This window comes from Saccoglossus kowalevskii, chromosome 5 (assembly GCF_978046115.1).
Source record: "Saccoglossus kowalevskii chromosome 5, keSacKowa6.1, whole genome shotgun sequence".
NCBI classification, from domain to species: Eukaryota; Metazoa; Hemichordata; class Enteropneusta; family Harrimaniidae; genus Saccoglossus; species Saccoglossus kowalevskii.
In genome coordinates, this window is record NC_140645.1 from 14,243,144 (window position 1) to 14,387,322 (window position 144,179).

Below are 144,179 nucleotides of genomic sequence, written 5' to 3' on the forward strand. Positions count from 1 at the left end.
AACTATTGTCATTATTTTTTAATGATCGATTTCCCCTGAACTGAGTACGATAACCCCATGTTTTTTATTTCATTTTCATGATATATGTTTACTTTTTGTGTAGCATTCTATTTGATTGCTTAATATCTTCGTAAACAATAAAGGGGGGATGATTCTATAATACTATATTTAAAGACAAAAATGAACAGATTTGCCGACAGTACTGCACAAACAATGAAAATTATATATATTTGTATAGACAGTTGAAACAGGAAGTGGATGTTTTATTTGCTGGTTTTCAAAAAGTTTAAACCAACATAGAATTACGTAATGAAGATTTTGCACCGTTTTAGGCATATTTTTGCCGTTTTTTGATTGATAATAGACTACGTAGCTGAGGATCACCGGCCTAATTTTATAGAAAAGAATCGTTGTGTTTTAGTCGATAGCAGTAATTTTCTTATGGCATAATAAATATTATGTCATATCCATATCTTAAAATGAAGCTTGGTGACATGGGCTGAAAATATATATATATATATATATATATATATATATATATATATATATATATATATATATATATATATATATACATATATATTGTGAAAAATGTGAATTATTTAAGATATTTCAGTTTTAAAAAGTGTCAAAAAATGCAATATTTCTTTAACATCGTGTTTTATGGAATTGTTCCAGAAATATCCATTTTTTTAAATATATTGACAGGTTTCTCAGAATACGTCACTATAAGACACAAAAAATGCTATTCCATAGTGCCATTGGACAATAGCGTCATGATTTTACATAATAAACAAATAAACATTGCCATGCGATTTATGTCCAACTTTCTACCATAACAAAAGTTATACCAATGTCGGAAGATGATGGCGAATTTTGATTATTGATGGATGAAATCGGAAAAAAACTGAAAAAAATAACTGCGAGATGGGACAACTGTTTACCTCGCCTTTGTGACACAAACCGTAAATTACAAATAATTTGATTGTTAAATAGAAATTGGTAAGTTTTCCATTAAAAAGTAATTACAGAATATAATAAATTCCATTAATATATTGATCACCTCCGGGCATCCAGAACAACGAGTGCATATTTCCCAGTGTATATGCCATCACGTGACTTTATCCAGTGATTACGTGCGTACTGACAATTTGAGATCTTTATTGGAGATGGCTTATGCGATGATACATCATAATATATTTTCGGACATTTCCAACAGATTGAAGTATTGGGCAATGAAGTGATTTATTTCCCAACGATTGCAAGTATAAATAAAAATAAAACGAGTTTTGAGAACGTTGTCAACAGCGGGTAATAACGTGTTAAGAAGCTAGGGCGAACGAGATCGTTAAACAGCGACGTGTCTGTTCATAATCAGCGGATAGTCAAGGCTTACCGTGATGAAGTTGTGCAATTACCTTTATATTTATTAAATAAGAAAAGAATCCGTCAATTGGAGCGTTAAAATACGCACGACTGATACAATGCTAGGGAAATAGATATCGCTCAGTGTTTAAAGATCGATACACACTGATTAACTTTGGCGAGCAAATCAATAAATATGTGAGCGTTTAACGCATGTCTGCTCTCATAAAGTGCCTCGGCAGATACCCGCACGTTAATTATATCACAGCGTTGTAAAGAGTGGCCACTCGAGAGTTGTGAACAAAAAACCTGTTTTGTCTGGGCGTGATAAAAATAAGAGGGTGCGGACAAGCCAAGAAAAACAAAACGTGTTAATGAATTGAACTGAGAGGCCGCGTTATACTGTATATCCCAGGGCCTAAAACACACAGAGGCAGAGAATCATTTTTTCCCCTTATGATCACAGCTAATACATTTCCAACAACTTCCTCTGGGGTTTATTTCCGAATGGACGATAACGCCAATGTCATTGGAGAATGTAAAGGCAGGTCAAAGTCGAGGCAAACCCCGCAATCATAGGCATGCAACTGCGCAGATGTGCAATACATTATAGGAGGAACTTTTTATTGAATCTCATAGAAAACTATTATCACACAGAAAATTTAAAATATATGTATTTTTTTTGAATATTTTAATAATACAATTAAAATAAATCAATAACAATAGATAATTCTGTTATCCCATGTCCTTGAGCTGAATTTAGAAATATGAAAAAATATTTCACCTAAGAAGCCAATGAAATGCGATTTTTGTAATTTTCGATGACATTCTGGAACAAATGTGTTTTTATATCGATATTCTGTATCAGAAAATTGTATTCGTTTTTACATTCAGATAGAAAAATCTCTAGAATGTATGAATTTAACAAACATCGACATATTTGTATGATCATATATATATATATTACATGTAAAATCCCTGAAATAAATGAAAAATTCAGAATGAGTGCCTACTGAGTAGAACTCATTTGACTCAGAAGACAATGTTGATAACATAATTAAAAGAAAGACATAAACTAATTTGCACATCAATGGATAAAAGGTGGAGATGCTGCATTGGTTAATTAATTGATTGATTAATTATGAATAAATGGTCGATGTTTTTTTGCCAATGTTTTGACGACCAGTAAATGAAGAAGGTTAGAAGATGGTTGAATGTGTTGTAAAACCATGTCATACATGACTGTGTCATTTTATTAAATATTTAAAATACATGGGAATATGCAAATTTACTCATCGCAACATGCGGTTTGTTATTTTTGACCACAGTTTTATTATGCGTGTTCCATTGAGAGCTATGATATAATTAGATATACTTATATATTCTCTAAAATATGAAAAAGTTTGATTTACAAATGTCAAAATAATCTACTACATCCTTAAGATATTCTTCTATACATAACCACTCGGTTGGAAAGTGTCTCCCAGTAGCCACTTTATTCTGCAACTTTCCCTGTTAGTTAAACTGTAGGCTATCGCAGCCTTTGTGTTAGTTTCATGCCATCCGCGTACTCCAATCCACCAACCACAATGGTTCTTCCAAGCGATGTCACGTGTACGTTGAGGCTCCTCGTTTAACGCGGTTTTATTTCAATGTCAATTTCCTTCCCGGCTATCTCGAAAATTTGACCAATGATAGCAGGAGAAACTAGTCTTTTTATTCTTTGTAAGGAGCATAAAAGTGTTTATAGTTCGAGTAATAATCCAGTTAATATCATACTTATGTTTTTGGAATAGTGGATTGGACTGAAGCTTCCTACCTGTAATCAAAAACAGAATCACCATGTGCATACAAATTGGGTTATATAAAATTCATAATATTCCAATAACACATTCTCAATATCACAACGAGGGACATGTCAGTATAAGCTATTATGAAGTAAAGAGCTCAATTGAGGTCGGATATAAGTGTGTGCAGTTTAGTCAACATTCGAGACTTGTGTGCAAAGCGATCAAGACTGAAAATTGGGCTGGGCAATTTGCTATGCATTCAGAGCAGGCATGACGTGAAATGTTAAAGGTATCCGTGACAGACTAAACCGGATTAAGTATAATTTGTGAGACAGTAATAGTAATAATAGTAATCATTGAAAACATCCAGACCAGTAGCCTTTTGTTTTCGTCGGTTTTATCTGAGCAGATAGTAATATTCGAGATATATTACGATATATCATAATGCTAGGTTGTAATTACTGCCTTCCTGTCCACATGATATTAAATGACGAAGTACTATTGCTCTTCAAGTCAAGATATTTTGAGTGATTACTGCGATTATCAGCACAAGTTTTCTATGTATCATATTCGACAATTGTTACAGCTGTTACCATTGTTAAATTGTGCCGAAGAATACTGGGATATCCATGGTTAATTTACAATGAGACCAGGTAGAGAAGTCGGCAAATGCTAGGATGGCTTCAAATCGCATGGTAAGCATAGTGACGAGAAGTAGGTACGCGTGATTCCGATTATTACGAAATAGAGGTCATATAGTTACAATGTAACTACCGACGTGTGCTCTGAATCTTTGGGTAATTTAATATTCAATTAAAGCTCCTTTTTTTACTATGTAATCAATGTCAGTGACAAGTAAACACTTTCTGGGAGCGGGTTTGCTTACGGTGACGATGCGTTTTGTCGAGTTTGAATTCAGTGTTTTATCATGCACGTATACGTGCGTGTAATTTTGATATATTAAAAACTCTAGCATAAGTAAATATAGCTGCGTGAAATACTTATTTCTACTCACTCAAACACAATTAGGAAGTGCAAAAGGCGATTAGAAAAATTGAAAATACAAGTACGTTAATTATCAAAATTTTACCAGTGTTGGACAAATTTACATACGTGAAACATAAATGCAAAGTCGTTCATACTTCTTGAACTCTATAAATGGGGTTAGGAGTACACTTAAGTAATAGTTTAACACCTTACTGAAAAAATATGTCTGTGTATATTGCGAGTTTATAATACAAAACAACAAAACCGCTGAGAAGATATAACTGAACCGTTTATTGAACAACTAGTATTCGCTATAATGTCCGTTAGCTTGTTCTTATTTTATATGTCGCAATAATAATGTCCATGAACAACATATAATGATCATGCTATCAGAAATTGTTGAACTTGAACCTGGTTTTTATTATTAAATGTGGATGAGTGTCAAGTAGTGTGATATATTATCTAACATGGCTATCTGATCTTTACTGAAAAAAATATGTAACGTACATTACAAAAATTATACAACGTACATTTCAAACGTTCAGGCACGGTTACTAGAAGAACGGTTAGAAAACTCTATTGTTAGATATGCTGATTATCCATTGACTTCTCTTTGATGCGTGTCAAACCACTATGACGTCATTATCGCTATCTTCGTTGGTTTTCCGTGTATCCAATAAATTGAAAAAATATAGCTTAATAAGCCGAAAGATCGACGTAGGAAGATCACCGACTTCAGTGCGTTTCTCTCGAATGAAAAAAGTAAATAGAGATAGTTTGTTTTGTTGACAGATTTGCGGTCTATGATTCGAAATTGACCATGGCATTTTGTACCCCGAAAACTGCGAATGCTTTAAAATGTTAGTAGTTGTTACTACGTTAATGTTTGGGTATTTTAATGTGGAACTGTGGTTATCATGACTTATTTCAGTCGTAACTTTAGAAAATAACACTTTTTTTTTTTTTTTTTTTTTTTTTTGAGGTTAGCGATGTCAGCCATTTTGTCTGCGTTCGTCATAGTAGTTCGGGAAAATTGCTGAAAAATCTTAAAGGATTATATTTTCTTACAACGCATTGTTAAATTAGTATTTATAGTTTACATTGTTATAATTTCTGTAAGTTAAATGTTAAGTTGTTGAAAGTTTCCATCGTCTGCGTCGGCTGATTTTGGAAGGTTTCACAGGTTTATGCAATGAATTTGAGAGAGTACTATGATTGTTTAAACAATGTTAGTTTCATTTTCTCGAATTACGCAACCATTTGTTTCTCTAATAGCAATGTCGGTGCTGTTTTTTTTTCTTCTGACCGCTGCCAGTGGCAGTGTAAGTAACACAGAAAGTTGTATGGTTTTATGGTGCAGTTTTGATCTTAATATTTTTTTTTTATTTCAGTGTTCATATTCATGCTGTATAAATCGGGAAAATTTGTTAGAAAAAAAAAACATTATAGAAAACTCAAATCGATAGAATCGAACGAACGAAAATGTAAATTTATGTTAATTACGATCGCCGCAACGTCTGCAGTATGCTAATTCCGTTTGTTTTTAATGTTTACCGAGACGCGCATCCTAATAACAGAACCGAGAGAGTTCTAATAACCGTCGTTCAGGTCAACAATACCTTTTGATTTTAGAAAATAATAAACGATACAATGCTAAATATACATGTCGTCCATGCTAAAAAATTAAGTTCAAGTATAGTTACAAGGTTATTATTTTTAATATATGCGTCCTGAACGCCGATAACAACATACGCGCGCTTTAACGCCAATCCTCGCGGTTTGACGCTTGATTGTAAACAAAGACACGCTATGGCAATGGCTGTCCGACGCTTGCGCTGAAGACCAGTAATTAAACATCAGTTCAATGAAGCGAGTAATTTCATTTCTGCACATATTCCTTCCCCACTTTCGTACATTATCCGTGTTCATCTTTCAGGGGATTCATTCAGCATGGTGGAAACGTTTTCTCTCAAATTATAGTCGAATTTATTTTGATAGATGTCACATAGTCCTCACTCAGTCTTCACTGGAAATTGATGATTTTGATGAACAGCTTACGGGAGCCACAATGAGATGGCAAAAAGCTATTGTTAGTCACGCACAGTGACGTAGTCAATACCAGATCAACGGCAGTAAGAAGGTTAATCTAAACTCGACAAAGAAACAATTAAACATGTCTAAGAATAGGTATTTTGTGAAAATCTTTAACGACAGTTTACCTGGCTTTTACACGGCAATCAGTGAGCATTCGATCTTAATGTGTACGTGCTTTTCTTTACAATGTAAATAAACGTGTTCTGCCGCTGCGAACATAGCAATAAGGACGGCCCAGTATGTATGATACGAACAACTTTAATGGCGGCACAGGAATATACTGAGCAATGTAATAAATGAATGGACGAACAAACGAACAACTCCAATACAACTCGGCCATGAATTGTCGCGTGGTGGCACTCTTTTACGCGATAGAAATATGTTATAGATGCAGTTAAAAATGATGTTTAATAATATATATATAAATTATTATATGCTAATATACATTCGCAACATGTAGAAATCGCATTTTGCTTTTGACGGAGATTATAATTATTGTATATTGTATTATATGAGGTTATTACGAGAATACCTCAAAGTATGTACGAAGGCAGTACAGCGGGAGTACCGACCGACGCGCAGTTTGTTTTTGTCTTCAAATTAAACATTAGTTTTAGAATTAGAATCTAGACAAATGAAATTCAGTTTGGATACAAAACATGCATGAATATATTACGATTTTGAATGAGTCATTCATTCATTTTTTTATAATTATTGTAGATAATATTTTGAAAAATTCCCCACAGAAATCGAACTTTTATCAGATCCACAATCTGAGTTGAATATAAATAGTTCACTAGATGATGTAATGAATGCGAATAATACTATGGAGGTTAATAAACTTGTCCCTTAATTGTTGAACCGTTGCATTCTATGGGGCTCTTTGCATACTGAGTGGGGTTATTTATTGTGTCCAACCTTCTTATGATAATACGCTGCCAACAGGAACTTGAAAGAGACCAGCAGTCGTAGTAACGTTAAAGCATCGCGTGGGATTTCACAAACGCGAAAGTATTTTGTTTGGAATATCCACGCTTATTTTGTGCTATACGCATTTTACAATGGTTATTTTTGCCGAAGTATGTTTACCGCCACACCAGATTTCCCTCTCAGCATTTCTTAATTCAACTAAAAAAAGGGAATTGAAGTATACAATCATGTTTTACAGCAGAGGTCCGGTCTCCATCTTTCGAACATTACGTGAGGTATCCGCACATTCAACGCACGGACTGGTAATCACCTGGTACGTGGTGAGTTCTCCAAAAGCATTCGGCAACGAGACATTTTCATCAAATAAACGTGCTAGTAAAGGATTCGTATTCACGGCAAATCCGATAATTGGGTAATTGTGAAAAAATGAATAGATAGATAATACTTTCCAATGTTGAAATATATTACCTAAGTCAAATTTAAATTTTAATAAACACTTAAATTCGTACAGCTGTTAAGGCCAACAAAAGAATATTCACATGTCCGGTCATCGCGTGCGTCAGCTATGAATGTGCGTGTCAAACCTTTTCATAGTTTTGTTTTTCAGGATTTTAGAAAAAAAAATAATGAAAGAAAAACTCATAAACTTACTAAATTGAAAAGCCGCCATTCCGCGGCAATCAGTAAAACGAAATTGACTATAGAAAAATTGTTTAGTCAATACTGAGACAGACACAATTGGTTTATTCTTGAGTAATCCGGAACACCGTTGTTTTAGAACACAGTATACCGGCAGTTTACTTTCCAACCTGTGAAGTAAAAAACAGTAATTAAAATTGGACATCACGCTTGAAAAACAAATAAACAAACAGGCTTGTGGGTTTGCTGCTGTTTTTAAATCAGAAATTTGAAAAGCAAACACATTAACTGATATCTGAGATACTTTAGTTTGAAATATAGTTGCTTAATGCTTAATGCTTAAGTCAAAGCGTAAAACGGGCCAAAGAAATGCTTATTGTCAAGTGCCTACGTCAAACGTTTGACGTGGATCAATCAACTGTTTCCGCGTGGGAAGGTTATATATATATATATATATATATATATATATATAATGAAATCTCTTTATTTCGTACTGTGGCCATTGGCCTTATGTACAGATACAAATAAATACATAATAAATTAGATTGGAATGGTCGCAGAAACAAGTAAAGAAAACAAATATAGAATCATAATACATAACATTTGCATAATTAAGTGTTCTCTTCAAGCATAAGTTGTCGTACTTGAAAACTATAAAATATAAATTTACCAAGGTTTAATTGTATATATGGGGTTTGATTCTGAAATAATGAAATAAATTTTATCTCTGTGGGTGGGGAGTAGTAATACTGTGCAGTAAACTTCAACCTTAGGGAGTTATATTTGGGACAAACTAATGTAAAGTGGTATTCGTCCTCAATTACACTACAGCCAAAAGGATACAACCTCTGGTTACGTGGAGTACCACTGGCCCTACCCTTTTCAATTTGTAGTACATGGGACGAGATCCTTAATCTACATAAAGCATTTCTGTATATTGCAGAAGACAGACCAATATTTGTAAGATATTTCTCACATGTTAATTCATGTTTCACCTTACAATAAGTTACAAGTTTGGGACTTCTATTAATTTCAGAGCTCCAATCTTGTCTGGAAATATCAAAGCACTTCTGTTTAAACAGTTCCAGGAATGCAATAGAATTACTTACATATTGGTCAATCCAAATATGTCCAAAACCATATTTATAGAGAAGATTTTTAACCGTCAAGGCCCAGCAGATAGTACCTGCTCCTGCCATATTAAGTTGAAATGTATACGATTCTTTTAAAATATATGGAGAAACATCACTTATTATATGTATATATTACAACTATCACAAGAGTCCACACCATTTGGAACTGTTCTTTTCAGGACAGTGAGCGTGATGAGCAGCATCTATGCTTGCATTGACGTAGATTACGAGTTCCAATCCGTGTTTAGTGTTCTACAAATATTAAGAGTTCCAATTATTTGAGTCGGCAATAACGACTGTTATAGCCTTAATAGATATTACAATTGCATTCCACGTTACATTTAACAAATATCAACAACCGAACTTCGCATGCGTTGTTTGCCTTTATACATATTCCCATTGGTTTATTATAGCATGACGGTACTGCATTCTGCTCTAGATGAACACTATGCACTAGGTTCACATCTATACAGATCTGGCAACTGTAACGATCCTGATTTGAGGGCGCCGCCAACGGCCAGTGACATATGACAAGTCTGACACTAGAGGGAGCTTAATTATCTTTGCTTAATCATGATTATAATTAGTGTGCCTGAAATCAAAGCTGTAAAAAAAAAACACGTAGTCATAATAATAAATGTCTTTTTCTGGCACTTTCATTAAATTTTAAAGAAAAAAGGTGGTAAAAGATCACACAAAAATAGCAGAATCTATTTTATTACAGCTTACGTTTGCATTCTGCAAAACACTTTTTGGAAACACTGCATTATTCACCTCAAAAATAAAACTGTCCACGCCACGATTGTTCATGCTGACTGACTTAGGCAACCTGTCACGTGTCCCTGATTTGTTCTACTGGGTCAGGGCGCCATCACACGTTGGAACTCGGATTTGTGTTTTTTTTTAATGATAAAGGCATGCCGTGCAACATATTCGGTGCAGTACCGACAAAATATGGTAACACGACTACGTAGTACTTACAGTAGCATTTTATTCACCATGACAAGCATGTCGAGCTTACGGGTCGTGGTAAGAGTGGGTGATATTTACGTATCCTCGGGGGCGGAGCTACGTCACAAGACGTTCCACGTTGTTAAGACGCGCACCACTGTACCACGCATTTATATGGGCTCTGCGCGCGCTGCTGCTGAGAAACGCCGGTGGAGCCGGTGAAAATTCGAAAAAAAGAAACACAAACTCAACTTTGAAGTAATCCTGAACAACCGAATTTATATATGTTACACACGTAGAGCTAATCTTGTTACACTGTTCAGAGGAGTCTCAACAACCATCCCAAAGTACCGTATTCTGCGAGCTGTCGGCCTTTGTTTTCCCCGAGATGATTGCCAGGCGGTGCCAATGCCCGGATGTCAGCCCCTCGTGTCATAACAGTGCACTGTTATCAAGTCAATGGTCGAACCGAACCAACGCAGCCTATTTTCGGGCGGACATCCGGGCAATTCACCACTTGGAAAACATCACGGTGAAAACAAAGGCCGAAAACTCTCAGAAAACGGTACTTTGGTATAGTTGTTGTAACTCCCCTTAATTGTACACAACCCCTGCATGTGAAACATATATAAATATGGTTGTTTGGGACATGGATTTACGTCCATGTTCAGAATTATTTCAAAGTCGGTTTTGTGTTATTTTCTTCGAATTTAGCTATTTTCTATATATTAACTGTGTCTAGAAGGAATTAAATTTAAGAAGTCTTTGGTGCACGCATGCGTATTGTGTGCACTGGAGCTTACACCTTCACTCCTTTTTAGTGTAGCGAGATCCTTGTCGGTGCAAAGCAGAAGACGAATATATATCGCCCTCTCTGGAAACGAAGTCTTGATACTCGTTCCACCCGGACTACAACGTGAAGAGCGCCACCATACGACGAGAACGGGTACATCCTCAAGCGATAAATTAGACAAAAAAATAAAATTAAAAACATGAGCCCAGTGATTCACGGAACGAAAATTATAATAAGAGTGCTAATATAAATGTACTTCATTATCATGCTGTATACCTGGTACGAGACAACGGGCCGCAGTGAAGCAAGGGATATTCGATGATTGAAACAACTGCTGGTAGAAATATTCCAAATGAAATAAGTTATAAAATAACACGTTATAATAATGTTACGTTTATACTATATGCCGATCGCATGGGTTATATCAATAAAGTTGCCATGGTTACATCTATGCACATAAAGTTTGCGTGAGAATCTCGATGCCAGCTGTTAAAACTATGATAGATGATTTAGAGATTTGTCCCAATTACAGTAATTTTAAAAAGTAGAACTGAAGTTTTGGTCCTGTTGTAACGATCTGAACTGATAACACGTATTCATAATATTCATTGAACGATTACAACGTAACGAACTGAAATAGCAACGCGGTATTCGTAATATTCATTGCACGACTACATCGTAACGAACTCAAATGGTAACGCGGTATTCGTAATATTCATTGCACGATTACATCGTAACGAACTGAAATGGTATAGTGGTATTCGTAATATTCATTGCACGATTACAACGTAACGAACTGAAATAGTAACGCGGTATTCGTAATATTCATTGAACGATTACAACGTAACGAACTGAAATAGTAACGCGGTATTCGTAATATTCATTGCACGACTACATCGTAACGAACTGAAATGGTAACGCGGTATTCGTAATATTCATTGCACGATTGCATCGTAACGAACTGAAATGGTAACGCGGTATTCGTAATATTCATTGCACGACTACATCGCAACGAACTGAAATGGTAACGCGGTATTCGTAATATTCATTGCACAATTACATCGTAACGAACTGAAGTGGTAACGCGGTATTCGTAATATTCATTGCACGACGACATCGTAACGAACTGAAATAGTAACGCGATATTCGTAATATTCATTGCACGGTTACAACGTAACGAACTATAATGGTACCGCGGTATTCGTAATATTCATTGCACGACTACATCGTAACGAACTGATATGGTAACGCGATATTCGTAATATTCGATGCACGACTACATCGTAACGAACTGAAATGGTAACGCGATATTCGTAATATTCATTGCACGACTACATCGTAACGAGCTGAAATAGTAACGCGATATACGTAATATTCATTTCGCGATTACATCGCAACGAACTGAAATAGTAACGCCGTATTTGTAATATTCATTGTATTACATCGTAACGAACTAAAATGATAACGCGATATTCTTATTATTCATTGTACGCTCACATCGTAACGAGCTGAAATACTAACGTGGTATTCGTAATATTCATTGTACGATCACATCGTAACGAACTGAAATAGTAACGCGATATTCGTAATATTCTTTGCACGATTACATCGTAACGAACTGAAATAGTAACGCGATATTCGTATTATTCATTTCACGATTACATAGTAACGAACTGAAATGGTAACTAGGTATTCGTAATATTCATTACACAATCACATTGTAACGAACACATTTTCTAATTGATTTTATTTTTCCCTGAATTTAGAAACATTCTTTTCCCAGTAGAAACGGGTATTGCCTTGCTAATGTGGAATAATATCTGGAAAACCATACGTAATCTCCAGCTGGTAATGTTTTAATATAAAATATGTCAACAACGACATGCGCCACCAGATTGAAATGTACAGAGGTCGGCACCTGTATCACTACAGTTAAGAGAATGAGCACGCATTGACATATTGAAATGCGACATACAAGAGTAAAATTAACACACAGTACAGCTCCATAACACTTTCAGTCGAGAAAGTTCGATGCAATAAAACGATATTAGTTGTAAACGAAGTAAAAAAATATATCGTTTATATGCATGCACAAATCGACTGAAATAATATATAGCGTCGGAATATTTTGTTTATGCTCAACTAAACATTGAAGATGAAATTCCTGTTAATTTTGAGTAACCTGGCGAACAATCATAAATGAAGTTATGGCAAAATTCAAACAGAAGAAACCTAAATGGAAATACAGGCCCAAATAACTCAAAAGTTTGGTATGTATATCCTAAAGCGAGAAGTCAACTGCGTTTGCGGCATACGGCCATAGCGTGTCGTTCTTTACAAATAAACGACTACCCATGAGCCGTGTGTAGCGTAGGTTGTTTTCGTTGATTAGATCTCAATTTTCGCGCGTGCGCAGGTGACGAACCCTCCCCTTTAATCTCAACGGAAAATGAATATACTATTAATTGTGTATTAAATATCATATAGTCCATCTTCATCGTCGAACAAACATATAGCTTCTGGCTGTCTTACAACTGCCGTAGCTATTACATTCATTATATTATGCATATTACAAACAATATGTTGCCAAACAATTGCTACAGTAGCAATGTCGCGTCGTATTCGGTATAGATTACATGCACACGTATACAGCACATGTAAACTGTGTTTGATTAGGCTGTACACAAGTTATTCTATGTTTGACTTCACTCATCGAAAAACAAAGATGTTGGGTGGTTTAAAAACAATCTCATTAAATATTCAAGAATATGCAAGTCATGTAAATAATGTTCAGAATGGTAAGATAGAGATGGCAAAAAGACAATTGAACATCATAACAGTTTTTTCTAAATGTAATCAAACAGTAAAGTTTCTTTTGATATTAACCATCGTTTCTAACACACAAAAACAGTTTCAGATTTGCACTCCTCACTAATTATATGAATATACAGACTGATACATTTTCTCTAATGGGGGAAGTGAATTAGCGAGAAATTCTTTTTGACTGAAATCACTGGTTTTCTTTACTTAATTTTAACTTTGCTTCAAATACTAATTTTCAAATTTGCATCCCACAAGACTGAATGTGTACACAGACGTATTCACTCTAGAGAGATGGGTACGGTGTAAATTATTAAACGAGAAACGCATCAATTGCACTTTAAAATATAAAACTATATATACAACATAATGACAGTTTTAATCTAATCCATGGTATTAACAGTTTTTCTACCACAATTTTTTTCAATAGCTTTAGCTTCTGATACATTCCTTTACAGACTCAGATTTACATCTCACATATTGTGAACAGATGCGAACTTCGTATTACAGAATTACAGATGGCGTTAAAACGAATTTGATATTGCCAAAAACGTGAAATAAATAAAAATCGTTATTTTCGTCGTTAAAAAAATAAAATGACATTTGTTTTGTCCCTTTTTATGCCAGCAGGTCTTATATCCACTGTATAATCTACTCGTATGGATAAATTGTGTAAAATATACGACAAATTGAGCATTTGGTAGAAAAACACAAAAATAAATATTTCCAGTTCTGTTGCCATGCCAACTATTGTATACGCATGTTCGATCCCTGTACATGTATGCTACCACGTTCTAAACTTTCAACAAATTTGAAGTTCAACTTTTGAAGTTATAGATGAAATCATTTTCTCAATTGCTCACAACAGTTGATATAATGTCATGCTTTACAGTTTTTAAGATGGCGGACTACATACACGGATGAAAAGTAGAATATCTAAAAAATCAAAAGTGATATAAAACAAGCAGCCTCTCGACTGAGATAGCTCCGCTGTTAGCAATGCACATTTCAATTAAAGAACAGAAGATATATTAGAAAATGAACAATATGCATAGTATCAATGCAATGGGACTTGCTGTTTTAAACAAGAATTCAAAAATATCATTTTTCACCATAAATGATTGTGGTTTTTAACAAGAAGAAAGTTTTTACCAAAAATGACAAAAATATTCACCAAAATTAGAGAATTGAAGATATCATTATGAAATGAACAAATCTGAGAGAGGTCTACATGTAGTACCTATATATGTAATATCAAAGCAATTGTACTTGCGGTTGTTAACAAGAAGTTGAAAATATCACTTTTTACCAAAAATGACAAAAATATTCACCAAAATTAGAGAATTGAAGATATCATTATGAAATGAACAAATCTGAGAGAGGTCTACATGTAGTACCTATATATGTAATATCAAAGCAATTGTACTTGCGGTTTTTAACAAGAAGTTGAAAATATAACTTTTTACAAAAAATGACAAAAATATTCACCAAAATTAGACAATTGAAGATATCATCATGAAATGAACAAATCTGAGAGAGATCTACCCAAGGTACATATACACCAAGTATCAAAGTATTCAGGCTTGTATTTTTCAAGAAGAGGTCGAAAAAGTAAAACATTGACACGGACGACGACGGACGACAACGGACAATCACTCATATGATAAGCTCCGCTCGACAAAGTCGACAGCGGAGCTAAAAAACTTTAAATTGAATGTTCTTACATTTGCAGAGTTGTTTCATCTAGAAGTATTACGTCGAAAGCCTTGACCTTTTTATAATAACCAAAAACCGCCGCTGGCGACCTCGTTTGCATACTTGTTTGTTTCCTTAAAATTCTACAAATTATCGGCGCGCACTGACGTCAAACACACACTCACTTTTGCGCAGCCTTACACAGAATTTAAATGCGCTGAACAAAAATGTGATGTTTGACATAATAAGGCCATTAACTACAGATGAACAAGTTCCAACTTGTTTTGATAACAAATCGTGTACCACGCAACATTAAATTGACAGTGCCATCAACAAGCTGCATTTGGTTTCGATAAATGTCACGTCATTTTAATCAACAAGTTACAACTTGTTGGTGTCGATCTGTCAACAGACAACAACTGGATCATCGTTTATTAACATTTCTTTGAAGCAAAACAACGTTTGGAGAGATTATTATTCTGTAATTAGAGAACCGAGGACCTGAATCATGTTCTAACAACACCAATACAAACGATAGAGCGTCAACTCATGATTACTTTAACCAAATCGTCCAACTAAGTTCTGAAAAAAATGTATTTCATCTTCAATACGTGAATATGTATAAATAGGCGAGTTTTGGTAAAAAACAAACAAAAAAAAACAAAAACATGTCTAATCGTAAAAATGGTATACAAAGAATCACGGTCTGTTGAATGAATAGACACTAAGAACGTATTCGGAGTTCTTAACTTTAACTGTTTTAATTATGCATGGGAACGAGGTTGGAGTAAATCACCAAATAAGGAAATCTGCTTATTATAACTAATGTTAACTAAAGTGTTATTACCATATATGGGATCAGATTACAGTACTCAAAACGAATTCGAGTATATTAGCTATGGTTTATACTATTTTAACAGCCCGAGTGTGTGCATAGTGCGGCGGACTCAGTCGGAATGATCGCACTTTATATTAATACTCATGTTAGCGGTAGAAGTCCGAAAACATAAAAATTATTTTTTATAAAGAAACCCTCTCAATCTTGTGGCTCAAATATTTTGCCAACACATTCTTTCTCACACATTTGAGAAAAAAAAATGAAAATTTAATTACATCAAACAACTTCATGAATAAAGTGTGTTCATGATGGAGAACCAACGATGTACAATAGAGTAAACCAGCTACAAAAGCACCAATTTGGTGTTGATAGATGAATTAAGACTATAACAGACACTTATCAATCTGCAGACTTTATATCTGCATTACGCACGCAAAGATTACATCACAAAAACAAACAAACAAACAAACAGCAATTTGTTATCAACCGATACACCGAAGCACATACGTTTACTGTTAATCAAATATAAGGTGACGTTTGAATTAATGATATATGTCCAATTAGTCCCAATATTGTCTTAATTTGCTCAAAATATGAAAATAACTACTATTCATCATATCGACAATATATGATATACACATATATCCAATGATATATCCAATGATATATCCAATGATATATCCAATTTCGAATCGTTAATCTGTGTCCATTAAGATTATCAAAACAAGGCAATAAATAACTGTTTGGTCGCGTACTATAAAGGGGCGTACTATAAACTGTACCATTTTATGTCTTCTGTCCCAGAGATCTCCACGTCATGTTATGAGTAATGTAGTGTAGCTCGAGGTATTACGTAGTTTGTGTAGTAGTGGCGCCATCCACGACAATGACCGGAGAACTCCTGGCGGGGTTAACCCAGAAGAAACGACATGAGGCGCCATATTGATTCTCAGCGACGACACGACCCGTTTGTTACGGTTCTACCGCGACGGGACGAATCGTTGGCAACAAGCTTGCGTGAAGACAGTGAAGACCCGTTGCCGTTGATTTTACGACGAGACGAACCGCGTTTACGTGACCGTCTCAGCGACCATGGTCTCTTCCTGTAGCCGTCGTCGGTGTTTGTTAATGCGACGTTGTCGCTGGAACTTTCGTTTTCTGGGTTGACCTTGTTTCCCTGGCAGATTAGAACTTTGAAAAAGGCGGACCTGAATTTTTTATTGAATACATTGTAAATGATTGGATTTGTGGCAGAGTTAACATAGAGAAGCACCCTCGCCACGTTTACTGCCAGGGCAGCGGTGTCTGGGTCCTTCATTGGAAATTCATACGCCGTTAACAGGGCCAGTGTTCGAAAAGGGCCGACACATATCAAATACAGAGTCACAGTCATTCCGAGCATGCGTATTAGCTGCGTCTTGGCTCTCATAGAGTTGGCCCCACGAACGCGGGCTGCTCGTCCGAATTTGTTAGCTCTGCGCAGTCGCAGAAGCATCAGTATGTACAGTATTACTAGGACAGGCACAATACAGAGGAAGATCACCTCGTCTATTTTTCCGTATGTGTTATAATACCCACAGTTACTTGTCACATCGCATGGCGAACAGCGCGATATCACATCGGGGACGTCCGTTTCGTTGTACGACGGCGGCCACACAATATGGGCTTGCACAAACCGCGGGAAATAAGCGTGAGGGATCCCAAACGTGCCAGCTGCTAACCACGTCAGTCCACTGACACAAATGGCTTTCTTTTTTGTCCGAGCCCCACGGAACTTCAACGGCCAGCATATTGCGAAGTATCGCTCCATGGTGAGAATCAGGATTATGAAACACGAGACACTTTGCGCGACTCTCGGAGCATACGACAATATCTTGCAACCGACTGCGCCGCCTATCGTCCAGTTGCCTTCTAAATGCACCGTGGCCAAGATGTACATCATGAACTTTGGCGGGACAACCATGATAAGAAAGATAAGATCGGCGATAGCGAGGTTGACCAGAAAATAGTTTGTCACTGTTCGCATCTCGGAGATTCTCAGAATCACAAATATTGTGAATATGTTGCCCAGGCAACCAATAATGAACACGATAGGCATGGCGATCGTAAGTATGGCGGCGTCTTCGTCGTTGACCAATGACTCTTCGATATCTTCTTCAGTAGCATGCCATATCCATAGGCCATCCGGCGCCAGGTAGTAGCTAGTATCCAGATAGTCCGAGTCGTCATACACGTCAACGGTGAAGTTCTTCATCGTGGTGATTGCTGGATGTAAAAAAATAGAAGAAAAAATACAACTTAAAAAACAGATTTGAGTAAAAGTCGAACAATATTTTACATGATTTCCTCGATTGTTCTACAATCCACAATAACAGAAATAATAGTTTTAATGCACAGCACAATATTCAGTTTTTAAATATGTTTCCATCATCCCAATTAATCCATTGTCAGATATTCATGCAATCATAATTCCTACCGTCTATAGTGCGTTAATAATGACGTCGTTTCAATGTTCTGTCAGAAACTCCGCAAGTTACAAAACGATCGCGTGTACAGAACAGAGAAAATAATAATAATAATAAGTTTTAAAGGATGTTTCCAATTGTTATTGTATATTAAGCTGCTGTGTTTTTCCAGCTGTGTACGCCAACTGATCAATACACAACCCTGTCACTATTTAAAGGTGTTCAATGTTCGATGTTGTCCTCTCAGTTGGGCACTATAGAGCTATAACGCCACCGTAAAATCGGCATGTCAATCAATTCGTTAACTTCAGTCACCCGCCGGGAATGGTTTGTAAAGATAATACCAAGCTGGGTGATTCGACGTGACGGTGGGAAATCACATTTTATTACGTAAATCAGTCGAAAAACGAGTTAGTACCAGAATGCATCGTTCCAGGTAGCGGTTTCCATGCCATGTATTTAAAATAGGTTCATTATAAGGCGACCAACTTTGAAATAAGACAGCCACATGTTGTTTTGTTTTGTTAAAACTACGACGAGACGATCGGCGTTTACGTGCGCATGCGTCAATGGCCACAGCGTGTCATTGTTTACAAACAAGCGTCTACCCATGAGCCTTTGCGTTTTTAGAGTGTGTTGTTATCGTTGCTTGGGACTCAATTCTCGCGCGTGCGCAGGTGACGACCCTCCCGCTTTAATACTACATTCATGATTATATTCACGCTTCGGAACTAAATAATTGGAATCGTCATGGGCCAGAAATGGAAATCAGAATTATCAACGCTGGGAATCAAAACTGGCACTGCTTTTATCCGATAATAATGTAGCACTAAATAAAATATTTAAACAATTGTAATCCACCTGAAAGCGCATTATTCTCCGGCATCGAAAAAAAGGTAATTCGTTCAATTTATACTCCAAGCGTATTAAGGTCTCATACCCCTAATCAACAAATGGCTGCTCAATTTAAATGCCTAGCAAGAACTAATGAATTTGTTTAAATTTGTTTTTCTCAGGTGCTCCCTGTTTGACGGCGTAATCACCTGGGTCAAAGATGAGACCAACATGTGGTCTTTTCTTTACCACTTAGCGACTGTGTACCCGTGGGTTTATTCTGTGTGTATGTGAATGTTCTAATCTTGGTGTTTTTCCAGTGATTTCTCTTGGTGCAATCCGAATACAGTAGGTGTGTCTTGTTTACCTGAGATTTGTAAGAGTTTGAGCTGGCCAACATGTTAGTTTTTTTTCATATGGTTGTTTACTTGCATGTTGATTTCCCATTTTTGAGCCATGCTTTCAACTTTCTTCATCATTTTCATATAGCAATCTCGTCATATGTTAACATTGCCGTCTATGGAAATTCAATTAGTGGTATGAGCCCTTAAACACACACGCACTCTGTATTTATTGTCTTTGACACGGCGCTTCGTATGTGGCGTTTTATCACTGACAGTAACCATAATTAAATTCGGAGCGTTTCATCCTTGTGATAGATTTAGGCCCGGTTACAGTCTCCTGCCGCTGCGCAACCGTGACTCTGCCACGGGCGCTCGACGGTCGCCTGTTGGCGCACAAAACCATTCGCAAGAGATGCCGGGAACCAGCGAGCGATCGCCCGTAGTCAAGCAGCTTTTGCCGTGTGTATAATAACGAGATCTCGTTCAGAGTGAGAAAGTTGTGCGACTTCGATTGTGTACTTCAAATAGTGTTCCATTCTCTCTTTCTCATCGCGTCCACTATTCAAACTATTGCGTACATTCACTGTTCCCACGGTTACATAAAGTTACATAGATCAGGGGGGGGGGGGTGAATTCGATGACTCTGGGAGAGAAACATTATTTGATGGTCAAACACAAGAGTCTCGTAGCAACGAAATCTCCGTGGCCAGTTGCGTTAAAGTTTAAATAAAACTTCGATTAAACCTCCACGACAACACCGAGTCGTCGCTACGAGTTCAAATATGGGTCCCATGCGACCTATATCCAACGCTTGTAAATAAACAGTGTTTACACACGGTTATGGCGCCTCGACGTATCACGTGATAACACATGTCAATGCAAAACACCGCTTAGTACGTGTCAGGTCAGATATAGATAATACATATTGTCGATGCTTCTCTCGCAGCTGTGACTAAATCCGCTCTGCTTAAAAATCAGCCGTTACTTTATAATTAATCTACTTTGAAGTTGCTATGGTGACGTATATCTACATTCTTTTCATCTTCAATGCGTTTTAACGATGGCAGATTTGAGTGATAGTGTCAAATGGTATTAGGTCGTGCGTTCGTTACACATAGAGACACATCATGGACGAGGCCAACACTTAAATCTTGTTATATATGTACAGTAGTGACGAATAGAACAAGAAACCTGCTGGTGTCGACGTGCCACTGAGAAGGGGGGGGGGCAATGTTTCGGAAAGAAAATCACGGTTATACAATATATAATAATTTACCAATGATCGTTTGGTGGAAGAAACATGGATCCCTCATAATATAATTATTAACTTCGGGGTGTATTAGGATTTAATTAGCTGAAATATGAATAAATTTAATTTGTTAGTGAAATTGAACGTTGCGTTTAGTACTGTGTGCTTTTCAGTCAGAATAAGGTTGTGCAGATTTGGATTCTTCTAAGGAATTTAACTGAGTGCTACGGCCTAGTTTTCAAGTCGTGTTAATGCAGCGACTCACTTGGCTGTTATAGGTCGGGCAGCTCAAAGTTCCGGGACCGCCGACACCGTTACCTACACACATAAACTTAACATGTAATGAGAAAATGACGAGCAATGTTTTGTAGTATCTAATGGGCTAGCCACTATTATTACAGTATAGTTGTAGCATCAATACTTTAACTTGCCTGAGGTGCTGGATGTCCGGGATTGTGCAGATAGCTGGCACTAACGTGGCTTACTTGAACTGAATGGGAATGAATACTATGGCTGTCGACTTTTCTGAAGCAGTACCGTCCACTGACGGGTCTACGGACGTGCTATGAATATGGGCATCAATGTACACAGCTTTCTCAAACGCCGCACAAAACGAAGAAATCCGCGCACTTGCACTAGAGAACAAATTACTCACATAATTGGCAATAAATTCCTAGCACAGTAAATAATCGCGAGTTCATTTTGACCATCCAAGGAGTCGTTAATATGGATATTACAATATTCTTATTGGCATTTCACCGGCGGGCCGAACATATGTATCCTATTAAAACATTTTCTCGCGAGTGTGTTTTTCCCATGGGCCAAACTAAAGACGGCACAGTCATGAACTGCCACAAGAGGGCGCGATAAAGCACGAATACTAAGACTGAAACACTTTAATCACAGGATAGCGGGGGATGTCTTAGTCAGCGAGCGCCAATATCTTTTTTTTATTTTATAGTCACTCGCGAAATTTTGATTTTGATAGATTTACTTTATGTCGAACTATTGCCCAACAAAGTAAAGTGCGTCTGGACATTGGAGGGCAGGGCTTTAAGGAAAGGTGTACTACGCTCAGTTAGAGAACTATAACGTCCAATCCTAATTGTATATGGTAATCGTTTTAAACAGTTAAGAAGAAAGTGGTTTGCATATACGCTCGGTCGTATCATAACCGAAACACCTCCAACGGAGCGCCCAGTGATACGCCGCCAGCAAAGTCATGACCCATTTCATGTTTACACTAGTATCATTTGTACTACGATACAAATACACGTCAATTGGCTTAGTTTGGGGTCAGCCCTTGGCAACATTAGTCAGTCCACAGTTAGGGGGTCCAAACAGACCTTGCGGTAACAGCGTCTGAAACCCACGTTACTAGCGTAAACTGGGAGTTGTCATGTCAGATGTATGACACCTCAATTGAGGGAAAAATAATTGGCGATGTCAAGGTTTTCACCTAACAGACAGCACGTATTTGAAAAAAAGAGAAAATAGTGTAACTGTTCCATGTCAGCTTTATCTATCAGTTTCAGGTGTTTTCGTAAAAACCGTCTTTACATGAACGCTTTGTCGCACTATTAAAGCGGGAGGGTCGTCACCTGCGCACGCGCGGGAATTTAGTACCAAGCGACTATAACAAAGCATGCTAAACACGCAAAGGCTCATGGGTAGACGCATGTTAGTAAACAAAATGACACGCTATGGCCATCTGACGCATGCGCAGGTGACGAATCCCCCGCTTTAAACTATTCCATGGTCGCGGCTATTGGTTGTTGTTACGTGACTCCATATTAGAACACGCGCTGATGAAACCAAACACGCATCTACATAATTTGCGTGGCTCGGCATGCGCGTCAAACTGCGCCATTTGGGTCACGTGGAAAAGACAGGTATGACCCGTGTGATATGACCAATAACCATGCATCTATCTCATAATATACACATGAATAAAGTCACCGTGACAGCCAAAAATATGTCATGCTTTCACTAATGTCCCACATAAATTGTGACACCATATTAAATATTATTGAACATATCAGGCGCTATACATCCAATCCAATCCCCTTTAACACCATCTGTAATTCTGTAATACGACGTTCTTATCTGTTCGCAGCATGTGAGATGTAAATCTGAGTCTGTGAAGGAGCCTGAGTGTATCAAATACTAAAGCTATGAAAAGAAAATTGTGGTAGAAAAACTGTTAATACCATGGATTATATTGAAACTGTCATTTTGGTGCATATATAAATATATATTTTAAATTGCATTTGATGCGTTTCTCATTTAAAGCGGGTGAATCGTCGCCTGCGCGTGCCTTAGATGGCCATAGCATGGTATTGTTTACAAACAAGCGTCTACCCATGAGCCTTTGTGTTTTTAGCTTATATTGTTATCGTCGCTTGGGACTCAATTCCCGCGCGTGTGTAGGTGACGACCCTCCCGCTTTCAATTACATTTTGTTTCGGTCAAACGCGATGAAACAAAAAACATCGTATGAAAGAAACTGTGAAACCCTTAGCACAGGAGAAATTGATACTCATTAGAGGAAATAAATACCAACCGCAGAATAGTGCACCAATGTACGTCATGCATGCGGGGTCGATTGATTACACTTAACTGTGTTATTTTTACCATAACGATAATCCCGATCCTAGACAGAAAGTATGTTACCATAAATAACGAAAGAAATTATTATTATTTAGGTTGTGCCTCGACGTTCTGTTGTAACTACGTCAATTACTTGGGCCGCGCGCTGTTTGGGGGAAACGAGGATAAATGTAGGGCGGACATAAATGGCTGGCGTAATTTCCACACAATACACCACAACTTAATCGAATATACACATTAAGCGATTTCTGGAATCACGACTAAAGTAATCATTAAAACCGATTTCGTCTATCTGATGAAATCCCCAGTGTGAAAAACCGTCTTTTCGCATTTATAGTTCGAGGGCTACTCGAACGAGAGATGGGATTGGTCCCTGTCAATGAAATGGAAATATGTTGAGGCAGTACATGGCTACATTAGTCCGTTGGCATGTCTGGGGCCGAATTCGCTGGTTCCTGCCGTCCTTTGCAAATGGCAAGTAGGACGTAGGTAAATAGTAATCGCCATATTGTTCCACTGTGACTGGGGCGGGATTTCGACCTAAATGCACGTGACCAAGTGACGTAATTTGAAAACATTCCAATTCTCATTCTCCGTAAACAAGTCTGCGTTACTGCAATAACGTGATATCGCCCATCCAGTCTGTACTGCTTAAACTTTGTTCTCTCGCAATTTTGTGCGCGTAAAGTGATAAAAAACAAATAGTTTTATAGCCGTACAACTTGTGACAGTAAAAGGGAAAACCCTGCTCTAAATAGTGAACGACCACAAGCATAATTGCTGATGTCATGTGACCAAGAAAACAAGCAACGAAAACATGTGATGGACCAATCAGAGTGCCGGCGCCATTACTAGTTACCTGCCTCTTGTGGGTTGGTGCGCCATATCATTTGGGGAGGCGCGAGCCAGTCTAGTGTTCAAACAGACCACGCAAGATTGTGAACCAACGTTTATCGAAATAAACTGGTCGCTGTTGTCATGACAGATAAATTGCACCACATGATGCTGTTTTAGGGTAGTAGATTGTTGCCGCCAAAGCTCTCTTTAAGCATGCAGAACGTGTTTTCAGAGATGATACTTGCTAGCATTTCCCACTACTATGCTTGGTATTTTTATATGTCAGCTGTGTCAATACGTTTCAGATGTTTAGTTGTTTTCTGACTCATCATCTGACATTCGGCGCCTCCCTCCTCAAACCAGGGTAAATGGGAGAGGGAATACCATCTTGAGAACATGATAGTCTGTGATGTACCATCAGTACCCTCCCGGGAAATCCGAAACTTATTAATGCCCCATTCACAACAGAATGTATATTCCTTTTAAGTTTCGCCCATGATTAGAATGTTTATCAAGACGTGGGGTCACGTAAGTAAAATGATAATCCACTCTAGTTTGACAACAACTGTTTGCAAGGGGTGGTCTCAAACTGTTTTATTTAATATGATATCAGAAATAATTAAGCAATTTAGATTTGAAACTCGAATTTCAACGAAAACCAACTGGGTTTGAAATGGGTAAACATTTCCATGAATGCCAACACCAATGTGATTAGATATTTTGGGAATTTTTAACATATGTTACAATGCCATTTATTATTTGATTTTTCAAACTACTCAAACCACTTGTGTTATTGTTTTTTTACTCACTTGCTTTTGTCTAAAATTGTTCGACTTGTATCAAGTTTCTGCATTGTAGTCTATAGGGGGTACAATTGTAATATTAGTCCTGGAAAAAAAAAATAGATTTGTGACGTTCATTGGCGTTGAATGGTCTGAGTCCTTATTAAACGTTTTTTGTTGATTTTGAAAGGTTGTTCTCGACTGCTTTTTTCGAAATATACCTCACATACAACTGGCTGCCGATCGAGATTTTGATTAGATTTGATTGGCCCGTCAAATAGTGTCCTATCATGTCCCGTCACCCCGCGCTATGATGGGAGGGATGGCAAACTATTTGAGAGGCAAACTCAAGTCTCGGGGCCTTCTCGCTCTGCACGAGATCTTGGCGGCCATTTTCGTCTATGCTATATCAAGCATTTGTAAGATTTTTCTCCATGAAGGCGTGAACGAAGCGTTGAAGACAGTATTTACAAATATTTCAGTTCATTATCGCATGTTAATAACAGTGAATTATTATAATACGTTGATGAGGAAGTAATGAATGTACAAATGCATTTGTAATTTGGATTAATGGTACGTACCAGTATTGATTACAATAATTACTGAAAGTTTTAATAATGTGACACAGAATATCATTGTTCAGATATCGAATGTCATATCTGTGTCGCTACAGGTCATAGTCGATTTCCTATGTTATAGTTATCTATACATCAAGACAAGCACCTGCAGACCTTAATCGGCTTTCCCCCGAGGTAGTTTATGTAACTGATTGGCTCTCGATCGATGACTTAGGCCAGGGTAATGTTCAAACAGCAACCACTACGCCACTCAGAATTTGTCATTTTCAATTTAAAACCGAAGCCTAATTGAAATAACTATTTGCAAAGTAGATATTCGATATCCAACTAAAAAAACAGTTGGTACTATTTCACATTTTGCAATTAGAAATACGATAGGACAAGTCAACGTAATCTTTATCCACACACTTTGGGTGCTATGCTAAACGACTTACATTGCCTGCATATGCTTGTTGATTAACTGCATAGTACCTTGGCATGACGTACTAATGCATTGACAGTCATTAGAAACGACAGGAAGTTTTGAAGTATCGTTAGGTTGTAAGCATCTGTGTTAGTTGATTATTGTAATGTTCATGTATTCAACTGAATGACGTCCTGTTTTAGTAACAACGAAGATCAAATAATTCCCCGGATATGCATAAAATCCGTAAATGATATGAATGTGAGTGTTGCGGAAAGTACATCGGTGAGCTGTCACACATAGACACGTGTTTTTTTAGACACCTGTTATGATATATGAATTGCGATTTCGTATCAAAACAGGGTTTTAACAATTACGTCATACTGTCGTATCGAATCGCTCAGGCTGTCAGTGTAGTAATTGTTATCTTGTTGATAACATAATCTGTTACAATTAAAAAGCTTCCCATCTGTATAAGTGTTATTTATTTACCCCTATAGTACCCATATGGTCATACATTTCGCACTAAAATTGTTCATTTTCGCTCAGTACTAGAGGGATTACAAAATAACTCTTGGCTACACGTGCTGATTTCTATTTAAAATTGTCTTTGTGTCAGATCTTTATTCGCGATGGTACGCCACGCCGTCACATAATGGAAAGATGGATTGTCTTATTAAAGCAGCAATATCTTTGCGTGGCGCTTGTTCGCGTTTCGAGCAAAAAACAAAAACAAAACAATCCATACATCTCGTGAGACTCACATAGAAATCAATAAGGCACGACAACTGCTACGCTTTAAAAAAAAAATCCATGATGTTTCTGAGTAATTTCATAAACAAGTAGTATTTTGATCCCAGATGTATCTATTATAGGTACTGACACAACCCACCACGTTATAGTAAATGATCAGAAGGAAGGCTTCAAAAAGCATCCAATGAACGCGGACTTTCATTGCCGATAAAATGACCACCTGCCTTGGAATATCTCATCAGAACGTCGACGGAAATCAAGATCGAGCCAATAAAATCAGCAATGATGTCCCATCCCACTGGACGACAACTGGAGACGCTGCGGGGGAGATAAACTTAGATTCATAGTTAAATCAAACACACACTCATCGTAATTTGAAAGTCATTATATCTATTAAAAAAAAAAACTACACTGCTGACGCTGATTGCCAAGAGAACGCTGCATCGATTACAGTAATCAAGTAACATATGGTAACTAATTGGCGGGCAGCTTTTAGTAGACGCTACAAGTCGATCAGCGCCGTCGAATAGGTTCTCTATATACTAAAAATCACATCATATAGTACAACGACCTGATCTGAAATGAATATTCTCGAAAGTATGCAAATATTTGTTCGCCTCAAATTAATAAGGTTGAACTCACAGCTCGACGTATAGCTTCTAATAAGTATTTAAGTGGCATGTTCGGGGATTGATGTCAGATTGAGACGTGAAACCATATGGTTGGTTGGAAATAAGCAAAGGAAGAACACAAATAATATCAAAGAAATTACACGACATGTTCGAAATTACGAAATGCTTGTTCAGCAACGGATTATATCACTCATTGTGCCAGGCAGATGTTTCCTTGTCGGCAGCGATAATGCATCCGACGTGATACGTACATATATAACAAAAGAGCGTTTGTACGGGGTAACAATATAAAAACAATAAGATGAGGAGCTGTTTTAACGGGAATGAATACTCTTTCTTTTGTGGTATTACTGGAGGAACAGTGCGTCACTGATTACCATAGACATACCATAAGATGCGAAACACATGTGCTTTCAGCCTCGACCAAATGACAAAACGTGGAATAGCGTGTATAACATGTAATAACCAAGGGGAATTAATATTCGTCAATGGATATCACTGATCCACATTCCCTCTTAGCGGGGTTCCCACAATCTCCATTGACTCGCCTCATGTTAGAAAAAAAAAACACACAACTGAGAATGGATAATGTCACTGGTTATTCATAAACCTCCAGGCATAGATCATATAAAAGTGTGCCGAACCGTATTCGAGAATGCCAGAATAAGAAAAGAAAAGAAACAGAAGCCATGAGAACATTAGTAAATATAAATATAAATTAAGAGAATGTTCAAAAGCCTTAAAGCACATCAGATCAAACTGCTTTTACAAATGCAACTTAAATTACGTTACTGTGTCACAGCTAGGTGCACTTGCGGTTTTGTCTGTTTTAAAAATAAAATATGGCTAACTTTGAGGAATTGCTCGAACTGCTTTTTACCGCAAAGTGAAATATTGTTTTGGTTGCACGAGATTGATGTTAGAAAATGCGCAGTCGCAGTAAACTTTATTCCCAATTGGTTGTCGAGATCCCGTTTTTAACGTTACCGTGTCTATTGTTCCGTGGGCCCATTTGGAAGAGTGGTCGTGATGGTGTTTGGGAGAGGAACAATATTTGCTATTGTAGAGGGGAACAAGATGCGTGACTCCCCAGCTCTCATGCCTATTAATGTACCAAGTTTGCTTATGCATTTCGTGACAGCATTACGACCAAAGGCAAGATGAATAAAAACGTTTTTTTTTTTTGAATGAGTGTTTACACAACGTAATTGCATTCAGAATTGGTTGAACGGCATGATGAATCAAACTTAGTTACCGTTTACAGAAATAGACGGCACAGTTATCACACATAAAGGGAGATTGTTTACTATTGCTGAAGGCAACATGCATCTAGATTCAACATTGACAATGCATCTATACTACTTAATAGCATGTTCCAGGAAGTACATTGAATGGAAATGTATAGTGACTAGTTAGGAAAGGCAACTGACTATGAAATTGAGTTCTACATACAATACACGAAATGATAGAACCTATATGTCAATGTTTTCTCAACTCTATATTCAATCAGTATTGCTACGGAAAAAAAAATACCACAGATATCGCTAATGGACGATCGTTCGTTGACAACTAGCCTCATTTCAACGCGCGATTAATTAAAAAGAATACATGATTCTGGTACCGTCTCCACGATACTTCAGTTACTTTATCCTTATCTATATTATTATTATCAACATTCCGCATATTAAGCAGCGAGTTAGCATAAACAGCTGTGATGCAATGGTATTTAAATATATCACTTTTGAACGCCATACAGAAGATTCGTTACCGGAAATTTGGTCACTGTTTCTCAAAATCTCAATTAGTTCCAGTATCTTTCCTCTGCGCACCTGTGACTCACCCTGAGGCACCCAAAAGATGCCCGGTGAGCCGCTTGTGTACTGAAACATATATTGTTGAGGGCAGTGTAACAAACAGGAACGGCAATCATATACGCGAGGGATCTTCTATTAATATTATTTATTCTAATCAATATTAAACTGTTTATTTATAATATTCACTTGCACATATCTTTAAGTTTGAACAAGTCAGTGATTGGGGATGATTCCAAATGTGAAACACATATATAACACAATTCCCCACACAAGTTTACGTAATTTGAATTTCAGAATACATAGATTCTAAAAATAACCACCAATAATAATAACCACATCTTTCGACATTTTGCAAGTAATATATGACTTGCAAGTATTTTAGATCACAATGTAAACCCCTCTTATTTGTTGACTAATTTACTGAAATTGTGTTTATCCATCCCGATAGCGATAAATAAGCGCCCGAGTTGAAAACATAATGTGTTTTATGCGTTCAACTCGGAATGGATCCCTTATCTGAGAGCAGATTTTCATATAGACGTAAAGACAACTAAATATATCGCTCAAATCACGGCACCGCCTCTCCAAAAATGAAAGATACACAACAGCAATTATTCTATTATATGTATTTTTACATTTTAGAACACATGTTTTAGAACTCATTCAAAGATAAAAAAAAATATTGTGTTTACGGAAATGACTGCACGCAAATGATTAACGATGCAGATCTCGTGTTTTCAATTGGAACTCTCCGCCATATGTAGATACGAAATGGTGTATATAGATAAAGTCCTCATTTAACAAGCAGTCCAATCAGTCAATGATTGACCTACAAGTTCAAGGCTGGCCAAGCAAGTATGTCATTACTATGTCGGTGCCTTTGATTAGACGGAGACAGAATATGAAGATAGTAGATATGTCGAAACGTCACCCGGAAACTATACAGCATATAGGATGTAGCAGCTGGCTACTGTATAGAGCCATGCGATTGAGTCAGACGCTCTGCTAACAATTGAACAATGCAGACATCTCTAGCCTCTGCCCTCCCACGTGTCTTCGGAAATGCGCGAAAACACTTAGCTCTAATCATATAGTCACTTACAACTCATATAACTGTATAATTAGTTCATCATACCGCCTATTTAACCGAGGTTTCTACGGACTAAACAAACCGTTTTACATACTCGGAGATAAGCACTTTGATGCTTTCTAGAATTCTTCCCTCGTTTACGGCAGTGGGAATTTTCGGTACCACAAGGATATTTGATCAGCAATTAAGATGAAACTCGCCTTTTAATGGAAATATTGTTTATATTAACAATTTTACATGTGCTTACTTCAAGCTATTTTTAAATGCAATAGTTTGTCAGTAAACAGCGGGGAATTCAACAACAGAAATTGTTTTGATAGGCTAAACAAAGTTGTGAACCTAACATCAACAATCTAGATCGCACGAGGAAAATATATAATAAGTTCACGAAAATAATACAACTACAAACAAGGTACACAGAGAATATATTACAAGACAAGATCAAATCAGTCAGTGAATGATAACCCCGGGGTATACCGAGATGTGATATCAGGTGTTTCAAAACAAGTGAGTACATCCCGCTCCACATATAACATCCTCCCGTATAATCATTCTGCGAATCATGCGACTGAAAAGGTAAATAAGCTAGTATTACTTTCAATGGACCCATATAGTTGTTGGTATATTGTTGATCAATAATATGTATCAAATGATACCATATCAATATTACCACGTAGAACAACCACAGTGTGCATCATCTAAGTAACCTTTGACATCTGAGCTGTAGGCCAATCAGATAGCGCGGTGAGACTCGGAGAAAAAAATCGGTTTGTCTAATCAATATAAATGCATCATACCCCTTTTCAGGGAGTATCTACTTTTCGGATCACAAGTATGAAATGCCGCCTATCAAGTGTGCATTAACCTCTGCGTTACGACTTAACAATCTGAAGCAGCGCGAAAAATGTTCCTCAAGCATCACCGGATAATAATGAGTTTGCTTTTGTGCTGGAAACCTGCGCGCTTAACAAACGCGCGGCTGTCTGAATGCATCGCTGTAACACAACATAATTATCGGAATATAGCTGAATATTTTGTTTGGTATGAGAATGTTTTTTTGCCAAGCCATCAATCACGTACGGCGTATATTAGGTACCTGGCACATCTTGGTATATTACAGTGCACTACATTACCCTGGGGCAGGTTTGAAACTCTCCCATACGACGTGACCAATTCAAGCGAGGTAGCGCAATCTTTGCGATATGTGTAGAACTACGAATGTCAAAAAAGTGCTTAGCGTTGTTTTATGACCACAGCACAAACACTGACATTCCCGGCCAATGTTGTGAGGTCAGAGACGCACATCTGTGAAATGGATTCAATCGATTACAAATCGTAAAATGTTATAATGATAGCACATCGCTTTAATAATATCACCCATACGTAGACACCTCGAAACTTGGCTTAAATTCTCATAATAAGATTATGATTCGTAAAATGTTAACTGTACCTGCATTCAGTGTTACTTTAAATTTCGACCATTTGACGTATTATGTTTTCGACATGCGTTCATTTGCCACAAGATAATTGTCTACTAATGGAATGATGTTCAGTCATTTGGCATTCGCGGGAGTATAACTTTGTATATGAGACAGGCATTTGCACTCGTTTGATTATCTAAGCATCCAGAATCTCCCCGGGAACATTTAATAGGAACAACGTACGTGATGACACATGCTAAATCTATCCTCTGTGATAATTAAGCATCGGTTTGCACAATTACATCTTGTCTGTGATTATATACGTTTGGTAAATTCCAATAAGATCATGCTATTATTTTTTTTTTGGGGGGGGGGGAGAAAACGAAATGGTGAGAAAAATATACTTGCCACATATGTGCCTGTTTTGGTAATTCTCTGTGTCAACTGATGCACAATCGATACTCGGATAGGAGTACTTGCTGTCAGCTTCGAATCCATGATTGGACAAGTGGATGTTATGAGAAACAGTTTAAAAGGCTTTCTCTCCCATGACGTCATAGTGACGTTCGCTTTGACATGTTCTACGTGATCTTTCAATTGTTGATTGTTGTTTTGAATTCAACTATACTGAACACAATGATAAAGGGCATCTTAACAAGAAGTGTCGAAACGATTCAAGTTGATCCGCGCTGAATTGACAATTGTCTTGTTGTTTTGTTCACGGACTATTTAAGTAACACACTGGGTATCTAATTTAATGAACATGTATCCGGCGTATATATTAGAATAAATACGACCATGGAATCTGACGTCATACAAATTAATATCAACGTACAACTCGGGGCTGTGATTGGTTCATTGTTGGTTGGGTCATTGTCTGTTGCGAAAGCCTGTTTAATATGTGTCGATTGCATGTTCGTGTTATCATAAATTCACCTCTGCCGCCTGAAAATAAATCGATCCCCAAAGTCACACTGTGAACGTGTTTGCCATTGGCGCAACGCAATTACCAGTAACTGGGAAACGCAGGAGTTGAGTGAATTAGGGCGTCATAAACCAGCTCAATTGCGTGGTTTACACAAACGCCTTTGGCAAGTACAGCGACGCAATTACAGTAATGAAAAATTCGTTATGCAAGTAAAATGAAATTAACTGTGACATACACAGGTGCTCGAGACTACATTAGTCTCCCGCTGGGTTGTGTTTTTTAATGAAATAACTAAGTCACTAGAAGCAATTCTCTGTAATTATTCTTGCGTTTTCAACATGCACAAAAATAACCGTATGTTATAATTTCCGTTCCAGTGAAGCCGTTAGGGCGTATCGCCATGTTGCCTTCTAAAGGGTTACCCCATGTTACCCGTTGCCAGTTATCTGTTCTTACTCTGAAATAAAACGGACTGTACGTACGAACGCAATCAATAAATAACTCCCTTGATACCATATACTTGCAAACTGGCGTCTTTGAGTACCTTTTGTCGAACTAGTGTCTGAGATGAGAGGTCGAGAGGAGGGGAATGTCATCGAACATCCAACAAAAGAGCTCGGACTGATAACGTTTATATGAAGCGGCATCCGCGAATGCTTTATTACAATCACGGGACAAGACTGTGACAAATGAGTCTACGATGTCTTCTCGTGGTTCACGCCACTTCGTGTTAGAGAACACCAGTAGCATAATGTCTTTCCAATACCACAGAAGGGAGGACGGCATCGTAACAAAGATTGCTACATACGGTGGTGGGCGCATTGACAATTATTGATTATTATATTGTCTTTTCGAGAAAGCGGTTTGTGCATAAACTCTGTAGTTATTGGGATCGGAACACGGTGAGACATGTATCCATTAAAACATAATTTGTTTCTGTTGATGAATATATATTAAAAAAATCCATTGTCTAACCACCAGTTGCAGTGTCGTGGCGGTATCAACTAAACTCGTTGCTTGGCGCAGTAAATTATAATATCAGGCGCCAACATAAGAAACAAACTAACACGAACTTGTGTGTGTGTTTGTTTGTTAATTCGTAGTTAAGTTTGTTTGTTAATTCTTAACTAAGGGCGGGGACAGAAGGGATGTTACAAATTATTGTACAGTATTCATTTCCCACTGCGCTGGCAACATAATATACATAAAATGTCGAAATAACTGATATAACTCCAATGAAATGTTGGGATGACATTCATCAAGCCATCTTCTTCAAACACAAAGTATTGTAGCAACGGTGGTTGCCCAATAAACAAACGTCTGACGTGAACTTGGAATCCTAGTATACTCTACAGTTCGTGCCACGGTGATTTGTGGTACTAATTTATATTTAGAATTCGTGACATTAATCGCGTCAATAAAACTATATAATTCGCGAACGAGGCTAGTATGGTCAATTTAAGTAATATCAATAAACGACATGTATACAGGCCATATATGCAAAACCAGTCCACACAGTTCTCACACTGCGTCATTAGGGCCATAATTAAACAAAACATTACACCAATGAATAAAAGAATAAATCGAAAGATATAACAAATTTAATACAAGCTTTTAACTCTATTTGTTCGCAAGTTAATTTTTACTTCTGTGATACTAGTATGCCATCTGTGTGGAGTGATATAGGCGAGGTCGATGAATAATTTGCAATATTGAGTTTCAGATGTTGAATTAGATGTCGTTCATAGAAAAAATCATCAGCGATGTGGTTATCGACGTATGACAGGCTTTTTTTATGAGGTTGTGGGGAATAATTCAATGACTTGTTGTCTAGAAAAGTCGTGTGTCGATTTTGTCAATGACCTGTGCGTATCGCGAGAACTTGAAGGCAAGGGTGTATACAATAATTGTTGAGAATACAGGGTAACTGGAAATGACGTTCTCAGACCACTAGTTTCATTGCCACGACTTGTTGATTTGTTGTCAATAATTACACCACGTCATCAACGGGCGGTGAAGTGTTTCAATCGCAGTTACCAAACGAAATCAAGACGATTTTCCTGACATCGTGTTTTGTATGCGCGTTATGACTTGGGGCGGTCAAAGTTTTAGCCAAAGTTGCGAGGCAACGGCAGGTTAGTTTTTAGCCTCGTTGTCAAGTGTCGATGGTCTACTTTTTCACAGCTTTTTAAAACACTTATTCAAGTAAGCAGATTATATTTGTCTATTTTGTTATTGTTACTTTTATTTGCTTAATTATTGCTTCATGTTTCTATTTATTCTTCTACATTTCGTTTTATTTATTAATTTGTATATTTTTTTCTAATTTTGGTTTTTGTAATGTTGGTCTTAATTCAACACCATAACACTAAGATGGATCAAATTCGAAAACATATTTGTAAATTCACCGGCCACTCTCAAATTTATTCACATAACTGTCTGGTATTGTACACACACGCCATCTCATTCATTATACAAGGATATCGTTCGATATTTCGTAAAAAAATAACCAAGTGGCGTGGTTGAGATGGGCGTCGTCGATTCTATATTATTATCAGCTAATAAAAAATTGATGAAACACACAAGTCGGTTTCTTATAATGATATTATACACTTCCGATGTTTTCCACGAGTACGAAATTGCCAATCATTTTCTGATCTACGTACATGTCTCATTTTTCTTCTCGTTTTGTTTGAATAAATTAACTCAACCCTTGTAGTGGAGACGTTATAATGATACGCAGCTGGTTCTTATTAGCAGTGTATACCAATTAATTAGGAAACACGGCTAGAACGCATAATCCAAATAGTTAAGGTCAAACGCGTATGTTTGTGGTCTGTCTAACTCGTTATATTGGGTATGAACACACGCGATCGCGTTTCTCAACGGGAATGATAGGTTTGCCAATACATAGGCATTTTAAAGCATTTTAGGCGTGATCGGATAGATAGACAAATAGAGTCGTACTGATCATCGTACATGACGCAACAAAAGCTAGATTTAAATTAAGACTTGCGTGATCTGTATGTCTAGGTTATGCTACTACCAGGCACGGACACATGTTGTCAGTTTTGCTATAAAAACAAAACAACAATAATCAACATTATCGGACACGGTCACATGATGCTGCATATAGTTCGCAATGCGGCGGAAAACATTTTATAGACTAAAGCTTAGAGACGCATGGTATACTATGAAACAGTTCTACATGAAATAAAAGCACAGACACAACTGCATTCGAATGAATGAGCAAAATCAACAGCAATTTCGTGATTGTCAGGCAATTCCATACATCATACCTCATTTCCAATAATTAATTGAAAAAAAATGAAAAAAAAAATAGCTCTTACTAAAAATAAGAAGCGGTGTCTTCTCGGAGGTACAATATTGTATGTGCTGCTTCCTTTGCCTTCCTGATGAATGACTGAGAATTATTCCAGATGCAATAGCCCTGAAGTCAATATCCACGCTCACGGGAGTGTGAAACACGCCTAACCGTCCATTCATTAACGGAGCCACTACTTCAGAATGAGTTGTGTGATGCTGGAAAGATTTGCTGCTGCTGTTCTACAGTCACTCCCTCTGGGTAAACTCGCAAACGATACGCACAGTACGAGCTCAAAGGAAATATCGTGACGTCATTGCTTTGGCTCGTGTTAATTTGCCAATTATGACGCTAGGTGTTTTAAGTGTCATCGCTTATGACACAGTGACGACTACTTCAAATTAACGAGTGATTGGAATACGTAAGTGTCACGCACGCCTTCTTTACAACAGGCTCACAGCTACATCACATGTAACGGAGAAATGCATAAATTACCAATATTTAAATGTTGCCCCGTCTGTGTTATATGATTAACCTAGTCTATTTCGCGCCAATTATTTTCTTTCTGCTGGGTTTGTTCGCAGCGTTGATGTACAGTCACAGAGTCTCCATGAGATGTACGTCCCGTAAAGTTGCTGCCCGAGATGCTGTTACTGCGTACATAATCTCAAGCTTAATATTGTGTAGCATGTTGCGCGCGTTGCGTTCGACGCGCATTTCAGTGGCGTATTGCGTGCGTTGAGCAGGGCACGTCCGTTTCACGTTGCGTTCATAAGTTGCACCTTGCAATTAAAAGCTCCACACGTATTACAACGTAGCATTTCACGTAACCAATGTAGTTTTCGGGAGTTGTATAATATTGCATGGGCCCCAGTTTGGTGCTTTTCATATAAACTACGTATGTTGTGGGACATAGGATGTTGCACTGAGCATTACAGTGGCGGCGGCACCGGGGCAGGAGGGTGGCCCCTCGGAATAAAAATGTTGAGAGGGCGTCCCCCCCAAAAAAAATCAAGCTAAAACCTTTTTGTGTCAGCAAAATTTGACCCTCAAGATGCGGGATTTGACCAGATCTCGCCCCTCGATGCAAAATGTCGTGCGGCCGCCTCTGCATTAATTGGAATTTCTTCTCGTCGTTGGTATGGGAGAATCGCTTTATATTGTTGTGTTGAACCAGTCGGTATATATACAAAGCATTTCTCCAACTTATGTTCACAGTTCGACGTCATTGTTTGTCTATTCGAGTCACATAAATAATGTAATATATTTAATGGCGCGGTGCAGCGGGATTACAGATTTCCCATTTGAATTATGGCTGGAGGACTTTTGTTCTTACTGCAATTATTTAATTTAATCTAAACATATAACTAACAATTGTATGTCTGTCAGTTTTATCGTGGGAATTTTGTTTATATTTCTGTCCTACCCTCGCCCGTTGTTACACATACACAACAAGAACTACTTCGCGTCATGAATCGGGAATTTGATTTCAAAAATTTAAACTCATTTTATCCAAAACCAATTTCTCGCAAAATACCAAGCTTTTGAATAATTCTACACTCGTCGCATGGTGTAGCATGTCGAATGCTCCGGGTCGTAATCATCCGATACGATCGACTATAGGCGTTTTTTTATATTCTACCTTCTGAATAAATAAAATTGGATTTGTCGTTTCACTCATCTGATCATTCATAAACCCAACTCAAATCTATTTTGAGACAATCTTTGTGGCAATTCTATCAATCATCCACATTAAAATCAAATAACGCGTTAGTACACGCATCTGATATGCGACAATATTAGACATGCGTGAAACCTGGGTAATTAAACCAAAAAAGAAGAAGCAGTCATTATTGCAATTTAAAAACAGACTCCTACATATTTTACAAAAATCATATTGAACTGCATTACCATTTCGGGACCGAGTAGAAACTGGATATTGTGAAATTGGTTGTAAAACTATACATGTACTGCTATGTTTTATAGCAAAATTACGCGCGGTCGTAATATTTTAGATTACACATATTAATATATTGTCGATATCTAAATAGATATAACTCGATACTCGTTTAGTTTGCCCTCTGAGTTCTTGTAATTTCAGAATGTCACTGTGATATATTTCTATACAGACCAATTTTATTTCTAACATACGTATTGCTTAATACGTTAGGACATTACGTTTTGTGTGTGTTTGGCTGTCTTTGATCAACTCAAATAGTCAATCACAATGAAGCAACCGCTTCTAATTAGGACATTCGTATTTTCTCAATTCTCCCTGTATTTAAACATGATAACCACTGATCGTCGCTTAGAGTCTGAAATATCAGGCTATCTCATCTTATTAATTTCCTTTGCACTCTTGAATGAATATCTTCTCTGGATATTTCACCAATAAAACCAGACATGCTATCCAATGACCCCGACGGGTATGTACGCTCCATTCCCATGACGGTGTATTCGTATCATTGGCCTGGGTGACATCATCGTTCTACTCATATACTGCTAAAATACGGTGGGGAGTAGGCTCACTGCACGTAAGGTGACATGGTATAAAGGGTATAATGAAAGCAACATGATAATATAGCCTACGATTTTCTGTGAAATGAACCTGTTTTACAGATTGGTCTGGGTAATGTCATTGTTGTGCGCATTAAAATTTGCGCATATGACACAAGTTGCGTACTACCTTAACATCATAAACGCAAATCACGCTGATCCCCGGCAACGTTAACTTCGCCATGCTGCGCGTACTGCTTGATGTTTTCATTTCTTCAATTTACAAGAAGTCACTTATAAATTTGCGCTCTAACGGATCAATAGTAAAAGGTCGATGTCTGGATTCAAGTAAATTGTCACATGTTGTTGAGACGGCCTCCATTATAACGAAATTCCTTTGAACAAATTAGATATCGATAAGATATCAGAACAATCATTATTACATTGTGTGAGTTAATTGGTTGAGCACTATCGACGTTAAACTCGTTTCTCTTTGTTTGTACGCATTAACTAAAAAATGTTAAATAAGAATATTATACACACTATGTACGTATTTAGCGGCCTTTGTAAATGCCGAATAACACTACGGTCGCCATTTATTAATGTTTAATGGAGCTATACAATTACAAACTTTCAAGTTTAAAAAACAAACGACCTTCAATGATAAAGGTGTTATTCGGTGATATCGACCTGTACTTTGTAACAACGCCCTAAACTATTAAAATAGTGAATTCTAGTATTGTGTTGCCGTTGTTTATTTGTCAAGAAAAGTTTAGCAATGTTCTTATGATCATAAAGATCTCAAAGTAAGTTGCACTATTTTTTTTAAATTAGTTTTAATTTTCAAATAATAATAATAGACTTCATGTATTTTGTAAAACGTCTAGGTGAATCAGAGAATCGGTTATCACATTATGTCTTGCACTTAATCAATAATATATTGACACACTTGAATATTCATTAACCCCGAGTTCGTCCTAGCATACGCTGGCTTTTAATAACCATTGTTAACAAGCAATATATTGGTAACTTATATTATCGATACATTACACTATTAGTAACTAACAATATTAGTAACTAGCACTATTGATAACTAAAACTATTGGTAACCAACACTACTGGTCACTAACTATATTGGTAACAACTACCATTGTTAACTAACACAATGTGTAAGTAATGCTAATGATGACTGACACTATTGGTAACTAACACTATCAGTAACTAATACTATTGATAGCTACAACTATTGGTAACTTGCGCTATTAATAACTAACATCCTTGGTATGTTTATGATATCAAGTATCTGCAATGCATATCATGTATCTGCATAACCAAATGAGATAGTATATGCATAATCACATAATACGATGACTTGTAACACGGCGTATATTTGAGCTGTAAATATGTTGGTCGCTTAACCACACCATAAAACATTCGAACCATTATGTAATAACTTAATTTCCCGTATTGTAAAACCATTTATTTTCAAAGGCATTTAATCTCACTAATTTGATTTGTTTTTGGCAATTTTACTAGGTTTTTATGTTCGCGAACTTTGCAGGGACAACGAGTTTTCTAATTTAATTATCATGGTTCGCAGGAAAACGTGGCACAAGGGACCGAGATTGAATGTCCCATAATTTGTGACGTTATGCAAAATGAGATATAATTTACGACATTTTTTATTTTTTTGTAGATATGGATGTTATTGGCGGGTGGTGGTCGTCGCGCCGCGTCCTGTTCGATATGGGACTCATAGCGACGTAAACAGCGAGTGTAAAATTTACTGAGCGACGTCCCGCTGGGTATACATCCATCAATCGTAATGACAGCGCTTGGATGAGATATACGCCACAATGAAACATACATCATATCGTTGCCTCTCGGCACCATGTCTTTTGGGGGTACGTTGGTGTTGACCTTTGTGTAGAAGTATTAGCGCCGGGCGCAGCAAGGTTACTTATGTTCATTACCAAAATACAATATCTAATTACTGGCCCAGTAACAAGACATCTCCCAGCTCCAATTAAATTAGAAGATCAATTTGGAATCTATCACGGGTTTGTTTACATCTATGTATGCCCAGGTTCATTAAACAAATAGACTGACCCCGGGTTTCACCTCGCGTGTATTATAGGCGTGATTTAAAAAAAAATGGACAAAGAGAGACAAATGCTTAAACAGCTGCAGTCGTGCTAGCCTTTAGGTCATGTTTTGTTGCAATACGTTTCCGATAGTTGTATAATTTACTGCACCGGAAGCTCACAGACGAAAGCAATTAACGTAGTGATATAGCACTTCCGGTAAACGACTAATATACATCAAAGATGCATTTTTTTTTGCTTTTTGCTGTCCTGTCTAGTCTCTGCGACGTGCGTTAAAACAGACGGGGAGAGTTATTTCGGAGAGTGTGTGTGAAACAGACATTTCAGGATTTGATTGAAATTCCAGAAAAGATCGATGTATATTTTTTACGCGATCTTGCACTCTCATCATGATGAAGTTTCACTTGTTTTACGGATTGAAAAAAAAAAACAACAACAAAAAACATTGCAGTGCCGCATAGATAATGTATGACCTGGGTAGTGATCCCTGGTTTCAAATGCCACTGCTCTAATTTGAGATATGTTCTTCTCCTCACAGTTGGGAAACGTTATATTGTTTTTATTAATGGAACCGTGCTATTTTCGTGTCCCATTCCAGAGTAATATACGAGCATAGTTCAGTCGGTGAGCATTCCACGTACGTACGGTACCATACTCGGCCAATGCAAGTCTGGTATCAATTACATATTTAGTTGGGCATCTCCAATCGAGTCGGTTATATTCCACTGGACCGAAGCTATTAGCTGAAACTACTGTCAGTCAAGCACTACGAATTTCAACTGTTCGTCGGTGTGTAGTCGGCGTACAATATACCATTCAGGAGTTTCTGTCACACATCATGTGACGTTGTTTTCGATTATGGACCTTTTACTGGTTAACTTTTATTATTTTAAATCTATCATTTATTCACCAATAATCCTGTATTAACTCTCTTTAAATAATTCACAGTAATAAGTCATTTTTTTATGATTAATCGTAAACTGACAATGCTGCTTCCACGTCGCACTGTATGCTAACCCGTTGATGTTAAATGATCACCACACCTGCGTAATAAAGAAATGTGATTGTTAACGAGCGAATAGTCAGTTGTTTTGCAACAAGACAACGCATAACGCTATGATAAATCACAATTTAATGTATTCATTATTATGCAGTGTCGAGCAATAAAAAAAATATATTTTCATTTTCTAATACATCTTAAAATTTGCTAACTAGACTTGCAATGTAGATATTTTGTTTTAGCTCTTTGGCATATGGTGAACGTAGTTCACCTTAAATTCCCCTCGCTCAAATTTACTTTCGACGTTACAAGCCATGTGTCGGTCGACACTCTAAGCGAGATGTAATTAGACGTGTAATGCAATTGCCTTAGGCAATTTTGTGTTAATTTGTCTCCTTTATTCATTCTGATAGACTAATGTGCCGGTTTCAGGGTCACGTGGCCTTTTGGTCTGAGTACGTCATATCATCCCCCATTTTTATTCAGTCTGGCGAATATTATAACCACAAATCGTCTTGATATATGTCTGACAGACTCTTTTTTTCTCGGCAGGTGAATGTCTACGAAATAGCACAGACTCTTGTGTATCAGCCGACTGGAGGATCAGCGCGTCGTGAAACAAACCTGGAACGAACCAACTTACTACTGACGCAATTGAGCGGAATACCCGAGCGTCAATTAAGTCTTCCAATTCTAGTTCGTAGCCATGTCGTTTGATAATCATTGAATTTGTCCTTAAAACATTTGTCATACCCCTGCCTAGCAGATACATATTTAATATTAAACATACTAAAATTCATATGCGTTTGGTAATTGTGAATGCATGGGACGAGGACGAGCTCATAACAACTAACTTGAACGAGGCTATGTGTCGCTGACGTAACCAGACAATATATCATGCTCACCAGAAACCATAGTACATGTATATTGCAACCAATGTATTCTGATTCGAGGGAGAAACAGGCAAGATATGCTATACATGACTTAGAAATTGGGAAATTATTGTCGGTGCTTGTGTTGATGTATTTCGTGACATATATCAGAATATTTTAAGCGGCTCGGGCGTGAATGTAACACAATCAAATTCAATGTAATGTCATCACACATTATGTGTCCTCTGACGTAACGCATGCGCATATCATATGACCTTAATACAAGATCTCGATCGGGCGTCGGCGTAATCGTGTTGTATGAGAGACATTGAATCCATAAAACAAAACAAGTCTAATAGTAAAATGTCGTCTGGTGATGTAGCTAAACAAAAACCAAATTGTTGATTTTTTTTACATTTTAATAAATTTATACTGCTATTCGGGATTCCGTTGTTTGTTTGCTGACTATTTGTTGACTGTACCCCTTTATTTTGAACAAAAAAACAAAACAAAAAAAAAACAATAACAACAACAACAAACAAACAACCAAAACAAAAAAATACAAGCGTGACGCGGGCTCCATTTTACGATATAATGTGTGAATATAAGTGGATATAACTTTTAATTGATTCAATGAAACGTTTATTGAAGATGAAATATTTTTGTTTTGATACTCTATATCAATGACAGCATTGGACTATGATTTATCGTGACATGAAAACGCTATTCTTGTATCACCCATCTGGATATTCGATTGACAAAACAATGAAATTCTCCAATACGCATGTGTACAGTTTGTTTTGGTGCGCACAATAACAATCACTGCACATGCGTATTAGTGACATTGATTTTTCACCCAACGATTACTGTTGCGTGATTTCATGGTAAATCATATTTTGATTTAGTCTACAGTGTAGAGTATCGGACAAAAATATATGTTTTCGTTTATATTCCATCTTTAATATATATATTATTTTATTGATAGTCACGTGGTTCAATTTTGATGCAAAAGCTACGACGAAGTGATCTCTATACACTGTATTACAAACTATTTCGATCATCTGCAGCTCGTTCCTGACAACTGGCGTTATATTTTAAATTTATCTTTTTATTGTTTAACGGTTTGTTAGATGGTTTGTCGTCACACAATAGGACCGCCGATGCCCATGCTACCATATTAGCCAATCTGACCCCCCCCCCCAAAAAAAAAAACAAAACAAAAAAAACAAACGTAAAACGTTTTCAACGGTTGGGGATGAACCAAAGGAAATAACTAACTTTGGGTATGTTGGGAATTCCTCTTAATTATATCATGATATTCAGATGATTGGCAATGGTGTACGTAGACGAATTTTACAATCAATGCAAATGTCTATGGTTCCTTAATATGGATACATTCTAAGCCACGAGTAAACAGTGCATTTTCTATCTGCACACAGAGTGAAACTCGGGATGTATTGTTTTTCCGTCATGACATACGGAATTCATGAGTCAATAAATACGCAATAATATTAGTGCAAAGTATGTTGTCTACGTGATTTTTTTATTTATTTTGCCAGATTTTAAAAAATGGACAAACATACGTTAGATACGTAATTTGTTTGTTCTCACCTTGTTTTTCATAAAAAAATAAAATTGAATAAAGTAACAGTGCTTTATCGTGGCGTGATTTGTATTTGCTGAGACACATCACTGCGCATATGGGAGAAAGATTCCCGATTGTTATGAAAAAATATTAATCTCGATAGAAAATTTGTAGTAATAAGTAATTATCACTACGCGAGTTATATCGTTATTATTGACGTCATCGAATAAAAAAACTGCGCAAAGTGAATTCACTATTGATTACTCCGCGGGGATGACGCTGCACCGAGATAAACAGATTTAATGATGCTTTTGTAATATATTTTTTGAGAAGGAATAATTCCGAATAATGTAAAATGACTAATTTTTACTGGGTTTAAATTTCACCGATTTAGCTTTTCAGGCATATTCAGCGGGTTTTAAAATCACGGTTTTATCATTAAGATAATGTGTTCTATGCTAAATTTTACATATTCACTGGGTTTTAATTTTAGCGCAATCTACAGTCAGCGGAATAAGCAAAATTAAAACCCAGTGAATAATTAACCCATTTTACAGTAACACCCAGTTTATATATTATCTAATACACTATTACAAAAATAAATGGTTGCTGCGCTCACGACTGTTATGCACAAACTGGGGGTTAACCACGTATCAAGGTGGTTCTTTCGTTGCCCCGTTTTTGATAACTTTTGATAAAATATGCGGATATATCTAAACAATACGAGAGTATGCGACGGCATGAGATTTCTTAAGCTGTTGATTATCAAACTAAAGAAGCGACAGCTGACAACTAGTTAATTTTGCCTTGGGTCCGTTTGCTGTTAATGCGCTTTGTGTCGAAATACAATACGTGTTTCATCCGTGGTTGTTATTTAACTGGGCATTTCGGCCTTCGCAGCAAGCCTGAAAACCGATGCCTAGCAAATAATATGCAAGAATACGGGCGTACGATGCTATCGCTTACTAGAATATGATATTATATTATATTTACATAACGATACTGAAAGCTATGAGGTGGAAATACAACATGTATGTTGCTGCGCGTGACAAGTGTTCATTGCATTGAGATAAGGATTATGAGTTAATTCAATCTACGCCTATACACGCACCCGTTACCAACATTCCAGGGCCTGTTGTCACTCGACATATTACACAGATAGATGAGTGCGTATGATGTTGAATGAAATGAAATGAAACGAGTTTTTGGCTGGTTGCGTACAAGCACAGTTACCGGAAAGTTGCTCGCACACTCGAACTCGCTTTAAGACCTAATATTGTGTTCCAAGACCACCTTATGTACGGAAATGGCTTACAGTGGGTTACTACTTCCAGGCTACTACCCCAGATCATAGACACAGCCAACACATCAGGTCTCGTAACAAGTACAAACTAGGTCACAACTTTGAAACATAATTCTGTTACACCCGAAAAGCATTATTGCCTGACGTGTGTCACATGTAACATCGTCAATCACGACGAAGACTAAAGCCGTTAATACCATGTAGTTTGTATAGCTATTTTGGCGCAATGTGTTTCCTATGAAAAGACCGTTTTCTACGCAACAAAGGATGGACCTTTTTTGCAGCTGATGGGATGATTGGATGTTATTGAATACATTATTATAGTTTTATATCACTATTGAAATGAGAATTTCAATGTTTGAGCTTAACCCCATGCCAATCGACAGATCATGGAACGTGGAAGGACTACCTTCCACGGACAGACATAGACAAAGTTTGTCACATTTTGCTGTTTTATGTGACTTTTTCACCTGTTGCGTATTTATGAACATATCAAAACTTGTCCGTATATGTAGAAAAATGTGCTCCTTTGTAAAAAAAAACAGTTTGATGAGGGGGTTGTGCCCTGATCGAATGTTCAGTAGTAAACGACTTATTTGTTTGTTTGTTTGTTTTTTGTGTCTTGTTTGATTCGCAGCTATCTATGGAAACACACATTTCTACTATTTGTAGATCTGGATATTCCCATCTAAGAAATATTAATCGTATTCGTAAATCATTATCCCAATCTGATACTGAAAAGTTGGTACATGCTTTCATATCTTCTCGCTTAGACAGCTGTAATTCATTATTGTCTGGTCTCCATGTAACTAAGATAAAACCCCTTATTCGTGTACAAAATGCAGCAGCCCGCCTTGTCACTCGTGCTCGAAAATATGACCACATTACAGACATTTTTATTAAACTTTATTGGTTACCAGTTGTACAAAGAATCAATTTCAAATTACTTTTACTAGTGTATAAATCTCTGTATGGTTTTGCCCCAAATTATCTATGTGAATTAATCGAATTTTTCGTACCGAGTCGTAGTTTAAGATCTGAATCGAAGTTTCTTATTAAAACTCGTCAGATGTGTAGTAAAAAGTCCAAGGTGTTATACAAAGACCGTGCTTTTGAAAATTTAGGTCCTAAACTTTTTAATGAATTACCTCTGTCTGTTCGTTCTAGTCCTTCAGTAGACATTTTTAAATCCAGACTGAAAACGCAATTATTTAAATGTGCTTTTAATATTTGACTGATTGTTTATTGTATCAGCGCCTTTGATCTTCATATGTTGGAATTGTTGCGCTTAATTAAATAAAGTTATTATATTATTATTATTATTATTATTATTATTATTATTATTATTATTATTATTATTATTATTATTATTATTATTATTATTATTATAACGCCGGACATTGCTTGTATCTCTAGTCACTTTGTATATGGTGTATTTTTTTCGTGTAACAAATTAAGAGACACCGGCATGACTCCAGTGGCTTTTCTGTCTTGCTGTACGCTGCTTCTTGACTTCATGGGATTTGCTACTCTACACTGACATTACTACACTGGCACGACTTCATGGCGTGTAGTCATAACAAGCAATGTATGTGTGGTCGAATAAAGTAAGCTGTGCGATTGACCCTTAGTCGAGATCCCCGGGATTCCAAAAGACAAGTTGAAAGAGCAAGTCATTCCATTGTTATATGTATATGTATATTTATTTATAAATTTCTAATGTCAACGCATTTTTTGACATAAAATTTTCAAGAAATTCCACTGAAGAAAAAATAAACTTGCCTACTTTCTGAATCACGAACCGCAGTTGCACGTATTAAGACCATGTCGTAAAAGTAAGGTTTTACTATAGAGAACTAGTGGCAGCGGCACCGGAAGCAGAAGGTCAGTCGCCCGAAAAAAATGTTGGGGGGGGTGTCGTCCCTTCAAAATCTAGCTGAAACCTATCGTGTCAGCAAAATTCGCTTCTCAAAATGCAGGAAATAGCCTTAAGCGCGAGGTTGGTGAGCAAATCTCGCCCCTCCATGTAAAAGTTTGTGCCGCCGCCTCTGAAAAATCACAAAACCACTTCTCATCATAGAAAGAAGTTGAGGAAGCATACTTATTTTTTTTTTTGTCAATCAGTTGATGGCAAGACTGGTGCAGCACATATCAAGAACGTGTATTGGGTCGGCATTCTTATCAGTTAGCCACAGCTGGCCGCATTCATCCCTCTTAACACATCGCTCGTTTGTTTCTGTTCAGATGCTTAACAACAAGCATGGATACCTAAACCTAATTAATTGTATAATGATACGGAATGTGTAATTTTCATTTCTGGAATGTATATAATTAAAATCCTACAATCATTCATCAGCGAATTCCGTCCAGGGAAACCTTGCACTAAATACAGGGAGCGTAGACAACGGGCTGGCATTACTTTGAACTCGTATCATGTACTTGTCAACCGGGGATTTCTTTTTAATGATCGGGCAAATTGGTAGCGCGCACTCCCGCAGGGAACGTGTACCAAGTACCTCACGTAGTTAGACAGTACTCGTCCAAGAGTACAGTATGCTGGCAAACGTTTAATTTGCATTTCTGTATAGCGCTGAAACTATTAGCGTAGTTACGGACACCCAACGCGCCTGTTCAAGTGACAGGAGAACGTATTTTTTTAATTGATAGTAGGCGGATTCGCAGACACACACAATATAAGTGGTTATCAATCTCAAACATACAACTTGAAGGAGACTATTACAGTATGTTTTGTGCGATTATAGTCGTCTATGTTGCCATCGCAACGTATTTGACGTCATCGGTTGAAAGATTATATTCGTATCTATTATAATTTGAACAGTCAAGTTCATGCCTCGAGCTTCAATACCGAATACACACTATGAATAATAAAGTACATCAAAGATGCGTTTATATAAACTTGGAAGGTGATAACTGATACATTGGGAACATAAATCGGAATCAAGAGATCAAGTGTTTGCAGCCGCGAGGTTAAAGGGCCTTTCTTCGTCCTCGCTCGCGACGTAAATTTTGAAAAAACAAACAAACATTATAAAGCATTCAACATTTGTCTTTTGACTGCTTGGAATATAGACGCTCCAATAATGCGGGGTACCTGCTTTTACGAGCGTTTATAATACGTCTCATAGTGTGGTGGAACAAATTTGATTGGCCAGAGGCGCCTGCATGTTCTTTTACGATAGATTTCGATGTTATAATTAATTAAAGTTATAATTAATTAACCGAGTTGCACTGAATGGAAATCAGCATTACGTATGTGCAATCACAGACGATTTTTTTCTGAAAAATACTAGTACCTATAATGGCAGTTTTTTTTCAACCAGACCGTGCTGCGCACAGACTACCCGACTATAATCATAGTAGCGAACGTCCTCTCATGTAAAATAATGTGACTGTTACACGAGTGAATCGATAATCAGCTAGAGTATTTGAAACATAACACTGATGCCGTGAATTGAAGAGGTAAATTTCAACTATATATTATCTTTCGTTTTTTTGGTTTCAACATTGATTTGGCATAAGTAATCTATGTTATTTTATTACTGTGGTAATTTAGTATCGAGTTCAATCGCTCAAGACCTCCTGCCACCTTCTCAATTAATAACCCAACTAATATATACTGTGAATAAATTAATACCATCTATGGGTTTCTGGCGAGCGTGCTTTTCCGTTCTGTTGTGTAACCGAATTGTAGCCACGTCGTCCTGATGCCATCTGTGAACCTAAGCCGTAACAACCCCATTGTATTTAGCGGTTATCTTATTCATAGCATGCGTGTAAGACACTAAGCGACAACGACTGGCGTGGAACTATAGGTATACGGTTACCAATACGCCCTTAAATGTCCCTATGTGCAATAACTATATGCATCAAACACCAAATGAGCGTATCTCCGCTCAGAAGGGATCTATTACTACCACGCTCTATATTAAATATATTATCTATATCAAACGACGAGTGACATATCTAATTATTTATGCAAGCATGACCAATCATTTTCAGATAATAATATGATGGTTTTGGACAATATTATTTAAGTTCCTAAGAGACGGGATAAAAATAACAAATGATTGATAACAGAGATGACGTACTGCCCATTATGATAACATGCCATAAACGGGAACGTGCGACTCGAGATGAAGTCAAGCCCGTTATGTAAGCGAACATTCCCGCCCGAGTTGTTATAATTAAAATAATGAATCCCGCCCCTCACAGCGCCATATTTGATGAACCAACGGGTCTTTGGAAAGCCAGCGTGTGGAGCGAAGCCGAATGTTCTCGACGGTTGTTCCAGTCCAGTGTTCATTATCTCAGTTATCTAAGAAAACGCTTTGTACTTCGCACATACATAATCAGTTGAACATGGTTGGCCAATACACATTCACCTCAACAGGCACTGTGGCCAGTACAGTCTCCAGATGTGATTGACGTGTCATACGCCACATTATTCGCTCATATCGGGTATCAATCAGATATTGAATTTTGGGCCTGTGGGCCTCGTGTTGTTCGCTGTCCAACGATTACACTCCTTCGTTCATTTATATATACTAAATCGTGTTTACATGTTCATGTATTGAAGGACGGTATTCATTGCGCATGCGCGAGATATGGGTCTTATAGTTATACAAACAAAGATGGCGAGTTTGACTGTCGCGCACACCAACTAGTACAAATTGAGAGGTTACCAAGCTTTAATTAGGTATTATTAGTGTTTGGAAGGTATCGAATGAGTCGCCGGCGGTAATTAGTGCAAGTAGCGCCCAGGACAAATCTCGTACTCGTGATTTCATTAGAAAAGTGCACTTGATTATGAGAAGTTTATCAATGTTTACCAATATAAATGTCGCACATGCGCATGCGCGACGCGACGGCTACTGCCACTTAACCTCAAACGCTACTTTTGTGTGATATCAGGACTGCTCGTGTTACCAATGAAATCTCGGCATTTCAATAACGAGCAGCGTACACTATTATAATATAAACAAAATTTTACTGAGTATAGGTTTATATTTTTTTTTTAAAGTGAATTGTTTCTCAATAAAATAGCATTTTGTCGTGAAATTGATCGAATTACATATAGCGATGTTACAATTGTATTATTTATTTATTGCAATCGCGAATCATTAGCGCCGCATGTACACAGTGTTCACCCTCAGCGATTAAAGTACAGTGTACGCTATATTAAAATCGGGTTGAATAAATAATCAAGACGAGTGTGTAACTGTTATGCTCTATCGCTAAATATACCCTAATGATAACCTCAATAGATACAGTTGTCGACATTGACGAGTAGTCTCTTTAACCCGAACGCAAGCACGCGAAGTATGCAACGCACACTGATAATGTATGGGTATTTAACTGCTGCTTTTATTTCCCTGTCATTGATGCAGTATGGCTGTCAATATTATGGATGTTTATCATCTACCAAGGCGATAAAACCATATATTTTAATTAACACTCACCTTTTGTGCACTGCAATCTAATTGGTTGCGCGCGAGCGCATTTTACGCTGGTCCGTCTTCAGGTTTCCAATGGCGATGATCGATGCCTCTTTGGCTATTTGCGTGTGTTATCTGTAAACAGGAAAAAGAACGGGGGTCAGTATCTGTTAATGGAAATTGAAAAACTTAGCTCCACGGCATGAAATCAGCCTATTATGGAACATTTTCTTTTTATTGCTGCATAATAAAAATATATGATCGTCGATTTGTGGATTTCTTTTTTTTTTTCACGAGGTTCGCCGCGGTATTAAAACAACGCACATTTTCTTACCACTGTAAGTTTATGAAATTACAGTAAAAGTGGTCGTTTGTGTTTTGTAGCTGTCAAAATCGCAAACTCAATTTACAATGACCGTGTCACCACGGTGTCAGTTTTATCAGCTATGCAACTTACTCTGCTGATTTCCAATTTAGTTTTAATACTCGTAAAAAAAAGACGGGCCGACATCAAATATATAGACAGGCTGAAATGTAAATGAAATAGCGAATACGGACAAGTTCTTCACTCGTTCGAAATTTGTTACGTGTTCTAGTACACTGTTTGCACAGCCGCAAAATTTGCGTTTTGCCATCACAGCGCTTAATAACTGAGTACATGGGCATTTGATTGTTATACACACAATTCGTAGTTATATAGATCTAACATAATCTTTGTCGCAAATGTCCGCTATAATCTCGCTAGGAGCGAGAGAGATACGAGACTTGTACTTCACCTCAAAAACTGTTTTCCTGATTAGAAAATCACAGCGGTGGTGTTTTTAGCGGAGGGTCAGTATTTTTCCATGCAAGAAATTACGGACGGGTCATCATATTCTATGCTATAATTCGGTGGAGGAGGGGGGTACATTTTTCTATGAGAATGTATTGAATTATTAATACATTATTACTGCATTAACCAGTTATTCTGATATACGTGAGTATAACAGTACACGTATACTAAAAAAATTGATGTATAAAATTTCAATTACTGTCCATATTGAACTAGTATGCCACGTGCCTGAATATAATTATGATGGGCAATGCGGTTGTCTGAAATATGAAGTACATCGAATGTGATACTAGTTTTCGTTTTGTCTGCTAATTCTGGATGAAAACAAACAAATCGGTTTTTTTTTACATATAATTAATATATTTGATTATACGTTTTGTTTTTCATGTACTATCATTTCGATTTCATCTGCAAATAACTTAAGGAAATAACATCAACACATATTTAACTAGAGATGCTGGAAATTGCCTCTTGCAAAACGAATTCATTATTTGTTCATTTTTACTCAATAATTAGCATACAACCATGTCTGGCTTAGCATTGTTCATGCCGCTCTATATATTGATTCAAAACTATTAATACACAGTGATTCAATCGATCTTACGAAACTATTTGCAGAATACAAAATAAAACATGCTACAAATAGTTAATTAATATTCAAAGACAGTTTTATATACTTAACTACTCACAGTGTGCAGTTTAAAACCGTCTGAACAAATAACCAACGATTATGATACGCAATAAACAGGTTGAAAATAAATTAAATGGCACAGACTGCGCACGTGAAAAGTTAGTTTTCATTAAGGCCAAACTGTGGTAAAGGAGCACATTGAATATATATATATTGGAAGATTTATGCAAATTAACTAATTAAAATACAAAAAAATGAAGCAAATAATTCGTGCTGTTATATACCACGTTTCAATTCATTTAATCAAAGTATTACAAGGATATGAACAAAACATCAACATATTTAATTATTACGCAAATTAACTCAAGTGTAGAAATCAACATTAAATAATTTGACGGGAAAACAATGTTTATTTTAAATAAAACAGTTCGAAATACAAAAATGGCATCCAGTGCATGGATCATGAGTATCGAATGAAATATTGTGCGATATTTTTATTTCCACTTTTGTAATATTTGTTTTGAAAATGAATGGGAAACCTAGTCCGTGGGTGCCCGTGCGGCCCAGAAGCTGTATATATGTGCAAATTTCGGGTATTGTAGCGTTACTTTGGGTATACCAAGACTGAGTAATAGTTATAACCTCGAAAATATACTACACATTTGTATATTGTTATATATAAGTGATGCATATGTACTGAGATTTTGTTTCTAGTTAAATATACTAGTTGTAAGCATGGACAGTATTCCGGTGTGTACTACCAATTATTGCAAAATAACAGGGAGGAATATAGTGAACATTTAACAAAATATTTCGTTAAAATGACGATTTATTGGTTTGATATAAAAATTACCCAAGCGATTTTATTTAAAAAAAAACACTCGAATTTTGCAAAAACAAAGCTCTGTTTTCACTGGCCTACATAGTCAGTAACAATGAGATCGAGTGAATCCTAACAACAAAATGGCGGTTCACCGCATTGCCGACGTAATATTTCAATGGTCAATTTTGTTTGTAACATGAACAAAATGAGTATGTGTTTTGCGACGCGTACTGGAAGGTGGATTCAATGACTGGGCCAGTACAAAACATTTATCATAAAAAAATGAGTCAATATGTTTTGTTTCCAAATACTTAAACGTACCACTTTAAACTAATAACAACGTATCATGTCAACGACTCCATGGGTGAGTAGGTCCCCGATATCGTGCTGCAAATATGAATCGTGACAAGCATATCCCGGATTGACACGTGGGTAGCGACGCGTGCATTTAATAAACACGAAATAAAAACATTTATATATTTTACGCTTGATTGCGGACATTGTGCGGGTGTACAGGCCCTCGCCGATTGCTTTACAATTATTGTCCTGTACATATTGCCGGGTTGCGTGTGACGTCACCCGGGTCAGCGCTTAGTCCCAATTCGTTCAATCCGGCGAAATAAGCTCATGTAGTCCGTGTTTTCATTCAGTTGCAAAATAGGACTGTTCTAATTTTGTCCGCCATGTTAATTCGATTTTTTCCCATGGTAACATCACATCGTGCGACCACTCATTACAACTACTGAACGGTACCACCTCGTCACCACCGCGCGACACGGCTGCCCTATTAACGTATTAACCCTACCATGTTCACGCTAATCAGCTTCATTAACCCAATTACTCACCCTCCTGCTGAAAAATTACAGTTGAATGTTATGAAGGTCATGGGGATACCGTTTATTTTGTTGGGCTGTGTAGGACGCAGCTTCATCGTAATATCACGTTGCGCAAGTACGAATGCAGTCACGTTTACCTTATCTTTGAAAAGTGAGTGTAGCTGTCACATTCAGGGCCACCAACGTCGGCAATCTTGGGGGGCGTGAAGCCTGCAGAGCTTCATGCGGACATAGGCCTTGTAGCAACTTCTCGACTGTGTTTATCATGAAAGAAGGTGGTCGTTTCACGGCGATATAGGTCCAATGCGGTGTGTGCAACGTGTGTAAATATGTTGTTCGTTTTACACGTAATTGACCGCATTTTAATATGACGTATATAGGGGGAATAATAATAAAAAAATACAAATAGAGACAGATGGTGATTACGAAGCGCTGGTGAAATCACGCAACTAATAACGTTGATTGAAAATAACCGGTGCCATAGCATGGGACAGTTATTGCCGTAATGATTAATTCGTATCGCCATATTTGGAAAGACACGCCAGCAGACAGTAGCCCTCAGTTAAATAAGACATATGAGAATTCGACATACTTGGATACACAAAGCAGACGGTAACTAATAATTAAATGATGACATCCCTAATTTAACCAGATTACTCAATTATTTAAAATTTAAATTTGCGGTGATCGCCTACAGTTCACAGTTATTTGAATATCGTAGGGATGCATGTGTCCATCCATAGTGCATAATTTCGGCGAAAACTTATGATGTACTCACCGTTTACAATGTACCTCTATCACGCACAACGGTACAGATATTCAAAGTGTTCGTATGAGTGAACTGGGTGTACTTTAACGAGCCATACACGTCTCTCAGCTCCGCGTCAGCGCAACTAGTGTACCAATTGTTAAAAAAAAAAAGAGTACACATCTAAGCGCATGCGTACTTTGTTGCTTCATGTCGAGGTATCAATTTATTCAAAAGCATAGCGAACCACAATTAAGCACAATTCGAAATAGTCTGACGATTTGTTCACGCGCCATCGGTTTTCTCATAAGCATGGTAATTTAATCGAACAAATCACACTCCTAGTTGAAGCAACACTCACGAAGGGTTAAAATATCCACTGTATTTCGGTGGGTATTTCAAGCGTGTTATTGAATCGCGTTAACGACCCGACACTCTCAAACTTGCCAATGTTGGTGTCGTTCTACAATGCCCGTAATACCACCGTTCTCCTTACGTGGATTCAGGCGACATGAATCACACTGGAGCAACGCGTTGCATAGCGAGGGTCGTGAACAGATCTATTAATTTAGTTGTTCTATAATATCCATGAGTACCGACAAATTGTGCAAGCTTTGTAATATCTGTAGGGTCATGCCAGAATAATGTGCTTAAGTTGTGTTTTCAAATTCATTGCGAAAACGAAGAATGATTAGCTAAAAATGAGTCAATACTTTCAGTACTTTCAAAAGCCCGTCTAACGCTTATTAAGTTGTCAAAATATGAAGGCACAATAACGTAGCAGTTATTTGAGTGATATTCATTATGCGTATGTAGTTTAGAAAAACAATCTCGGCTAATGGCTTCCACTTGTTATTGCACTGCAATGATCAAGTTTTAGCAATTGTCGGCAGAAAGCACTATTTAGAATGGTACCTAGAAACGTGTATATATGGAACGTGTTCCATATATTGCCTACAAGCCACACTTCAAGAATGACGTGATTCCGTGTCTCAAACAACATAAATTCTAGCTTCTATCTTTACGCACGGCTGGTAAATCGCTCAGTAGATAACCGCGCGAAAACAACCTCTACCGATACTCCCCGGTGTCGATAGAGGGCAACATCTACACTTGTGCTCTTAAAAAAACAAATCGCTGACGTGGTGGGGTTATCCAAATTGCCCTTTCTAAGTCCTACTTAAAATGAGTGTCTTAAGTAGTGTTTTATTAACACTGTTGTTTAATTGTTGACTACGTTACTCGAATTCAAGCAGAGGTAGCCATTTATTTACTTACCATTATGACTTATGATGTATGAGCTCCGACAACGCATTATTCAAATTCTATAATTAACCCATCTGCCCACCATTTCATGATACTCCGGGAATACCCGAGGGTGAATAAGACGTTAAATATATGACATTGATATCTAAGGCTCCGACAATGATCCCAATTTAATACTGAAATACTTCTAAGTTATTAACTTAAATTTTAGCTCCAACGAGGAGGGTAATTACCCGGGTTAATTACACGATCGTAAATGCATAATCGCCACGTGGGCAATCTCACGTAGTTATGAGCGGAAATTTTAACACCGTAATCAAAGTGTAATACCCGCTTCCTTACTAAACCATTTTCCATTCAATGCGAGATCTCGCGCTATGCGTGAAATCGACGCCAAAACAGGACAAACAAAGGTGATAGCGTGGTGGTGACGTCATACATCACGTAGGATTCAACTAACGCGACAGTGTTGTAGATACTGCCGCCAATAATAATATGCTATATATATTTAATGATGGTTAATTGATGAAGTTGAGTTATCTAAATGCAATATTCTCCTCTCAATGATCGGGATTTCGACATTGACGAGCTATTAAAAAAAATTCAATTTCAAAAACAAATCGTTCGAACGTAGCGGCAAATTTTCAGTCGGCGCCTTTCACGCAAGACGCGACATCTCGCGATGAACGGAATATAACCTATTCGCCACTGAACAATATGCTTTATCGAGGAGGGGTTTTTGCTGCAATTACTATAAACGCTCATTTATTGTTAAATGGCGGTGGTCGTCGCGCCACGCATGCGCGAGATATGGGTCTCGTATAAAACAAAAATGAAGATTTTAACTGTTGTGCACACCAACGGGTACAGACAGAGAAATTACCAATCTTTAATTAGGTATTTGGTGTTTTTGGTGATTAGAAGGTAACAAATAAGTCGCAGGCGGTAATTATTGCAAATGGCGCCCAGTGCAAAACACAAAGAAAAGATCACCAGCGTTCAGACGCGCTGAAATAAAAAGTCATATTGACCATGCGTGAGCTGGAGCGGCACACTCGAACCTTTAAGCTACTACAAATTTACAAAAAGTTATGATGTTTCGGCGAAATTGCCACAGTAGAAATGATTATATATGGGAAATATTATTAGTTACAGCATACAGCTGAAATGAGATGATTGATGCTGTCACCTCGATTAATTAACGGATTGCAGGTCTATAAATAGTGTTTATTGTGTTTAGATTTTTATTAGCGTAACCTGGAACGTTTTTTTCAGCGGTGAAGCAAATACAATGCTGACGTGTACAGACAGTACAGGAATAACATTTAACGATGTTTTTGAGAGATTTTTTTATTTTGATTAACAACGATTCTACTTGCCAGAGCAAATTTGTTGGTTTGAATTGCACAATCTCATGAATATTCATGAGATGGTGAGAGGTTCGTAATTCGTCATGTGATCACGAACTACAAATTTCCCCGCATTTCTTCCATCGGCCGTTATACCATTCAACTACAATTCACTTTGCCGATAAGTTTACTGGTGAGTTCACACGTTTCTCAGCTTCCCGCAATCGTATGCACTTTTATTGAAGCGGAAATTTGTCGTCAACAAAGCAATAAAAAGCCAAGATTTGTCTTCCCCATCACAGCGTGATGTAATCCCTGGATACCGATACAATGCATTTCTCCTGTTGTCAGTGAGTACTCGTTATTTACTTACGTTCACCCCTAGAACGCACTTTCACATTTTTTTGCTGACATAAAGAGATTTTTCTCCCATTGCGGGATACTGAATGTTTTAACGTGATTGTCTGAATATTGACAACCTCGCCAATGTTTCTACATACGCGGGTGAATCGTGACGTCGTATGTTTTTAACTTTGCACATGTTTAAAAAAACAAAATGAGTTACTGAGAAAAAAGACAAGTTCATGGCCTGCTGGTGTTCTCCACTAGGACACATACGCATTCACATCCCCATTCCCTTACCTCAAGTTCCGATGCAAGAGACTGTTTCCCGCAAGACAGTGATGATGTGCGTAAACAACGCGTCGTCATATTGTATGATGGAACGCTCATATGACGTCATATGCAAATAGGATACATTCGGTATCTCGAATGTAAACTCGTGCGACTGTCAGAGCATGTTATTGTTTTTTCGGGCGTTGCAACATGGGGAACTTTCGTTTGCGTTGAACGAAAACAACAAACAACATACTTTAAACATGTTATTTGCGTTCTATGTCATCGACAAAGCACAATGCATATTTATTTATATAATGGCTGATTTTTTCCCTACTTTGGGCAAAAAAGAAGCCCTTCGTACCCAAAACTAAAACAACAACCGCTGCATAAAATGGAATGTGTTTATTTATATATTTATCTATTTTATGCTTAGTATTCAACTGGAACAATCTTATAACACTGTGCATTGCCGTGCAATCTTCTGTCGATATATACAAATTGTAAATAAAGAAACTATATATATAATATGGCGGAACAATACTAGCACTGTTAACATGTCATTTATATGTAGTGTATTCGTGAATTATAAATCGATTTTATCATGCATCAACAAAACTCTGGGTAATTTAAGAAATAACATAATAACACTGTTTTCATATATGACAGAAATCATAAATATTTGAGTTTAAAATCTACTCATCCATCTTCGACTTATTATATCACTGATGACGTTTTTAACGAATCGTGTACAAATCTCTTTTCTCATTAGAAAAACATAACATAAATGGTTATCCCTAGGCTATGTAATCCACGCGTTATTGCGCACCCCGGATAGTTTCAATCGGTTGCTAGGCAACAATGGCGTAGCATTTGTGACGTATCTTTGGAGTTTCTATTGGGCGGAAGTATCGGAGGAAAAGCAATGTGTACAATACGTTGAATAAATAAAAATAAACATCTGCAATATAAAGAATGAATTTGCACAATCTTTTCAAACATTTCACTCCCCAAGAGCGCTATGGTCTACCTTATTTAAGCAGCTCAGATAACTTACACACATTTACAGCGGGCAAACATTTTCACATTGTGATTTACATTAGTATAGCGGAAAAGGGAATTTTGAGAATATTCTTACTCGAACGTCTTGCCCTCGAGTTTAAGGTTGTTAGGTAACATTGTAACAAATGTTTACAAATGCGATATTATTTTTTTTTTTTTTCAAAATGTGGTCAGCGAATGACTTTTTACGCAAAATATATTATTTCGGTGCAAAACTCAAGTCTCGTGACTCTCTTCCTCCCAACGAGATCTGGGTGGCCATTTTCGTCTGTGGTCTGTTGTAATATTTTTTGCTTCTATGTTATTGGTCAAATTCCCGGCCTCAACTATGATTAGTTACATCAGAATGAACTGCTATATGGCGTTTTCACGATGAGACTTGCTAAATAGAAGCAAGTTCTATCGAGCGACAACAGCATTATGGGTAATCAGAGAAATGGCTTAGTACCTAAAATATAGCAAAACACGTAGCAACATTCTTGAAAAAAAGTACTGTACCCAGTTAAGCTGTTACCACTTTTTATTACCGTATCGCGAGAAGCAAAAAAAAAAAAAAAACTTATAAGTGTTCAAACGGAAAGCAGAGATAAGACTGATGCTGTTTCGGTTAGCCGGGTACGTCAACTGTTGACAATCCGGCAGATAGTGTTAATCAGTGGAAATATTATTGTAATTGAACAACACACCATTAAACAAGATGAATTACATGATTGTATCATTCATAAATATTAGTAATACATTAATCGCTAGCATGGGATCATCTTTGGGTGTCGTCCGGGACCCGTACAATTTATCATCATCGTTATCGCCATTTCCTTCGAAATTCGCTGTGCAGAAATAGTATATGGTTATCTAATGGAATCTTAATATAACGAGACATTTTCAAAACTCATTTCGTACTTATACATGAAAAAGAATGTGACAAAATAAAATAAAATATATGAATGTATTTCGTAGAGCTGAAGCAACAAATTGTGAATTTGACAAGTACACATTTATGCTAATGTATCACAATCCCAAATACAGTGACATACGGTTACGGTGGTAGCAACTATTTGCACACATACAAGTATGACGGATCGTTTGTATTATCAGGGGGAAATTCTCCTACTCTCGGGTTCTCCACACTTGCCAGGGGGGAATCTCGTCTCGTCTCTATATCTCGTCCCCTTGAGGTGCGGGATCGGGAAAGTCACTTAAGCTTTACAGTCAAATAATACACACACAACGAAATACGTTTCAGCTCTCGTCTTAGTCGGACAGTCTAGCACTCTGTAAGACACAGCGCCCTGGGGACAAATCCCCAAGACTATCGCAAGGCTGAACCAAGACTCTTTTAGACTGCGTCAAGGCTCGCCACAAGTCTCTCTCGGACTGGGTCTGTTCTGGTGTACTCCTCAAGACCAACTCAAACTCTCTTTATTCATTTTCAAAACTCTAACCAATTACAAAACAGTAAAAAGACTCTAGGGCGTGACTTTCAATCATAAAGCCAATCACACTAAGCACTGAATACGTCATATCTTTTGATTAATCGTTCACTACATTAATAACTACGAATACCAACTGTCAGAATGAGTACTCTAAATAGCGGCGGTTATCTCGTAATTAGTTCCAAATCACTGAGCCAAGTTCCGTCCAAAACTTCAAATAGGCCTAAACGATGACAGACATAACACCGCAATTCAGCTATTAGTCAACTAATTATGTCGATTAACAGATACGCAAAAACAAATTCATGACAGTATTGAGAACTGACGTTTTTTAAGTAAAATATTTGTTGTGTGTTATTAGATTTCATCACATCTATAAATTTCTCTGATATACAGACTTACATAGACATGCGAGTAGAAATATATACACAGTCAGACTTCCTTAGATAGTCAGACGAACATAATTTCATAGACAGTCAGAGGAACAGACTTCCATAGGCAGTCAGGCAAAGAGATTTCCATACACACTCACGTTAACCAAACTAGTTTTCAATAAAGTAAAATTGACCTCCCAGAAATTGTTTGAATTCTCAAAATCTGGAATCTATTAGCTCGTCTATTCGATTATACCGCGTTCAGGTGACATTCGAAACTTCCGAGTCAAAACCTGAATACATGCAAACGGCGTGTGTTTGCATGTTTTGCTGGACAGAAACTCCACTTTGTCACGAAAATATATTTTCAAAATTAGATGCAAATGGCCCTACTCTCGAATCTGTCCGGGAATGCAATTCAGAAAAGAGAATGATTCGTAAGATTGCTATGATAATAATGAAAGCATTGTACATATTCATGATCTACGATTGTTCACACGTACATACCTACACGTACAGAAACTGGAGTACACGCTTCGTGTTCTTCTGTGTCAATTTCACTAGGTTACGTCGAGGTTGGATTATTATTGAAAACAAGTGTTAGGATCTTTGACTTAAAGTATGTCAGGGGTGGCATAGTTTCTGAAGAACAATGTTAATTATACAATTTTGTGCTGCCTTCACTGGAAGGGTACATTCTTATAGAGCCCACGGGAATCATTCCTCAAAATGTTGAAGCCATACCAACGGAAATAGAATGACTATCGGGAATGCATATGCATTCCGAATCAATCTGGAATTATCCTGACATTACACCAGGGAAACCCTAAGAAATACTGAAATGATGTTAGACTGCAATATCTAACACCAGCCCACACACTTTGCAACCACAACCAGGAAGACACTATGAAACAGGAAAATAAACATTAAAACATGTACCACATGCAATTCTTAAACACGTTGGAATTTAATTCGCTTTGACGAGTGGTGGAAGTGGGACGTGTTCGAAATTCCCGTTGCACGCGTTGAATATGGGCTTTGGAGCCCATATGCAACACGACGCATCGCGATGAACATCACTTTTTAAATATACCTAGACCCAAATGTACCAATATAAGGAAATACACCTGGTAAATATTTATATAATGAAAAAAAAAAAACAATTATTGCGACTTCAAAAATAAAGCTATTTCAAATCATAATTAAAATTTCTATTTAAAAGAAAATCATTTTAAGTTTTAAAACATATTCTAATAATGTATGTTATATATTACCATATATTTATTTATCTGTACACCGCAAAACAAATACTCAAACCAAACCCCAGTCTTTCTCATTTGTACTACTATTGATACTATGGACCAGAAGGAATTCGAACCCACCTTTCTATAATTACCTACATTATTGTAGAGTAAAGAAACAGTGGAATTTGATTTTAGGCTAGTAGTTTGAAAGTTAAACATTGAGAGCCGAGATTCCTCAGTCAATATCTTGGTGCAGAAATTTACACATTTGTATGTATTTTTCTAAATTCAATATAATTTTTCCCCAAATGATCATTTTTTTCAACCAGGTTCTGATCTTTATCACAATTTGTTAAAACATTAAGACATGTTTATTTCGTAAATGGTGACGACTACTGCATTCACACTAGAAATAAACATGTCCGCATAAGTTGCGCCCGGTAAAGATAAAAAGAGATAACATGACCTTGCGTTCACACTAGAGACGTAAATATGACGGTCACTGTATAATACCATTCGTAAAAAGTCTACGGATTTGCTGGCATGTACGCAAGCATTTGAGATTCGTCAGATGACAATGACTTGTGTTTAATCAGATCTCTTATCATTTACTTTGTGTCACTGTCCTTGCCATTGACCTGTGAATATCAGATAATCTAACATACTTACATAATTATTCACATTCGCCGAGAGACAACGCCGGCGGAATCGAGGGAATTTTAATTTGTGATTGCATTAACAATTTACTGCATGACCGAGTAACTGAGCAGACAATTCTAGGTCAGTTTAATAAGTGCATAATAATGAATCACATCCGTCCCGGGAGTCTAGGTAATGGTTAATCGCCAGCTGGTTCTCAGTTAAATTAAGCTAAATTATCTCCTCCTCGGCCAAGTGCTTACTGTAGACAAATGTACAATGCCTTCGCATGGATGAAATATTAATAAAATACAAGTTTAGAATACATATACTAATTAGCATATAATTGAATAAAATATCTACTCAGTTTTGTAACTTGAATAACACGTTGATGGATAGACTGATAAGGTATGACAATGATTGCTGGATACGACGATTATAATGGTATACAATCTCGCGATTATTTTTATAACATTCAGACATTTAAAGAATAACACTTAATGTTGTACTCTAAGTTTGAGTCGCCGGTTTTGAACAGCTTAATAAATATTTCTTAATAGTCTCCACTGTATAATTGGTAACTGAACACTCGTAACGATTCCACGAATAACATATATTCCCGGGGCATTTCAAAAATATTGTCTATTTTAGGGTTCACAGGAACCACATGAGAAGAAATCCGTAACTTTATCTTGTCACAACACATATGAAATAACCGGATTTCTACGGCTCGACGCATCATTAGTTTTGTCACCCGTGGCTAGTTGTTTAAGTAACCCACTGTCTTTGAAGAAATAACTCACCGGTTTCGCTAATTCAAAAAAAATCAAAAGGCATTTCCAGCGCCTACACCCCAAGGCATAGGTGATTGCGAGTAGTGGCATGTGGCTTACATGTCGATTTTTGAAAATACGCCAAATAGTTGACGGGTCGCGTAAACAGGTGACGTCCTACAGCGCGAGTCTCGGAGGTTGCATGATCGCAAATCTCACTGTCAGTATTCTCATCTTAATAAAAAAAATTATTAAATTGATTTGACATAAGACGTTTAGTGTTGTCGGAGATTTTTCGAATACAGCATTGAACAATGTATTGTCATTCAAACTACTGCACAACGATACTGCGCATAACAAATTGTCGTTCGCTGCACTGGTGCTGCACGGTCGCTGTTGCTTTCCGAGTTGCATTAAAGGTTTTGAAGAAACTTTAGCTACCCAAAATAGACAGCGAACGTGCCACTATAGATATTAATTAAGATACTCTGTTTTGATGTTTGGGGTATTCTGTATTATTTATTTGGGGCATTCTTCGGCTCTGGCACCATCAATGACCACCTTCCCTATGGCAGGCAGCAAATCGTGATATTACCCTCACGAAAATATGTTGTTATTTAAATATAAACAAAACCGTACTACTTAATTAAATATAGGTAACACTCTATTGCGACTGACTCATTTTATATTCGGTGATTCTTACGTATTTCTGTGAGGTGTTCAACCCGTTTTCACAAGTACCACAAACGGGGACATATTCACAGCGTGTTCCCAGGATTGCGTCACAGCGTGTCAAATGTATTTGCGCAAGCAATATTCATTTTAATATCATCATACTACATAACGAACTGAATAATACGCCGCCGTTGATATTCGGTATGAAAACAAGTACGTGGTTTGAGACAAGCGCAATTTTGCCCAAAAGTCTTGTTGTACTTTGAAGCGTCGATGTGGTGAACGCCAGCAATCACTATGCCACCCTTAGCTGGCAGCGTTATGAACTCACTGGAGAACTTATTCTGTTCCCTCATGACACGAGCATGCGCACACACATCATTAAATACTTTGAGCATCTCCTCTACAAATACATCAGTAATTACATTTTTCAAAACACTTATTATCAGTCGTGAAAGTACTTAAGTATACCGAACTATGCAATAAGTTCTAAAGATGGCGCTACTTTAAAGTAAATGTTTGACATTAAACAAAAACGTAATTCCAAACTTATGATTAGTTTAACTTGTCGAATCATCATTTCTTGATTGTGCGCCTTGAGATATGGACCCCAAACCCCGTTCTATTCAGATGCTATTACGTATTATCCTATCTTGTGTTTGTTCGCTGTATATTGCTTCGTGTTTTTTGACTTGAAATGTTTATTTATTAATCGCTCTACTTTGGCTGGGTAATAGGATATGGTATCAATGTCAGAACGACTATCATAGTATAATTACATGTTACCAAGACACAGTTAATACGACGACAACAACTACTTTGTGAATCGGCATTGTATTTGTCAAGTCTTTTCGAAAAGCTGTTTTTTTTCAGTGACTTATTTAAGTGTAATATGAGTATATCAGTAGATTTTTCTTGTGTACTTCTGTCTCGCGAGAGTTTGAGCTGGAAACATCCGTTTCATATGTGGCTGAATAATGCCGTACGCATTTGCCACTTTTATCATGGTCTACTGCAGCTAGATAATTGTTGGAATGAGACTGTATCAAAAGACGCAGGACACAGTAAATTTTTATGTTAACAACTGTTAGATGTTTCGCAGTGATTACCGCACAGGCGCCATACGAAATGAATATGAATACACAATGCGTATAGCAGCAGCAGCATTGATGTTTTGTCAAAAGTCACAACCATTTACGACCCATTATCCACGTTTAAGTATAGCATTTCAATGTGCCAAATAAGATTGGATTGAAATGCATGTCGTCGTGTTTATTCCATACGTTATTCAACGTGAATGATATATATATATATATATCACGTCGGTGACCGGGTTACCCAGGGTCATGTGAAATGCAATGCTACGCTTTCATTCGAAATTCCATTGCGAATAAGTAGGCTGTTTTTTTAAATGTATTGATGGACGAGGAAAATAATTTAGTGTCAAAACACCGTATTATTGAATATGCTTCACAAAATGTGTTGATAGCTGAGAAATATTGTCCATCATATTAGCATCTGATTAGCAATCAATAGTGAGGTAATAGTATCGTCGAATTACGAGACACTTTCAATTGGAAATGTCCTGCGTTGCTGTCGTCCCGGGGTCTACTCCATAATACTATTTTCACAATTTATGGTACGTGAGTTATTACGAGACTGTGTGTAATGCGTGTGACCCGTTACATGATGATTTACGGCTGGTTTGTGAATGAGTATTAAATCCAACTAGAAGAACAAAGGTCAAATTACATGCATATATGTTCAGCCTTAATGCAGACTGCGACAAACGAGGCGAACATTTCACCGAACAAAGTAACACAGGTTTTTCCCCCGTTCTCATTTCATAAACTTATTCAGTAATAATATATCTCGTTGCTCACTATGCATAATTATTCTAAAAGTCAATTATGGGGAGCGTGATATGTTATACGATTGTTTCGCGTTTTGATATAAGTCATTCTGTACCTAATTACGTATACAATCTGTTGGGAATCCTTAACGTGCACATTTGTTTTACTGTCACATCACAAACTCAAATTAGACATACTATTATCCATTCGATGTTTTAACTATATTACGTTATATTACGAACGAATTGACATTTTAAAGAATCTATAAACACCGCAAAAAAAGACAGGTTGGTTGTTGGTGTTAAGTGTTACACGAAAGTTTCCCGATGGGATTATCCTAAATCCAGGTTTGGTGAATTGTCGGTCTCAGATGCGGATGAACGATCGCAACGGCGACAAACAGAGCTTATTGAGGTGTTTGATCGTGACGTGTGACGTGACCTTCCAGCAACTAGTACAACTCCATCAGACATAGATTATCCCTCCGTTTATACGAATCTGACGACATCATTCAGCAGATTGAGATTACGGTTACCGACAATGATTAAGGATGATGACGTTATGTCCCGAGTTGTCATTGGAGACAATCACTATGATCAAAGTACCTTGGACATTAGAAGTGAAGATCACAGATAGTTATCGACTGCCGTTGGTTAGTAGCAAGCATTTTACCGCTTACTACAGTTCAAGGGACACTTATATCAGATTTTAACTACTGTATTTCTGTATCTTATCTATACATCCGCGAGGTCTTTCGCGGACATTATACACAATGAACATGAGCAATATATATATATATATATATATCATTTTTTGTCCAAAATAAACTTTTCACCTTTTTTCCCTAGAAAAAAATAAAACAATCTGGAAAAATGCAAAGCATGGCAATATGTGAACAATTTCTATCAGAATTATTGTATTTTATTTCATAAAGAAATTAAATAGTATTCATCACTGCTTAATCATCCATGACAACTATAACTTATATCTGCATATTATTATATCACTATATGTACTGAGACGAGATTTTGAGATGTGATTATAACTCGTGAATATTTGATCAAAATTTCAAAAATTGTTTCGGCAGAACAGCATAAAGTTACTATAATTAGCCGAGTATTTTAAGTGTTGACTGAAAACATACGTTTATATTACGGCATTGAACAAGCTCACCCAGTAGAATGTATTGCATGAGAGGAATAATACGCTTCAAGAGTGCAAAGCAGTGTGGGATAGCATATCAAGTTAGAAAGTAACATGGAAAAAGTATAATACACGTTACGGTACATGAAACAACTATCGCCCCAATAATAACTGATATTAATGGTCGTCACTGTGTCACTATGATTCTGCGTTCATTGATCGCTATTTCGAGCCGTACGATTGGGAACTGTGTGTGGCTCATTGAGGGAGGGCGTCTGTATTTATTGCGGAATAACCCACTGTAGTTATGGGTTCCCATATCAAAGTACATTATATGTATAAGCCCTTCTCTGACCTGACATTGTCGTTTTCGCTTCTGACTATACTTCGCCCAACATGATATTGTTATATTAAAAATTTCATCTGAAGAATTTGAATTTCATCTCATTACTTTGTGACGACTTTGATTTGTTTACTGTCGACATAAATACAATCGTGTCATTACAATAGCCGTTTATAGTTCCCGTTTTAGAATTTGTACTTTCAATACCGCACAATTGACTGAAGGCGGAACGACGTACTCGTGAATTAATTTATTTCTCTGTTAGAGCTATATCGTGGTTCGAGAAAACTGATTTATTAAATTACGTAAGTTTATTTGCTTGCGAACATTCCAAACGTGCCTGCACTAAGAATATTTGAGCGGCATCAATACCTCGCACTCTCATCTAGTATACAATGTCAGATTGGTAAGATCAATCTATTCACGAAGAAATGCAAAACTGAATAGCTATGTTGAATCAATCCACGGTATTGGGTTATATTTCTAGGAAAACACAGCATACGGTAAACGTCGTGCCAGTGCGATTAGTTCAATCGTAATACATGGTATAATGTTAGACGGATAAACAAACAATGTGCAAGGGGTCGGTTCGAATACAGTGCCCCCGCGTCGGTCGCATATTTTAAAAGACAGGAGGACGCGATTACTATTGCATATTTAGCAGAGGTTATTTACTTCTCTGCCGAGTGAAGTAAATGTAATGGACGCTTATACTTATATTATCGATCCATTATATCAAGATTGAAAGCACGAGAGCTCACATGGGTATGTATTGTATATACTTTATGTAATACATGAGTGTCATCAGACGAATACAGATTCAGGGACCCTGGGGTATCCGTCTATCAGACGGTCCCATGTGATGCGAGGAGCATTATGGTTTACTTGTGGTACGCATTGTATATTTATCACAATCAGGAAAGCATACTGTATTCCATGTTTGACAGATTCCACATACGATTCAGTAGTCGGCACGAACAGAATGAATATGAAAATAATAACGAATACATCGGCGTCACGCTATACTCAGGCTTATCTATTAGTAAGGTATTATTAATAAACAACTATAAACGAGAGGTAGTTTACGAATCGGCGTCTAGAATTACTAATTTATTTAAAAAGACAGGTGGACTGCTCCGCAGGCATTAGCAGCATAACAAATGTTTTTTGAATTTTGCATGTAGTGATAATAAAAAAAACACTGCAATAAATACTTTCCGTTTTCGACATTGCGAAATTCTTTCGTTTTTATGCAGAAAAGAAATTTTATTAAAGTTATTGTTCATACATGAGTTGTTGAACACACTACATAGTTTATAATTTCATTCAGCTTCTTTCAGTCATAATACAAGACACATAAAAGGCAAAAATATAGAGAATATAGCAAATTGTCTTTTTTTTTCTGTAATATTCATGTGTAATTGGTAATTATGACAATTATTTATGATAGAATAGGGGATACATTCTGTTATGAATTATTTTTAATATAAATTTATTTATTTATTATCTTGTCAAAATCAGGGTTTTTTTCCCAAAAAACAAAAGAATTTCACAATGTCGAATGTCTTGTAATGTTCAAATATTAAAAATATACTCAAGTGATCGCGAAAAGCGTAAAAATGCGTTATTATATACGCTCTGCATAATTTCAATACTGTAAATCAAATTTTCCAAAACAGTAACATGTCTATTCATGTGAGAGTTATAGTAATGTTATTATAAAAGACTGTAAACGTTGAACTGAGTTTGCAGTTTACCAGGGTACATAAAACAGTCTATCTACAAATATACGTCTGTTTGATTGTTTATAGTGTGTTTTCTCGTCTTGTAGCCAATTTTCACACAGGATGCTAGCCGCGTAATCAAGTCTACTAAAGTATTTAACACTTCTGGCATAATTGCGTGAGAAGATAGCACAATATATAGCAAATACCCGGATGCTCTTTTGGTGAACAACAAACAACCTTTTTTGTAATTTTTTGTATGTCGTGTCTGTGACGTTTTTACTGTTATGTGAACATTATTAGAAAATAAAATTTTATTTGTAAAAACAAACAAAAACAAAACAACCTATATAGTATGAAATTTGACATAGGTAAATTTGAAACTCACTTGCCAACTGAAGGAGTCAAAAACAAGATTTTTTAATCATTTTAATTATGTATATCATTAGTTTATTATGCTAATGGTGTTGCCAACATTATTTAAATATAAACCAAAAAGCTGAAGCTTAATTTTAGAGCTCTGAGCGATCATGAAAATGCATCTATGTTCAAAATGAGTCTCATTAATAATATTCGTTAGTGTCAATTAAAGTGGATCATCTAGATGTTATGCATTATACAAACTCATGTAATATAAGATGCACACTGTTCAACACATTACCTCATCGGATTTTATTCCTAGCATTCAGCCTATATCAAAGTCATTTGATGACAAATGATCCAACAGTTAATTGAGTCTCTTTATGTGGGTGGAATACAAACACAGTAATTACAAGTTTATAAATATGTAAAATTGTATTCCGAAGGGATTCCTGTTTAGTATACTTATTTGACGATTTATGAAACGATAATTGCTTCCATAAATCGAAAATTAGTAAATTAATATTATTAATTACTGAATATAGCCAATTTAATTATTGTTCTTCTAAAAACAGAACTTTAACAAATTATAAGCAGCATTTCATGTAGTGTTAATTCACTGATATTTAGTATCTAATGAACTATAAAATTCAAAGCTTACTTTTACAGCAATGCGCATACATGCATATGATTAGGCACATAAAATACACGTTTCGCTTCATTAGGTTAAACATCATGGAAATGAAAAAAATGGCAATTTGAATTAGAGCCCCAGTTAATATTAAGACTGGAATCTTTTTTTTATTAAAATTGTGATTTATGTGTGCGTGAAACTAAATGACATTCGTCTATGCTGTAAAATATGTCAGATCAGCGGAGCATACAACACGCAATAGTACGTTTACCCCAGTTTGGAATTGTTCTGGTAAAACTACGTGTTTTATCCGAAAGTGTATCTTTACTCTAACTTTCAAATTGTTATTCAATACACATTATACAGACCTCAAAAAATGCCAAATTGTACTTATGGATGTATACTCGTGAATAATTAAGTCACATAATAACATTTTCTTAATTGAGAACCAAATAAAATTGTGAGAGAGTTGCGCCCACCCCATTAGAGTGCCATAAGACCCCTTAGCTTATCTAAATAAATATTAATGATTCTTTCATATGATCAATAAATGTCGAAACATGGTGAATTGTATATTTAGTAGTAGAAGTAGATTTATGGATTTTATGAACCGCTAAAGGGGATCAGGGGGCCTTGTCAAGAATGAATTTGAAAATGATTGGGTAGAATTATTCACTGAAAGCTTTGAAAATATGTGTTTCTTTTCAACAACAATGAATGTAAATTAAATTAACTTCGTGTAATTGTCTTTCAATTATACTCCAAAATTAACGATTCAAGAATTATATATTGGTATATTTCTTTACGTGACATAAGAGATTTGTATTGCGCATGCTCTTCGATTCACTAAAGGCTCTCGCGTTCATTACACGTTGGCCGTGTTCTTTAGGACGGTTAGTGTGGCGTATGATGAACCTACAAGCTGGAAGCATAACATGAGGTGTCTCACTTAATAACTACAGAAAATCTCTGAAAATTATACCCCCACCAATCCAATTAGTGATAACCTAGAATGAACCCGACATGAACAAATTGCATAACGGCTGAAATAGATTCACAATCACGCATGCTTCGGTTCATGGTGTAGATTTCACGCACAGTCGAGTGCTGTCGTTTTTACCTAAGTGATCTCGTTGTTGTATTTGTCAATGCCTCGGAGATACAAATGTTTCAGTTTAATTAATAATTTCTATGATAGTATATTCTCCTGGGTTTGTGTGTTTTGTACAATGATTTATATAACACTGTTGTATTACTCTTGGCCACGTGACTGTTGTGACCATAGATCGTATGTTCATTCCCATGAACCCAATAGTTCTCCTACATTATATATTGACATTGAAAATATTGATATTTCGTTTTAAGTTAAATTGTGTATTTCACTACACAAACAAGGAGAAGAGTGTTGAGCTGAATGCCGTGTGACAGTTCACAATAATATACAATGTGTTTTCTAATTGTACCCCCACTCCAGAGTCTACGTTTGGCGGTTGTCCTTGTTTCTCGGTAGTCTATGGCAAAATAAAAAGAAATGACTTTTTCTTGTTGTTATGACGTGTTATAATATTATACATATTTTTCTTTTACCTTTTGTTGACATTAATTATAAGCTCTTGCTAGTATCCACATATGTGGCCTTCGTAATAATGGTCGTCGTAAAAGTGGATTGTCAAGTGAGCTCGACAGTCACTTGTATTTCACTTTCATCTATAACTATCTTTTAAGCTCTGCATCACTGGTCAGTCACTTGTATTTCACTTTCATCTATAACTAGCTTTTAAGCTCTGCGTCTTTATCTTATATCAAAAACATTTTAGTCCCCAATTGGGATTTCTCATTTAGTAGTGAACATAATGTCAAGTCCCATCATCGGGGATTTAATTTCAAAGTTTATTTCCGCTAAATAGGTCCCGAATGGTAAGAAGATTTACGGTGATTTATCCTCTTTTCAAATGGTGTTTACATCCGAATAGGACATTGGAGACAAGTATAGAAGAGGGGGATACGAAGGAAGATAATTCAGATTAATTATTAAAGTATAAGAAAAACAAAATATTCAATACACTTGTAGTCGTTTTTTTTATAAGCGTCCCAAAGTTCGTTAAAACAGGCGTTTCTTTCAATTCTTTTGTGTTACAATGCTATTCTCTTGTTTTTTACGACGGAAATTGAATGATCAACGTTCATAAATGTCATTATTGGAACTAATTACTTCTCATTATGCCAATTAATTCTAAATTGTCTTAGTATTTATTCCCAATAAGCTCATGGAACATATGCCCATAAGTCGACGTTGACGATGTTGTGTACATGTTTTAATATGTCCCCCATAACTAATATATTGTGGCCAAAGTTCATGTGTTACAACAAACGGAGAGTATCTAATTGGTCAACTTCAATGACATTAGCAAAATGAAATTTATATAAAACATTGTCAGGGTGATAGGTTAAATGATAAACAACCGATCATCATTGAACGGAAGACAAGTGATCTCGTCCAATGGGGTTTGATACTTTATGTCACTCGTAAAAATACTCATTTTATGGCATATAATAAATAATGAATTCAGTAGCATATATGGTACTGTTAATGGCGTATCAAATGTGAACAGCACATTAATCTATTTTTTGATCTAATAACATTCAACCCAAAACATGTTGCCTATTAACAATTTATATCACTAGATTTCGTCACGATAAAAGTCAATGTATATTTTTTTACGAATACAGTTCAATGTTTCCTCGTCGCGCGATTTGCATCTGCGCTTCCATCGGCATAAAGGTCGACAAGTGATTCGCTCATCCTAACTTTAATATTGGATGAAGACAAACGGCGAAGTTCTTTCGAACAAATGATTGAATAAAAAAAAAAGTAATTATTTTCAATAAACTCTCCATTAGTGCTAATAATTCGATTACTTGGTGACTGATGTCGGAGCAAGTGCGAGAGACAGCAAGAACTCGGTAAGACTCATACTTGTTGTATTAATCTCACAGTCTGTCAATTAGTATAGTGTATACTAATTGACTGATGATTGAGATATGCTAATTATAATTAGAAAGACGCAGTTGAGTGTTGTATTTCCTATGTAATTAAGCATGAAGTTTTTGTCCGTGGCGGGATGTGGGGGGTACTTATCGTTTTAGCTTAGTTTGTTTTTATTACACAAGAATACATTTTATGCCATGAATTTGAATGTAACTGAATTGAATACGGCAATAGGTCTATAATAATAATAATTGTGGAGCTACAGAACGGATTATATATACATGCGAACATGAGTGCTAACCCCATGGCAAGCCTATAATCTAGTACACTGAACTGTGTTTCATCTATGAATTTCAGTTTTAATAATCAGAATGCAACGCTGTTTGCAGTAGTTTATACAGTGTCAGCTACCTTCCTGGCTGTGATAGAGATTTATTACTCCAAGACATCAATCAAATGCGTATAAATATGAGCTTTAAAATGAAATGAACAAAGCTTAATAAGAAAGCATAAATCACTGGGCTCGTGTCACCTGCTTGAAGCGTAGCAATTTTCTTGAAATAAAACAAGCAGCCTATCGGCTGAGATAGCTCCGCTGTTAGCAATGCACATTTCAATTAAAGAACTGAAGACATCATTAGAAAATGAACAATATGAATAGTATCAAAGCAATCGGACTTACAGTTTTTAACAAGAAGTCGAAAATATCACTTTTTACCAAAAATTACAAAAATATTCACCAAAATAAATTAATTAGAGAATTGAAGATATCATCACAAAACGAACAAATCTGAGAGAGGTCCACATGTAGTACCTATATGTGTAATATCAAAGCAATCGGACTTACAGTTTTCAACAAGAAGTCGAAAATATCACTTTTTACCAAACATTACAAAAATATTCACCAAAATTAGAGAATTGAAGATATCATCACAAAATGAACAAATCTGAGAGAGGTCCACATGTAGTACCTATATATGTAATATCAAAGCAATCGGACTTGCGGTTTTTAACAAGAAGTCAAAAATATCACTTTTTACCAAAAATGACAAAAATATTCACCAAAATTAGAGAATTGAAGATATCATCACGAAATAAACAAATCTGAGAGAGGTCCACATGTAGTACCTATATATGTAATATCAAAGCATTTGCACTTGCGGTTTTTAACAAGAAGTCGAAAATATCAGTTTTTACAAAAAATGACAAAAATATTCACCAAAATTAGAGAATTAACGATATCATTACAAAATGAACAAATCTGAAAGAGGTCCACATGTAGTACCTATATATGTAATATCAAAGCAATTGCACTTGCGGTTTTTAACAAGAAGTCGAAAATATCAGTTTTTACCAAAAATGACAAAAATATTCACCAAAATTAGAGAATTGAAGATATCATCACAAAATGAACAAATCTGAGAGAGGTCCACATGTAGTACCTATATATGTAATATCAAAGCAATCGGACTTGCGGTTTTTAACAAGAAGTCAAAAATATCACTTTTTACCAAAAATGACAAAAATATTCACCAAAATTAGAGAATTGAAGATATCATCACGAAATAAACAAATCTGAGAGAGGTCCACATGTAGTACCTATATATGTAATATCAAAGCATTTGCACTTGCGGTTTTTAACAAGAAGTCGAAAATATCAGTTTTTACAAAAAATGACAAAAATATTCACCAAAATTAGAGAATTAACGATATCATTACAAAATGAACAAATCTGAAAGAGGTCCACATGTAGTACCTATATATGTAATATCAAAGCAATTGCACTTGCGGTTTTTAACAAGAAGTCGAAAATATCAGTTTTTACCAAAAATGACAAAAATATTCACCAAAATTAGAGAATTAAAGATATCATTACAAAATGAACAAATCTGAGAGAGGTCCACATGTAGTACCTATATATGTAATATCAAAGCAATTGCACTTGCGGTTTTTAACAAGAAGTCGAAAATATCAGTTTTTACCAAAAATGACAAAAATATTCACCAAAATTAGAGAATTGAAGATATCATCACGAAATGAACAAATCTGAGAGAGGTCCACATGTAGTACCTATATATGTAGTATCAAAGCAATTGGACTTGCGGTTTTTAACAAGAAGTCGAAAATATCACTTTTTACCAAAAATGACAAAAATATTCACCAAAATTAAAGAATTAAAGATATCATTACAAAATTAACAAATCTGAGAGAGGTCCACATGTAGTACCTATAGATGTAATATCAAAGCAATTGCACTTGCGGTTTTTAACAAGAAGTCGAAAATATAGTTTTTACCAAAAATTACAAAAATATTCACCAAAATTAGAGAATTAAAGATATCAACATGAAATGAACAAACCTAAGAGAGGTCTACCCAAGGTACATATACACCAAGTATCAAAGCATTTAGGCTTGTAGTTTTCAAGAAGAAGTCGAAAAAGTAAAACATTGACACGGACGACGGACGACGGACGACGACGACGGACGACGACGACGACGGACGACGACGGACAATCACTCATATGATAAGCTCCGCTCGACAAAGTCGACAGCGGAGCTAAAAAGACATACAGTAATTACAAGTAATCCATTTATCTTTAAAATCTTCAAAAAAATAATTTGGTAATTATTATTAATGTTTATTTGCTACGTTGTGGTCATGTGATCGAGGGAAGAGAACAGTACTAGTATCTCACTAATGTAGTCCATATAACAATGATATGATTTGTTATGGCAAAGCGATTGTTATGTTTCTTTAGTTTTATTGCAGGAGAGGGCGATATTTTCTTTTTGTCGCGAGGCCATTCCTCAACGAAGCCATCAACATGATGGCACGAAATAGAATGCACGCAGTATGCATGCTTAGTTACTACGATTACAATCTCAATGACATCGGCCCCTCAATCTGCATTATTTAAAACGTCAAATACTATTGTAATTTATATTAATTTACATTTACATTGCTCGTGGACGAGTGACTGATTTGTAGTGTGGAATATAGCATTGTAATAATCACCCGAGTATCGATCGACCACACGGGTGCGCCGTCTCGGTGCCCGACCGCGGCATCACACTACGCTACGCCAGTGCGTGCACACATATTTAACCCAGATCGCCACTTAAAATAATACAGAAATAAAATCACACTGTAAAAAAACGTTAGATAGTAAGAGACTACAATGACCAATGCATATAACTAGCGTGGAATCAAATTTGACCATCTAGAAAGCCATCAGCTCAAGCTAATGAACTACCATGCTGGTTTAAATCGAATCGTTATGCTACGGGGTCAAGGGCAAGATAAAAGACAACCGTGACACAAGTCTATGTCATTACTAAAATTCAAATTAGTTTTCTAGTTTATTCTTTATCATGCTAATCAAAATGCCAATTCGGAGAACGATGAACACGAAAACGATCTGTATGTCATCGGTACATTCAAAGCTACCATGGCCGAGTTGGAAAATTGAAATTAAGGTAAAGGGGTACTGGATTTCATACACTATCGGATTTGTAGTAAATCTGGCATGTACCCACGTCGCAAGAAACACGTGAAACTAGTTACTAACTGCCAATACAGATTCTAATAATAACGTACGGTGCTATAAGATGATCAGAACAAAGGTACTTCCGGCGCACTAAAACTCGAATTAGAGTCCCGTGTTTCCTAGAGAGGAGATACGTTTGATTCTACTCACTTTAGAGATCAGACAAAAGAACGATTGTTAATTTCAGCAAATGCGTAACACGATTTCTTCAAATGACAACATAGTTCAGTTCATGATGAGATTAATTACCCTTTTCAATTGAATCACTGCCCACGATTAGTTTCTCGTTCTACGTGCTTAGTGACTCGCATGCCAATAATGAACTCTTCCTTAAGAAAAAAAAAACAAAACAAAAAAAACATCCGGTCATGGTTATTGAACTTATACATTAATGACCAGTATTAACATGTTTGTGAGTTACAAAACGGAAATCCCAATTCTTACGAACTTTGTCAAACAAGGCCAGTGGTCTATTACTCAGCCTGTACATTATATAAACACAAAAGAACGACTTTATTCAATTTATGCAGCATTCGATTTTCTCGCAAAAACAAATTAAGCTACGGATAAATAACTGACGTATTCATCAATATCTAATACGGTTTTTATGTTGTACAATTACGTGGTACAAAATGTAATAAATAATGGGTATATCCAATCATTTAGTGACGTAACATACTAGTATCCGCGTTTCCTTTGCTCTCATAGTTCAATGTTTTGACTGAAGAGCTATTTACGTAGATATGATCAGGGTGGCGTGAAATACATGCTGGAGAACAAATAATAAAATTGACGAACGTACCTGAAAATGATACATCTTTTATCAAACTAAATTTTATATTCAACGAACTTGTCATATAATTTTAGTTTGTTTTATATTTCTTGTCTCATTTATCTATTTTGCAAACTATGACATACCGAAGAAAAACGCCACTAGCATTGCCAAGTGAATTGTTATATATATATATATATATATATATATCCCACTGAAACGATTACAATGACACAATCAATTCCACAATGAATGGCAAACAACACACACCCAGCACTCGCAATACGGACAGGGTAATTCGATCTAGTTATTCAATTGTACAACCACCTTCTTGGGTATAATAACACCATAAATCGATTTCCGTTTTTACAATAACATAATACTGCTGGGAAAGCAGGTTACAATCAAATATTTTTAAGACATTTCCATAAGCTTGTTGCGCCTGGCAAGCAAATTGAGAAAATCGCATGCGCTGCGCGAAAAAGGTTAATATATATTCAGTAACCTCTTGATGGAGGTCAGGGTTAGTAATATGATTGTAACTGCTTAGGAATTCTAAAATATTTGATAGTTTGACATTCATCACCAACTGCAGCCAAATAGTATATTAGTATATGAATATTATATGATATATATTATGTATTACCCTGCATAAAGACGAGAAATATTTGAAAAAAAAAAGAAAGATGATTCATCTACGCTGGGTAATGTTATTAATATTACGATGCCTCGTCTGTGTGTGCGTTAGTTAGTTAAACTTTACAAAACCGCTTTTGTTTTCTCTAAATTCCACCCCATTTTTTTTCGTTTGGTTATTCTTTATATCATACAGCTGTATGTGGTACAATTACCACCTGGCGCTTATGAATACATTGTTCAGTTGTATATTTGAAGTATTGCCGTATATCATATATTATACATGGACCCTTTCTTGCCAGATGTTTTTTTTCCTGCATAGATATATAGATAAATAACGAGGGGGGGGACATCGCACTGTGTTACTGTAGATAAAACTATACAACTTTGTTCCCGTTAATATGCAGGCATCACAATAAATAGAAATACAGAATCAATATGCCCGATTTACGGGAGTTTTTGTTATTACTCTGTGTAATCTTAAGATGCGATTTAAAATGCAAGGGGAAAATGCAACTATGGTAACGAGAAATAACTTGGAGACATGTACTAATCACGTCAATATGGTTCGGTAAGTTGAGTCCGACTGCATCACGTATACACGGAACCGAGAGAAAGTTCATACTATCCTGCACATTTTGTTATTGATTGAGTTACTTTGTGGGAGACGTAATTTCATTGGAAATTTACTCTAATAAGGTCGATGTCTAACAAGGTCGATGAGTTTGCCTTGTACAACTTACAATTGCAATATCTGCTTAGCAACTACATATGTAAGTAGTTGGGAGTGGATATTTCGCGCGAACTCATAACATCGACCTTGTTGGAAAACCTTTTTTTCCACATCGTCGTTATGAGTCAAATTGTTTGGGTCAGTTTACTTCGTAGTTGCGTATTTGCAAATGCTTAACGAAACATTTTAACCAAACTTGGTGAAATAAGACAGTTAATGATGAATAGGATGTGTATAAAACAAGACAAGACGGAGAATTGGTCAGATTCTGTAGAATAGACCGACAAAGTCTAATTAGCAAAAAATAATCGACACATAATTAGTGAAAATATTAAACGTATATACGAGCTAGACCCACATTAACTGAAACTACAAACAAACAAACAAACTCGCTTCATTTCTCCCCATGAGGGCGATGATGAACATCACTGTATTTTATAGTTACAGCCTTTTTAAGCTGCGAAGAATAGTTTCAATAGTTTAAAAAAACAATATTCCAAATAATTACACAGAATTACTGATACCGACAAAGATTTATGTGTCTGGATGTATTACCCAACTTCTCTCCTTTAAAATATAATCATACATTAAACTATATATCGGCGCATATGTACAATTAACATTTTATGGTTTATATGTCTATATACATGTATATAAATTGTATCTCAAATATTTAAAACTAAGAAAACATATATCTTCTTGGCTAGTTCTCAATTACTTTCATCCAGCCAACCTTGACCGTCGTTACAGCAATGATTTAGTATTCGCCTCTAAACATTGCATGCTTCACCTTTTCATTACATATAATACTGTAATGGACAAGTCGTGTTTTCATTCCAAAATAACTTCCCCTGTCAAGTCGAAATCCAGGAAGTGAAACCTTCACACCAGTCACTCGTATACTGTATTTCTGTCGTTTCTCGTTGTTATGGCAAACCAATTCCTATCCCAAATCAAAACTGTAAAACTGTATTCGCTAACGATTGAATAAAAACGTATCGCTAAGACGTTTTTTTAATTTCCGGCAGATGTGCGTGGCATACATTAAGTGTGGGCAACGTGGCGTATAGTTGTCTGGGTGTGGGATTGTTCCATTTCAAGTGAAGAGGTGTGAAGGTGAAAGTCGTATGTATTAGATGTTTGGAAACTGTATTGTTCTGGTGTGCCGAAAGTTATATTTTAGAACGTTAAACCAATTTTCATTAACTAAAAATTTGCTTACTCCCGATAAAGAGTATTATATACATATTATACAATAGATCACATGATTATACATTTACCAATCACCTTATACTAAATGAGTTACCTATGAGAAAACATAAAACCAATCAATCAGCGTTTTATTGTAGTGATATGGTAATTTGGACTTTTTTTAGAACACATATTGAATAAGATGTAATATAATTGATATGGCTATGCACCCAAGATACGAAGAGGTGACAGACGTATTTCACAATTCTTTTTTCTCCGAGTACCAACTAAATTACATTAATTACATGTCATTGTTCTCTTTGTATCATGCAGCTTAAAACGCAAAAAAAAATCTGTGCGACTGCAAACTACCAACATACCCTCCATTATATCATCGATGTACATAACAAAGGCTACGTTAAGTCAATCCAAATGGGCGATTGAATTTGATTATTAAGGCGTTAATTACGCGCAATACAACACTCTCCTGGCATGACAGAAATGCGAATGGCGTATTATTGAAATGGAAATGAAAGACTGTGAAATTAAAGAACTGTTGAAGGATACGAGATCCCCTAGCATGACATGATTCACATTGGATGAATAGAAGAGTCTCTTATTATTTCATTATATAATTGTGTTAAGTGCTTTTGCATTCAATCATCTACTTTCCTTCATTAACTACAACAACGTTCCGAGGACAGTCGTCACAGTTATTATGAATATTACCTTGGATTTAGACCCAATAGGTTCATTTTTTTAAATGTAGTTGTAAATTATCGTATATATCTACTGCACGGGAAAAGACTGCAGGTCTGTGATCAGCAGACTCGTCATTTAGTCTATCTTGGGTGGCCTGATTTAAATCGAGGAAAGCTTATAAGTACTTATCTACACGTCATACACCGAATACTTAAGTGAACGTGATTTAATAATTCCAAAGTTGCATTCATATTAAATGAAATGCAATGACACTTTCAACTCCCAGATTCCTTGTGTGTTTACGTAGATCGATGTTTCACGGATAATGTCACATTGTTTTGGCTAATGCATGCATAATACTTAACGGTGTGTTTCGGCACGTATGAACTATCTACCGTGATGCGAAAATGCGCTTACGCCTATCGCTTTCGTTATATCCCGAAGTCAGTCATTCATTCTGGAGTAAAATGGAGACATCATCAAATAAACAGTTCCGAGTGTTGTATCACTACTTCATCACTGTTCATTCACACACATATACGTTTATAGACTGAAACTTTTTGTTTATTGCGTTGCTACATATGTACATATACGATATTTGTCCACTCGACCCGTTATTGTGAAAATACCAGCAACTATACCTGTATAATACATTAGACTGATGGGGAAACATAACGAGAAACGCCATGACGATCATGTTAATACGTATTGACCAACGAAGCAAATCATGTCATTAATGAGAAACGCTTACACAGATTATTCGATTTCGTATGATTGATCCTGTATGTGCTCTGTCTTTATGGGACTGAAGGAAACGCTGTCGGTATGCTCGCCATAAGAAAGCAGACAAAATGTAATAACCAGAGTCAGCTGGTATATAAGTGATAATAAAAAAAATGCGATATTTACACATTGTGGGTCGCCATCTTGAATACGGCATGAAACTAAATAAGAGTCAAGTTGAGAAACTCGTTTTTCAGGTTCTTACATATCAGAAAAAAAATACCAAACTTTCACAGTCGAACGATCCGTTGGAGTACTATTAGGCCAACCGCTAACAAAACTCATCCGAATTCGTCGTTGTTGTGTGGAAAAAACCCTTGCATATGAACACCTAATTACACGAAGAACATATACACTTTCCTGGGGTATTTGATACCAACATTGTCGTTCCAGCCCAGAAGCCAATCGGCGACGGCCTTACTGTTATGCCGTATTCAAGATGGCGGCCCTCACGGAGTAAGTATTCCATTTATTTTATTATTAATTGTACGCCAGCTGACTGTGGTAATGACGGACACATAAGACTAATACTAATAAAGGTGTATTTGACACTTTGTGCACTATAATTAATCTCAATAAAATATTGAATTACATTTTTGAGTAGTTTACAATTTCGGACAATTGGACATTTGTTCTGGTTCTGATAACACAATTATATTAACAATATGAATAACAGTTATGTGGTTTTATTTTTCTGAAAGGTGCCAAAGTTTAACTATGACGATTTAGAACACATAACTTCTACACTAATAACACCTAATGGCAGTACCATACAACAAGATATACACCAAATAAATCTATAATGAAAATAGTCCCCGCGATCTCGTCAAAAGCGAGACGGCTACGAGAACTGGTTTTGTTCTGAAATTGCGTTCAATTATCTCCTGCAATTACGTCCACTGCTCCAAAATTCATAGATTCATATGTCGGAGTAAATGGACAAGGCGATGGAAGAAAATGGTACACTATTTGGGAGGCAAGTTTCGTGGCGCTCTCGCGTTTAACGAGATGTCGGCGGCCAACTGTTCCACTAACGACACTTTTCTTTTACTGTATAGTATAGATATTTTAACGAATGTTTTTTTTTACTGCAATGAAGGAGAAAAAAACATAGCAGTCTGAAGCTGTTGAAAGAAAGGAACGTCTTGGAGATTTGATTCAAAGACGCGGAATAAATGAAGGTTTGTTGCTATACAAAATATTAGTTTGTTTGTTATATGAATTCGTATTTAATTATTCACGCTCATTTCTCGAAAATATCATTATACACACCATTCTATATGTAAAACACATAATATAGCAATTGCATGGCAATCGGTGTTCATTACTCTGTGAAATTGCTGTGCTCCCAGCACAAGGATAGTTGTTTGTTCAACGAAATTGTCTGTGTGATTATTTATTTTAATGGGACGAATATTGAGTGTCACTTTGCTCACTTGGTCAAGCTGTAATTTTTTCCTACTTTCACATTAGATTGATAGATTGACTTTTTTTATTTAAATTTCTAGTCAAATGTTAGTTTTCATCGTTACCAAGATGAATCAAGATACGTTGTACGAATAAACATTGCTTTGTCTCGCAATCAAGAACTTATCACACAGATAAGTTCGTACTTGTTTACTTTATTTATTATGTAAACCTAACTTTCAAAAATAGGTACGGTGACTTTATTAAATGCCTTCATAATTTCTACTATGTGATTCATATATTATCGAGATTCTTCAAGCATACTGAAACAACTTTCATTACCACCCGAGGTCAATCACTTTGTTATAGTGTAAAATTCAACCACCATGGCATTATAAAAATAAACATATACATTCTGACAAATCAATCTCATTAAATATTTATTACTATCATCTGAGAACATTTCCACGTTCATACATCCAAAATACCGACTCATGATTGTGGAAACACGCGCGGAGTCCGAAAGGGAACAACAGCTTTTTAAAAGTTGGTGTATATGATTCTCACAGCGGTAACGATGCATTGACCAATAGAAACGGATATAATATAAATTATTCATATGTATTAACCAATAGAAACGTCTCTATTATAAATACACAATTATTCATAGCAGCATTGTGATAAATATTCATTATATTGCAAATACCTGTGTCAGGAGACAACCTTTCCAACTATTCTTGAGATGATGAATAAAACGCAAAGGAATGCAAAAGTGTTAATTTCCCATTCTCATTATCTCATTGACTTTATATGAATATAAATTTGTGCAGAACTAAATGTAGAAAACAATAAAACAACAAATCAACATGATTTAAAGGAAATGAACATCCGATCCGCCAAATAACTCCCTCTATATAGTAATAATGTTTTACATTACGAAAGCTTTGTTCGGTTATTCACATTGCATTCAATGTAGCAGAATTAAATTAGTAAATTAATATTTGAGCTGATTAGCGAGATTGCTTTAACACAAGAAAGGGGTGGTAACAATGAAAGCGTGACTGTGCACTTGTTTAATTGTGGACGGAAATGAGTTTTTTTTTTCTTTCAGCAGACAGGAAATGATTCAACAGTTTGCACACCAGCGGCAGAATTGAAAATGACACAATTTATGTTATAACACAATTATTACGCTATTCCGTTCCATAGCTTCACTTAATTTTATGGTAATTAACTGCCGCAAAACTGAAATGACAGTCGGTCTTATACAATTGAACTCCCGATAGTCGGCAATTTAAGCACTTTAAAATCTGGGCTAGTTTACACATAGACGCCCACATAGTTAAACACAATTTAAAAATAATAATAGCATCATTACAGTATTGAAAAAAATAAACCCGATACATCTCCACTGGTCTTGCCAATATCAGGAAGGTTTAGCTACTCACTCTAATTGTATCAGTCCGCCATTTTAAAGCGGGAGGGTCGTCACCTGCGCACGCGTGGGAATTGGGTTCCAAGCGACGATAACAGTACACGCTAAAACGCAAAGGCTCACGGGTAGACGCTTGTTTGTAAACAATGGCACGTTATGGCCATCTGACGCATGCGCAGGTGATTCCCCCGCTTTAAAACCAGCCGCTTTTTGCTAAAATTCCACTCACAAAGCCATGGGGTTGTTTATTCTGGTATCATTGGAAACATAACAGCTCGAAAGACACACAAGTATACCATAATTGTTGTTTTCAAAATATAGAATGAAACTACCCGCGTGACTTTGCTCTTTGATCCTAATTCTAATTGTGGTTTGAAACCTATAATAGTACTCATATTATTAGTGTATACAAAAAAAAAAAAAAACATGAGTCAACGTGTTTTGATTTTGATAATTCATCGTTGTAGCTTAATCGCACTGCCTTGGGCAGGAAGTTAACAATTTGTTCGACTAAGTTGTTGTTGTGCAAGTATCCCGGCATAAACCCACACTAAATAAGATGAAGGTGGAGGCATATGTTAGTTTCTCTCAGCAAAAGTATCAAGTATCACATTTTAATAATTATCAAATGATTGTCAAATTGAAGCGGGGGAGTCGTCACCTACGCATGCGTCAGATGACCATAGCGTGTCATTGTTTAAAAACAAGCGTCTACCCATGATCCTTTGCGTTTTTAGCGTGTGTTGTTGGAACTCAGTTCCCGCGCGTGCGCAGGTGATGACCTTCCCTCTTCAATATCTACACAGTAACAGTTTATTCATTGAGGATTATAGAGAAAGATTGGAGATGTTAATAAAAATGCACACGAATTTATTTAAATACTCGATGAAAACTCGATTTACGTTCATTAAATGTGTTCTATAACTGCTTTACAGATTATCGGTATTAACTAAACATGTTGGGAACAGCTTCACTTCGAAGATGTTGACAGTGAGGATGTGTGACCGTCTATACCGTCTCATCCAAGTCGCCTCGTTTTAGAGTAAAATTGAAACTCCATCACGCAATTACTTCGAACAGTCTTCTACCACTCTACGGTCTCGACTGTATCACCGAGTGTTTTAAAACACGCATCACAAAGCACATACAACATGATTATTGAGATAATAAAGGATAATTCCGTTTACGTCAGTTAATATGTTGCTACTTCAAAAAGCAGTATTGACGACTATAAAGAAAATTGAATAAAGTCTCCCCGAAAAAAAAAACAGAATCCCGTCGCGTATTGCTCATATATTTTTATTACCTTCGTTTGAGGACACTTTCGCATTTCAGATAGCCGAAATAATTGGGCATTAACGAGCCATGATTTTGAGTAAACGTGCACGGAACGAAGAACAACAAAAAATTGTATATTGTACATGTATTAACTGATACGGGGAAGATGTGAGAATACATGGGTCTTGCACAAATTGCGTAACAAATGGCTTTCAAAAGTTTGAAGATATGATATAATGTATTCATCTGAGAGATTGAAAAAGACAGCGTATGGAGAAACACAATGTGAAGCATGCGTAAACTGTTTTATGACGCTATTTATCGTCGTACATTAAATTTTGAACATTCGTGAAGAAGCACTTTTCTAACAAAACGTTTCGGTAGACTGATAGTTGATTGTTAATTCATATTTACGATAGCGGATTCGTGTGTATAGAATAAAGAACACATACTGTATGCTGTGTTCGCCAGAAATACTCACCGAAGACCGAATATCAGTTTTCTCGCAAAGTTTTGTCAAGGACTAAGCCAATTTGTCAAGGGCCTGAGCAATATGTCATCCCAGTGTTTCATGGGCTCAAGCAATGTGTCAAGGACCAAACGGATATTTCAAAGTTCACTCACTCTACATGCATAGCGTTTAACAGCAGCACGTCCGATGATGTTTTTTGTAGTGATATTACACTGCAGTAAATGACTTTTATTGTACATTTGATATGTTTTGTTCAAACAGCAGTCCTTTGTACTAACTGTGTATATATGTGTTTGTACGGATTAAAACAATATTCATGACTGAAATCTTTTATTTAAATATTATATCGAATGTCTATTAAAAACATCATAGTGTGTATTAAAAAACTTCTTTCTATAGAATCACGGATTTCTGTCACTCTGAAGGTCGTCAACGATGAGTAAGCTCTTTAAAATAAAAAAATAAATAAAAAATATTAGCCTAGATATCTTTTGTAGTTGATATTTGTACATACCCAATACTTCCCTGTAACTCTTTGGGAGAATGGCTAAAATGGTACAGTTTAAGAAATGTGTGTGTCTGCCCTGTTTGAAACACATGCATTTTCACAATCGATGGTATCTTATACCGAACCATTCATCGAGGTAAACACCAGTGCACTAGCAGTGTCAGTTGTCCTCGGTTCGCATGGAAATAACAGTTACGAGTATGTATTGTTTGGAACATGATGTCAGATCCTATTACGAGTCACGTGTCGGATTATATCTGTAATCACAGAGTTCAAAACACTTTCCTTTGTTCAAACAAATGATGTCTTTCTTTCCAGAATGTTGGCAGATAAAACTGATCATGTTGAGGGCAGTCCTATTTGGAATATACAAAAATCACTAAATAAAATAACTACCTAAATAATGAAATAAAATGAACGAAAATGTTCACATTGTGAGCAGAGTCGATTATATATATTGATTTTATATTGAACACTGTCCTTTTCAAGTAACTTTAAACATGACGTGTTGCCAATTGTGATACCTGCGTGATCTCAGTATTCCGTGTCGCAGTTACTGTTAATTAAACTCGCCGTATAGTTTCTCCTTTTCGCCTCTTAGTACGCACCATGAGTTTTATTCTGACGTTTCCTGCGCAACCGCAAATTCTCCGGTAGCCTATATGACAATTGCATACCGTTTATTTGTTTGGTTTGAGTGCTTGTTACCTCCACGAACGGATTCAAAATGCTTCTGACACTGAATGTAACGTTTCTTAAATATGAATGAAGAAACGCAAGGACTTGAAATTCTTCAAGGCGAGTGCCTTGATAAGATAATTGGTCGCATGAGAAAACCATCCGTTGATATTTATTATCAAGACATTCCCATACGGGCAGTTGTTGCAACTTTTATAGGATAACAACTGTATTCATTCCGCGTCTTGTTATTCAGCAAGTCCTAAGGGTCATTATTTAATTTGTTAAACCGTAGGACAGTTAACTTAATCCATTTAGACACTGCGAAATGGTTTACTGTACTCATTTCTCGTGAATAATTAAATAACCACGGAATATTACTCCAACGTTTGATATATTGTGGTTTTGTTTTTGATTGCATAATTCATATAACCAATGGTGTGCATTTCATCGGACAAAATGGCCGTCAGTAACTAGTTTATTCTGATATTGGTTCAGAACACAGCATAACACAATTTTGACGAATACAGCATAGGCTTCCAACTGAAGACGAATGTTACTTAGACAATTCCTCGTAAGGATCTATGAGGTCATCTGGAAATAAAATCCCAATCTTCGAAGTCTAGAGCAATTAGTTTTCGATATTCCATTGATATTCTGCCCAGAGTCGGAACAGGTAGTTTATATTACAAGTTACTCTGATAACATTGGTCCCATTTATTTATACGAGTCCCCAGTTGGAACTGGACACTACAGCGGGCCGAGCATTCATTGCATGAACCTATTATCTTGCTCGTAACATGTTTTGTGCTTTTTAGTAAAAGATCAGAGTAGATGACAATTTTCTCAGGGGGTCCAGTAGTGAATGTAAGTATTGACATTCTGGATAATACTTTTAACTTTATGTCAAAACGAAAAATCAAAGTACATTCCAGTTGATTAAAAATAACAAAATATTATTTTACGTTTTGCGTTTTAATGTTTTTTGTATGTGTTTTTTTTGCTGTCCAAACAAGAGCCGAATGGGCCATTACATAGTTATATCATCCGACTACAGCATTGTAAAATAGTGACGTCACGGAGATTTGAAAACGAGCATAACAACAAACAGCGTAGATAGATGTGTTTACGTAGTAGACGGAAAACATGTTCCAAAGATTAATTAAAACCAATCTTTGAATTGCTGTAGCGTTTAATAATGACAGTGACATGGGCAAATGGATTGCGACATTTAGAATAAATTCTTAATGTAAATAATGATGTTATGTTGCCATGGAAGCGAAACACGGTAGACGCGGTACATCAATGGACGGTTTTCTATGCAAAGTGAGCGTTCGTATGTCATGTAAACAAACACGCTTGTATCCGTCACGGAGGTGCCGTACATCGAACACGACGTGTTCGGCGACCACCGTCCTTTAACACGGCTCTTTTAGTTTATAGGTTTAACTCGTATGAGACATAACAAACATGTGTGCGTTCGAAATTAGATCGACCAATTTCCATTACATACAATAAGGGAATTAAAAAATAAACAAACACACATCGCTCAATCCTAATCGCACACAGACAGTTGTTTGTCGGCTATAACATATTGCCAGGTTACCATCACGAATGCAAATGTGAAAACCATTTAACTTCCATCTTTGTGACCGGTGGGTATATTGATCATTCGCTCCTCCCCCGATCATCGCAAAAGTATTGTCACAAAAAAAAGAGTTCTGGGATAAGGGAAACCTGTCACAGCTAATCGAGCAGGGGTGGGGGCATGTATTCGCGATGTAAACGTATAATATATTATGTTAATATAGCTGAAGAGCTCCTACTGTAGACCTTAGAAGATGATAAATCAACCCATAATGTATTGACTAACGCTATATATATGCTGACACTACACTCGATGGAATGCCAATCAATAAAAGAATTAGCGCGCGACAGATGCATGTTGTCGCGGTGTGTATTGTCACGGAATTGTTAAAACCGTTCCAGATGGTTCTTACAAAGCCTGATATGAACTAATTTAACAATTTACAATATTACTGCACTAATAGTGTGACATCTTACTTGTGGTACAAGCCTGTTCATCAATTTAGTTACGGGAGTTTGTTCAATGAACGCTATTTTTTTGTTTGTGAGAGTTCCATGTCATCATATGTTGCATAGATGGGTAAAAAGTATCATAAATGGTTTTATGTCGTCAATAATAGTGATGCATTGTCAAGTCGCAGAGCACATATCCATATATCTAGGTGACCGTGAACCCATTCTAAACCACCCACATATGTATAACTAAAAAAAATGTAAGAAGCTGAAAGCAAATTTCTAGAGTCAACCAGTAGTCGAGGTAACATCGCACGATCGAACAAAGCAACAGCGGTACATACATCATCTCATTTCACATTCACATTCAGCAACTAGTTGAAAATAATAAAAAAAAATCACACGGGGTTATACTTTGAAATAGCCAATACAAAGTAGACAATGCCGATTTTTCTTGAGAGATCCACAGCATGTAGCGTCTTCAAACACAGTAACGAATACAGAAAACAGATGATAGAAATAACGCCATGTGTGTAATTATATATTAAATAACGGACCACAACATTACTTCAGACAATATGTTTTTATTTTGAAATCAAGCGACATTCGTTCTGATTTGCATTTCGTTGCTCGTTCTGGGCAATCTCACCGTAACCGTAAGTCTCCACTCTGTTAAATTGTGTTTGAAATATTACATAATAAAAAGTGTTTGTTTAGGGAGGTCTACCTTGTTCTATGAAGACATTTCTACATGGGCCACAGCTCATACGCAACATATTATTCCTTGCACGTAACATGCCCGTGCGTTTTTATTGAAGTAAAGGCGGTTGAAACAGGAAGTGACGTTACTAACTTGACTCTATTATTTTCTTTCATTCAACAGACACGTACAACATACCATATCATATGTGCTCTGTTCTAAAATTCACAAGACAAAAACAAAACTCTGTTTTTGTAATATTGATTCGAAGTTTATCACAACTATATATATTACCTCTTACCTGTTTACCCACAATGTACAGTAAATGAGTTAACATGTGTGAAGGCATTGTTAAGCTATGTATAATGTCAGTACTGTCCGCTTCGCGTAAACGATTAATAGGTTAATTGAAGAAAGCCTTCTTCCGTCAAAATTAAAATTAATAATTCAGTCGATGGTAATACATAAGCGGTAATTATATTTCAGGAGATGGATTTCTCTAAGGTATTTCCAAAGGTGAAGGGCAGTATCAATTGGTCTTTCTTTCCCGGCGTTGTAGTAAATACACATTTGAAAGACCGCATGTCGTCCAACGACGATGCTTCGATAGATTAGATATCAAACACGAATACAAAAATAACATGGTCTGGTGCTAAAAGTCCGCCAATGATTAAGCCATGCGTGATTTGTTTTTGCCACCACTTCACATGCATTCGGACAGTTACATTTCCTCAAGTTATATAAGAATTTCAACACTTTAATAATAAAGATATTCACGAAATGTGTTCGAATAAATATATGATGTAAAAATGCCCTTCACTTAATAGACAACATCAAACGTAATATATACGTTATTTATGATGTGACATCATCTGGGATGTATCTAATGCTAATGTTGTCCCATGGGAAGCTACACGCAATTCGAGGCAATTATGTTATTGTTAACTCTCCGTATAGTAATTATGGTTTAGTGAATGATACTTAATGCTGCGACTTTAGCGAGAGCGAAATTTCAACCTGTGTTATGAAAATAAAAGGCGTTTATTTCTGATCATTTAGGTAAACGCCCTGTCAACGCAAGAGAGCGCATCATATTTTGGTACATTGATGCTTCGTTCATCATATGTGTGATATGTCCATTTAATCCACATAATAATACTTTGTGTTTGTTACAGCGTTAACATGTTATAAAGACGTGTTGTATATGTGTAAACGTTGCTACATGTTGTACATATGTAAAAAACGATTTTGTCACACGTAACGTACAGTGGAGGATCCAGAGGGGGGGGGGGGGCAGGGGGAGGGGCATGCCTCCCCAAACGCATGACGATTCATATCATCTGAATAACGCATAGCTTCTCTGCAATTTACGCTCCGTATATCTTAAGCGAAGCTTGGACCCCCACAATACATTTTGCTGGATCCGCCACTGGTTACGTATGTAAATCAAATAACCATCTTTCCAAGTAAACAAGATTACTTAAACAAAATACAAAAACGATTCCTACCCACAGTCATTGCACCCGAAATTGTTTAACATGTCGTGATATTGTTGTTTTAGTCATCATGGTGGCAATATGAGATTACAAGATAAATGTAAGTGTCTTCTTTTAATAATGTGCTCGCTGGCAATTGACCTAATAAACATGAACGACACATTTATCACTTGTTTTCTTAAAACGGTGTAACATACTGTAAAGGGGGTAATTATTCACTGGGTTTTAATTTAGCTTATTTCGCTGACTGGAAAAATGCGCTAAATTAAAACACAGTGAATATGTAAAATTTAGCATAGAACACATTATTTAAATGACGAAACCGTGAATTTAAAACCCACTGAATATGCCCGAAATGGTAAATCAGTGAAATTTAAACCCAGTGAAAATTAGTCATTTTACAGTAATTATTGATCTGTGCGTTTTTTTATTGTTTCTACCCAGATTTAATTGTTTTTTCATTTGGGGAAAATGTCCATTTACCATAGAAATCGTTTCAATTTTTTTTTTAAACAAATAGTATTGTTATTTAGAAATTTCTATTGATGAGTGACAAAAGTGAGTAACAAGTATATAAGCATAGTTTTTTCTCTTATGTAACTGGTCATAATTTCAAGATATTATGATAAATGGTTCAAAGGTATCATTTTCACAGATGTTTGATCGGCGTTTTTTTACAAAGTCAGGTGACCGTATATTTTTATCACTGTAAAATAAAAAAAATCAATGAAATCTGACTTATAAAATGGTAGCAAAACTACCTTTAAGTCCGTAGATCAAGGCAGGTCGTCAGTCGTTAATACACAATGATTATTCATGAGTCGCAATAATCCCATCATGGTATTCAAAGAGATAAATAACGACTTGTCATCACAAACCTGTAATTACTTCCGTGTCTATTCTACAGGGACGAAAAAAAAAAACTAGTCAAAGTAGATGTTGTAATAAAGTGTTCTGTCCCACACAAGAACGAGGGGTAAATTTGCGAATATTTCGAAATTTGTTGAATTAGTATGAGAAGTTTCATGAATATGATATGAATTATCTGACAGGGCAAGCTTAAGATAAGTCTTAACAGTTGATTCAAGATGCAAATAACACGAATCTCTGCCCGTCACAGCTTCGGAGAGTTTTTGTTTACAGATTTGCAAACCACACGGTCGGTAAACATCAATGCATACAATAATTGTGACGTCACACGTCAAAGTGAGTGTCTCTTGTTTTCTCGTGCGGATAAGTACAAAGCAATACTATTTGCATGTTTCAATATCTCTCAGAGTACCTACGTTATGATAATTCGGATAAAAACATGCGTTGACTCAATCATAACCGGTTTCGTACGTGGCAGTGTTTGCATCGGTTCTAATCCTGCCATGGGTTGATGGGAAAGAAGGTCGGTCATTACCCTGGGTAAACGTGCCGCAGCCTTATTGACGCTGTCAAAACACAGATGCATTCATAAACTAATGCGAATGCGGAAGAGCTTTGTTCAACGTCCGCAGGTTTCTTGTTTATATTCGGACCGACCTGGCCCCAAATACGGAATATGATTAATGTAGCAGAAAGCGATATATGTAGATCCATCGCACGAAATCCGAGTTATCGTTTACATTCATTGACACATGTTTGGCAGCATACTGTAAAGGAGTTAATTATTCACTGGGTTTTAATTTTGCGTATTTCGCTGAATGAAAATGCGCTAAATTAAAACCCAGTAAATATGTAAAATTTAGCATAGAACACATTAGCTAAATATTAAACCCACTAGAATGGTAAATCAGCGAAATTTAAACCCAGTGAAAATTAATATAGTCATTTTACAGTAGTATACTCGTACCAGGAAAAACGTCTCCAATTTTCTATTTATTCCTATAACGTGTTGGAGAAGAAGGAATATGAATATTCTACGGTCGATAATGTTTTAAAATGCCAATGGTCGATGGTCACTGCGTCGCTTGTTCGATGGAAGGCGTACACATTCTTTATTTAACACGAAATTCAAACGCGCTGCACTATATCAAAAACGTGGAACAGCGATAGACGATTACGATGTTGAAGGACACGATTTTCTTTATTCCATTGTGTGATCGTATGTGGATAATGCGATTAACACGAGACTGACCAGTGATTGGGCGAATGACACAAAAATACAGCTGTGTTTACGCCAACGTTTAGTAATACAGTGGTGGTTCATACAAATGTTGTCTAAAACTATGAATGTCAATCTATTGACGAATTATTGACTCACCAACTTTGACCGTGTGCAGACATAACCTTCATAGCTACAGAAAACTCTACGCATTCTTCACATTTCACGTTCACAATTACATTAAATGAGCGTTGGACACTTGTGTATATGTTGCCGCGCTTAGTATGGAACCCGTATTGAACTCACACAATCGCGATAACTACCCCCTTCAATCATTCGATGTTTTACCGTTTTTTTTTATAAATGTGCTGCGGACGACTCTCATGCATGACGATGTTCCAGTCAGCCAGCCCCACCCTTGTGCAGTACCCCGTGGAATTCACAAATTTGCCGAGGATATGGTGAATTTTAGACATGGTCTGCCACCAGTAGAATCTAGCATACGGTATTTACAAACGAGGTTGACATATGACAAGCGTTTGGAAAAGTAGTTATTTATAACTGTCTGTTACGCCAATACTCATAACCACAACGCGCTTAATAAGTATTTTCTCACATACCGTCGCTTATTAATTGCTTCCTACAAAGCGCACTTTCCTCAGCAGTTCGTAACATTTCTACACGGGGTATATGTAATTACACACGCTCTACTAGATTTGTAGTTAGATATATTTCAACCAATTCAGTAATATATGTGCGTATTCTCCCCAAATTAATGAACTCACCTTATACGAGACTTCAACAGCCGATTTTCGGAAACAGCTTTCGTGAGAGAGCCCGCACGGACGCTTGTTGATTACAGATGCGTATTTAGATGTCATCATACTGCTGACGCGCTCATGAATATTCATCAGAAGATGCTGTCCTGTAAAGGATCAGATAGAGGTACAAGGGTCAATTAATATTCACACAAAAACAATCGGTCGCGGAGCTACGTCACAGAACGTTCTACCTCGCTAGGACGCGAACAACTGTACCAGGTACTTTCGCGGGCTCTGCGCGAGCTGCAGTGAAACGTTGGTCGAGGAGCCCGTGATAACAGCGAAAGTCGAGAAAACAGCAAAAACTCAACAATGAGTAATCCTGAGCAACCAAATTGATACATGTTGCACTTATAGGGGTAATCTAGTTACACTGTTCAGGAGATTCTTACAGAGGCGGTGGCACGAAATTTTCCATGTGTGGGCGAGATCTGAAATCTAGATTACCAAAATTGTTTTCGGGTGGGCGACCACCTCCTCTGCTCCCCCCGGTACCGCCGCCACTGTCTCAACAACTATCTCAAAAGTACAGTTTTCCGAGAGTTTTCGGCTTTTGTTTTCACTGTGATGTTTGGCAGACGGTGACAATGCCCGGATGCCCCCTCCCCCTGAGAAAAGCTTCAAGGTGAAATCCGCGGATATTCACGCCACAGTGACGGGTTATTTGGTTGACTGTAATTGGACATCCTATTGACAAACTGATAATAATTGCATTGCATATGAAAAGGCGTCTTGCTTAATACAGTATAAAATAAAGTTCACCGGCCGATTACGCTCGCTTCAGTTGGCAAGTTTTTTTACACTTACGTGACCGGACGCAATGCACATATGCATGTAAATTGTACCTGAAAGCGCCACAGATGCTCCCAAAATATCTTTTATACAACAACACTGGCTCAAATTGCTTCTCCACTGAACAAATGTGAAGAAGCAAAAAGCCTAATGGACGGGTAAAGAAAATGTAAAGTAAGGACTACCTTTATCAAGCTGATCTTATTCACACGAACTGGGAGAATGCTATACTAAATACGGAAGTGGAGTTTTCCTTCCGCATCTAGAAGCTGGAAGTGTGGGGATAGTATTATTAATATAAATTGCACAGTTATAATTGGTCACTCCCGTACCATTATGAAGTACTACTTAAAACATTCTGTAATGAGTGGTCGTTGAATAGTAAACACATTGAAAATAAAAAAAAATAACATCATCCTGATTATTTTTTTTTAAATTCATTTATTTATATCATGCATACTGCTTTTAATAAACACTAATTATACGTTGTACACGTGTCTGTTAATTATAACTAACATGCCAATTAGCTTGATTTCGTCATAGCAGAAATTAATTATTTCTAAATAACTATACATACTACCTCATGATTCAACGGTAATGCAATCTGGGCTACCATCTTGTTTTGAGACTGGTCGCAGAATTGTAAAACGGTGTTAACATCGGCATTAATGTATTTTTTCAAACTATATTTCACAAACGTATGGGTTTGCTTGTACGAAACATGGTTTCCATTTCGCAATTTACTTCACAATATTGTACTGCCCTTAACGGGGTGAACAGGCATGCTATTTGACTCCCACTCCGATTGCTGATCAAAAACATCACCCGCGAAATGCCAACAAAGATCTTTGCGTGTATACTATGTGACATGGTATGAAACAATGTAAGACGTCATGTTATTTGAATTAACATGGAAGGACTTGGCAGCGTTATATACTGTGTTGCTAGATTGAACTTTATCCCATCAAATATTAATGCCGTTGCGTAACCTGAAACCGGTATTGTGTTAGCGCCACAAACGACGAGGTTTGAATTGCAATTCAATGGATGCATTTTAGCAAGTATGAACTATCTTTGTGGCGTAAAGTATTCATGAATTATATCTAAATAGTGTTACGTGCAATCTAACAAGAAACTACATTCAATCAGACTCCCACATAATTATATTCGTAAAAATCGCTCCAATTGATATTCACATCACGAATTCCTTCCGAATAAGGATTATGTATGAATATAACCGATCGACCCGGGGACTACTACCCACACGCACACAATAAAACACATCAATGTACCATATGTCTTACACAGGTAGGTCATCCAAAATGTCTTCGCCATACCTTGTTTATTTCTATTTATTGAATTAAAACAATAATGATTACTATACATGAGGTGGCATCTTATTATACTAACCTCTCACAATTGTTATCAAAAATACAACAAACATAGAGTTGTTTAATTTCTTAGTATGTTTTTTTTTCGTATAAGAATATATATATTCTCTTTGATTTACTGTAAACGGAAAAGGTTACTTTGCAATGCATAATTATTTGTCAGCGCGCATGCTCATTTGTGTAATACACGAATACTACTTTGCGGAAAACTACAACAAATAAAAGTACAATGCATACCTAAACATTTAATCATGTTGCCTAGTTAAAATTGTAAAACGGTCATCTGTCATAGTCGAAGTACTTTTGGACAAATTAACAAAACAAAGAAAATGTCTAGTTTTTGATCCGCCATCTTTGTTCATCAAAATCTTCTCGTATGTGTCATATTATAACCTATCAGCTAATATCATACAATAAGTTGATGACGTCATGCTTCATATGATATACTATTCGTCGTAAACATTTTTAATTCAGCAAATGTGACTTTCTACTGTTACGTAACTTCCCTCAGTTTGAAATGCCATTGATATGCAGAAAACGGTCACTCGCGAATTTGAGAACCGGGTATGTTGGATTTAAGCGATATACAAAATAAACATTTGCTGTATCCATCTAAGGTCACTGTTTAATTGTCTTGTGGCCACGTGAATGCGTAAAACAACTATTAGTACAAAATTCATCGTTATAGATACATTTATAGAAATATAGATTTACATTACGCAGATATAAATAGAACAGAACTGGATACGATTCGAATATTAGTCTGTCTGATGGCCAGAGTTGAATTTTTGAACAATACGAACAAATAAGTGAATATTTCCTTCTTTCAAGGCCCATACTTTATAACCGGGATTATGGTATCACATTAGCCTGAACATTTATGTCTAATTCCCATCCTTATTTTAGTAATAACTAATAAAATGCCGCGTTATCGGCAAGACAGTTCTATTAAGCAAACTCCTATATATTATCTAAACATGTGCAGCGCTAACCCGATAAGCCAAAGACAATATTTTCAAACGACGTTTCATGGTAATATGAATTTATTACTACACTGAAAAGTTAAAGATTTTATGATTAAGTAATCGTTTATATTTGAACGCTGAACACCGGGAGACGTTGGTCGGAACTAAGCAACCTTATACACGTTTCTTATATCTTGCCCGCAAGAAAAAGAAATATAATCTTTAAGCACAAAAGTATAATCGTATTGGAAATGTATAAATAGGTTTCTAATCTCACAAGTAAACGTAATATCGGATTAGAGTAAATAAATCTTTCGTATGGTATTGATACTTTTACTTTTAATCCACATCAATAGTCGGATGTGAAATCGGGAGCTTGTGCACCTTTTATTTATTTATTTTTTTGAAAAGAATTTAGAAAAAAATATCTCCAATAAAAGTGGAATTACCCGAAACTGTTGTCATAGAACGTTATGAAGTAACTATTCATTAATTATTTGCAGGTTTCAAAATGCCATTATCCATGATAATAATCCATACGACGAGACCACTACTCACATATTGCAGGAACATAAAAACAAATGTTATATCTCAATTTAGAATTTGGCCTGGGGTGGAAAAGGTATTGCGTAGTGTGAATATCGTACCTTTGAATATCGCGGTGGCTAACCCAACGGGAGAACACGATTCCCGCAGTTTCTCACATAATACAAATGATGTTTTTTTTTAATCTGTCAACATTAACATTTACATTTTGCAATAGGTGTACATAATCCACAATTCAAGGTCATATGTGGTCATCTGAGTGCTTCGATTATTATTCTGCCAATATTGAAAAAGGCAATTGAAAACCATCACGAAATTGTTTAAAGAAATGCATTGTCACGTTCAAGATCATCTCGCATGACTGACAGGATTCAAAATGGAAATTAAACTGAAAATAATGCCTTGACGTCGTATCTTGCTTTGTGTGGATTTATATAAATATTGAACACTCGGTCCTGATGAATGGCATTTATTCCGTCTTTGTCTCGGCAAAATTTAAAGTTATTCAAGCACATCTATCTAACGACTGTAGATGCCCCGTCAACAAACCGTGACCCCAAATGTCCCGCGTACACAAACACATATATATATATATATATATATATATATATATATATATATATATATATATATATATATATATATATATATGCACTTAAGATTCGGACATACGTCACAGCATATGGTCATTATCAACAAACAAAGGCGCCCTGAATATCAAGTGCTGTTCTCACCAAATGTAAACGGACAGCTTTTTGCGAGAGCACTTACATTTTGTCCGATTTAATGTCACAATTCAAAGACGACAGACACTAATGGATTAGATACAACTGTTTCCAAGCTTTATCGCTTATCGTGTACCAGTATGAGCTTAAGTTTGAAAAAATACATGCTTGTCACACGTGCAGGCGTTCTCCTACACATTACCTAATTGAATCGCGCATGTACGGGTAGTAGTTTGACCGTCATAACCCACGGACGTCGAATGTTTTAATGTGAAGACTAATCTGCCATACGGCTCATTCCCTTTTACCAATACTTTTTTTTTATATTATAATGGTCCGGTTATATATCGTGACACTTCTACGTTAAATTTTTTAATGGCCAGAAGCTTCTTACTTTTCCATTTATCCATATTGTCTGTCGTTGCAAAACGACCTACGCCGGGTTATGCTGGCCCACACAAGCCCATTATAATTTATTATAACTTCGAACACAACTTCAACTGAGCTGTTTGTCTGTATTCCCTTTTCCTGGACACTATACACCATTTTTTAACTGTTTAGCATATCTTACCTAATGGTTGTCGTTTCCAAACAATGAATAGAAAATGATGATACTACTAAGTCATCGTTCACAGACCAACAATGTTTGTTTTATGACGAGAAAGCAAATATTGTGTACAAATGGCTGTTGTTGAATAATTACTTGCTTACTTGTGTTTGAGCACCCTATGTGTAAACCATTCTGTCTATATCCGCAACGCAGCACATATACTATTACGGAATATTATTTTCAGAACTCAAAACTAAGGATGTCCATAAATTGTACAATATGTCCATAATTTAGGCAATTGTAGAGACGCACAGCTACGTTATTGTTGACGTCATATATCACCTGGCACGTTTCGTGTATTTATTCAGTCCATTGATTGTATTCAGACGCTCGATGGGAACGTATTTGACATGTAAGAATGTTATATATTAGTTACTTTTCCAATGACTGATAGTATTGTAAATGTATGGTTAGATATAGAAATGCAAACAGGGTATTATCTAGTCGTGTTCGCGTCTTAATTAATAAACCACCAAATGCCAAAGTTTTCTTTTTAAATCACCGTTCTTTGTTCTTTATTCTTAAATTGCTATATTCTAGGGATGGTAAATGGAATATCCTGTCTTCGCTGGTTAATAATATACATATTCAATAGTGGTTCTATATATACATATATAATTTAGTCTATATATGTTAACATTAATTACATACTGTTATAATGTTGTCAATGATTACAATTCGGAATTAATTAAGTAGATAGTACGGTATGGTTCGCCCGTAATATAAATGTACCACCAACGTCGAAACTAATCAGAACGCTGTTAGTTGGTATTGACACTATGGTTCTGTTATCAGAAACACACGCAGCTTTTGTGACGAGAGATTATGCACATTATTCAATTTTACCCGTCAAACACAACAATGTAAAACCCCATTACCCTCATAATAAGGCGAACCTATCGACATTGTAACTCGATGATAAAACGTACGCTAGTCTGTCGGGTCAATATCAACGCACACAAAAACCAATATGAAGTTGTTTTATTGTATTTTTCATTCGATCAAAAGAACGTGAAGCTTTTTTTCACTAAGGCTTTGAAAAAGATAAACATCTCACAAGTGCGCTCCAAAATGACAGATATTGTTGAGAGCTGACACAATGTACTTGTTCGATCTGTGTTGTCTCCATGCACGCTATTTCGATGAGATAGGAACGTGGTTTTCCAACCACGATCAGCATACGTATATTCGTATAACAAAAGCAAACATTATGTGTATACAAATTTCTGAAATTATTTCACAAAGGGCGTTATTATAAACATATATTTACAATATCGAAAAATATTTGTTTTGTTCCTTCGACTGTTTCGGACAATTCCTAATGTTCATTACTGAGTTAAAATTGTCGAACTAGATCATCAAAAAGTTCTCGATAATAGCCGACGAGATCACTGACTTGTATTTACCCTTCAAATAGTGTTCTACCCCCTCCCCTTCTGTATCTACTGTACCCAATTAGGTAACTAAGATATTTTAAACAGTAGGGGGCGATAGAAGGGATAGGACGAAACGCCATATGGAGAAACAGAATCAAATCTCGCAACTCTCCCACCTTTGACGAGATCTTGGCGGCCAGATGTGTTTAAGATGTTGATACTATTGGGTGACAAATGTGTTCGCGTTCATGGTATGTGAAACAATGCCGTTCAAGTAAAAGTTGTTTATTCACTAACCATCTCGAGGTCATTATAAACTAATACAAAGTTTGCGTGATTATAAGGAAGTAGCGTGCGATGTTTTCGAACAATGAAAACAACAGCAACAGTATGAGGTTATTCAATTTTTAAGCATTGCCCATTTCACGCATGCGCATAACATGGACTAAATTTTGTTTTAAAATACACAGTGACGAAAGACCAAAATCATGTTAACATTTGATTAATATATTCAGTTTGTTATGCCCCAGTCAGCAAATTGCACGAGGATGAAATGGTTGAGTACAGCTCATTGGTAGGCTCGTTAATATTCAAAGAAATATGTCGCTAAGACTCTATGTTCAAAGGCAGATGATTACACTTGGTGAAAATCCCCCGTCTAACTAACTAACTCATTTATTCAAAACGACAAGAACCAACTCTGGATATACATCTTATTTCAGAGAAGTAAGAAAACAATAGAATATATACACCTTTGAAGTGTTTTAGTCAATGTTCAAAATAACGAAATGGCATCACCCGTCCAATAATTCCTGTTGTAATAGTATTGACAAACTATGCACAGTTGTGTTGATTTTATAAATATTGTGCCAGGCGACAGCTTAAAACAGTGAGTATCACTTACTATTGGTCCGGATAAATACAAGCACCCAGCCAGGATTTTGCATTTAAAAATTCCATATGCCAATTATATCCCGACTGAAGAAAAATTATTGTGTGTTGTTATTTAGTGTCGACGTATTGAATGTACCAGAGGAGCAGAAATCACAAGTAATGAGAATTATCAATGAACATTTGGAATATATGTGTAGGAATGACATTGTAATATACAACCCCCGTAACCAAGAGACATTGCACAAATAACATTCATATATGAAATATTAGTAACTAGTAGTATATCCAATTTTGACGAGCGTTATTGCTAGTATATTTTATTCCGAAAGATACACCAAGTGACGGTGTAATGCAAAACCTGTCGTAAATATGTGTGTGTTCGTTTTTGAATGTCGATTTCTAGCGAAGACTTCAATAAAAAGGAATACCAGTTGCACCAACACTTCATAACGACGAATGTGTTGATCCTGATTCTATATGTTCGTTTTACAGAACGGCGAGGTACATTTTCAGACGTTACGGTTTTAGTATATAATAATATTGCTATGCATATTTTGAGCTCTAAAATAGAAAACGATGCTGTACATTACTGATGAAAGATTGTTTTATATCACCATATAAAGCCGACAGCAGGCAAAACACTCAATGTTGAGCAGCCACTTCAAGCCCCACAGCAACATACTTTATTATTCAAAATACAACGCAACTATATAAGATAGTGAATATATTTATGACGTATTTACAGGTGAAATGTAGATAAAGTTGATTGTCTGCTATGAAATACGAGACACAAACTTTGCAAAGCAGCTTTGGTAAAATCTAGGGTAGACTGGTTTGTTTTATTGCAAGCACCGTGAGTGTTACATTACACCCAATCATAAACAAACTCAAGGTTTAACGCATTGCCACAAAATAAAAACAGATTTCGACGTTATTTCGTCAGCATGTACAAGCCAGAAATTAGTCTGCGTTGTTGCATTTCAACCCGTTATAAATGTACCCTAAAATTGTACAAATTAGTGGAAGTAGCGGTGGACTTTCTACTGAAAGATTGTACTGACATAAATAATCCATGTCTGATAGGCAAACTAGACTAGCGATAAACGTCCAAAAATCTTATATCTTATGTGACTATATCGTATGCAGTGTGTGCGACATGTCTGCTACAAGGTTCTATGATACCCACCTTTTTTGGACGTAAAAAATCATAATAGTCTATTCAAATCTAGACACTGGCATAACATAATGACATAACACAACATATCGTTCGCTTAGTCCTGGCTAGCTTGAAATTGTATAATAAATTTTATAATTGACGTGAACTGTCTGCAATTGTCCGCCTAATTTGGGAATAGAGGGCGACGCACTGTCTATTGTTAAAGCGCGGTTGTCGTGGCGCAGCGCGTGTTCGAATTTCATGTAAACAACCAATGTATTTTACACGTGTTGTATACATCGCTATGAGTCCCATAACGAACAGGACGCGGCACGACGACTGCCGTCCCTCAAGGAAGAGATGCAGTTTGCCTGACAGGTATTTTAAATTTAGTTAATTAGGAAACCAAGATAACCTCCCTTGTCCACAAAACTATATATTTTCTGAAAGCTTATTGTATGAATTTTAAAGTTTTGTTAGTATTTTATTTTTATGGACACTGTAGTTTGAAATATGCACAACAATGTGCTTTTTGGGTCAAAAGTGATTTAAAAAAAATTAGCTTCTAAACCATGGTTTATGGGTACATCTGTTTACTATGAAGAAAGCGCCGTCTTGAAAACTGTCAACCAGTTGTCAATTTTGCAGGGCAGCAGCCCAAATTCACTACTTCAAGTTTATGCATAAATTAACACCCAGGCTAGTTGTCTGTACGATTGTTGTAACACTGTTCAACTAAAAACAATGGCCCGACGGCGTTTTGAAGATAAACACATCGTTAATCATTTGTGAAAATTTCAAAACAAAAGGTCAAAGCGTCTAGGAGCTTTTTTTTTTAAAGTTCTGGAATGTGCGCTAAAAAGAAGCTGAGATAATTTCTAATTTGCATAACAATTCACTCAGTAAGAAGGTTGCTGATGCTCATAATGTAAAAAGTTAAATACAGTGCATAATATGGAGATCCCGTCATTTCTTTTTTTCACCATGTTTTTTTTTATTATTTATGTACAGCATTCAAAAGAGATAATTTTGCACCTGTTATCTACATTTTAAAATCGCTTTTTGAGTATGTTCCACTATTCACAATTCAACAAAATTTCAACAGTCTATATATAGCCAAGACTTTTTGGATAATAAAAAGCAAAAAAAAAATGTCACTTCCAAGTGCTCTAGAACATGCATCTCTACCTTAAGTGTTATGAATCACCAATGTTAGAGGTTTATATAACCGTGTAGCGTTACATTATCACATACAGGAGGGTGTAGACTGGATAATGTGTTCGGCTTCGCCTCACACGTCATATTGGCATAGACCAATCTCCTTATCCAATATGACGCTGTACGGTGGATTCTTGTTTTTTTTTTTTTATATAACAAAACGGCCACCTGCGCGATAATGAGAAAGACACAGTCAAGTCCACAACACCGTCTGAGCTCTGTGCCATGTGAAAATGAAAATTGCATTGCTCCTTGCTCCAACGTCATAATGTGGGAGAGTTAAAGCGGGAGGGTCGTCACCTGCGCACGCACGGGAATTGGATCCCAAGTAATGATGACAACACACGCTAGATACGTAAAGGCTCATGGGTAGACGCCTATTTGTAAACAATGACACGTCATGGTCATCTAACGCATGCGCAGGTGACAGGTACCATCCCCCCCCCCCTCCACCGCCATATATGCAGCGGCACGACTTTACTGTCACCGCCATACTGGTCCGAGCACCAACATAGCAACATTGCCATCTAAGTTGCTGACTGGTTTTCTATGCGCGCCTGGAGATCGTTACGCGATTGGAACAAATTGGGTCAAACCAACCTCAACAAGAGACGTCAAACTAATAGTGAGGGACTCAGATATGTTGAATATAAATAGCAGATCACGATGCGATTGCTTTTCAATTTGTTTTATTCAATGGTATAAATTTGTATATAATAAATGGCAAAGTTATCAAAACAAAATGTATGATCTGACACAGTAAGAAATGTCAGCACACAGTCGATGCTGTATCTGGTACGTTTCATAACTCTCGTGAATGAGCGCATTTAGTCGAGCGACACACCCCGGCAAAAGTGGTTTGAACCAACCATTTTTAATCATGCTGCCAATGTTGATATTTGTGGTGTTCGGGACAATATGGCAGTGATAGTGAAAGACAAAAAAAATACCATTTGTTAGCGCGTCCGCCGCTCACAAGAAAATTGCGTGCAAAAACAGATGTAAAAGACCAGGATAACATTAAGGATTTGTTTTTCGATCGATTTCTATAAATGTGGATGAACACGCGCAATCTTGTTCTTTATCGGTACCGCCTGATAACTGAACATCACGTGATATCAATCAACCAATGACAACGCATCATTTCAGCGCACGGTATTATAACAGAGTTTAACAGAAATTGTCAAGAATCAGTTTTTCACTGTTTCGTAATACTGATTCATATTATTCTTTTGGATGGTCACAGTGTAATATGGCACATTACATGGTCTTCACTTGCGATAATTGGATGCAAATAGCTAAAAGCGAATGTTTGATCAAGCACAAATTATGTTTCTTGCTGTCTACATGAATACGTGACAGCGAGCATGTTATATCTGAGATTTTGGTCTAGTCTTAAATGAACATTTGCAAACAATTAATTTCAATAAATACGCGTTTTGCTATTGAGGATTTGTTAGAACTGTTTTATTTTCAAACATTATGTATAGAGAGAAATATAATCTCACGAGATTTGTGCACGTGACCATGATTTATGAGTGCCAGGTATGAAGTGTGTTGATGAAGTATGTTAAACTGAGGGGTTTAGAGCGGACTAAACTTGTGTCTTTATCAACAGCCCACTCAACAAAATGCCCCACCTGTAGCAAGACTCGTTTGTTTGTTTTTTAAGACAAGGAGGCTTCAATTGACAGGCGTGCATTTGAAATATAAAATAAAACACACTTTGATGTCTCACTGTCAAACGTATATCGAAACCCTTCGTTGAGTTGTGGTAATGTTTATAAATGACTTAAATGTTCAGTGAACCGTTCAGAGATTTCAATCTTGTCCCCACTAACGAACCGGCAGGATAAAGTAATCCATTTGACGACGGCATAAGATGAGAGATGCTGTATTTTTGCAAACGAAGTATTGATGAAACTACGTACAATTCACGGTCGTCGGAACACAGTTGTGGATATATTTGACAATACATCTTCACAAAGCTGCTAAATTACGTTTGCTGGTAACCAATTTGCAGTGCGCTTAAGCATTCACCGAAGTCCCCCCTGTGTTATATCATCCGAGATGCTAACAAACCAGTATTTGAAACCGTTTGTATCATGTTGAGTCATCTGTGAAATATTAACGAATCTATATTCAGCGTTATTCGCCCCAAACACATAGGGAAGCGATTGTATCGGAGAAAGTCTATTAGACCAATGAACGATCATATTACAAGAGGGAAAGGGTATTTGTCTGAATGCATTATGGCGATGGGAAATACAATATACTGCCAATAAGACTGCATTTGTATCTGCGCGTGCGCGTATCATTTCTTTTTACAACAGGATTAGCGCGAGCGTGGGGCACCAATCAATTCACGAGTACGCGCGCACGAGTGTCGCCAGCGTATTCTGGTCATTTGAACAACAGTAAACGGCCACGGTAACTTTGTTTTGCCTTTCAAATCTCTGCATTACAATGTCGCAATAAAATGCATTTCCGGGGCAAAATTAAAAGATATTTTTCGATATTATTTGTTATTGGAACGGTATTAAAATCTATAGGGTAATACGTTTTCTATTTATAAAACATGGGCGGCTTAACGCTCAAAAAATATAATAAATAAATATAGACCAAAATATATATTTATATAAATAAATAAATTAATTAATTAATCATTTAACTAGAATCAGCCGATTAATTAAATAGACCACTTTAGTTTTATTACATGGCAATGTATATCTTTATTCTAGTATATATTCATTTCAAAAAAAAAAACACCTTACAATTCAGATGGTGGTATGTTGTTTCGATAAATAATGTCTAGTATCATATGATCAGACTTTCTTTAAATTTGCGCAAAAAAAAAAAAATGAAATATATGTGTTTACTTGGCAAATAACGAGCCTATGTTCTTAGATGTCCAGTCTGTAAATATAAATATCTGTAAGGCATGCTTGGCGCAGATTTTTTTTTTCAGAAGTAAACATTTTAATTTTATCCAATATCAATATATTAAATAATATATATCTACGTTTTGTTGGTTGGCATGTATTTGGTGTTAATAGTGCCATATGGAATCTACATTACAATATTTACTAATAATTGTGCTGCAGACTGCAGAGATTAGTTGGCAATGAGCTTATTGTACAGCAGGGACCAGGCGAAAGTGGATGACGGCTAGTAAAAACTAATCCGAGCTAAAATAAAAAAAAGAAATATGTACTACGAAGTCGCCGCTTTCTCTGTCTTTCATATTTCAACGTGCTCTGTGCTCTAAACAATGTTCGACGGTGTTTTGTTGTTGTTCTTTCAGTATCGCAGGGCAAGACATGTTATACAAAAAACTCGCCAATTTGATTTCCATTGCATATCGCTGCTGATGGGATTTAAACGACAGTGGAGAACAATGAGATCGTAAATCGTGTGACTACGACTACAGAGCATGTTTACACAAGGTACATTATAAATTTAAACGTAATTTACTATGTTAAATATCTCACCTACCTTTTAAATATTCAGCTGTGGTGGACTCTGTCGTTTGACAGACAGACCGAGCGGTAGAGTATCATGCACGCAGTCACAGCGTAACATACCCGACTGCTGCCCCGCAGATTAGTCGCTTTGGATGAAACCAAGTGAGGGCGTATTCTGTGTGTGAAGTATTATGTTATTCCAGTGTACGTGGTGTCGAACCTGAAATCGTAGAATATATTAGTGAAATGGACATGGAATACAGCAAGATATTTTATCATTTATAACATGCAAATGTCAAATTATTATTGATTTGAATACGTATTGTGACACAATCGTCGCTAACTCGTGGTGCTGTGCGTCTATTTTATATATATTCACCGGGGGGATCCAAAGTCACCCCTTGTCGTTCATTTTCTTGATTCCAATTAAACTCATAGTCGCGTAAGGCGAATACAAATAAGTGGTTTTCAGAAAGGAGTGAATTGGGCTACTTTGCGCCGCGTGTGACAATGTTCGAGTCAGTCATTTCTTTGGCAAAGCTGAAATGAACACAGTTTTTTTTTTTTTTTTCATGCACAGATGATCCACAGACAGTCGGTATGCATGGATGTGTGTCAGTTACAGACAAGCGTGTCAGCATGCTCAGCTTATTGAAACCATGCCTTAATTAATTTAATCTAATACGAGTATATTAGTGTATCCGCCGCTTTTCTAGATCAATCCAATAAGTGAATATTGCAGATTTGACATACAGTTGTCAATTACGATTAACACACTCGTTACATAAGTGTAATTACTACATATATGTACATTACACTCTAGTCTAATATAAAGCACACATGTAGTTTGGGTTCGCAAACTAGCACCGCATGGTGTTGGTACTGTTATGGTATGAGCTGTGTTTTCCGCGATGATGTTTGTATAACCTGGTCATTGAAGGTCAACTTGATTATGTAACGTAATGGAATGCGTCAAATACCGAGCCGCGGTCATCGTATAATGCATTGCGCGATATACATACACGATTTGAATGCTTGTGTATTATAGAGTCCTATATACTACAATTAAATGTCTTGAAGATGTTCAGCGCAAATGAATAACGTATCTTTGACTGAATTGCTACATTCGTGCATTTTCGTGCTCTAGGCGCAAATGGTTGCAAATATCTCGTTGAGAACGCGGAAGCCACGTGACCCTCAAATCTTGTTCCATTCGCGCCCGTCAACGCGTCCACTTTCCCCAGACCTGACTGATATAACTCTCATACAATGTAACCTCCTTATAACACCTGGTACGACGGACATGTCGTCGGCTCATACAAAAATCCATTGTATTATGTGCTACATTATAGTGAACGCTTGACTGTAATTACGCTATATTAACTAATACACTGTAACAAACTAATTGTATATCTCCAAAGAGCTCTTTATAACGAGGTTACTGTGTATTTGGATAGAGTAGACATGGTAGACGTATTTGAGGGGCAAGTCTCGTGGCACAAGACGAGATCCCGGCAGTGAAGTGGGTGAAAGGTATACACGCAAGTGCCCCCACGGTACAAAGTGCTCAACAGGAGATTGATTAACCTGCCTTATGACGTATACTGGGTACCATTACATAATAACGCAATCACTCGGAAGTGTGTGCATTGTGTGAATTCTTACTTTACAGACGCTTAGCATGGCGCAACAACTGAAATCACATCCGTTAGTCGTGATAGAAGAAATGTGCATATGAATAATATATAAGTAAAAATGGAGGTGCAGACAGGGTTAAATGGCTTCTGACGTTGGTGTGGGAAGAATGTAATAATTATTTTTGAGTATCGCTTGTTTTATCCCGTATTCTGGAATGGTTTATAGTGAATTAATAATGTTATTTCTTCATATTACACCAAAGTCTTACTCTTGCTGAAACAATATTGTAGTTAGTTTTAAAATATACATATACACACATACCGAATTGCAATATTGCACAGTGAAATGGTAGGCAACGCCTAGAATTAAATCAGTGCTATCAACACTATTTACTACATGATATACGCATGCGTAATTTGCACATTTTACGTGGTCGAAATGTTTGACATTTTTTAGATAGACAGTTTTGCCTGGTTCTAATAAAATCATGCTCGTTTTCACGAAGACTCGATTGTTTAACTTTGTTGCCTCACATATTTATCAGACGTTATTCTATTTTCTGTACTATAAATTGAATCGTCACTCGAGCGTTTTGCTGATATTGATCACTGGAATGCAACAATACGCACCGAGTCGGCTTTTTTTCATTGGAATTCAAATGCATTATTTAAAAAAAGCAAAGATCAAGTTGGACAGCTGTGCTAGTAATGAAAATCACAGATTATGTGTGTTGTAAACGCAACTGTACACAGCTCTGAATAGAATGCATTTTTTTGTAGAAAACTGTCACATTATTTCACAACAATGTTAAAAGCCTTGCAAGACTGCACTTTCAAAACACACATATAAAGAAAAAAAACTAAGCAATTTGTCCCACACTTGAACGTGGGCCAATCAGAAATGAATGGATGAAAACAGTTTTTACATGGCCGAGGGTTTCGTTCTTTTATCCAATTTAATATCAGCTAACAACAAATCCATTCTAAGTCGCCATATCGCCAATCTTTTAACACGTAAATGACACATAATTTTTTTTAGGAAAAAAGCGAAATTAAGAAAAGGTCAACGGGTCAAATCGCGTACTCTCCAATTTCGAGATATAATATAATATTAATGTAATTATATAATATGTAACCAGACGATATTGTATTATCAAATCTTGTAAAGTCATGACAAAATGATCAATTCCACCATGCGCATTACCCGCCGTATTACTTATACTGATAGAATACGAAACTTGGTCAGCCTCGGGCGGGACTCCGGGGAGTCCCAAGTTTGCGAGGAACTGAAATTGAAAGCTACTTATTTTCCGTGCGTTCTTACACTGGAGTAGATATACTGGAGGCGGATGCATGACCCGAAACTAAATGGTGTCATGTTTATTCCTACAAGTGGCGCACTTTGCTCTTTTGCGTTTCACGACTTTAGTCGAGTCCCCAATCTCAAGGTATTACAGTATTCTTTAGAGATATGCGATTGATTGTCCTTTGCACTGATTTAAACACTGGGGATTCGTCATGCACATACCCCATTCAGCCACTGTAGGGCCGCGTGTATTACACAATCTTTCGGGCTTATCTTTAGAGACTGTTAGAGTGACGTAGCGAGTTAAGCGGCGACTTACAGTGGCGTGGTGCTTTGCTCTGGTCGTCAATTCGAGACTCGAATGTTGCGTTATATACAAATGCATTTCACTGGGAAATATTCGGAATATTTCTTACATACGTGTAGCTTTAAAAAAAGTTTTACTGTAGGAGAATTTTAAATAATATAATTAAAATAGGATTATTGAAAATTCTGCATCTAATACATAGGTGACACGGGGTTGAACGTTTTAAAATTTATTGAATGTATAGAAACGATTGCAATAAATTTGCTGTAGTATAATTATGTATCGAGGCAGCTGAGCATACGGAAATATTAACCAGAAAACACATTTTTCGTTTTATAATATTCCCATTACTGTAAATTTACTTGTTGTAAATGATGTACGACAACTAATTATACTAAGCAATCCCAGGCGGCGAGCGGACGTGAGATAACAACAAACTATTCCATATGAAACGTGATTTCATCCAGGTTAACGAGATCATTCTCCATCGAGAAATCGCTAACTGAGACAGTACCCAGGCCTAAGTGACTGTTAACTCTATAGGCATAAAATATACCGAGTTTAACTAAAGGTATTTGAGAACAAGGCACAAAAGGACTGCTAAATATTCTATTATGTGCATTAAAAACCATCAAAAACAAAACAGAATTGCACTGTTAGCTCTGAATTGTTCGCTGGTCAACATGTAAGTTTCTATTCATATTTCAGCCTAACCGATCAAAGTATTACAAAGTGGGTCGCTGTTTGGCTACGACAATAACCAGCATTGACTGTGTTATTAGCTTGCATATATCACAATTTATGGAACTACGGGATGTAATGTTGCATGGAAGAAATCGGGGATAATTGCTACTACTGGGATTGAAGGATGTCGTGCCCTTTTAACGTAATACTATAATTGCCCCTATAGGCAAACATCATGGTGTACATTCATCGCAGCAGGGATTGCTTCAGGTGTACTAACTATTTTGCCATGACGAATAATAACAATGTAGGTCGATCTCATAACGTTAGTGATTCGTAATGTATCAGTGTCTTTGTAGTCTGGAATAATTGCCAGAACTTCTGAATAGTTTTGTTTGATCTCGTCTTTACAAAACGTTCGAGGGTGAAAATGTTTACAAGGTTTTCACTAATACATCTCGTCAATATTTTAGAACATTGCTCAACATGTAAACAATGTCAATTAATGTGGTTAGCTTACATAGATTGATATAATAGTGGCTGAGATGACTTCATGTCTGTAAAGAATTGAACGCTATTTGAGAGAGAAATACAGATACCTCTCGCATTCAACGAGATCTTCGCGGCCATTTTTGTCAAAGGTCAATTAAAAAGGAAGGAGAGATACCTTGCACATCTTTAATTCTAATGATCAATTGAAGACTTATAATGGAAAATGCGAGAATCATATAATTCGTCTGAAAATCAACTCAAGTTATTGATTACACTAATGACATTGAGAGCGACAAACTACCTTGATTAAAACTGCATCTACTAAATATTACCAATCAACGTATTTAACTTTAACCTAGAACAGTTATTTGTAAAATTCAATTGAAAAAAAAACAAGACTTCTATCTCTGGAAATACGTAAAGTCTAATAATATAATGATAGCAACACACTGAGAATCAACGGGCAGTCCGTTAATTATGTAATCTTTTCTCGGATACTAAATATGCCGCATGGCCTCCCACTCATATAATGCAACCAAGGGAAACTTATGATGCGTACAGATGGATGCTAACCCACAAGGCAGTTCATTAAGATGGTTTTATTATATATTCTCCTGGAATTGGCAAGGCTAATGCACTGATAGTCACTCCTCGCAGAATGTATAGAAGAATATGGTTCGAGTAGAATTCTTGATGTCTTAAAATTATGAATATTTTAGAGGAAAAACCTGTGTACTGTTTACCAGTTCATTTTAAATTATTGGGTATGTTATTTTGCATTTAGCGTCTTCGTAGAACGGACATTCATTCTCGTGTCTAACAGCAACAGGTAAATTCCATCACATGCGTTTGACTTGGCACCGGCTAGGTGAACTCCGTTAAATGCAAGAGATGTTCAGGAGCGGGTGATACACTTTTGAAGTCTTGAAATAAACATATCTACGTATCCATTAGCTCTCCCTTATCATCAACAAAAATAACTGAAAAATAAAATGGCTGTACTGCAATGTACACCAGTGCCACCACATTTGTTAAAACCGTATAAAATCTATAGTATATAAATAACTTCGGTTTATTTACATATACACATAAAGATATAATTGTCCCCAGCAATATTTATTTTGCTACATTTTGCCCATTTAAATGGGTATCTTTCTATATTTTTTTTCAAAATTGTTGACAAAATCGAAATATTTTTTATTTGTCTAATTTTATTGATCATCATAAAATAAACAAATTTAATATACGTCAACTTTGGCGATCTCAGGTTTCCATGGTAATAAATATGTAAAGCATATATATAAATCAAGAAAGACAGATCAGAATATACATTTCTAGCTTGTCAGCGTTCGATCTACGTGGAGGCATACATCCATATTTGTGCTTGTTAAATTTTATTTTATATTTTATTTTATATTTTATTGTATTATATTTTATTATATATGTTTTTACTTGTCTTTGCGGGAAAAATAAATAAAACTATGTAGTGAAAGTCTGGACGCTGCCCATTCTATTCCATGTTGTCCTCAATATCAATATTATGTCTCCGGTTTTTCAACTGTTTTGTTAATAATTATATAATATAACTATATTTATTTCAAACAGATGTATTTGTGACATATAGTGTAAATGTTTTGGATGCATGTCGTATATAGATTTCATGTTGTAGGTGCTATTTTAGATTTTCAAGTTTGATGCTAATTATATATTCGTGAAAACCTAAAATTCATCCATATCAAATAACGCTATAGCGTATACATTATACATTATATTTGGTGGCCATCTTGGATTTTACAAGGATGCTGATAATTTGATTGGTTAATGTAAGGATTATGTAAATGTTGACACCTAGCTTAGTTACTTGGCATTGTGTTACATATGGCACTAAAGATATTTATGTTTGACATCCACCTTAAATGCAATTCGCGTAGATATGGCTAATTCGATATGTCAAAATATCGCTTCTTGGTCCTTGGGAACATCAGTTTATTCATTGTAACTAACTAACTAACACCACTATAGACGTAAAATGTATTATGCATGATCGCCACCTTGAACGTGATTTTGGATTTTAAGGTCAATGTTGACAAACAATAATAGTAGGTACGACTGAATTTAACACATTCATGTTTCTTGAATTTTCCATTTATTCATATCAAGACAGAGTGTGTGACAGTGTCAACGACATAAACAATTCATACACATATGTCCATACATACAGCTGATCCGAAAAAAGTATACATAATACAAAATAAATGATACTTTTGTTTGTTGCTGGATCGAAGCCTTAAGCCCAGTTACAGTTGCAATAAATATAAATTCGTAGAGGGAAAGAAGATATTACGTCATGGGAGATGTTTGTCGTATGCTGGAGGGTTACTTGCTACTGTATAGTCGATGTTTTTACTTAAGACTGAGGTAAACAACCTTGTTCAAGTCGATTATCTGATATACGATGAGTTCTGCAAGAAAAGAACAGCAACAAACGATTGTTCATAGCAGCGCAATACGCAAAAAACATCAAAGTCGACGTTTTTCAATCGAGTTATATCCAATACATTTCAAGCCAAAGGCATGATCCATAATCGCCTGTATATTACTGCAGCATTCAAGGAGTTCATCACCTCAATTAATATCAGCTCTCATCTGTCTAAATCCAGCTACACCAAATCTCTATTCCATTACAGAAAACAGAATTTCATTATACGTACCAACTAGCTCTTCCAGGCCATTGGGGGGGGGGGGGCGCCATTGTGTGTGAACGCATCGTCTTCAAATGCATTAGGAACAAGATGTAGATTTCAAATTGTGACACTCATAATATGCAATCGCGTTAATGTACCAGGTTCATCTCGATATTGGAATTCCATTTATCACCCTCTTTCATGTAATTTGCGAAGCATTATACTATGTTTCACAGATAAAGAAAATTAAACCAGAGAGGCAACTGCATCGGATACACTGTCATACATCATCGATGCAATATATACAATCTCTTTCCACAACTCGCATGCTTAATATATTTAAAAAAAATATTTACGCCATAGAGTTGAATGTCTCTATCAAAATTATCAAACCTGTTCAATAATTCCACCTACTGTACATCTGCTGATTAATAAATACGGATAATTTATTGTAGCAGAGAAATTGCCATTAAATATAATGTGGATTTATTAGCTACCTGAACCAGACACAATGTCTTAAACTATCCACGTTTGGAGACGATGCAATGTTTTTTTTTCGGTAAATTAAAAATTAATTTTGTTTCTGTATCATAAACGTTATCAGTATGGCGAATTTGACAAATGATTTATTTTTCAGAGCCAAAATTCAAGTGATTATGCCCGAGCTGTTCAATCATCGCAAGTTCGGAATTGAGATGACTATTCACAACATAGAGAACACACGAATAACTAAATTTCCAGTACAACGTTTTATCAATATGCGCGCGAAAACAACTAAATGTATTAAAAATGTTGGAAAGATTGATTTAATGAGACGAATGCTCAATCAGGACAAATGCAGTAAATCGACTAATTATCCGTTTACTGCGAGATCCCGCGTTATGCGTGAAGTCGAACGTTAAAACAGTACAGTATTTTGGAGTATTAGTGCGCTAAATAACTTGCTATTAGCATTTGATGATGTTAGGGTATCTCAAATTTGTTTCTGAAAGTTCGGCATTTAGAAATTCACGTTTAGAATGAATCATTTGATTTCGCCGGCACATGTTCGTGCCGCGCCTGACATGGAAATACGCGAGGTTTGCTTTTTTAGAGTGCAATACAAAAGACTTTTTATACTGTTTATATGTGGATTACCTGATGGACTCCCGATTTAGTCGTGATAAAAACACTTTCAACAACGTAGCAATGGCGACGATTGGCTATGTGGAGAAAGAGAAAAGTATCAACATATACATCGTCACATCCGAAACGTTGCAACTATGCTACTATTTGCAATGTTTCGGGTGTGACGATATATAATAACCCTCACGTAATTAAATGAAATTAAAATAAATAAAAAAAACATGTAAGAGTGAGATGATTTAAAATAGTATAAAAATAACATGAGCTGTTGTGTCCTAGATATGTCACACAGACTAATAAACAAGCACGTACAAATAATCAAATTACAAACTGACAAATGAATCGATTTATTGGGGAACTCATATTTCGGTATGAATTGAATTGAGCTAATCCAATTGAATCGAATCAGACTTTATTGATTCGAATTGAAATATATTGAATTGAATGTAATAATTTTAATTATATTGAGTTTATTTTCATTCAATTCAATTGAAAATATGTGAAAAGCTGTGAAATATATTAATATTACACTATGTTGGTAAACGCGGTGTGTTTATTCATATTTGAACTCACAGACAATTATTGCTGCACTTAATTTAATTTACCTGAAACGAATTGTTAAGATTGAAAATACCATGTTAAATGCAAATAATAATAGGGCTTATTATATAAGGTCGTGGTATTCAAAGTATAAATGACGAAAAATAAAGCCGTCAAATGTTATGCCCAATTGTTCCGTTATTTTGTTTTGTAACATCATGTTAGTATATGGAACATACACAGCTAAGCATCTTCAATTTGTTTCTGGTCCAACGGAACAATAATTCGCTTCTTGCTAGATTGTTTCTGTCCGTGCAAGTATTGGTGGACTTTGTTGACAATCCTATTCACGCTGATTTTAAATACATCGAGAACTGAGCGTTCATATAATTACTTGAAACATTCGACTAACGGCACAATACCGTGATCGCGCGGATCATGAATACAGTAACCGATATTTCAGTTACTGTTTGCCACCAATCAGCCACTACTTGTCATGATTGTCAATTCGGATGACGTCTTGCCGTACAGTAGTATTGCTTTCATCTAACACTCACGGGAGTCAGTGTTTGAGGTTCGTACACCCATGTTATAATGCAGTATTTTCACGATCCGCGAACTACATTATCCTATTTAATGCAAACAACATATTGTGAACGCTGTTTGAAATTGCCGAATTCAATGGCCTTTGTTCAGAACTCACGAGTATACGATTCCAAACAAAAACAAAATTTTGATTCACAGGAATTGGGACGGAACTTTTAACCTCGTGGAAATAATGCTGGAGTGATTTCTCAATCAATTAGAAGCATCACCCGTACTAATCGTTATCATGTAGTGTAGGGTCCAGATTTTATAGATTTTAAACTGCCGTCGCTGCAAATGTGTTAGATATCGATTGTACGCACGCGCAGTAATGAGATATAGATTACCATCGCCATAACACGAGTAAACAACTCAGGAAACAGATGAAACTGACACTTGGAAATAACAGAGGGGGAAAACGGTGTTGGTGATTTTGATCACTGAAACACTGAAATAGGTATTGCACTTTAAACAAAAAAAAAAAGATGTTAAATATTAGATTTTAATAAACCATTGACGCGTATGTCATCACCGACCCGTTATTGCTCGATTCCCCTCCATCATCGCGTCTAATGTTCTAAATACAGCGGTCGCGTGGTTATCTCGTACTTAACGAGATCTCGGCGGCCATTATCATCTAAAGTTCATAGACGATACGCGTTATTTCAAGAATTGTATCGACTCTGTGTTAGCACTGAAACGTAGTATGCAGCAAACAGTACATCTATAACTGGCATGTGTGTTGATAACACTATTGCCTCGAGGATAACAGGAAAGGAAAGTGTCTACAAAAAACAACAACATTACATTGACTTCTTGACATACTAGGGTGGATCCCGTGACGGTTAGACCCACAGTTGATAACGTCTGTGTCGGTGAATCATTAAGTTCGCCTTTTTTTAGATGCATAATTCTCTTGAGATATCATAGCCATTATCTGAACGCTGTGATTTGTCAGTGTATTAAATGGCTACAATCAGTATAATTATTCTATTATTTTGAGACACATTTACAGTCGTGTTATAAAGTGGCACTTTTTCGATTGTTTGAGTGTTATCGTTAACCAAGGCTAATTCGTGAGATTAGTTTTATAGCAGAATGACCATTTATACTATCTCTGGCTTGACCTAATACTCAACAGCTGGACACGTATCAGGGGAGATATGCAACCTTGATCTCCGTAAAGATACGACGGAAATTATTATCATTAATTGTAACCTTTGAATAATTTACTCATGGAAATCATCTTCCGAAACTAAGTCTGTAATTCCGATCACGGAAGAGTAATTCGCGGACCGTGTTAACTAAGGAAAGTGTAACTATGACGTCTTTTCGCGTCCGTGTTTGCATGACCGTGACTTTGGCTTGAAGTGATCAACTACAAATCAAGTACGCGAGGCGTTGTCATCAGGCGCATACTCAAACAATTGTGTGTGAAACGTGAATTATATGTATAGCACTTTTCCAGTGCTTTTGACCATGAAAGTAAGGTTTTATTTAGTTCGACTCCCCCGAGTGCGAACAGAAGTTATTCGAAATAGTCACCAAAGAAATGTCAGTAGCATCAGTGAAACATATTCTATCACATGCAGGAGTACCGTGAGAAAGGAACGTCACGTAAGCACGATTGTAGCCCCTGTAAACACGCGATGCCTGTATAAGTTGATATAATCCAACAACTAAGTAGATCATTAAAAGCTGTGAATGACAAACCTAAGAATAGATCTATAGAATTGTTTCCGTAAGCTTCCGTATGCTTACCCTCGAAAGGTTATGCCTTGAATATAAATGTAATACAAAGCCGAACAATTGCAACATTCCTGCTGTCTCGAAACAAGAATTGTATAAAATCGTAGTGTTCTGTCAATATTCTTTTAGTTGGGTTATTACACAGAAATTTGAACTGAGATATCAAACCTAAATTAAACGCATCAAACTGTTTGTAGTGAGTGTTATCAAACTTCGAATATTCGTGCAAACTCTCATCCGATGTTTCGGTACATTTGGTATTCAGCTCACTCTTACATGTGTTCTAATGAGCTCGACAGTTGCTACAAACATCATTAGGCGTCTTTGATGATTACGCAATCGTTTCGATAACAAGATTCGAGTTGACATACTATTTTGTAAATTGATTCAGGACCGGGGGCGGTAATTACGGAATTATGGATCTATTCACTTCCCAGAAAATAAACAACCTTGTATCTAGCGGTGCAATAACAAACGTACACCACAATGTAAGATGTTTGCATTTTACTAGTTTGCCAATCGAATTGATTTGAGAAACTGAAACATTCAACAAGTTTCTGACATAATGTGTTTGCATATTGCTTGCAAAGGGTGAATTGTATAACGTATAATGCGATCAAAAAATATTTGGAAGCCTCCAAAATCCATATTTATATTGAATTGCATGGAAAATTGATAAAACATATTTATCATTAGATAAAATAAAAGATAAAAAGGTAAATACTGTGTAAATATGATAATATGGTGTTAAATTCCTTCATCAAGGATTTGTGATTTATAATTTTTCATAACATAACCAGTACATATTTAATTGTGCACGCCACGTGGCATGTTTGTGTCCATATCATACAAATTAAGGGTGCTCGTTTTTATAAGTTGTAACACGTACATATAAAGTAAGTATATTCTCAGAATATGTACGTATTATTGAATTTATATATCCACCGGATTAATCGATCCTGGCAAAATTGTCATGCAGGTGCACCTACAGAAAGAAATGTTGAAGTCATGTGAAACACGATCGCTCTCACCACTCACGCGGCTCTTGCTGTAACGAAAGTCTATTTTTGTGTTAGGAAATCTATATTAGCAATCAACCCACTGACATTCCTTTTTAACAAGGCAGGTGGAACTAACAAGGTAGAGACTTTGAAATGATATCATTTCCGATCCAGTGTACTCGATTTTACTTTACCACGGGGTACGCATTTTAAGCAGTAGTGTGTCAGCGTGTCCATTCATACTTTGCATTGATCAGTCATATCATCTGTATATAGATAGGAAGTTCTGAACAGTTACCGGGACCTACATATACGTAGTGTTATGCTCAAATTGTAAATGATAGTAAATAATCTAAAAAAATTCGAATTGGTGTGATCAGCAGAGTAATAACAAAGAGCTGGTTAATGCAAGTAACTTTTATTGGAAATGTAGTATACCTAACAAACTATTTAGAGTATGGAGGAGTTATATATCAAAGAATCTTAACCAGGATTTAATGGATGATGATCAAGAGAAAACTGTTGTCAATATGAGTGTCAAACTATCACTAATTATTATGAATGAATGACTGAATGACTGAGTGGATGAATGAATGAATGAATGAATGAATGAATGAATGAATGAATGAATGAATGAATGGATGAATGAATGAATGAATGAATAAATGCATAAATGAATGAATGAACGAATGAATGAATGAATGAATGAATAAAAAAGGAAAGTTACATATTATTGATGTTATTATTACATAATAAGTATGAAATGTTTATAATAAAGACGAAATATTTATTTAGTTCGTGTTTTAGACATTCTGTATACAAAGATTTCATTAATACATACACATTTAGAAACGGTTTAACTACACATATTCAACACTGATTGGTTATCATTATTTGAATTTGATTCCGCAATATCAACTCTCAAATTTCTGTCATTGTAGTGTGGTGTTTCGCATAAACACTTTCATATTGACATATCTTAGCGGATTAATTAGGTAGTACATAATAACTTAAAAACTTGATTATTTGTTGAGTACACCGTAGAGTGAGTAATAATCAACATAGTTCTACAAAGAATATTCAATGCAATGTGAAATATAGATTCATGACTGACGTTTTTCATTTACCCATGGTTCACCATATCAAGCATTTCCTGTTTGGAATGACTTACAGCGATGAAGTATCAGATTCAGGGTTTTTATTGGAATGTCCTATATTGTAATAATACTTGATCAAAAATTGATGTTGCAAAACTGTATGAGTCAATAATGAATTTTAGAACTGATAAAACACACAAAATGAAGTGATATGTACAAAAACTTTGCAGAATTAATGCGTTGGAGGTTACCAATATATTATTTAACATTAGTGGTCTTTTATATTCTCAGAACGCAAAAGAGCATTTATCTCAGTTGCAAGCGGTATCTCCCAATCTTACCAATTTATATGTAGTCTCGTTAAGGGGATTACGACCCATATTGTGTTTCTATTTTGTCTCTTCCATTACTGGCAATCCTTGCAGTAGATATGCATCAGCAATTTACTAAGACGAATCGCTGTATTAATAGGTATCCATTTCGGCTATCGAGCAAACGATTCGACTGACATTTATACTGCGTAAACATCAAATTGCAGGAAATGTATAATCTACCACGGATCTACTTCAAGACAGAAAAAAAAGTGCGAAATCATTCGTTGTATTGTGAAAACTCATTTACCAAGATTGTAATATCATTGTAAATCAGATAACCATGTTACGTAGGCGTGTGGTAAGGTTCATTAGCGTGCCCGAGTGATGAATTTGTCTTTCAATTGCTTTGGATCAAAATACCAAATGTTATAAAAGATAAAAAAAATGTAATAACAATTCTGCAAAGAAGGCGCAAGAAAATGAATCAAAACTACTATCTTTTCATACAATATAGTTTAATACAGTTTAGGTATGTGTCTTCAATGAACTCACTAAAGTTGTGGAACAGTTAGCGACGGAGCTCCATGCCATCATGGGGTGGTTTCGAATTCGCCCCCCCCCCCCAAGTCCTAGTAAAAAGAGTTTTCATCGGAAGAGGACACTCGAATGGTTGATTTGTTCAAGCCTCTCTCACAGTACTTTCCACAAAACAATCCCCGACAAGCTCCACTACACGAATCTAATCGTCAAAACAATAGTGTTTATTGCCAGCAGTGTACAATATATCACAGATTCCTTTCTATTTTTGACATCCTGCTTTATTCTCATCAATGAAGTTATCTTAAATATTTTTGTTTCAGTTCCAACATTACGCATACGGCGACACGTCGGGCCCATAGAACATCTCCCTTCCAAAAGGTTTTCCATAGATTACCGGATTAGCAACAATTACATTTCAAGTTCAAAAAAACAGTAGTATTAATAGCCAATGCAAACTCAAATCTACAAGAAAATACAAGTCAACATCTAAATTAAAGTCGGAATGTCAATGCAAATTACATTTTTAAAGGAGAATGAAAATCAGAAAGTCAATGTAAAAGCAAGTCAAAATGTAAATTACAGTCAAAATCTCAATCCGAATGACATTTGAAATTCAATTTCAAGTCAAAATCTCAGTGCGAATTGTAATCTCATTGCAGATGTGATTTCAAGTTCAATACAGGTCAAGATCTCAATGAAAATGCAAATTAAAATCAAACAGTTAAGTTAAATACAAATGAATGTATCGTAAATTAAACCCTCACAGGTTGTCGTACAAAGGTGATTGCTTTTTTTGTCTTACTCACCTCGTACGCACAAAGCACAGTACAACAATACAGTCATGTGTTTTTGTGCAGTGTATTTATTGAATTTTGATTGAATTCATGAAAGAAACTGTATGAATGATTCGCTTGTTCGCAATATAAACACGACCGTAACTTTATAAACAACGCTTTTTTAGTTACTATACTGACAAAATAAGTAGTTTTCATGAAACATTTTTTGCATTACAAATAAACACCCGAGCAGTTATATAAGTTTTGCCATTACCCAGTTCGTTACGCTTTTGTGGTGGTTAGATACTGATAAATGTGAGTGAAGTGACAATAATCATGTGTAACTTGACTGTAATTATGTATAACAATTAACCCATTCGCCGTTAAAATGGTTTTAAGCCTCTGCTTGAGGATGTGTACCACAAACAACCAATATCAACGCAATTCCTGCCATTTCTGTATTTGTACCCGACTGTGCGCAATCCAAAAGGAAACTCATTAACGCGTTCAGTCACATAAAACACAACTTCAGGTAATTTGTCTCACTACTGAAATGTGTTAAATATATAATATCACAATGTTGCTGGATAGTTTGATGTCATATCCTTGATTACCGTCAGTATTGTATCGGTTCGCGTTGCACTGACGGTAATCACTCATGCGACATTACATCAGGCTAACAACAAATGCCGTGGGATTATATTTAATTATCACGACAGCGCAAAATTAGTCTGCTAGTGTACATTTGGGAATTCTGTACCCGGTGGGCACATCCATTGAAACCTGCAAATGGTCAATTAATAACTTGTATTGTAATTTATTGAGTGCAATGAATACAATGAAATCTAACACGTAACCGCGTATGTTTACGAGGGATATGAACATAGTTATTGCATATTCATAAGATCAATACATATGTGTCGTTGAAAAAAGACAAAGACGGATATGACATATGTCTCTTCAGTTTGAATCAATTAACCAACAATTATAATTGCCTCATGTTCGAAAAAAAGTTTTAGTTCAGACAAATTGCTTACTGAGGAGCAGGCAAACAATAGATTACATAATGAATATACTGTGTGTTTAGGTTTCCTCCCTCAATTAATGGCTGCCATTTTCACACAGCGAACATCCGAGGATGTTTGTGTGTGTTATGTTTGTGTTCGAGAGATTAGTTTCAGCAAAACAGAAGCAGTCTGTGAATAAATCCCTACAACACCTACAATGTGTGGGAAAGCCTAAACCATCTGTCACTTCATGCATTTGATAAAGCTTCACCGTACACAAGTGATTCCAGCATCTATTTTGCGAAGCTGTAAGTGTTTGTTTCCCCTGTGTACTGTAAAATTCGATTTCCATTCACGAAGTAGATCGAAGGCAAATGCTGCATTTACACACATTTTATGGCTACGTGTTTTTTTTTTAATCCAGAAAAATAAATAATTCATGGTTGTAAATTACTACGATGTCGAAAACATATTTGAGAAATTAAATAGACAGACTGATATTTGTGAAGCAGAACAAACATCACTTCCTTCTATTACATTGTATCTCCCTTGAAAGCATCTCAAAAGCGCCGTCCTTTGGAAACCCAGCTACGAAAATGGATTAGAAAAACATAATTGTGTGTACATAATAACGCAAGGGAGTGGTGGAAACATGCCTTGATCGCGATTTGTAGACAGTAACAGTGTCGACTGGTTTTAAAACCGACAATATTGTTTGCAAGTCGTCTTGAATGAGCTGTTCAATACACAGTGCAAATCAATTTGCAAACAATATTCCATATGGCGTGATAAAAGTCATAAGTGTTGTGATAATTTATCAATTAAGTTACGTAAAATATGTATGGTAACTCAATTCCATCTCGCGAATACGTCTGCTATGTCGACATATGCCATGTAAACATTACGAAGGGTTAATGATCGAAGTCATCATTTACCGTGGAGTTATTAGGCCTTCAACGTAAAACAAGCTGTACATCAAATATATCGCTGCCAAGGTTCAGCAGTTTAATCGAGTTCCATCGAGACTTGATGTTCATTGTATGCACTCTAGCGTATATAAACCAGTGAACGATCTTCGCATAAGAAACACTCGGTAATACTCTGACAGAGGGATTCATCGTATATCTGAAGTACTCGGTGATTGATCGGTGAGATAGATTAAAAACCAGCCAAGTGGCAGTTTATCGGGTAATGTCCCCTAATTTGTAGTCTTCGTTTGACACACAGGTAATATAAGTAGCACCAAATAATCTAGATTACTATTACTACTTCGTGCGCGATTTTATCATCTCACATCCTTTCAAACTTACCAACAACATCTCTATTTTAATGAAATATTGGTTACTTGGACTCGGACTGTCGAAGCGTTGGCGTGTCGTCCAGTGATACTTAATACTTAAGCATAAAATATATGCATATATTATGTTGAATGGTATATTACATATAAATCGTATTCCTTGCATTGATCTAAAATTTAAAATTATTATTATTATACATACTAGTAGTCAAATACACGCGCACATATTTTGTGCGTATATGCAATGTCAGAGTAAATTACTATTCCTTCAATGGCAGCATATATGTGGAAAAGTGGAAATACCTTATACTAGTCACTTATGCGATATATATGAACCCCATGATATGCACAGGGAAATTTAAGCTGTTTCTTAAAAAAAAAACAAGCAAACATTTGGCACCTGCAATACAATATTACATTAAGTCAATGTAAAAATTGCAATGGAGTTGGTTTATTTTATGCTGCGACGAAAAAAAAAGAAACTTTTGTTGACGTAATTTTCTGAAGAAAAATACTGATCCTCCAACTGATCGAAGTTGATGCTTTGTGGGTGTGTTTTTCATTAATTTTGTTCGCACCAAGTAGGAAGATTGCAGTCGGATTTCAAATTTTATTGGCTCAGGGATCCACCAGAAAGAAGTTGTTACGTTAACGGAAATAAGTTTCAGCTTTTTTTAGTATATTTATTTAAATCAGTTTGTTGTAATATATAATTTGTTTGGCGACTTGTTCATTACGTTCTGAAATTCATGATTCATTAAAGTGTGCACACCATTGCTAACACTCCAATTGTTGGGAGGGCATTCATTTCCTTCTTACTTGAACTGATTTCCTAATTATGAAACCAACAGACGCAGTGCTAACTCTCCTTGCGACTGTGCTTAGTTTTAAAAAAAGTAATTGCCCAATTGTGACATTGGTTACACGCCATAAACGTAGAAACTATGTCAGGCAGTAAAAGGGATCGTACTTTAGAGACTCGAAGTAATCGAATTATATCTTTAATGGATCTAGAGTGTTAATATAGGTTGGAATTTATTGTAGATTTACAATATTAGTATGTGACCGTGTTTGACAGGATTTATATAGTTAGTACCCAACGAGATAGAACTGTGGAACGTGAAATGATATTGAAATAAAGGTGGTGTATTTGTTAACAACAAATTGGGATTCTTGTGATCTACGATATTTCTTCAAATCCACGAAAATAGCGGATGATGGAGGGGTGTTGTGTGACTAATCAATATTAATCTACGACTGAATAAAATGACTGAATGTAAGATTATCCAAATGTTTTAAACCGATTTTTGTTACCGGCAAATGACATCAAGAAAAATGTACTCGATGCTCATTGAACTGGCAGAGAATAAACGTGGCGAACATCAACAGTTCAAAACAAGAAACTGCGATTGGATGGATACTAAATCGGCACAATTGATCATTAATTGTATAGTAACTGCTAATGTTGTTTGCAACATTCTTCATAATAACGGGCGCATGATATAGTATAACGTGAAAACTACAAGGCGATTAGAAACCCTCGCGTAGTCGAGTAAAATGCATAATCTTGTTTTTAAATACCTCAAGGATATTCCGGTTGAATGTATAAATATTAAATTATTCATGCTTCGCCTTTTTATTAATTACGATATCGCCAACGAGTCAACGGACAGGTGACATGAAATAAAACTATCGTTTTTCATTGAAGATATCAATCACAATATTGTTAAAAATAATTTCGAGTATAATAATATAATAATAATGTTTAATTGTAAATATGCGCATAAACATGAACGAGCGTGCACAATTTGAATTCTACTGTAAGATTACATTAAACAGTAGGTCAATATGTACCTTATGCGATTATGCTGAATATTGCCTAAAAGAAATATACAGACAAATTCAGACAGTCAATGACAATTTTCCTACATTCTCATTTGCACATGCTCTTCCTGAGTACTGCTATTTGTCTCACGCAAGACGTGTCGTAATTGCGATAAGACTTTCACTTTGTTAATTATGTTTACGATCGTTCGAATATATTTTAAACAACAATAACCACAAAAACACAATAGAGTAGAAAAAGAGTTTTTAAAAATGTACTTTCCAAGTAATATATATTCACGGCATTGAGGTCTTGTTCATGTTAAATCTCACCTCGTCGGTGGATGGTTCTTCATATAAATTAAATATTCGAGCGGGATTCCATGGGCCTATGCATGTATCCCAATAGACAACGCGCTTACTTCCGTGTTTTCCAATTTATTTTCGTCTATGATATGCCATATGAATTTGTTTAATAACTTTATAATCCCTAAACCAACATTTGTTAAACGGCTTTAGATAATACTCCGCCAAACAAATAGCGCAAAGGGCAGTCTCCAATCTTGTTCAATTCAACAATTTATTTCCAGTGAGTTAGGTAAAATGCTAAATCTTCATTTCGCTGATTGGGACAATTTAGATCGAATCGATGTGATGGCCTACTTGTTATCATTATTTGCAATAATGATTCATTTTGTCTCTATTTTCAATCGATCGGCAAGTCAACCTCAATTATAGTACAGCTTCCAATTCATCCACAAAATGTCAAAAACACGATATTGCCAATTCTCGTCAATTAACTTTTTAATTCCTCTTCTCCGATTGTTTTTGTGTCAATAGAAGAAAAACAAATGGAACGAATTTCAAAGTTAAATAACTCACAAACATTTACCGCGAATGGGTAAGTTGTGAAAATGCGGAGCACGTGATCAGTAGGGAATAAGAAGTTATGACCTCATACGACTGCAAATGATCGTTCTCAATCACACTATATTAAACATCCAATTATCCGTCAACATTTACAACCAGGTAGTAAAGTTGATCGAAATGAGCAAAATCTGATTGTGCATGAATTGGTTTAGCTATCGTGAAATTGGCTAAGAATGTTGTCATGAATATGGCGAGGGAAATTAAATATAACTACGATGTTATTGTCATAATCCGGGTCAGCATGACTTTGTAAATGCTACTAGAAACTACGCATCTTAGCTCAACGCGGTTGTGTATGCATCATTTTAACAACATATGTGTTGTGTTTCATGACATGAAATGAACATGCATCACATCGCACTACGTTAAATCATAATTTCATATCAAATCATATCGCATCGTTATTATCATCATAACAGATAATGCAAATTAGTTAGATTGAACGGCAAGAATGATGCCAACGATGTTCTTGAACGTCATCGCATATTCTTGTATAAACAATAGAAATACGTCAATTGTTATTGCAATAATTCTGTTTTGGCAATATATTATGTGTTTCCATAACTGTCGTGTTTAGTGCAAACACAGCTATATGCATAACCCCTAGCGTAATTGCATTTCTCCAATTATGTTGTAGTGAACAAAAAAAGCAGAATTGCGTTCATTAGTGCAGCCATACATTACATGGAAGTAGAAAACACAGGATTGGCTGGTAATTAAGTTCTCTGGCATGCGTAATACAGCTGACTTTAATGCAGAGAATTCTCATGGGCTAAATAATACTGTCTACGATTTCAACAAATAACAGGGAAAGACACGTCTCAGACTTACTAAGCAAGTCTAGAAAGCGGATTAATTTTGTCCCAGAAATCTGAAATGCGTTAAACATGTCAGTAAGGATAGACATGAAGCATGTCATATATTAACAAGCGTTTTGTTGCAAAATGATGGGTTCGGTCACGGTCATAGGATGGGCAATATTTGGTTACTTTCGGATTAATTTTTTTCCATAATGGCCGTGTGTATAAACAGCGCATGTGTCAATTATATATTTCATCGATCAAAAAATCAAAAAGGAATACAACAATTATAAATATTTGCTTTAATTTGTGGTGTGTTAATACAAAAATGAAACTCGTGACAAAGTACGTTATATGCTTAATTTTCCATAATATATAAAATAGTTAAAGTTACGTAATGTGTGTTAATTTCTTTGACACGACGCTATGGAGTCAGTAGTATACAGTAGGCTGTATGCGTATTGTCATAGGTCGCGCCCCCTAGCGACTGAGCGCTTTTATGACGTAAATAGGTGACACGAAAGCCTATTATTTCAAAATTAATTTGATCTTTAGTTATTCAGCAGGGAAGATAAGTATTTTGAGGGGTTTTACTATACTATAGACTATATAGTTATCAATTTCAAAAACATCGCGATAACCAATGTACAGAACGTGACGTGCACGTGACAGTAAAGCCTTATCACTAGTGGGCGCGACTATCTAAAAGTGGTATTTTCAACCAATCTCTGATTTATATCACGTAATGTTATAGCGCTTTCAGAATATTTATAAATTAGAATTGATTATATGTGAGATGGTACGCGAGTACATATAGGAAACTAATAAGAATATGAAGCTGTAACATAATTTATTGTACCTATTATACCGACATATTACACTGACCATTTAGACCAGTTTACGTGGGAAGGCACTTTTATTAATTATATTTATTACCGTAACGCCATAAGTTACAGCGTGCTGTAGTTTGCGGTATTTTACGGGGTATTTCTGTTCTACCATAGGAAATGCGAATTCCAAATATGAAATGATTACGCGCGTAAGCGTACTCTAATAATAAAAAAAAACATGGCTGCCACCAAAGAAGTTCGCTAATTCTGTTCTAAACTGTTTGAATTTCGACATTCCCATGATGTATCCTTGGAAGAAAAAGATTTATAATAATAACTTTAAAGGTTATTACGATGATACTTCAAAGTATGCAACCATGCAGTACGCCGTCGCATCGACCTTCGTTGCGCGTCGCTCGTTACTACCGCTGTACTGTCTTCGTGCATACATCGAGGCATCCTCGTAATAACCTCATAGCATTATGTATGTATAACAAAAGGTCAATAAAGTCTATATTATAAAACATTGTATTAATCGGAATGCATAATATTTAAAATGAGGAGGTGTAGACAAACAAATTTACAATGCAATAATGGACAATATTTGAATGAATAATGCAATAGATTTATAGTAAACATATTTGAATGCGCATTAAAAAAAATAGATTAATGAGACTTTTTGAAAGCAATGACATATTGGGAATGCATAAAGTAGACCAATATATTTATATAGCGCTATACTAGACATTATTGAAAGTACGTATTTCAAAACAATATTCTTGTTGAAATCATTAATGGAAAACAACATATTTACTTGGACGAATAACAAAAATGTAAAACAGTTAAAGCCAAATTAAAATGATTAGATAAAAACAATATCTTTGAAAACTTTTGGATGCAGTTTGTTATACGTCGTATGTGAAGAACGCATGAATAAAACAGTGATGTACGTGTGAATGAAGCTATGAATCATTTTTTTTTACATATTTTTGTTGGGTTTTATTAAATAGAATGTATGTAATAGTTACAGGCTTTCCGATCACTATATTATATATTTCACAAAAGAGTGAAAACTTAAAATTGTTAATTATGTATGATAATGTAATATTCAATCTACTTATCGTGGATAAGCAACTGACCAAGCACATCATTCTATGTCTTTAAGGCTAAGGTAATTTTATCATTTATTGGTGCATCCATTTTCACGTTACGTTGCTGCGAACTACGTGTATTACACATTATATTACGATTAGGGATACCGTTTCATTACACTACGAAGGCCGTCTGATAACTCAGCTTTACGCATATTAAATATGTAATGATTCACTTGGTGACATAACTTTAACATATAAAACGAATCATCAAATAAACAGAAACTGTAATATCAACAGAATGTACTGTTTTTTTTCAACTGCGTGAAAAAAGAGATCATTTAATATTCGAATTGCTTACGGGTTCTATTTACATTAGTGGCAGGATGTATAATATTGGTATGCATGACGTAGCGTGAAATAGCGTTTTCATTTGATTGCCGTTTGAATACGTGTATATAATAGGCCAGTACAATGCAGCTATATATGACATTTTCAATAATTTACCTGTGTGTAGATTGCACACTTATACTGACATAAACCGTCGTATTCAAGAGAATAGCAGATTCTGTAGTCGATTGCGGGTAAACGTTGCCCAAGGACGTTGGGTCATGGAAACTATTAACGCAGAACTGTCGATTGAACACATGTTAATTGATACTTACGAACTCGTTGAAGATTTCTAATGCATTTTCAAGAGAGCATTTTTTGTGTGGAAACGGTACTGTCAATATATTCATCTGATTTGAGATTTGTTTTATGTATTAATTTGTGTATGATGCATGCTTGTCTGTCTGTCTGTCTCAACGTGTCCAGGGTCCGTGGCTAATGACGGCCAAGTGAATATCTAATATTTTCAATGTATTGGTTTTTGTTTTTAGCGTAATTTCAACTGATGAATTGGCACAGAAATCACAATTTAAAGTTTAGCTGTAATTTTCAAAGTTATGCTTGTGGTGGCAACATCTACCATGCTCGGATATTGAACTGCCAGTCGACAGTTGATCTCGCCGTGAGAAGTCCCCTGTTTGACAAGAACACTGATATACTTTTTATTCGATCTTCATTTCATTTAGCAATGCCACCAATCAGCGTGGCTTTAGCTCTCGAATATGACGTCATATACGAGATGAACACGTGTTGATTTATATGGGCGTCAAAACAGAACTGATTGGTAATACTGTAGTTTGCGCGTTGTCGGGCTCGCCGCCGACTGAAAATATGCAAATAACCGATTCCTAATAAAACGAAATGAAATAAAACGTCCCAAATTGAAAGTAGGATTTTTATTTTCGTCTTTCATTTCAAGATTCTATTGTTGAAACTCAATGTCGTCACAACAGGGATAACTTCATGAATCACAGCTAAAATCTAAATTGTGATTACTTACCGCCAATTCATAATTGAAATTACGTCAAAAATTCCAGAAAAAGATTCCAGAAAATATTAGACATTTACTTGACCGTCATTAGCCACAGACCGCCCAGTTATATAGGAATTTGCCATACAGAAGACGTGCCAATATGCAAGAATCTCAGTATATGTAAAAATAATAGTGTATTATTGTGTAATGAGATGCAGTGAACTATGTATAGTCTATCCATTAATGATCGGGAAGATGCACACATATTAAAAATCATGCAACGATAGTTCATAATTACGAGAAGATGTTAATGATTTTACAATTGCTATTTAAAAAAATGTAATCTAATAAGACAGAGCTTATAATAATCATACAACATGTATAGCAAAAAAAAGAAAATTACCTGATCGGATTACAATTTCCCGAATAATCTTCAGTTTTACAATTTCTATTAGATATTCTATTCTTGGATTATTTTGAAGAAAGTTTTTCAGACTCGACTATCGACTGGGAATAACATTGAACAAAAACTTTTGTATGTATATTAGAATGTTTTTATTAGAGAAAAAAAAAATGTATGAACGTCTATTTTTCCAGCATTAGTATTTTTGTTATAAGATTTATTGACAATTAGTGCAAGTCGCCGATGCAACACTCTTTGTTCGGGACGCTAGGTATTAAGAGCGCTATGGGAACACGCGATATCAATCTGTTATGTCAAATGGAAATTTGTGTTCATTCCAAACGCAAATGAAATGGATATTTTTCTATTTACATGCAAATGAGAGTCGCAAGTACTAGGGTGTAATCAACAATCCGAAACGTTTGACTGGGTTGTGAAAGGTGGAAACACACGGAAATGTCATAAACTTGTTTGTGTTGGAACAAACGTTGACACAACTGTAACTGCGCGAAGTGATCATGGTTTGTATCCATCAATGTAATGTCGGAAAGCTATGAATTACAACTATTTAATGAAACCCACACGGTCATCTGTAGTGGGCACGCGCATGCTCTGTTATTACTGTTGACCCATGCTCATATTATCAAATCATGAGAAAGTCACGTGATTTGAATTTAAATGATGAGCTTTTGCCACATATTCCCGTAATTCCGATATTGACTATATTAGCACGTATGAAAAACATTATAAGTTATTGCTACTTTCAGAATTGAGTATACGGCAGTACATATTTCAAACACCCTATCCTCCTTTCAATATCATCTTCACTAGCCAAAGTCCGGTTATTCTGTACGATTATATTCACCAACAGTGTATTTATGTCAACGTTCAATCATAGCCCCATCCAATGTAATGCAAATTCCAATAATCTGATTGGTTCGTGCAAGCAAATCGGATTTTGGGATCACTATTTAAACTAATCAATAATAACATTATATATTCTTATTCAGGTTATATTATATAAGTTGCCAAAAGTACACATACACAGCTTACATTCAATGCATCGTTAAAATGCATTGCAGATATCGAATCAACTTATGATCTACTATCGATTAATCAGTATCACAAATGATGTTATAAGGCTCTAAAATTAAAACATATATGACATCTAGATATCATGTGACTGTATATAATGATATATAACATGATAGATGAGCAAACTATAATTGAACTGTCATATCCGTGATCTGTTGATATAGCGTTTGTCTACTGACATATGTCAAATTAGTTATATATCATCAGGTATAGAATACATTTATACAAGTTTGTTGATTGCGACGGGTTATAATAACATCGCGTAATATGACTAACTTCTGCCATGAACACATGCTTTCAAATGAGTACGAGAAAGCTTTAGCTGGCCCAGCGGGATGTACATTAGACTTACGTTATTTATACATTTAATTGAAATGGAAAGAAGTTGACATCAACAGCTGACACGTCGACACGAATGGAATGATTGCTATTGTCATTAAAGTGCATGTTTCGGCACATACCTGTCAGTGCTGTACATTTGAAAAGGAAAGATTGATAACAAGAACAAAATCACTTTAGGCGTCAATATCGACCAGAGTAACCCATCAATATATTATTACTATGTCGTATTATGACATTTCCCGAGGAAAAAAACAACAGCAACCGCCTTCATTATTTTGAGTCAAGCCTGAAAACTTAGCTATTACGTAGGTCGTGTATCGTGCGTACTCATTTGTCAGACAACAGATGCTGGGTATCAAAGAATAAATTACCTAGTGTTTTGTACATTATTAAATTTTTTATTCAGAAGACAGAAATGCTCTTTTCTACACATTCACAACAGTTTGATCACGTGACTATGCTTAATTAGTAGCTGGTGGTAACTGTTTTCATCAATTTTTTCCTAAACAAATACATCGAGCTTTTAAGGGATTGGCTAACAGCCTAACTACATTGTCAATATGATTGTACTGATTGTTTTGGTTTGTTTTATAAATTTTGTTAAAAGACAAAAAAAAATTGTATTTAAACAAATTTTATTGAATAAGAAGTAGTATTTTATGAAACATAATGACTTTTTATTTTTTTTTCATGAATCTATATCTGCATAACAATAAGCGCAATGTACTTACTCAACTTGATGACATGATTCTGAATTGAAAGGTTCGTAACAAGCATTATGTGTGTAAAGCAGTCAGAAAAACAACAAATCAACATGGAATGTGAACACAAATGGGTTGCCTGAGAAAGCCGATGATCCGATAGCTTTAAGTAGAAATTTGGAAAGCAATTACACAAAAAGTAACAAATGAAACCGCTTTAAGGGACCCGAGCGTAGAATTTTGAATAAATACATGTTACAGAATCGCAAGATGATCGGCAAGGTACCCATCCGAGTAACAGATAAATAACCAATTATCTAGTTGGGAAATTCCCTGTCGAATTTTCTAAAAGGTTTCTCATCTTTGATTACATTTACTTTTGTTCAGCGCTTGAAAATGGCAAACAAATCAATTTACCCGTTATTACCCGGGGTATCTTGCGTAGCGCAACTGTATTTGTCATAGGCCCGTGCTAAGGAACACTCGTCGATGTGAAAAAAAGAACAATACTGCAAAAGCTATAACACCACAATGTTGTTTCAACATTACATCTGAATGAAGCCGGTAGTGCTTGAATAATTTAAACGTTAAGAATGTCAGCTATTGCGTTTATTACATAATTTCGTTCCAATAATTAATTGTGATAAGCTTTATCACCCTGCCAGTTCTGCTCGGGCGGGTTGCTTATATTACTATGGAAGTTCCCCAAATAAATAAAGTATCGACAAATCAGTAACAAACATATATTTTCAAAACACACCCAACTCAGAATTAATCCCGCACCAACGTGTTGATAACGGTGAGATAGTTTCATCGCAGAGACAAACATACCATTTAACAAATCTTCAACTGACAGCAATTGCTTATCACATGCAATACTTAACATGACACTTTTATATATGTGTACTAGCTACATTTGCGTACATTTGTACATAGAAGCTTTCTGGTTGTTGAATGCATTGCCACTAAATTGATAAAGCATTAATTGCGGAACAAGTGAAATAACCACAGGAAACGTTATTGAAAAGGTCATGTATAGCGCATATTCATGCAATCTGCTTTTTTTGTAAAGGAGTTATCTAGTTAAATGCAGGTATGAATAGAAACATTGTAAAAATGCGCATCTCGCCCTATTGAGCAGATTTAATAGCGTCAATACTTTCAAGCAATGGACCTAATCGTGTGATGGGCGCCATTGTTAAATTTAAGCTGACAGCATGTGCATGTTTTCAATGGCAGTTTAGATGCGATTGAAATTGCGTAAGTCTAAGTCATGCCCTGAAATTACGTAAGTCACTGCGACCTCGCCCTGGCCTCCTAATAACTTTTTTTTTATATAATATATGCGGTCGAAGATATGAAGACAATAGGCAGTCAGACGATCGCACCGAGTAAATCATTTCAAACTCCAGTCATGGCTTTAACATCTCATAACCTACCAGAAATGTGTATTCACAATCTGACTATTTACTCAGCCTTTATCACGTGGAAGAAACGCAATTTGGTGTGATGTACCATTGGTTAGCATTGTCATCTCCGTGTATTTATTGATTGCTCTCTGATTCTGATCTGTGACTGCGTGATGTTCATTTCAATGAAAGCACTCCTTTTACAATCGTGTGATACAATACTCTGGCGCCTATTTGTCGCGTGTTTTGTCTGGTGTAGAGTAAAACGCGTTTTGCCGTCTAAAGCAGAGTGTCAGTACAACGCGATTTTTCAAAGCGGTTGCACAACAGAGATGTGTTAATTTGATAGAAATATGCCAATACGCACGTGCGCTGTCTGATAATCAGACTTCGTACGTGACAGAAATGTAGATATAGTTCTGTATTAGAACATGTGAATATGGTATATTCTAATTAATTAAAACTACAAAATAAATCTTGATATGTAAATTATTTGTACGTGCACGTACTGGTCTTTAGTATTTCCCGCCCCTTTGACGATAACGTCATATCCTGGTCGTCATAAGTCCTATCGTCACAACGCACAATTCACTAGTGAATGAGACGAGATAACACTGAGCGGTAATACAATATTTGCACTCAAATTGCGTCTTCTATTTCTATGCAGCGATACAGTTTCCATGACAACAATCTTGATCATTATTTTTGATACACAAAGCAAATATTTGCGGGTTTCTGTGCACATGCTTTTCCCGTTTTGTCAACAAGTTCAACATTTATGGCACTTAAACTGATGAAATTGTAAAATTCCTGCCGTTCAAAACTAAATTAACTGAGAAGGTCGTGCGTATCACAAAATCTACTAAAGTCTGCTACGCCCAATGTTTTTTCAAAGAATTCAATATACGCATTTTCTGGTGAAGCGCATCGTAGTGAGGGAATGTCTCCCTTAGGAAAAAAAACGGTGGCACTCAAACATCCGAGTAAAGATTAAAAAAAAATGTTAATAATGTTACTTTTATTTGTTTTAGATCTTATAATCTGACATATAAACAAATTGTAAAAATAAAAGCTAAAAGTGAAGACTTGTTGTTTAGCCCGCTCGTATTGTATGTTCCATCACGCATTTCTATGAAGGTATTTCTAACAGACTGTATGTACTGGAATATAATTACATCAATGATTATCTCACCAAAAATTTTCGTTTTGAATCATTGTAAAATAAAAAATTCAGCCCAATTTTATATGGGAGTATGCGTACTGTTTTTGTAACAGATCCACTCCCGCCTTCCAGAGAAATACAATTATTCTCTCTTTTAAATTACAATTTGCCCATATAAATGTTTAATTATCACGTCACACGATGTGTTTACCGAGTATCGCGCGCCACATCACCGGGGGCAACAAAGACGTGTAAACAAAGTAAACCTTACAAGTTTCTCGCTTTTTTCCGCTCCCGGCGATTTTGTTTTTTAATATGTGTAATTTAGATAAGACCAATTTCAGATTATATTGGAAATTAACTCGTGGGAACCAGAGATGTGATTATAGTCTCCTGTCACTCATCTATACTGAAATACTTGACCTACGTAGTCACAATTTGGATAACCTATCAGCAACTGGTAGTATGCCATTATCTGCATATATAGCATGTTTAGGTTGGTGTTTTAAAGAACTATTTAGATATGTTCTACCGGGAAACAAATGGTCAATAAAGATAGATTTTCTCAGTACACAATTATATCAGAGGTTTGCCTTATTACATATTTGGCTACTCACATTTCGTGCGAGAAAGACATACAACACATTGCCTAATGTAATGAAAGTTGGTGATAACGTTTATTTACAAGAATCCCTTTATTTATTTGACGTCTAATCACGTACGCCTGCTCAATTCAACATCGCATTGTAGTTTAATATAACAGTAAGTTAAAACGTGTTTTAAAAGATAAACAAATCAGAGATAGGATAAAGAAACAGGTTTATTATAAAATCTTATTTCTTCACAACTGAAAATACCTGCGTAATATTCAAGACAATCAAGATGGTGTGGACACTATGTAAATTATAGTTAAGTATTATTATTATAAAACACATAACACTTTTATTAAACACCGCTCCATTGATATATGTATTATGTGAGTAAACCAAACAAATAAATAGCTTTATCTCAAACATTAATTCTTCATTTTATTATTGCATTACAGAATTGAAACCTCAAATAATAATGTTTTTTGAGGGTTAGACCGAAAAATTTGTTTATGAATATCAATAATTCATTTGTAAAGCTAAAAAAAACAATTTAGGCATGAATCTAAATGTGTATTCAACTTGTTAAATATAAACATTGAATTCTCTACAACCATTCAAGTTGCCGCTGGGAAGGGCTGGGCACATAGTAAAACTATTTAGGCTATGGATTAATTTACGTTTTCATTTGTTTTAATAGTCGGGGCTTCAAGAAGACAAAACATCATTTTGATCGTAATTAAAATTCATCAAATCAGGAAATATGAGATCAATAATTAATAATCTAACCAACAAAATATTTTTTGAATGTTGTGCAGCAAAGATGATTTCTTCTATCATCGTTTAATTTTATATAGCAAGCAATTGACACAAGTATTTACATTTGATCTTTGATTGGGCTTTAGTCATGTACAAACGTTTCCGTTGAATCACAAATAGTTATTCGCAATAACTCTAATTATATAGTCTAAATTTCAAATAGTTGTCATGGCATATCACATCCTATAATTTTAAATGATTCTTAGAAACGAAAGCAGATACAATCGCGACTCACTTACTACCTAGGATGTCGTGAGAAGTTTACTTTACCATTTTATCTCAGAATTGTTTACTTGAATATTATTAAAAGTCAGCTCTCTGACGAGTATGGCGGTCTATTGTCAATAGCGGAAGTGACGCAAGTGCAAGATGCGTTACAATGTGAATATCCATTTGTATGAAGACATATTATTGTTGTCTAATCCAGCTTGTTGATCACAAGCTACATTGGAGTAAACCACGTAGAAAGCTATTATGATTTTGTTATGCGCCTCGCCATCTATGTGTATGCTCTACGGAGTGCGTTTTAGCCCAGGAAGTTGAATAGAAAATCGAGAACGCACACTATAGGCCGGTACATTTTCACAACTCAAAATGAATTATAATGCCAGTTTACACGAATAAAAGCAAAAACTAACGTGAAAATCATTGAATAAGGCAATAATAGTGAAAATTGAAGCTTTATTTTTTTTAGAATTATCTCACTAGTAGTATTCTCATTTAAAAAAAAAAAAACGTGGATTTCGCAATTCTTCACAATAGTAGTATGAACACACGTTGGGAGAATTGAAAATTTAAATATAGCAACGTGATAGAAACAAACTATTTTGTAGTGTATTTCTTGTGCGAGCATGTTATAATGAGTATATAATCGTCATAAAATCTCCTAACAGTACACGTGTAGAGTATATAGACCGTTGTACTGTGTCGTCATTTCCGCCTACCATCTTGTGAATGTCCAATAACGCTGCGACAACTGACAACATTGGTCATAGACATTTTTATTAACACATGTGTATTTGATTAACGAATGGTCGATTCCTGCCATCCAATAAGTGCCACGCGCATGTGTACAACACGTAAACAATCAGACAAAACAAATACATAATCAATTGACTGACTGCAATGTCCACCAACCAACAGAGATCTCGGATTGGACATTAGACACATGTCTTTTGTTGTTGGTACCATACGTACTCAAAGCAAACAAAGGTTCAACACACCATGCTTTTTAACACACCTTAGATATTTTTTTGGATATACCAGCATTATTATTTTATTATATTCTTTTTTACGTGAGCTGTCAGTTCCACTTATCAACAGTATACGTAGCAGCTCACTTCTTCCCGATACCCGCATGATTTGCTCATGAATATGTAAATCATGGTCCATATTATCAGTATTGATAATGTGAATGCACTTAGACAGTGTGCGTTGCAATTTATGGTACCAGTATTTGTAATGCCATCTATTCGTTCATTCATCCATTCATTTATCTGTTCATTCAGTTGATGAAATTAGTATACTTTCTATTTGTGTTAGGAGAGCACGGTTCCGTACAGGTGTTCATAGTACATGGTTTGGCTTTTAGCCAGGTTCGATTTCAATTACTCGTCATTGTAAAATCCAGGGGTGACCATAAAACTGAAATACATGCTATAGACACTATTTATGTAACCTGTAAAACTCGTGGTTTCCGATACAAAGTCACAAAACTACATTAATTCGGCGATTGGTGCCTATAACAAAATTACGCTACACTGCAATACATTGTGATATATTCAAATACACTCTTGATAATAGATGGCAAGTATTTGCGAGGTTAATTCTTTTTTAGCTACCACATTTCTATAATTGACATTCTGTATGTAATCTAAAATTACAAATTGCCAAGGTAACACATCTGGAATAATAACGTTTTGAGAAAGTAGTGCCGAGGGAATCATTCACGATGGATATAATTGGAAAAAGTTTTAGCACACATTCTGTTTAGCAGTCTGCTATGCATTGACGACAAGATATAATTTAAATGTGAAGATTTACTTGCGAGCTAACGAGTAAAATGTGCGCATCATAGCGCGTGAAATCATGTTGCACGTTATCATCGATTGTCAGTAAACGTTGACAAAATGAAAAAAAAACAAAGCTCCAATATCACTTGGATTTAAACAACAGGTCACGATCATTCCCTGATTATAGATTGCATATTGGTGGTAAGTGGCGCATATTAGACAGGTTGAGTTCACTTTTTTTCAAAGTGTTTAACATATCTTCTTGACTGTGTTTCTCACTCATTAGTATCGGATACACACAATATTGTCATATTTTTCCTTTGTTGAAATTTTATATATCAATTATACTTCATCCAATAAATCGATTATGGGTTATACACTTTCTTTTTTATTATGTTACCGAATATTTCTTACGTTTTAAAAAAACAGGAATAGCGCCACAGGAAATTACAAAATCCCGTGAAAGATAAAAGCCTTGATAATGGATAATTGGACACCTGAGTGTGCGTATGCTGTTACCTCGAGTACATGTCATATTTCGTGACGATGCATTCCAATACACTGTTAATACGTGGCATCGTGTCATCCTAGAAATCTGATTACCAGACTTCTTCGCATCTGATTCGATTTCCGATGTCGATGTCATGTGTTGATGAGAGTTAGAAGGCCACTTTATAACCCACCATCATTGAATTCACGTTCCCGTACATGTCTATCAAATCATATTATGGCGTCATACGGTGAAAAACAATTTACCATGCAGACCCTCACTTTTCTGCCGTGCAATAAACGTTTAACAAACAATCATCGCTGCTAAGGGGCGTGGAATTTTGTCTGATGAAATGATAATGTTGATATTGTTATTATAATCGATATTCAAATGATGAAAAGAAAGATAGGTCTAAACATTCGAAGAGTATTTCTTAGTGATAAACAAGTCATTTTCATTCATCCCAACTAAAGTGCGACATATAAAACATTGTATACTAATATGCAGTTGACAAATAATTTTGTCCAAAATGAAACGGTCATCGTGGAGATGCATGGGGAAAGGGCTATCTATGCAATGGTTAGTTTCATATGCGTTTCCATCGAAACTAATGTTGTCAGAAACAAGAGTAAATAAAACATTTATAGCAGAAAATAGAATATTTACCCGAAGTCGATGTTTGATTGGGAATATCGCCTTCTGGTGTTGAACAGCTGGTGTTTGTGTTGAAATTCAATACGATTATTGAACCGATGCACGGTACAAACAAATCAAATAATGTTCATATGCCGATTTCGAATCCACACAAGTCGTCATCAGATGTTGCCACAGTACAGTCTCTTCGAATCCAATCTGTCTCCGTGCCAAAATAGTGTCACTTGTTACAGCACAGAAGCCTTGGACTCACTGAACGCTCTTTGAGAACTCGTTGCCAATTATAGAAGAATCGTGCCCCTTAGTACGATGCTGCTATCACTGGCCTCTCTAGATTGCTGCTTCAGTACACTTATTGACACCGTAATATTCACAAAATTTATATTTGGGATGCCACCAATGTCGATGGAGGTTTTGCTAGTGGGAATTGTAATCCTATATTTTTCAAATAACTTATTACTTCAATCTATCCTTCTCATCCTGTTGGTTATAAATACAAAACGTCTATAGACTGAAGTCCTTCAAGTAAGAGTACATACGATTATGTCAGTCGTGTTATAAATATGAAACGAATACATTTGCTATGTGCAAACCTCGTTCCTATTCGACAATGTAATGATGGTATCATGAAAATAAATTATGAAAATTAGCAGATTACAAGTAATTTATGCAAAGAGAGAGAGAAAGAACACTAATCTCTATAATATGTCGAATTGACAGATATATTATGTCCGATTTTGAGAAACCGCGGGGAACTTCTATATGTTTTAATTTTCAGCATATAAGTTTATAACGATTTTTTCCTGGATTTGTAGCCCTCGTTAAGGAAGTAACACAGTGCGCGAAGGTTGAAACAAACGACGCCAAGTACCTCGAACTGAATTTGGTTACGTCGGAAAATAAGATATGTACATGCACGCCCTTATCCTCACATAATAACGTCACATTAGTGCCAACACAATCATATCAAAACAATGTTATCGTGTGTCAGTTGTATTTGTATCTCACGTAATAGTTTTAGGCAACGAAATAATCCCCTTAGACAACATTAATTGACATTGATAACATAAACAAGATGTGCTTGAATAAAAATATGGCAGTTGGTAGAATAACCTTTCTCAGTGAGATTCTTTTATTCGAAAGCACGGTACCGTGTAACCGATACCACTCCTATCCTCTAACATCATAGTCGCTTATTCTGTATAACATCTGTGGTTGAAAAACCAAATTGCTACTTTAGTTTTTTTTTAAAGTAAGGTCATCATTTTCAAATAATTAGTTACGTGTTTCAGAAAAGTGTCCTTCGAGAATACTTGGCAGATCGTTACACATTCAGGTCTGAGCCCACGCCATGTCACGCAATTTGTAAGAGGATTTAACGTATTATCGCGTTCAATCTACGATGTTTGCCTCGTCTGTCTGACTTCCGAATCTGATGCCACAACCTCGTGCATGTACTATTTGTGTCGGTGATTGACGAAGATAAATTCACAGAAAAGTTGACATGTTGCTATCCAAACGTGTTCGTCTCTTCTTGTTATCTCTCCGTCTATTTAAAAAATATGATTTCTCGAGCACTAAACTGTATTCTTCTTCATTGAGCAATCAATTGACTGTGACATCTGAACTCTAATGATGAATACATATATAATGTATAATCCTGTGGACCCACGCTGAATTGTTGGATTACATGCAATCGTATTACTTGAACAACTTCGTTAATATTGATGCAATTCGGATTTATTGTCAGAAGCTTCTTTATTCATTTGACAATTGGGCAAGATTCTGTAAATATGTCAGTGAGTTATCAATAAATAGTAGATTCGCCTAAATCCGTGGATGGTTAATGAATGTACCCTCTCATAATTCTCAGCATATTAGAGTTGTCTGTGCATATAAAGCACTGACGTTTGTATTCTCTGGAGATGTTTCGTTCATTCTCACTTGCAATTCTTATTGCATTCACAGAGGTTGGGCGGAACGTGTCGTAGTTGCTCAGTGAACATATACAGCAAGGGCAGTCACTTTAAATAATTACCTACTAATGCGATCAATTGAACACACGCGGAAGGTTAAAACACATATTTATAATATGCTGTGGAACAACGGTACGATGTATGTTATTCGTGATATACGCTAAGTAGGTACGGGTGTTGTGTAACAGAACGTGTATAGCATTGTGTCCTGTATACTAAAGCTGAACTATTATAGTATAATATGTCAACATATTTTTTAATTCAATGTAATAAATAGGTTTATATTATTAAACACTGTTATCTTCCAATTGTATATTTCTATTAACATTCAAAATGAATTAATTGTAAATCAAAATAAATTTAAAATTAAAACAAGCTGAAACACTTCATTCCCATATTACAAGATCGACATTGGAATTCAGCATAATAAGTTCTGGTCTAATAAAAAAATGAAAACTTATTATTATTTTGTTCAACTTCTGTAAACATTCCATAATATAGAAATATCATATTAAAACGTAAAGTGTAAGTGCTCATTCTGTCCAAGTGAAAATAAAAATCAACATTGCTATGTTCTAGAATGTAAGAAATTTGAAGACCTTAAGAAACAAAAATGAATTGTTCATTTCATTGCATTAGAAAATTAATTAATTTCATACTAGGTCCTGATTACTTGCATGTCATTCGTCTTACAGATGTTCGTCTAGTCACTGTGAGACCTCGACCCAGACCGCCTTTGGAGCCGCCGTTTAAAATTTATATCATCGAAGGTATCCGCTTCTATTTTCTACTTTTGTATAACATTTATGAAGAGGGATGAACCTTATCTCGTACTTTCAATGAAAAATGTAACAGGTTAAT

The 144,179-nt window shown here is 36.0% G+C and overlaps 1 protein-coding gene and 1 long non-coding RNA gene across 8 annotated transcripts; one reads left to right on the top strand and one right to left on the bottom strand.

Annotated features, from left to right (window-relative positions):
• Positions 1-16,280: 16,280 nt before the first annotated feature.
• On the bottom strand, positions 16,281-107,830 carry LOC102806421 (QRFP-like peptide receptor). Of its 7 annotated transcripts, none has more exons than XM_078013399.2 (4): positions 107,721-107,830; positions 94,517-94,656; positions 50,942-51,052; positions 16,281-18,300 (listed from the first exon to the last, which is right to left on the bottom strand). In XM_078013399.2, exon 4 carries the CDS (start codon positions 18,287-18,289, stop codon positions 16,985-16,987), a length of 1,305 nt encoding a protein of 434 aa, XP_077869525.1. In that variant the 5' UTR covers positions 18,290-18,300; positions 50,942-51,052; positions 94,517-94,656; positions 107,721-107,830; the 3' UTR covers positions 16,281-16,984. The 7 variants fall into 7 exon arrangements, 4 of the variants coding, with proteins under 4 accessions (XP_077869525.1, XP_085355267.1, XP_085355268.1 ...); XR_014929413.1 differs by lacking the exon at positions 16,281-18,300 and adding an exon at positions 41,581-41,744; XM_085499141.1 differs by lacking the exons at positions 94,517-94,656; positions 107,721-107,830 and adding an exon at positions 54,818-54,936.
• Positions 68,061-72,327, top strand: LOC146745791 (uncharacterized). The gene is made up of 2 exons (XR_014929509.1): positions 68,061-68,321; positions 72,182-72,327. It is a non-coding gene; the product is annotated as an uncharacterized LOC146745791 (long non-coding RNA).
• Positions 107,831-144,179: the final 36,349 nt, after the last annotated feature.

Coding starts and splice junctions, on each gene's coding strand:
- LOC102806421 (XM_006822652.3), bottom strand. CDS start 36,282: ATGAATGGACGGTTAGGCGTGTTTCACACTCCCGTGAGCGTGGATATT. Junction 18,301..36,125: donor GACACCGCTTCTTATTTTTA/GTAAGAGCTATT, acceptor TTTTACATCCAG/CAATCACCACGATGAAGAAC.